We start from the raw sequence: 136,149 nt of genomic DNA, 5'->3' as shown, positions 1-136,149 counted from the left end.
GTCAGCCCCCATCTCTCTACAACCTCCTTTCAGGTAGTTGTAGAGGGTGATAAGGTCTCCCCTCAGCCTCCTCTTCTCCAGGCTAAACAACCCCAGCTCCCTCAGTCGTTCTTCATAAGGTTTGTCCTCCAGACCCCTCACCAGCTTTGTAGCCCTTCTCTGGACACGCTCCAACACCTCAATGTCCCTCTTGTAGCGAGGGGCCCAAAACTGAACGCAGTACTCCAGGTGGGGCCTCACCAGTGCCGAGTACAGGGGGATGATCACTTCCCTAGTCCGGCTCACCACACTATTCCTGATACAGGCCAGGATGCTGTTGGCCTTCTTGGCCACCTGGGCACACTGCTGGCTCATATTCAGCCGGCTGTCCACCAACACTCCCGGGTCCTTTTCTGCCGGGCTGCTTTCGAGCCACTCTGCCCCAATCCTGTAGCGCTGCATGGGGTTGTTGTGACCCAAGTGCAGGACCCGGCACTTGGCCTTGTTGAACCTCATACCATTGGTCTCAGCCCATCGGTCCAGCCTGTCCAGATCCCTCTGCAGAGCCAACCTCCCCTCAAGCAGATCAACACGCCCGCCCAGCTTAGTGTCATCTGCGAACTTACTGAGGGTGCATTCGATCCCTTCATCCAGATCATTGATAAGATCATCTCGTTCCAACCCTCCCGCCCTGGGCAGGGACACCTCCCACCAGCCCAGGTTGCTCCAAGCCCCGTCCAACCTGGCCTTGAACCCCTCCAGGGATGGGGCAGCCACAGCTGCTCTGGGCAGCTCTGCTTCCCAGCACAAGTAACTTTTCCCTATGGAAAAACACAACAGCAGGTGTTTGAAAAATGTTCAAAGATATCATAGGACTTATGCGTTGACCTGAAATTCAAAGGTTTGTTGCTAGTACGCACACCAGTGGGGATCTCAGCGACGAGTGCTGCCCCTCTCCCCTCTCCAGTCAGGAGTCTCCTGCGGGACATGGCAACGACCAGTCTCACCACCTTGAAGGTTTGTCCCAGCAAACTGGTACAGGGAAGGCGAGGATGGGGTGTGAATTGTAAACCCTCCCGCTCGCAGGGTTTTACGCTTCTCACTCACTGATACCAGAAGCACTTTCTCCACTGAGGATTCCCAACCTGCTGCCCTCCGGGGAGGCACACACCTTAGCAGCACCTTCCCCGAAACGCACGCAGGGGACACATCACGTCCTCTGCTAGGACACATTTCTCTGCGAGGACGTGCAGGCAGGTGGCACTGATGTCCCCAGGCTGGCTCTGTGCAGGAGCACAGGTCCAAGGGGAGAGGGAGGGTGGGCTGAGGGACACACCACCTTAGGGAGGAGGCACAGGGCCACCCTCCAGCATGTTTTGGGAAGCGCCACACAAAGTGACAGGGCTGGAGAGCAGCGGGGGCGAGGGCAGCGGGGAGGTGAGGGCCAGGCCTGGGGGAGAAGCTGCGGGGTTCTGCCCTCCCATCCTGCCACCCAGCTGGCAGCGATGTTGCTAGAAGTCGATAGGTCGATGCAAGAAAATAAGCTATCGGTGAGCAAAACAGCGGCATGGCAACATAAGGGGTGGGTCCGGAGGACCACCCCCCGCAGAGAAATACCAGCTGTCAGTACCTTGCAGCATCCTTCTCTCTAGCTGCTCCACCAGCAACGAAAGAGGCTGCTGAGCTAATCCACGTGAAACTGTCCTTACTGGACATAAATCTGAGCAAAATCTTGGTATTTCCATCTCCAAAAACCAAGGAGGAGCTGCTGACTTTTGATCCGGTCCTGCGTTTTAAACCAGAACACGTGCAAGGGAGACGGTGCTTCATTCACTGAGGGTAACTGTGGCATATAAACAAAACGAGGAGACAAAAATTAAGAGTCTGTGAATAAAAAAAAAGGGGAAAAAAAAGAAAAAGAAGGACACGGGAGCTGCTGCCCTGGGTTAGAAATGCAGCAGCAGCGTCCGAGAGCCGGTGAAGTGTGAGCAACGCAGCAGCACGTCGCTCCAGCAATCCCCTGAGAACGCAGACGCCTCTCTCAGGCCGGAGCGACACAAAGCCCCGAGGCCACAGAAGTGTGTTTTAACCCACCTCAGAGCTGAAACAGTGTTTTTTGAAAAATATAAAGTTTCACTATTCGAATGACTTGTTCAGGAATGCCCCGAGTTTTGTTCGCAAGGCAGCCGCGCTGTAATTTTAACTCCCAGGCCTGCAGTTAGGCAAAGCTCAGCGGAGGGACGCAGACGCTTCGGGCGTTTGTGGTCTGGTTGTTTTAATGGGGAAAGTAAGAATAGCCACCGACTGGCTGCGCCTCAGCTCATTAAATGATGAGCTTCTGCCATCACTGTAATTATGAACTCAGGTCTGAAGTGACTCACCTTGTTTTGATTGCTCCACAATGCAGAGAAAATGAACGTGTAAATACTTTAAATCAGTTCTTCGGTCGAATACTCTCCAGGATTTCTCTCGCCATGAGTAGCCAGCTCTGCTGTGGGCTGCAACTTGAATTCGACACATTATTCTTAATGAAAACATGTGATTAAATCAAACAGTCCAGAGTCGTACACACAGTTATGATCCAATTAACGCACGCTATTTGGTCTGCCGCATTGAATGGAATCATGATGTGCCAACCCATTTCGCAGAGATGAATGCAAACCAAGTGCACCAGAGGGTACAGAGACGGCGTGCCCCCTGCCAACGGCCTCCAGGCGAACGCTGGGGTTCTCCCTGCACCCAGGTACGCTCTACGCCCTCAAATACACGCCTGAGGAGTTTTAGTGGGTCTTGAGATGACTTTCACATCGGTCTACATCAGAGGAGAGCCACTAGCAGGGCACTAGCAGAATATTTCTTAAAAGTGCTAATATTTCCCTGTCTGCAGTCACTTCTGTAGAAATCAAGCACCTACACGACAGAAAGTACACACACGTTATAAGCGTATAAACAGAACATCATCCAGTACCACGCGATAGTAACACAATCTCCCAGGCACTTGAGAGGTGCTGACAAACGCAAAGAGAATTAAAACGCAGCTTGGAGAACATCGGGCCGGACACCGTCATTTGAAGCTCTTCAAAGCAACAACCCGAGCAGGCAACAGCAAACAAGAGATACCGCTAAGGCACAATCAACCGATTCAGAGTCTTCAAAAATGCTTCCAAGGTGATGATGCTCAAAGGGCCCCTCGCTGCCAGCTCAGGCGCATCTTGATGATAGAAAGCAGCTGAGTATTTAAATTTGTCACTTGTTGAGAAAGGACTGTGGTCCCAAGGACTTGAATGTCTATTCCTGTGGAGTACACGTCAGAATAAATGGTGTGGAATTATTTAATAAGTTTCTTTTCCTTAGGATTTGTCAAAAAATCAAGTTCATGTTTCCCAATTCATGCTTTGAATATTGAAGTTATTTCAGGATGGGATTGTGTTTCCCGGCTCAGAATTCATTTTACTGACAATAAAACCCCACGTTAACACGAGCCCACTGTTTTCAGGGTTGCAGTTCTGACCTTTGAACCTGCTCAGAGGTAGAAATGTTCTCAAAGTTTCAAAAACGAAGCCACATTCCCAACAACTTCCCTGTCTGCTCTACTGATGAGGTCACGGTGACTACGTTTTCTGTTCCTTCATTTCTTCAGGCAAGATTTCTAAATATTAAAGGTGAAGCGAAGGTTAATTTTAAAGTTGCCTCTTATTCACCTCTACATCTGGGTTCACAGTTTTATGGTCTCGACATACCCAATTAAGAGTAAAAAATTGCCCTCAGCCAGAAAACTCATTTATATTACAGCAAAATCAGGCCCCAGGGAAAAACCATGCAGAAAAGAATTTATCTGTTCCCTGAGAAATGTACAGTCTAAATTAGCAGAGATTCCTTTACATTGGCTCCCTCTTGATAAATACAGCAATGCCAAGCTGAGAGTGTCAAGATATTTCCAGATAGACTCTTTTTCTCCCCCTGCATTAGTACTACTTAGTGCTCGTGCCAGCAATGGTCAGCAGCTGCCTCATACTTTTAAGAAGTCAATATAGGACCCGTATTGGAAAGACACAGAATTTGGTTATCATGCTGTAATCATAGTTCTCCTAAGAGTTCGAATCAGACTGGTAACGCCTTGTCTTTACTTTAAAGATGAACAAAACGAGAAACTTTTACTAGCAGCATGGAAGACGGCACGGCTCGTGCCTTAGAGGCATCACACTCCCATCACAGAAGAAAAAACAACTCAAGGGCTCTTGCTTTTAAGGTTCAGAACATGCGGAGTAACTCCACAGCGCTCAAAAACATCCCACTCGTGTTCTGGTGAAACTACAGCAAAATGGACTTACCTTAAATGGACCGTATCTACAATTTTGGGAAACGACTCATTACAAAAATACAAAAACCTCTCTGTGAATTCATCTGGGCAGGTTCCACTACAGTCCGCAAAGAAACGCGCGGCGATTGTTTGCTGAATTATAGGAATCTTTGGGGAACCCGGCACAGGATCTTACTATGCTGCTCAGATCCACAAGAAAAACGAACATTTAGAGATCAGCGCCCGCTGAGTTTTACCTCATTTCATATTCCGAAAGTGCCGCACTATTTAAGTCAATCGCCGACGTGAGGTGCGCACAGAGAGGAGCTGCGGGAAACCTTTGCGATATCCCATCATAAAATAACTGCCAGAAAGATAGAATCTGCAATTTTAGTTCCATTATAGCTCGGGAACAGAATTTTTAAAAGCAAGATAAGGCGTCTGATGCAATGAGTTACTCAGATTGCAGTCCAGCTGCATCAGCTGTGTATCGCAACTACCTGAGGGCCGGTAAGTTGTTTCACGATAAGCAAAGAGGCCTTTGTCATTTTTTGGCAAATGATGTCTCATCTAATACAACTGATTTACTTAGATCCTTTGAAACCTCTCACAAAGTACACATACATTGAGCTATGGGAAGTTTAAAATCTAAGAGCTACAAAGACCGTCATTGTGCGGAACTTGTTCCTCAGCGCGAACTATGATTTGCCTCCTGAGCTTAATTAAATCAAATCGTATTCAGAGAAGAAGGACACAGCTTAACTTAGACCCTGGGCTGACACCAAGAGGCAAAACAAAAAAATAAAAAATCTCTACATATAAGCTTTTAACCTTACAATTGCTGTTTAAGAATAAAAATTTAAAGAAACATTAGTTTCAACATCCAGTTTTTTGGTAAATAGTTGCAAAGTAATGCAAAAATAACCACTGATGTGGTTGGAAATACACCATAAGGAACTATTTTCCCCAAAGGCAGTTTGGTTCTTCTCAGTTACATCTTCTTCCCGACGGCATTAAATGCCTTAGCACGTTCCTGCTTCCGCAAGAACAAGAAAGCCACGGTCAGCGAAGAAGCCTGAGAGAGAACAATTCAAATCCACCTCTTTCCTTCCCCTTTTGGGTTGCAGGGTCTGTGACCGTCAGAGAAGAAGAAACCGAGTCACCGATGTCGTAGAGCTCACACACAGAAACAGTATAAACCCCAGTGGAAAATGATTTAACCAAACCGGTGCAATTTCTGCAGCGAATGAGCCCTCTGCCACGTCCACTTCCAGAGTCGTTTGTAATTCAGAACATATTTCAAAACGCATAAATGTGATTCTCCGGGGTCAGCACCCAATGTCTTTATTGGATTAATAACTTAAAAAAAAAGAATCATATTATGTATTATTACACTGACATTAAGCTTTGGGCCATACCTTAAATCCTCCCTGTTCACAGCGGCAGTGGCTGAGAACATCTAAACATCCCTGGCCAAAATGACCACGGAGGTAAGAGCCTGGGACAGCCACACCACGGGGCTCTGCCGGGCAGCCGTTGTCACCCCTCCACCACGGTCAAAGGACGGATTGCACACGCACTTTTCATTTCAAGGTTTCTCTTTGCAAAACTGGAACTCCAGCAGCTGATCTCATGCTGGAGCAGATAAAAAGAGCAAATATCACTCATTTAATTGGCTTCAAATGAGGGCCGTCACTTCCAGCTAAAGAAGCAACCGCATTTTAAACCATTCCAGCTATTTCTGCAGCCTTCAGCTCACAAAAGCACACATGGCTCTGTGATGTGCTGCTCGCAGTTACGTTACTCAAGGCTGAAGTCAGATACTCTATTAACAAGTCATTAGAGTTCCTGAGGTATTATATGATAATAAGGCTGGGATAAATTCTTGACACTCAAATTGTTCTCAACTTGAGTTTGAATTCCTGGGAGAAGGTAACATCTTAATAAAAAGTTCCAGCTATTCTTGGCACGAGGACAATTCTATCTATAGAGTCATTCTCGTAGAGTATTCTGCATGGCACAGTGATTTGTGCCAAGAAAACGGAGAGCTAATTGCCCTGAAAGCATTTGATGTACGGATAATCTGGAATCGATGCAAACAGAGAAAGAGATTCTCTTCAATGGCTTTGCTTTTCCTCGTCTCCAACCACTGGGTCCAGAACGCAGCGGGGTGACAGACTGCAATGCCACCTACATATAACACATTAAATATGCATTTAAATAAGTATTCTGCTTTTTGCAGCTTGTAAAACATTAGGAAAGTGTTATTAAAATCTGTCCCTCTGCAAAGCAATGCTGTAGTCACTTGACCAACGAAGCACCTAATAAACTGAGAGCAGCTTTTGATGGCAGCTGAAAGGACTGTAAGGCTCAAAGCTTTTCCACCAGCCCCGCTTAAGGTCTGACACAGACCTTTTAACGAGACCAGACCACCAATTTTTAATTTGTGAGCAAATCTTACCTACCGAAGAGGCGCTGAAATGTGCGCTTTGGAGGCTAAGGAGAGGCAGATAAGGCAGCTTGAGGATCTGTCTGGAGTTAGCAGACCCCGTTCAGGACAGAGATTTAGTTCTAAATAGGAAAGGTAAGAAGAGCGCTGCCCTCAGGCCAAACTGACCGGGGGAAGATCACCAGCTTCAACCAGATCAACTCAGCCAGTGACAAATTCCTTCTGAAATCGTATCCCATGAATATCCCCCTACGTGAATTCCCAGCCCACGGAAGTTACTCAGATCAGGAGGGCAGACTGCTTCCTGGTCACCCTGAATGCCGGGTGCCACCTTAGGTAAATAACCACACGGAAGTCCACAGGCTGCTCTGCTGGATTTGGACAGCCCGCAGGCACTGACTGTAAGTCATGGGAGGTTTTTTCCCCAATAGATGCCGATGCAGAAGCACATTTAAATCCCCAAACACGAGAAGAGAGGCAGTCTGCAGCAAAACCTGTTTTTACAAACGACAGCAGAGCAAATGAACCAATTTTTTATTCACATCCCTTATTCAGCGAAAGGATTTCACAGACATAGCACCTTGAAAAAGCTTAGTGTGCTCTTAGCATTACAATATTTTTCATTTGATTGTGTCAAAGTACAGGTCACAGCTTTCACTCACAGTTTCCACAGCATCAGCTCTGGGGAGCAAGAATTTTGAGTTTGCTTTTTGACTAAAAACTTAGTTACATTCATTTCAGCAAATGTATACCTGAAATACCTTGTTATGATTTTGGAAGCAAAATCATTAAGTTAAAAAGGAAAAATGACTACAAGACCACTATAAATTAAGAAAATAAAAAGATTTATAATTTTTTTTTAATAAAAATCTGTCCTGTCAGATATATACTGTATGTATTTAGCACTTTAGAATTAACAGTCATTTCTGGACATCATCATCATCATACCACATTACCACTCCACCCCTCACATTCAAGTACAGATTAGTTGATCCCATGCTGTTGTGACCAATTCCTATTAAAGCTTTCATCCTTCATAGCTTTTACCAGCCAGTCCCTCTCGTTCTCCTCATCAGAGTCGCTCATATCGCTGGAATCAGCAGCCAGGAGACGAGAATAATTAATTTTTTTCTGCCGTGGCAATTTAGACTGGATAATTAAGAACAAGAAGAGCCACAGCACCAGGCACACGCAGCACGCCCTGTACAGAATTGGCAGGCCGAAGTGCTTCACAACAAATCCCCCTGCAAAACTGCCCACACTTGCTCCTCCACCACAGCAGAGACCCTGGAAAACAGCGTGCAGGGACCTGTCCATGCCTGGAGTGGCTATGTCATCCACCGTCATGTTAACCACCCACCACAAAGCACCGCTACTGAAGGCGGATAAAATCTGGATAAGGAGAACTGGCCACGCAGTCCTTAAAAAGGAGTAGCACAGAAGCTGTACTGCCAGGAGGCTCAGACTGACTGCAACAATTTTGCTGCTTGAGAAAGTCCTCAGCAACTTCCCTTTGAAGAAATAAAGAAAAATTTCAGCAAGTAGCCCAATGGCCACAGAGAGCCCCATGTACAGCTCACTGCTGCCTTGGTCCTGCATCTGCCAGAAGAGAAAGTTGTGCGCCGCAGACCCAGCTGCGCCAGTGAGGAAGACGGTGATGGCGTACAGGATCGCTCGGCCGTCGCTCCACAGGAGACCCAGGGCTTTGGCGGTTTTGTTAACACGGTCGGTTCTCTTGGGAACGTGGACAGGAAAAAAGACACTGACAAGCAATGAGAGCGTTATCAGGAGAGCATAGCCATAGAAATGGACAGCGAGGCGGGTGATTGTACTGCTGAGGAAGCAATTCAGTTGATCCACAAATATGGCAATGCTGCAGGCGCCTACAGATGCACCCAGGTAACTCCAAATCCACAGCCTGCCGTACCTGTCAGTCGCGTCAACAAAGTCGAGATATTCATAGAGACTCTCATCCACTGTCCATTCGAGAGAAGTAGCCAACACCTCCCAAAGCACGACAGCACCCAGTACCATAAGAAAAATCTGATGCTCTCTGTCCTGAAAGAGGTTTTGCACAGCCTCGAAGCTGACATGTTGAGTGTCTTTCTGGTGGTCTGAAAGGTTTCCAGACACGTAAACGTCTCCAACAGTCGGAAGAGTTGTTTTAAACAAAGAGAGCTCATTACTTTCAGCAGCATAAAGGCTTTCTTCAGCATTATCAGAAACATCTATTGCAGCAGAACCCAGGCTGCTCGTTTCCTCCTCAAGTCTATGTAAAGGAGGTCTGTAGAAAGCTGGCATTTCTGGTGCTTGTGTTTCCCTGTTAACTGCTTCCACAGACGTTGTCCAGCCGGAGGGACCATCCAAGTAGCCATTTGTCTTTGTATCACCTTCACCAATCCCTCTGCCTTTTTTCTCGAGAGTATCTGTCAGGCCAAATAGTCCCTGGAAGGCTGCACTGGTTAGTGTTGGCTTTCCGCTCGCTATTAAAACATCAGCGGTCGTTTCCACTGTTTCTTTCGTCACAGCTTTTGCGTTCGTAATAGCACTCGTGCTTAAAACACCGTGGCTGCTGGTGCCCGGACTGGGCACGGTGGCGGCGGCCCCTCGGTCACCCGGCAGCTGGCTGGCGTTACAGTACTTGTACCCCGCGTCCCCGCCGGCGGGCGGGATGAGGGTGAGCAGCAGACTGGCCCCCGCCGAGCCCAGCAAGGAGCTGGCGACCAGGAGGCGCCGCTTCCTTCGGCCCCGGGGGCAGCGGGAGCAGAGGGGAGCCCAGAGCGCTGCCGCCAGGTGCTTGGCTCCGGCCACGACGCCCACCAGCGGGGCCGACAGCCCCAGGTGCCGGAGGTACAGCGTGAGGAAGGGGGCCGCGCAGGCCCTGCCCGCGCCCTGCAGCAGCCGGAAGAGGCCGGAGAGGGCCAGGGCCCGGCCGACGTCCCACTGCTCGCTCATGGCGCCGCCGCATGCTCCTCCCGCGGGCACCGGCGGGACCGCCACGCACCTCCGGGTCCCCCGCCACCCCTCCGGGCTGCGGTGACCGTACCTGCAAGGCGCGGGGCCACCTCCGCCGCTCCCCGCCCGGCCCGGCCCGCACCTGCCGCAGCCGCGGGGCCGCGCCCCGGGCCCGCCCCGTTGCCAGGAGACGGCGGGCGGTGGGGAGAACAGCGCCGCCTGCCGGCCGGGAGGAGCGGGGCTCCCCTTCCCGCCCCGCCGCCACCTCAGCGCGGTGCCCTCAGCCCCGCTCCCCTCAGCCATCCCACTCCAGGCTGAGAGAGCTGGGGGGGTTCAGCCTGGAGAAGAGAAGGCTCCGGGGAGACCTTCCAGCCCCTTCCAGTCCTTGAAGGAGGCCTACAGGAAAGCTGGGGAGGGGCTGTTTGCAAGGGCATGTAGCGACAGGACGAGGGGCAATGGTTTAAACTAGAGCAGGGCGGGTTTAGATGAGACATTAGGCAGAAGTTCTTTGCACTGAGGGTGGTGAGACCCTGGCCCAGGTTGCCCAGAGAGGGGGTGGAGGCCCCATCCCTGGAGACATCCAAGGCCAGGCTGGATGAGGCTCTGAGCAACCTGATCCAGTTGAAGATGTCCCTGCTGACTGCAGGGGGTTGGAATAGGTGGCCTTGAGAGGTCCCTTCACACCCAACACATCCTATGACTCTATGATTCTATAATCTTCCGCTCTCCTCAGCCCCGCTCCCCTCAGCCCTGGCCTCCCCCGGGGAGAAGCGGGTCCTGGGGGCCATGGTGGGCCCAAGGAGCCCCACCTGGTGCACGATGCTGGGAGGGTGTTGGGGGGACCACTGGGTGGGGAGCAAGGCCTGCGAAACCCGACTGCAAGCCTCAGCCTGAATATTGAGCTCAGATTTAATGCTTTCTGCCTAGATTAACATTTGTTTTCCATCCTTACAGTTGTTTATTTTTGTCTTTATCCTGGAGGGAGTGAGATTTGCAGGCCGTGGGTAAGATCAAGGCCCAGGTCACTGTGGGGTAGGACGCGGATCCCATGGGATGTCCGTGGCCAGCTGCTCCGAGGTCTTTCCCCTCGTGCCTTCTGCACTAGGCAGTTCGTGCTGCAGCATCCCAGCCGCAGTGAGAAGGAGCAGAGTGGCTCAGCTGCCTCTCTCGTACAAAGTAAGGGACATGGGGACTTTTTTCTCTGAAGTTCCAACTTGGTTCAGGTCCCAAAAGGAGACATTGTTTGCTGCAGTGTTTCCCCACATGTGGAAAAATAAAAGCTAAACTCTTCAATTCAGACCCAGGATGGACTTTCAGAACCAAAACCTTTCACGCTGGTCACAGAGCAGAGAGGAAACTCTTTCCCTTTTTCATATAAAATCTCACCAGCTCCACACAAGGCACTGGGCACTCCCCAGCCCACTGGCCCACAAAATGACCTCCTGCTGTCAGCCCTGCGCTGCAGGGACGTGGTGGCCTGGCCTGGGCGACGCACTGGGTCGCTGCGGTGGAATGAGGCATCGGCTCGTGACACTTTGCTCAGGCATCGGAGCTCTCCCTGTCCCTCCCCATGGCCATCGGGGCTGGCCTGGATCCCCTGCCCATCTGCAGCATCCCTCCCCTGCCTGCTGAGAGGGAACCGGCCCAGCTTCTGGGGAGACATATCTGGTTCCCTCTTACCATGGGGGTCTGTGATCTCACCCCGTAGCTCCCATGTAGAAGTCAGCCAGTCTGGCTCCCAGGGCTGTTAAGGCTTATTTCTATGAAGGTTAGAAAAATTTATATCCCAATCCCACAGCAAGCACCGACCCCTTTTTGCATCATTCCTGGCTTTCAGCGTACCCGGCGTATTCCCCACCCTGAGGGTTTAAGCTGCTTTAGGGCAGCTGCCTCAGGGTTGCAGCTACATCCCCTGGCCCCACAGCTCTCTGCTCACAGCTCCTCTCAGTGCTAACCCTTCGCTCTGCTCCTCTCCTTTCCAGCCCTGCGAAGCTCAGGAAGAGCTGGCTGCTGAGCACTTACACCATGCGTCTCTGTAAGAGAATGGTTACTCCGGTGCTGGTGGTCTGCAGCAGTCCCGGCAGAGGTGGCAATGCCTCTGTGTACGTTGGCGTCTCGCACATCGGGTAAACGACCCCGCTTTGGGACAACATCTCTGCTGTGGCAGAGTGGGAAAAATGCAAGGAAACATGTAAAAATAGGCTCATGAATCACTGAATTGAGGAGCTCAGTGCAGTCAGATCTCCTAAATCATCATTCGTGGTGGGGAATACCTTCTTTCAACGTAGACTCTTTGTTTTTGTTTCCATGCGTTGAGTGATGTGTTCATAGTCCTGCATTACTACAGTGCTTTATAGCTGGCTGTTCTGCATGCCGTGCCATGTGTTGAGTGTTCACAGGAGCCGACATGACACTGACATCCCATGGAGTTGTTTCCAGCCCCTGAGGTCACCTAGAAAACACACACCAACAGCATAGCGCAGCACAGAAACCAGCAGAGCCTCGATTTTGGTGAGCCCAAAACAAGACATGGGGAGATCGCATTCTCCTTGCTTTGAAACGCCTTTAAGAGAGACTTTTCCTCCATTCTGTATTTATCCTGGCAGTGTTTGAAGGCTGCCCTCATCTGGCTTTATGGTCTGACCTCCTAGTGCCACGGGGCAAAGGCAGGCAGGACCACCTGGACATTGGGTGCCCCTGGAGGGCTCAGTGAGTTCAGCCAAGAAAAGGGAAGAGCTGCCTGAGCAGAGAGCGGCTGAAGTCACCCCGGTTGGGATATGAAATATGGATGGGGCTGTGAACACTGCTGTTAGCACTGATTTATTCCTGGCACCTTGCTGCTGGGGAGGTCGTTTGACGAAGACACAATTACCTACCGTTAACGGTGGCCATGCAGCATTGTCCTCCCCCTCGATCAGCCCGTAGGTCTTCCCATGGAGCTGGTGGGAGATGCATTTTCTTTCCTATGTAAAAATGATCTATAGCAGTGTTTCTTATTGCTGGCTTCATTCTGCCTCTGAAAGTTTTAATTTTGGTACAGAAAAATTTTGGTGCTTTTCCTCCCTGGAAAAGAGGTGATTTTTTTTAGCCTTTCCAAATAGTGTTTAATTATTTACAGCCTGTGGGTGTTTTCAGGTTGTCCTAGGCGGTATTTCGGCAGAGGTGATGGAAGGAGGGGGTTGTTCAGAATGCAGCACTCACAGGCAGCTAACTGGGGATCACGTTAATTACCTGCAAGTGCCGAAGCGCTGCTTGCTGCCCAGGCTGGTCTGGGTTTGTGCGGGAGGAGGAGGCGGCAGTGACTCAGCCAGACCTGGCATGACGCAGTGGGGGCCGCGGGGTGACACAGTAAGCCACCACGCGTGTGGACTTTAGCCAAGCCAAGCCAGCTTGGCATCAGCCACCATCCACATGAGAGCCGTTTGCGTCTCTGCTCGGCATTGAGCTGGGCACACAGGGAGAGCTGGGGGCATTTTGATGTAACAAAGTGTGATATAATGGCTTAAATAAATGCATTCAGGAGGGACTTTGGAAGGCTGGGAGTCTCTCCAGTGAGCTGGAGAATCCTGCCAGTGAAAACCCCTAACACAGCTGTGCCAGGAGGGTTTGTGCCCGCAAGCCTTACCTCCAGCTCTGCTATTTATGAACGCACCCTGTGCTCAGGTTTCTGTGCTCTCCCAGTCTCCAGGCAATCGTGTCCACCCTTATCCCCTTGAGGTCCACTGCCACTGTCCTCCAGGCATTTCGCCCGGGTACAGGGTATACCTGAACACTGTCCCTGTACTATGGACGCTCTGTGATACGCACTAGCTGCCCATGATTTCCAGGGGTAAATAAACCTGTGAAATTCTCTTTTTCACAGCTGTGCTAGTTCATTAGCACGAGTTCAGGGACTGTTTCTGCTCTATCAACAAGCAGCTCCTGCGCTCAGTAGGATCAGCAGGCTGTAGAGGATGCTGGATGCAGCCAGCATTTCACCCCCTTCCCAGCCCAAGCCTCCATGCGCTGGGACAAGTGCTGGCCCCGCTGAGGAAATGGGGTGCTTTGAAGTGACAGACGTCAAGGGGAACAGGCCGTGGGGACAGAGTGTACCAGCACAGAGGGAAATCGAGGGGCAGCCAGCATGGGGGTTGTAGACTGCTGCTTCCGAATTCCTGCAATTCAGCCATTTCTGCCCATCCCTTCACGAAAGGGTTCTTTGGCCATGAAATCTCTCTCTGTGTAACATAGCAGGTAGCCCCCAGGAGGGGAGGAGGCAACATCAGCCATAGAGGGCCAAATGACAGTGATGTCTTTCGATTCCTACCAGCTTATTCCCTAGCCACACGCAAACATAAAAAAACCCAAACAAACTGACAGTTTCTGCTGGGGTTTTTTTCTACTTTTTTTTATTAATTGGCGTTAAAAGGATTGCACCTTCTGATACAGATCATCTCTGACAGCTATACAAATAACTTATAATCCATCTACATCATTTACAACTGTACAGAGTAAGCTCTGGACACCGCAGACCATGCTCGAACCCAGCGTACGTCTCTTGGCTTTGTGAGCATTTGCCTTGCGTGTCAGGGTACACGAACACCCCAGTGAGCCCCCGGGGAGGCAGAGGTGTGAAGAGCCGCTGGGCACCCCTTAAACCCCGTGTTACCCTACGCAGCAGCTCACAGAGGAAAACAGCTGGTGCAAGCAGGCGTTTCCTGACTTGTTTCTGAGCCTCCTGTCTAACTTCAGCTTCCTTCAGGGACAAAATGCTTTCTGCCTAAGGCTGGCATTGGTGGGCATCGATAATTTTTTTATTTGTGAGCAAATGGAGGTGAAAAACATGTACTGAGGAACCGAACACTGTTGCTGAGATCCTGCAGCTTTGTGACTCCTGTGAAGGACATTAAGGCTCGGGGACTGTGCTTGGCTCAGCCGGGAGCGAGGGGCTACACCTGCCAGCAGGCCAAGGTAGCTTCCTTAGGAAACAGCCTTGTTGCTGTTGCCCAACATGATCTTTCGACTGTTGGTGCTGGTTTGGGATTAGGTATTTCTTGGGACCTGGAGGCTTTTTACAATGCTAAATAACCCATCACCGGCCGACAGCTCCGGAGCTGCTCTGCCCGCAGTAGTGTATTTCAGCGGTTGTTTTGGACTGCACAGTACGTTCAAAGTGAGAGGAAATATACCTTTAGCTTGGGAACAGGAAGCGGCAATGGCTGCTGTGCCAGGTGACAGTGTATGACAGCAGCAGGAATATGGAAGCTCTGTGCTTGTTGGCAAAGAGAGGGACCAGGGAAGCCTGAGGGTTGAACCCCTAAAGCCTCGTGCACGTGCCAAGAAATGCAAGGAAGATTTCCATGGGGCCTAAGCAGCCAAGACAACCCCACAGGCTCAGAGCAGTTCTGTGGAAGGGAAAGTCCTCTCCAGTATCTCAGACTGGGATACCTGGGAGGTGAGCTCCTTGTTCCAGGTGTGGGTGGTTAAACAGAAGTGACTTTCCAGAGGTGCAGCTCCCCAGGGCCGGGCAGACCTGGCACGGACAGGACAGGGGTGGTTTTGTCTCCAGCCATCAGGGCTAACACAGGGGTTTGCCACTGCCACTGCAGCTGAGTCAGCATCACCCAGTAGCACAGAGCTGGCTCCAAGGTCTCCCCACCAGTGACAGCCAGAGATGACTGGGAATAGTTGCTATGCACATATACAAAGCTGAGGGACATTTTCTTTGGACTGCTGATCCAAGCAAGCACCCCTGAGCGAAGACAACCCAGGTAACGAGCTGTCTGGGAGCCAAGAGAATAAAAAAATGATAGTGTCATCGAAGGAATGCCCCCAAATCCCCTTCAACATGAATTTAGGGAAGGCTCCCTGGACACACCCCAGAAACCACAGAACACATTCAGAAAGTCAATAAATACACACCATGTTGCTTCCATTATTTCAGTCAGCCACAAGCTGGAATGAAGACGGGTCCTCCTACATGGTCATCCTTAACACGGGGTTAATCTGAGCCTGGGTGGATGCAGGAGCTGGGCTGTCGCTGCTCAGCCTGGCCCATCTGCAAACCAGGGGAGGGTTTCTACACCGTGGTAGCAGCAGAAGAAAGGAACGGAAAAGTCTTGCAGGCATCCTGTCCATCCGTCATTCCCAGGAGCGCTACTCTGCTCTTCCACATCTCTTACCCGCACAGCAGACGCAGACCAAACCAGGACTGCAAGGCAGGCTGGGATGCAGAGGGATTGCTGGATGACCTCATGGAGGAGGTCCGCTGCTGCTGGGGTTGTAGGTGGTTGTTCCTGGGATGTACAGCTGGAGGAATGCAACCGGTGCACGTGAGGTTCCGGACCAGATGTGGAGAGGCCATGTAGCAAAGCCCCAGTGAAATCCCAGGTGGACTCAAAGGTACAGCTCAGATGACAAAGAGCTGTTGTGCAGCCTCCGTTGTCTGCTCACAGGTTTCTTCTTCAAGCAGATCTATGCCATTCGCAGCCGAGCACATCCCACAGCACTGCCTAGGCAGCCTGAGCTGTTCTTGCCCTTTTCGTCACTGCCAAATATTGCACCACATGTCCCACGTCCCTGTTTCACACCATTCATCATTACTTTGTGTGAACCCTTTGGAACAACAGTGGGTTTTCCACTGACTTCCGTAGAAGCTGCGTTAAACACACATGCTGTCCTGGTTGTGGCCAGGCTTACAGTGAGGTTTCCTAAATCACTCAGGGGAATAATTGCTGGTTTGCTCAAATACATCACCCTGTGCCAGAATGAAGAGTTTGCTGTGCAGCACCCAGTGCAGCAGGCCCTGATCCCCTGCCGGGCTGTGAGACATCGCCATAATAAATATTACTACTGCTAGCAACTGCTCTGCGACCCACAAGCACAGCAAGCACCAGTGCCTCAGCTGTATTTCCCCCAGTCTTCCTGAAACGAAGAAGCTCAAAGGTTTTCCCTGACTTGTGCAAAAGGTTAAAACTCAGTTCTTCGGCAACGCCCTGCCCCTTGGCAGGGGAGGTTGACTGTGGTCATCGCTGTCATTCATCACATTCAGCAGGGCACAGCTGTCCTCCCTGAGCCCTATCCACCCCTGCTGTTGCAGCTTTGTACACCACTACCATTGTAAAACCATTGTTGGTGGCTATTAGTGTGTTTTCTTTTTCCACCTTCTCTGTGATGACCCAATGTTACATCTCTCGCACCAGCTTTTTCTCATTTTCTTCACTGGATGACGCCTGCAAATGTGTTGATGGGCAACAACAGGGACTTGGGCATGTATTTCACAAGCCCCACATCTTCTGTTTCATGCAGGCTGAATTTCATTGTCCTTGTCTTTTGCAAGCAGTAGCTGGGCTCTAGGCAAGGAGACACTTCCACGCTGCAAGAGCACAAGAACATATTTACTGCATATGCAAATCTGCCCTTGAGGGCCAGAGCCTGAACTCAGACTAAACATCAGGTCTCTCCACTGACTGCTGAGGGTGGGCTGTCACATTGAGATGAGGAGCTGCTTTTATGCTTTTTCAACTGGTTTTGGCTGGAAAGATGAGCTGATGTGTATTAGTGTTTGACCACAAAACCAGTGTCCTTAGCCTGGCTCAATTCGATTCTCAGAAATTCACATTTTATGTATATTCCACGTGGTCCATGGACCACGACCCACCTGTCTGTCTGCTTCCAACACATCATATGTCACTGCAGCAACTATAGGCACATTGATCCCTGCTATTTTCACAGAGCTGAATTCTCTCCTTCTACCTTCATATGCTTGAGACACTCTGCTGAGGAATGCAGTCAGTGAGAGGTCATCAGCTCCACAATATAATTAAGGAGATCGAAGAGCTCAGTTTTTCCCTGGAGGTATCTATCCTTCTACTGTCCTAATGACAGCAGCTTTCTTAAAATGGAAGAACTGTTTTGTTTCTCACACCATCACCCAAAACCACAAAGGTAGGAGAGCACCACTCTGCCCTGCTTTCCCTGGAGAAGCAATGTATTTGCCCATGGGTCTTTTGTCACGTAGAGGATCAGGACTAGGACTCCCTAGGAAAGAGCTCTGCCACCTTGGGAGCCCTTCCAGGGAGGGATGCAAGGTCACCGGCAAGACGTGCAGAGCCTGGCACGTGTGGCATTCTCACCTGATCACGTTCCTGTAGGCTCTTCTGCTGTCCTTGTCCAGACACACCATGAAGGGTCTCTGCTCTGTGCTCCTGATTTTGATACTGCGTGTTTTCAACCTGTTGGCCACCGCCTGGATTGAGAGAGGAGGAAGAGCCCAGTGAGTGACTCGCTTCCCCTCCCTTGGCTGCGCGGTGATGGCGGGTGTGCACGTACTGGGTATGAAAGGGACCGATGATGACATTTCTCTTTTTATTTTTATTTTTAACCTCAGATGTGACACAAGGTGAATTCATTAGGAGGGAAGTGTCTGTCTTGTCTCCTTTTTCTGTAATCACAACCTGGTCAAATTTTGCAAGGGCAAACTTTCAAAACTGGCAATGCTTGCACAGGTCGCAGCGTTGGGGATGTCTGATATGGGGCATGGCCTGTTCTCCAGGGCCATGGTGTACCGTGGTGGGCAGTGTGGCCTAAAATACCTTGGTGTTTCTGAAAGCCAGGTGAAAATAAGCAAAAGCGTGCTGGCTAGCTAAAAATACCAGCTGAGAAATTGGAGGCTCCAGGGCTCAAATGACCAAGGCACAATAATACTTAATGCCACCCAAACCGCAGTGACACACTACCACGGGGCAGCGTGTCCTCTGGGGTCTACTTGAGCTCTCATGTAAAACAAAAAGGACAGGAGTCCAAGTTTTCAGTCTCATCTCTTGCATATCCATCTTTCTGAGTTGGTAATCAGATTCATTGAAGTTCCTGCTTCTCGTTTATGCTTTGTTAAAATATTTCTGCAGTGGCCTCTATTTTCGTGAACTCTGTGGGGATTAACTCATGGGGTCTGGGGAGGGCACTGCAGCTGGAGGTGTAGAGCTAATGAAGTTGATCACAAAACTACAGACCCTCTCCTGTACCCAGGTGGAGCCACGATGACTAGGGCTAAGCCTTATTTCTCCGGTTCTTCCCTGGGGTCACAGCATCAGCCCAGCTGCAGGGTGTCCTGAGACAGGATTCGATGTGGCATTGAGCAGCAGGGATGGCATCTGGGGCTTTGGCTCAAAAATCTAGACTTTGCCATAGAAAGTAATTGCAAAACACTCTCTGAGCAGGGTGGCCCCAGAGCCTTCTCCTCCTTCTCCTCCTCACAGAGTGTTTCGCCTTTCACCCTTGTTGTAGGGATTTCCACATATTGGCCGGCCCCTCCAGGGCTGTGACCACCCACAGCTACTTACTGAGAAGGACCGTCCCGACAAGTTGTTGATCCTAATGATTTCAGTGATGTTCACATTCAGACACACCAGGTCTGCAACAGAAGCAGGGTGTTAGCCTTAGACCATGGCACGATCTCAGCTCAGCTTTGAGTGGGGCTGGTGTAGATCCCACACTCGGGTGCACTGCCAGAGGTCCATGGGATCAGCAGAAAAGGACTCTAGCAAGCTCCATGGGTAAGGGTTTGTGTGGGATCACCCTCAGGGCTCAGGCTGGAAACCTCACAGGCTATGCTAAGGGCAAGGTAAAAGGGGAAGGCTGCAACAAGAGGAAGAAGTCGCCAAATCTAGATTACAGTTATGCTGAATCCCACGTTACAGGGAGCCCCAGGCACATCATTCACAAGAAAGCATACAACCACAGCCTGTGGTGACACCAATACATGCACGTCACTGATTCAACCCCCACAGCCCACGCACAATTGACACTACGTACTGTGGTCGGATTTACTCTATCAAGCACCAGAAAACTCAGCAAACCCTCTTCATGTAGTTCCAAGCAGGAGAAACCCACCTTCAGCCTCATCAGCAGGGATGGCTTTCATCACCAGACCTGTGGAACGCAGTGACATTGCTATCTCCTTCGCCCGGTCACTCACCACAACCTGCAGGAAAGGCTCTGTTAATTCACCCTGGCAGGGAGGTTAGACATGGAGAGGTTTGGGGGCAGTTTTTCACAAAGGCAGGGTTAGCTAACAGGCTTTTAAAGTTCATCACCACCTCTCTGTCCTGGAGTGCAATTCCAGAGGAATGGAGGAGCCAGAGCACTCCTTTTGGGAGATCTGTGTTGTGATGGACGTCCCTGTGAGCGGAGACATTTTGGGCTGCTGAGAGCCCCACTTACCTTTCTGTATGTTACTGTGAGATCTATGCCAGGGCCATCCGGGGTGGTTTTCTTCTTGTTCGTGTTTAGCTCTGCAAGGAGGGAACCGGGTAGGATTGAGGTTTCACTCATCCCACCTGTCTGTGGTCAAGAGAGGGGTCCTCCCATGGGATGAGCTACCCCCTCTGTCACACAGCCCTTGTGGTTTGGCAGACTGGCCCTTCTCTCCTTGCCTATGGGAGCTGAGGGTCTGTGAACTTAACAGGTCCGGTGGGATGGATGCATTTGAGGTTCTGTGCCCAACCACAATGGCAAACATCCATTGGATTGGACACCAGGGTGCACTGATGGAAGGGCTGGATGTGACCTCTGTAACAGTCCGGCCTTCAAGCACCCTTGTCCCATCATTGGCAACTCAAGGAAACAGAATTTCTAGTAGGGAAAACATCTGGCAATGGGAATGGCTGTAAAGCCCAGCTTGTTTCCTCAACAAAAATATGATGTTGGTTCAAATTCAGAGGGTCATGGAGCTAACCAAGGGCACAGTCTACAAGAGCTGGTTGAGACCAGGAGCCAGCGACCACAAGGTCTTTCATTTAGCCTGGTGTCATGCGCGCGAGAGGGAGATGGAGGTGTTTGGGGAGGCCTTCTGCTCATCAGGGAACAAGGGATAGTGCCCCACGGCATGGCCTTGATGGCTGCAGGCTAAGGGACAGGGCGAGAGGGAGCTGGGGCCAGCAGGACCCCTGCCCAGGATGGCAGCCCCTGCTGCAGGGCTCATCTTGGGGACACGCACACACCTCTGTGGGGGTTGCTCTCCTGCACCTGGGTGCTCAGCTCCGTGAGGAACACATCCTCGGCCGGCTCCTGCGCTGGGTCATTGAAGAAAATCTGAAAGAGAGGAAAATCTCTAAGAAACAGCTCCTCCTCAGTCACCCTGTGATGTCACACTGGGCTTGTGACATCAAAAGGTTCTCCAGAGCACCCCAGTGTGACATCATCAAAGGGAATCTATGACCTCATCATGGCAGCCAGGGGGCCTGTGGGGTGGAGACGACCGCTTTTGCTCTGCTTTCTGAAGCCCAGGAGCATGGCAAACCTTGCCAGGAGCGCGGAGGGCCCAGCCAGCAGAGCCACGGGCAGTGTCCCCTGCCACTGGGTGTCACTGCGCCCTCACAGATGAGTCTGTTCCCAGCCATCCACCCAGGGACAACCCAGGTGGAGGGGAGCAGCTCCCCGGGCCCGACTGCAGACGCTGGCTTAGCTTCAAGGCTAAGCTAATTTCTCCCTGATACACCTAAATCGACTGGTCACTTCAGACGTATTCGTTTTCTTTTCATGGGCTTGTTTTGGGCAGAATATGAATATAAGGGCCTGGGGAGCCTCTCCTAGCCCTACGTCCAGCTCTCATGGGACTTGACCGTAACTTCCAGGAAAACTCTCTGCAACCAAAGAGGAACAGTGTGGTCTTAACCAAAAAGGCAAACCAGGCGTAGTGTTTCCAGATGAAGCGGCATCACACCCTGTATGACAGCAGGGTAGGTTAGGTGCCTCTATCTGAAAACCACATCTGGACGCAGTTCCTCTTCCCCTTGCTTGAGTCACCCACTCCCTCGCTTGCTTTTGATTTTTGTCTTGGAGGAGAAATGAGTGGAATAAAAATTCACCAAAACCCCCAAATCTCCAGCCCCACAAGCTGAGGACCAGCTGCTTCAAGTGTTTGTGAGCTACTTGTTATTAATTCAAGTCCTGGTGATGCTCTACCAGTAATTGCCAAAGCTCTTCCAGCTCTTTGCAAGCCACCTGTCAGTTTGCTCATGTCATAGCTGCCCCTTTGCTGCAATAGGTTGCCACGTTGGCTATGGGTAGATTAAAAGGAGATGTGTGCATCAGTACCACCCTAAGCTTTGAAGGGGGAAAACTGCCAGAGAAGCAGATGGGGGGGGTTGATGTTACACCACCAAATACAGCAGTTCTTTGCTCTCGTATCAAATGCTAGGTCTCACTGTGATGCCATTTCAGAGAAAAGCTGGCAGGAAATAAATAAAATGGTGTTTCAGGAAGCCTTGCAAAGCCCCTGCAAGGTACAGGATGGTTTTGGCAAAGCCACTCCGTAAACTCCTGTTTGCTCACAGCATCTAAAGCAGCAGGAGGTGCCAGAGCTCCTGAGCAAACCCAAGTCCAGCAGAGCTGGAAATCTGTGTCCTTACGGGCCAATTTCAAGGTTCACTTTGCTGACCTGGGTGATCCTGAAATAGCCTTCCTGGGATCATTGGCCCTGGCTGAGCTGTGCTACGGGGAGTTGCTAGACCCGGGAGCCTGGCAGGGAGGGAGCGAGCTGGGGAGTACGGAGATCCAGGCTCAGATGTCTGCCGAAAGCCCCCAGACCCTGTTGACTTTGCACGACTTTGCCAGCAGTGAGGCTCTGCAAGTCCTTTCAGGGCCACCCAAAGACACAAGAGATGTGGCACCCACCTTCACGGCGTAGACCTGGAAGCAGACGGGCTGGACGCCCATGCGGACGTAGTACGCGATCACATCAGCGATGAACAGATCAGTCACAAGATGTTTGCTCGGAGAGGAAGGCTGTGGGGGGCAAATCACATCATGGATCAGCCACAGTCACTTCTCAAAAATGCTGCCACTAACCCCCATGCCTTCCTAGATAAATAATGACCTGTCTCCCGGGGCAGCGCCATGCTGCTCTGCCACGAGTAGTCAAAGCGAATGGGAGAAGCGAAGGCTTGCGCCCACCTACCAGCCTTTTTTGTAGGCTATCGATGGTGGCTCAAACTGCCAGGAAATGAGAGCTGGGGGTATTTCAGCAAATGTCTCATTTACATTTTCTTTCTTGAAATCTGCCATTTCCTGTCCCTCAGCCAAAAAACCCCATCGTAGCAAATAGGTCTTGTGGGCTGGGGCAGCGTCAGCTGTATGTACCTTCCCAGCTGCCAGCCCCGGGGAGGGTTTGCAGGGAGAAAACCTCTCTCTGGGTGACAGAGGAGCCCTGCAGGGCACAAGCTCGTCCTCAGGTACCGCAGGCGTGTTTGGGGAACGGGCCAGGCTGGGATGGTGGGAAGGTTTCCCTCGTACCATGGTGGCCAGCTTGGGAATCATGTGGCAGAGCGTGTTGATGTTGCTCTCGTACCACGGGTCGGCTCTGCCCAGGTACCTGGCCACCTCGCAGAGCTCCTCTTGGCCGGTGACAGCGTGGTCCTGTGGGAGAAACACACAGCTCAGAGTACGATTACGGCTCAAAATACCTGGAGCCGTAGAGGAGGCAGAGAGAGCTGGGGCACAAATGCCCCATGAGCCCCATCCTTCCACCTTCCCTGCTTGGTCCAGAGAAGATGGCAAAACGTTTCTTGCAGCACTCACTTAGCAGGTGCTCAAGAGCAAGTGAAGAATAAAAAGAAGAAATATTCATTTTTGTAATGGCACATTTGTCAGGATTGACAGCCAACTCTGGGCCAGCTTAAAACATTGTGAGAAGTGCAACTGTTTATTTATCGCTGTCTGGAGGCTGTCAGAAGGGAAGAGATTTGCCCGAGATAAACTGCAAGGTAGTGAGTTGCGGAACTAAAACTGGGGCCATGACCAAGCAGGCAAAGCCTTCAGTAAGGGGCGGCCGCTTCCCCTAAGCATTTGGGAGGTGAGAAAAACATCAGTCCTTTGCTAAAGCTCCCTCGATCCTCCTATAGCTGGGGCACAGCAGCAAAACAGAATGCCATTTCCAGGCTGTCAGTTATCACCCCTCCGGGAGGTTGGAGCAGCCTCAATGTCTCTGGAGCTGATGGATTCCTGAAGTCAGTCTGCAAACTGAGCCCAGCCCTGTCCTGGCTCCCTTCCTCCTGCTTCTAGGAACTAGTCATTAATGGATATGAATTCCTGTAAATAACAGGAATTCCTCCAAAAACACCGTCAGCCGCTGGCAGCCGGCGGCAGTGCCCGGAGCTGCTGAACCCAAACTCACCGCAACGGTCAAGGTGTTTGGCTGCCCTGTCACAACTGGGATGTAGTAGAACTGCAGGTTCAGCCTAGGAGTCAGGAAAACTCGCCGTGTTTCTCGTTTCCTTGAAATGGAAGAATAAATAGCCGTGTCACAAGGGGAAGGTGGAGGAAAAACAGCTCTTGGCCAAGGCTGGGCAGTGCCAGGAGACCACAGCTGCTCCGCGACAGGAGCACGTGCCCTCCTCGCACGCCTCCTTTGCCCAGTGTGACGGGATGGCAGTAATGGCCCAGGGTTCCCAAATCTGGCAAGGGGACACGACAGGGGTAAGGGACATCGTGCAGGCGGGCTCTCAGCTGAGACCAGCAGTCCCCTCCACACCCAGCTCTGCTTCCCCGGCTGCTGCACCACAACCCAGACCCACCCCACGTTGGTCTCCTGTCTGGGCAGCTGGAAAACAGCTTTTCTTTAGGATTTTTCCCTTTTGCATAGGAAAGCATCTTGCCTCGTTTATTATTCATTAAACCCATTCCATGGACAGAAGGGAAAAACTCCCTGTGTGCATTGTTTGGGCCAACAGAGCCAAATGATACTGTGCAGCCAGTGAAGTCAGATGCATTTGGGTGCAAAACAACTTGGGTCATAGAATAGAATCATAGAATCATAGAATGTGTTGGGTTGGAAGGCACCTCTCAAGGCCGTCTAGTCCAACCCCCTGCAGTCAGCAGGGACATCTTCAACTGGATCAGGTTGCTCAGAGCCTCATGCAGCCTGGCCTTGAATGTCTCCAGGGATGGGGCCTCCACCACCTCTCTGGGCAACGTGGGCCAGGGTCTCACCACCCTCAGTGGAAAAAACTTCTTCCTAATGTCTGATCTAAACCCGCCCTGCTCTAGTTTAAAACCATTGCCCCTCGTCCTATGGCTACATGCCCTTGCAAACAGCCCCTCCCCATGGGACATTGTAGTGTCCCACCCTGTCTGAGGTACCACTGGAGCCCAACCCCATCCCCAGCCATTCTGGCTGCATCAGCAGGCTGAAGAGCAAGCCCTCACCCTGCCCTCCCTTTCCCCAAGCCCCCAGGGCCAAAGAAGCTGTGGCCACCAGTTACCTCAAAGAGTGGTAGGCTTGGGCCAGGCGCCCCAGGATCCGGTCGTCCCCCAGCAGCACGATGCGGGCAGTGTGGAGCCTCTGGAGTGGGGCTGCAGGCTCTGGGAGGACGCTCACTCTCTTCTGTGACTTTGCCGGGGACTTTGCCCCAGCACTGTTGCAGCCAGCCTGCAGGAAGGCCACGCTTTCCAGCGGTGACAGTTTTTTTTTAATGCCACCTTTCCTGTGGAGCCGGGATTGCTCTGTCTCGGCACTGCAAGGGGCGAAGGGCTCCTCGGCTGCCGCGGGCAGGTCTCGCTCGATGCCGCTGTCGGTGGAAAGCACGGAGAAGCGGGTCTGCTCACAGTACTCGCAGTCCGAAATGATGTCCTGGATCTCAAAGTTGTCCAGGTCCTGGCTTAGGCAGTTGGGCTCACAGCTCTGCGACAGCGGGCGGATGAACAGCACCAATTCCTTCCCTGTGGGCAGAAGGGAGCTCGAGGAGGGAAATACAACCAAACCCCGGCTGAGCCCTAGTCCTGCCCTGGCTCCCCTCTTCTCATGCAAACTGGAGGGTCAAGATCTCCACCAGAGGGTCCAAGAGAAGTCAGTCTTTCAGTCCCATTTCACATTGCACAATGAAGAGAGCTCAGTTTGAGTATCACTCAAATCAGGCACTTTGGGTGCATCCTGATGCAGCCTGTCCCACAGGGTTCCCCCCCTCATCTCCTTCACCCCTCTTCCCCCCTCATCGCCTGACCTGACCCCGACACCCCACAAGAAGGAAGGCTGGTGCAGTCAGCACGAGCCTCCACAAGATTGGCCCTTGGGCAAGTGTTATGAAACTCACAGCCCAAGAATCAGGGCTAAATGGCTCATTTTGTGCAGGCTTCCCAGCCTCAGGTACCACCCGAACTCGTCACAGCCCCCCCAGGGCACTCACAGAGCTGGTCTTCTTCTGTCCAGAGGTGAAAGCTGATGTTGGGGTTGGGCAGAGGGGTACCTTGCAGCCCTCCCGAGGAAGCATCGCCTGGGGGAAACAAGGATGCTTGTGACACATGGGAGCAGACAGTTTTCCTGCACCCCGACCAATGCTGTGCTTCAGACACAGGCTGAGAGAGCCTGTGCCAACCCCAAGGGATCTCCCACCCTGTTTGCCTTCTGGCCAGACCTGAGACTGTAACCACAGACCTCTACTCTCACCAATTGAGCCATGAAAAGGTTCCTACACCATCAGTGAAAGGGCGGAACGAAGATGGGGAAGCAGTCACAGGCAAGCGAAGGACCTTGCTCTGCTGCAGACAGCAGAGGGATTGCAAAATAAATAAAACATTCTTTGAGCACTGGGCCTTCAATGCTCATGGCAGGACCTCCCCTTGGCGATCTCAGCTGAGATGAAGGAGAGCTCTCTGCCACCACCATCGCTGGCTATTTTTAACCCATTATGGCTCAGGGAGAAGCAGTGTGACAATTGAATAGCTCCCTGCCACCTTTTGGTGGAGTGGTGGTCCAATGGAGTGGAGATGGTCCCACTCCTTTCCCTCCACCACTGTCTGCTCCTGCCCATATCTTGCATTGGGACAGTCTCCATCTCTTTCTGGGGATGGCGTTGGGATGCAGGGACCTTCCACCTGGAGCAAGAGGGAAGCATGATCCCCATTTCCCTCTGGTCTTCCCCAGATTTGTGTAAGGAGCTGCGATGGGTGGGGACTATAGTCCATGTAGCCCCAATGGCACCAGGCTGGAATAGAGCACTGCCAGGGATGGAAGGAGATGGTAGTACCACTGTCCACCACAGCAGTGCAAGGAGGTTTCAGGGAGTGGTGCACAGTGTCTCCCCAGTCTAGGCCATGGCAAGATGTGTCTTACACCAGCAGAGCACTGGAGAGTCTGTCCAACCTCCCGTGGTTGGACAATGAAGATGAACAACTAGGGCACCCTTTGCAAACAATGGAGACGTGTCTCTAGGCCTCAGGGCAGCTGAATTAGCAGCAGAGATTGCGACAGTCCCTTTCCTCAGGCGACAAATCTGCCTTCTACTGCCACGTGCCGCTTGGCATCATGGACATCAGGTCACTGCAAGGAGCCAGGCTGCAGGGACCTGATCCCGGGGATGGATGCTGCTGAAGTGGAGGCAGAGGGGAGGTGGGGATGGACAGCTATGGGAGGGCAATGGTGAGGACACGGCAGGGACCTGCCAGCTTCACTGCTCCCTTCACCCACCGTGATGGCTGGCCTGGAGCTCACCTGCTTGCAAGGTGCTGAGGATGGCGTGGTAAATCTCCTCCAGCCTCGCTGCGTGCTGGCCGCGGTCTGCGCTCGCCTCGTGTCCTGCACACTCCACTGCCGCCACCACTTGCCGGAACCAGTGCTCAATGTCGCTCGTGGGCATGTCCTGTCATGAGGAGCAGCTATTAGCACCCGGAGGCGTGAAAAGAAGAGATGCTCCAGGGGCATGGCCACGGGAGGGGACAGAAAGAGGGCAAATGACTCCTGCAAAAATTACTGTTTCACAGCAGAGGACACAAATGTCCTCCTGTGCCCGGGGAAGGCTGGAGGAGGAGAGCTGCTGGCTGTGCTCTTTGCTTAGACTTTTTTCTGGCAGGTTTGCAGCTGATGGGTGCTGTGCTCCCGGCTGCCACCAGCTCAGGGAGCCCGCAGCAGAGCTGGCAGCTCCAGTGACAGCTCAAGTGGAAGCTGGGGAGATAGGCACAGCAGACACACAAAGGCGTCCTCTTGCGTGGAGATTGCTGAGACCCCCTGCAAAGTCACCTATCTGAACCAGCTTTTTGTCTTACCGGGACCCCACAGCTCCTTGGAGGAGGTCTGGGAGAAAACTGGTTGAAACATTTCTGCCGAGATGGTTTTGCAATGACTCATCGTGCCAAACCAGGGATCACAGAGGAGCCTGTATTTCAGCTGCAGAGCCCAGCTTTGCTGTGCAAAACTGAAAAATCAAACTGAAGATTCAAAACCTCTGGCTTTTGCTATAGCAACTCTTTTATTTTTGGAGATTTTTTTCCTTTAACACTAGCTCTGCTTGTAGCCCGGCCTTGCAAGTAACCGGTGGGGCTACTGGGGATGGAAACCTGCAGTGAGGAGCTGAGGGGTCTCCCCACTTGCCAAAAATCCTTTCCCTGCTCTGACATGCCCAGCAAGAGCAGGACCACTGGAAAACCATACGGGATGCCGCAGAAGTGGTGCCAGTTACCTGGAGGCTTCTCTTTAAGCCGCTGACATCGCAGCCCTCGCCCAGGGACGCCTGCATGGCGTGGATGACCACATAGCACATGCACGCCCGGGGACTCTGGGACACCTGAGCTGCCTCTGTGTCGGTGACCAGTGCGTTGCAGATGGCTTCTGAGAGCAGCTCCGGATCGGCAAAGATGAAAATCCTGCATAGGGCGGGAAGACGGGAAAAGAGGGAGATGAGACGAGGACTCCCCGTTACTGACATCAGGGCTGGAGTAAGAAGATCAGATCTCCATTATCCCACGCAAAGAAAAAGGGCTGCTGCTGATATTCCCCTTCTCTGCCCTGTCTCCCTGCCCAGGGAGGCTCCCTGCCCCCAGGACCGTGGAAATAAATTGAGACACATGGGAGGAATGTTCTCTCCCAACACAAAGCTCCCCCAGGACCATGTGCTGCCATGTCGTTTATGTCCAAATTGTCTGTTCCATCCAAAGTTAATTCAGGGCACAGGAAAAGGATAGATTTCACTATGAGACTACAAAAGAAATACAAGTAACAGCACATTTGAAGAGGCGCTACTCACTTTTCCTGATAAGGGTACGGGTCGCTTTTAAGACTCTGTTCGGAAATGACCATTCTTTGATACAACGTACCTAACGAATGCAAGAAGATAAACAGGCAGGAGTCAGAGCACGGGAAATAACAACACAACTCACCAGAGCAGCTCAGCGCTGCTCCCGGTTGTAGTGGCTGATGGTGGGTCTGCCAAGTCGGCAAATGCTCATTGCTGGAGAGACGATGTACAAGAGCCAAGATTCAGGCTCAGAGTTAAAAATAGTCAAGGACAAAGATAGACCACGCTACATAAAAAGAAACCCCCTTCTATTCAGGGACAATTTCCTGTATTTCCCTTCCTTTGTTTAGTGGATTATGAGCTTAGGAGTGGAGTCGGAAGCAGGAGGAAGGGCCCTACTCCCGGCCTCCATACCAGGGGCCGCAGCAGGGGACAGCATTTGGGTAGATGTGAAGAACACAATGCATTTCTGAATTGGGAGGGATGTACTTTACCCTCACCCAGCTGTAGGGTGGGGAAGATACGTCCACCCCGCATTGCTCGGGTGCAATCATCTTGTGAACCTTGTGGTGCTCCCAGAGAAACCCCGCTGGAGATCCCCATCTCTCCACACTGAATCATTGTTTTACCAGAAGTCAGGTGAGATAAAGGTGGACCTTGGAGCTCCAGACAAAGTGATACTGGGGAAGAGCGGTTGAAGTGATGGTGATGGGCTGAGACTACCGAGGACGGCACTCTCTCTCTGATTTCCCATCAGGTTTCTCATATTTTACTTCCACCTCACAAGGTGTCTGCACCTTGCACTGTTTTAAAGGATTGCTTTTAAAGACTTTTACTAAAGAAGCCTTTACCAAGAAGAACTTTAATGAGCAACATAGAAAAAAGGAAAATAAGAGTTTTCCTCTGACTTGCTTTTTAAAAGGGAAAGATCTCTGGAGGAACTAACGCTGTTTTAGTGTCTAAAACATGAGAGACAGTAGTGGAGAGAGAGCCCATGCTGTCAGCCTGCAGCTCAATTTTAGATGGAAACCTCCGCAAAACTTACTGAGGTGTCCGGGCTGGAGCATAAGCACCCTGTTTCCCTTATAGACAGAGGGTGTATATACACCTGCCTTAGGTGGGCTGGACTTGACGCTGGTGATGCCACCACCTACAGCAGGAGGACCACAAGGTTTTCCGCTAATAACTAAAGCTCAGCTGCATGAAATCAGGAGAGGAGAAGCCTCCTACCCAAATCCATCCCTAAGAGCCCCAGCGTTTGGCCACACCCCTGCGGAAATCCCTGCCATGGCTCACTGCATTAGGCAAAGACCAGCTCAGGTATGGAAACCCCCCAAAACCCCGGAATCATCGCCTCGAGGATCAAAGCCATTCACCCTGCCCTGCGCGGGCAGAGTGGAGAAGCCCTCATACCCGGTGCTGTCCTTTCCATCTTCAGCCTCATGGCATAGTCCAAACCGATGGTGCAGAAAGGCTTGGGCAGGGTGAGCAGCTTCTTACAGAAGTCATACACTCTGCTGCAGAGCTCGTCGGAGATGCAAGGAGCCTGGAGCGAGAAAGGGGCAAATAAGGAGATGCCGCAGGAGTGATCCCTAAGGGTGCTCTCCCCACCACAGACCCCAGGGTGGGAGGGCACAGAGCTACGCCAAATTCAACATGGATTTAAATGCAATATATGAAGCAGAACCAGACCCTGGGATGGTTTGGAAACCTCCAGCAATACCCACTGAAGGGCTGTGGGCACACATTTTTGCCAGGTTGTGGCTTCCTCCACCATCAGGCGCTTAAACACCTCCAGAAAAGGGGGTCAGCTGGAAGGCCCTGTCACTCTCATACACATCACAGTGTCTCAGTCATCAGACATCACACTGGGAAACGCACGGTTGGGTCCATCTGTGGTAGTCCCAGGGCTTTACTGGGCAGGCACTGTGATATTTCAGCACAGGAAGAGGTGCTGAGTGACTTCAGGTTGGTCCCTCCGATCTCCCTGGAGCTTGTCCCAGTGAAGCCCATGGTAGGTTACCTTTATCAAGGTGTACATCAGCGTGTGCAGCAAGGGGATGATGTAATGTCTGAAGTCACCTCGCTCCGCCTGTGGGACCAAAAGGCACAGTCAGCGCAGGCAGCGCCTGGCAGGGGGCTGGGACTGGAGCCGGGGGCCACCGCAGACCCCGGGATGTGCTGGGTCCCGGCTGCTCGGTGGCTCAGGCACAGAGGGTGAGCACACAGTGGCTCACCCCCAGCCCAAGGTGGGGTTTGAAGTCCCTCCACAGGCCATCAGGATTGGCAGGATGTCCCCGGTGGAGAGAGGTCCTGCCTGGTGGGCATCCCATGCAAGCCAAGCCTTGGGGAAGGGGTATGGGGGCAGAGGGGTGGACCACGCTGCCGTGGCCACCACGACCTCGAAGGTCTGGAGGCTGTCATAGGGAGGTGAAGGCTCTGGGAGCTGCTGCGGGAGCGTGGTTTGCACAGCGAGAGCTGCAGAGCACATTCACAGCAGTCACGGTGGGAGAGAGCGAGCAAAGGTTTCTAAGAGCGCATTGAGGAGCTCCTTTCTGTTGCAAAAAGTCATGTGAAAAATAAAAAAAACCGCTGGGAGCCCTCTGGAAAAAGCCTGTTTTACATTTGGTGGGTGCGGGACCAGAGTGGACAGGGAGGAGAGATGCTCCTGCATCCCCATCCTGGCCCATGGGAAGCCAGATGGATGCTCAAGCCAACACAGCCCTGGCCCCTCCACGAAGCCTGGCTTCAACCGACAGCTCCAGCAACAGGAATGCCCCTGGATAAACCTGGGAAAGACATTTTCATCCCAAAGATATTTTCGGCAGCTTTCTTCAGGGCTGCTGGATCTGAGTTAAATGGAACTGATGGCAGCACAGCTTTAGAAACAATCAATAAAATGAACAATACTGAGTTGCGGAGACCAGCTGATATTTGCCCAGAGCCCCGTAGGAACTCAAGCGTGAAATTGCTAAATTATTATCTATGGTTGGTACTGCCTCTTCAGAGCTGCTGCAGTACCAGAGGAATAAAAAAATAAAATTTAAAAAAAAAAAGTGGCACTGATTTCCAAGAAGAGCTTCAGGGAGACAAAGGGAATTACAGACCGGGAGACCCGACATCCCTCCTGGGCAAGGAAAGCAAGAGTGATAACTGTTATAACGGGGAGGGAGTGACATGGCTTTTGCAGAGGGAAGCAGACCTCAAGCCTTCCGGGGGAATCCCTGCATCCGTAGCCGAGGGCGATGCGGGTGTTCCTGTCTATCTGTATTTGCAAAAGCCGCTTGATAAGATCCCTCCCAGAGGCACTGAGGGAAGCTAAACTCTAAACTGCCATGGCGCGGGGAGGCAGCAAACGGCCTCGGAGGGGCTGAAAAGGCAGGAAACGGAGAATAGGAATAACGGATCAATGTTCACAGCGCTGCGCTGCGCGCTCAGGGGTCTGTGCTGGGCTGACACTGACACGGGAGGGGACGGAGGGAGGTGACGGCCTCTGCAGAGGGTGCCTGGCCCCCGCGGGGCTGAGCGGCAGCGGGCAGGAGAACGCGGGAGCTGAGCGATGCCGGGCAAGGCGGCTCCATCCTTCCAGCTCAACAGGAGAAACGGCAAAGGGGCAGAGAAGATGGTACGGGGAGGTTTCTGCACAAAGGACGACTCGCAGGGGCCCTTCACTGGGGTGGGGAGGAGGAGGTGTGTGTGTAGGGGGGGCACATGGGCTCTTCCTCCCTGCAGCGGAATGAGAGGGCGCTGGGTAAAATGAGGCAGGCTACTAAGAAAAGGTGTGACTTCTACACATGACATCTCATCAGACCACAAACGAGGTCGCACCAGGATGCTGAGGGTGCTAAAAGTTTACACAAAACCAGAAAACGACAAGACAAATCAATGAAACAAAAAATCCATGACAAGATTTCTGTCAGATGCTCTCAGGACAGGATACTGGGTCAGGTGCTTCTGCTCCGACACCTTCCGGGGCAGAAATGAGTGACACGGAGGAGAAATTTCCACTGTGCCTGTGACTACAGCTGCCTGGGCTGGGATGAGGGAGATTTGGGGGTGCTCAGAAGCGTTTTGCACTTTGCTATTTGCAAGCTGCAAAGGCCGGCTCCCTTTGGCTGCTACGGCATGGCCTGGGGAGGTTCCTTGCTCTGCCCGTGGCTCGCTGTCACTTTTGGGGCAAATCCTGGTCCCTGCAGCCGTCAGCTGGGGACGAGCTACTGGAGCCCTGGTGTCCCACTGAGTTTTTCACTCTTTGCTGAGTTACAGTCCCCAGCCAGGCTCAAGGTCCCTAAAAACACCTTAGCCATCTCCAGCCCGGGATGCCCCAGGAGGGAGGCAGAGCCCTGCGGGTGGAGTTGATCCCCATCCCTCCACTCCCCCGGCCCTGCGGCGGGACACACACGCCACAGAGGGGCCGATCCCAGTGCTCAGGGGATGTCTCTGAGGCGGCACTCACCCTTTCCAGCTCCTTCACCAGGATCCTGACCAGGACAGAGCTGTTACTGGGATTCTGGTCGATTTTTTTATGCAGGGTCCATCGCAGCATCCCTGAGGAGTGAGAGCCAAGGAGGTGAGGTTGCAGAGCAGGGCAGCGGTGGATCCAGGGCAGAGTTTGACAGAGGAATCAGGAGACCTGGGCACCGTTGCTGCAAAAATCACGCTCTGGGATGCTACATTGGCATCACTATCAGAGCTAAACCAGGCTTCTCTGCCCTCTGCTTCAATCACTGCCCCTCTGCAAGGGACGAGTCATGCTGCTGCCCCGCTTCCGGATGCAGCATTGCTGTATCGCACCTCTAACACTGGGAAGCCTTTGGAAAAAGGTCCCAGAGATCCAAGGACTGGGAGGCTGCAGAAAAGCAAGGCAGGGCGATGGGCACGAAGTTTGTTTCCCGTTCCCTCTGTTGCTCTGTTCACGACTGCCTGCTTTCACCGCCTGCCCCCAGGAACGTGGGAATGCCCCCAGGAATGTGGGTCCCAGCTGGGGGTGGGAATGCCCCCAGGAATGTGGGTCCCAGCAGGGAGTGGGAATGCCCCCAGGAATGTTAGTCCCAGCACACAGCACCTGAACACTGGCTGCCGACAGCTCACACTCGGAGCAAGGATCACAAAGCATCTCAGTCCTGTGGATGTCAAGGCTCATTCCAGCCCAAATCAAATTTAATTGACTGTAAAATATTCTGTGCACTCCAAGTAAAATCAATTTTTCAAAATCAATTAAGTTTCCTGAGGCTGTATCAGTCCAGTTGCTGGGTCAGCTAGAGTTTTATTCTCCAAAACCGTAACACGGGGATTTCAACTGACTCTTTAGCCAGGAGCTGAGCGATATCCCTGCAGGGAGAGATGGGGAGAGTCCAGCTCAGAGCTGTTAAGTGAGTTGGACGGGGCTGTGCGGCGAGTCGGTGTCAGAGCTGGGAACAGCATCACAAACTCTGGCGACTGATGTCCCACCTCCATGCTGGACCCCCTGGGCGAGTGAAGGGTGTAGAGGAAGCAGGAGGAGGGATGGGAGCTGCTGAGGTTGGTGCACGGCAGACACCAGGAGCTTGACAAAGATTTAGCACCTCCGAGAGCAGGTTAGAAAGGGCAGAGCAGGGCCAGGGAGGTGAGGCCACCCCGTGTCCCCCCACCCTGGTGCTGTCTGAGAGAAAGGAGCAGTGAGGTTTGGGACCATGCAATGGCCCAGCGATGCAATGGGGGGGACCTGGGGGGAGTGCTGACCCCCAGGAGCTGTACCCGGGGTCTGCCTTACCTCGATCACTCTGGCAGGCGGGGTGGTGACCGTCCAGCTCTCGCAGCAGCGTGCGGACGCGGCGCAGGATGTCGGACTCCACCTCTGCAGGGACGGAGAGGACGTGAGCAGCCAGGCCAGCACCCTTGGGAGACTGGCACCCGGGGACAACCCCGGAGGAAGAGACACTGGTTTTGGTGTACAGTGAGTTGCGGGGACTGCACCCTCCCTGCATCCCTCAGGATGGCTGTCTCAGCGGGCTTCAAGCCTGGATGAGCCTTGATGGAAACAGGCCAGAGCCCTTCCAAGGGCCACTGGAGCTGGGGGGCAAATGACGCCCCATGGTGAGGTGGTCTGTGGAGCCATACTGGAGAGTGCAGTGGTAGGGGAGCTCTGCAGAGGACTGCCCATGCATGAGCTCTGCACAGCCCTTCTCTCCCTTTTTTCAGTAAAAACTTTGCACATTAAATATAGAAACTGACAAAATTAAACCACAACTTGGCACGACGAAAGAGCAGAAACACCTCTGCATTTTGGCATCACATGGATTTGTCCTCAACCCATCACAAGGAGCACTCTTGCAACAAGGTCTGCTGCCCCCACTGGCACCTCGCTCCTCCTGGGAAACCGAGGCAGGGCCACCGCCCTGGGCATGTCACCTCCTGCCTTCCACCTATGACCCCTTGCAGCCTCTCCCCGACGTGTGACCAGCCACCTGTGGGCCCCGAGCATCTTCTGTTCCCCCAAGCAGGGACCTGAGGTCGGTGCTGCTGCCTGGTAACAACCACACGCACCTCGTTCACATCAAAACCAAACTGCATCCTGCTCTCGGCCAACAGTAACTCTGACAGCCTCAGACCCAGTTTGAGGTATGACTTGTACATGGGGCAAGGGCTCGTGGTGGCCATGCGTGCCGACACAGTGCAGATGTAAAAGAAAAGTCAGCCCTGAAAGCACGTGGGGTGTCAGCCAGGAACGCTGCAAGGTTCCTTTGCTCCACCACGGCCTCTGTGCATGTCCCTCCTTACGCTGGGCTACTCTTTCCCCATCGGCAAAACGATTCTTGTTCCTTTGTAATAAAAAAAAGCATTATATAAAGTTGGATATTTATTACGTGACGTTCTCCCTCTGTAGGAAGTTGTAGGCTGGAGCAGCCAGAACATGGCCTGATCCAGAGGAGGAGCTCAGATGTTTGTGGTAACCGTGTCCCAGGGCTCTTCCCTGGGGCAGGTTCTTGCCTCCGTGTTCACTGGTGGGTTCCAGACCATTGCCAGCACTGCCTGAGCAGGTCTTGCCTGCATGGCAAGGGTGCAAGCAAGGAGGAATTGATTCAGGTCCTAAGGGATCTCCAGACACATACTGCTTGGTCTAAGCTGCCTTGTCCACGTGGGATTGGTGTCATTACCACCACATTTCCTGCCCTGTTTTGGTCCTGAATTTGTTCATTCCCTCCACAACCTCTTCCGCTGCAGCTCCACCTTCCCTAACATTAGAGAGATGGCAGAGGAACAGTGGTGGGCACTCACACACAACTCTACCTACAAGAAACGGAGGCAGCAGCCAGGGTGACACTATTTAAGAGCTACGCTCAAGGACCACAGTCTCCAAACATCCTTCCTTGGCTCTGGAAGGAGATAAAGCCGACTGGGCTGGGTCGGGTTGGTGGAGCAGGTGGTGCTTTGGGTTTTACAAGGAACAGTGACGGGGGGAGGTGGATTGGGAGCTACAGGAAGGGAAACAGAAAAAATGCAGGGGGGATTTTACAGCTCAGCTGGAGGGTCAGACCAACAGGGGCATCTCCAATGAGTGCTCCTATGGACAGAGGACCATCAAGACAGGATCATGCAGTAGCTGGGGCAGCTTTGAGTTTCTGCCCCCTCGTCCCATGCAGATCCATGCACCATCTCAGCATGTGTTTGAAGCAAAAAAATAGAGACTTTTTTTGCTCTTCTACTGTGCCTTTTTAGGCGGTGTGCAGGCCCAGGGTCATCATGCAGGGGAGTGGACATGGCACACCAGAGTTGCCACCATTCCCACTGGTGAATGCACGGCAGAGAGCAGGAGCACTTTGCCCCTCACAGCATCCTTGCTGCCTCCTTGTCACTAGCTCACAGGGCTGGCAGCATGGCCAGAGACATGACAAGCCACTCTTGCCCTCTACAAGCCCAAAGACTGCAGTGCCATGGGTCCAATGAGATGGTGACCAGGGCAGAGGGGCAGCAGACACGAGCCCGGCATAAAAGACAGATGGGAAATGCAAAATTTAAAGTATTGGAGATGGCTTATTCCTGAGTACAGCCCAAGAGCCAAAATAGTTCTGTTTACTGACTAGAGAGGGGGCAGCAAAGGGCTACCAAGAGGATGAGGGGACTGGAACACCTCTCTTGTGAAGAAAGGCTGAGGGATTTGGGTCCCTTCAGCCTGGAAAAAAGACACCTGAGGGGGGATCTTATCAACGCTTATCAATACTGAAAGGGTGGGTGTCAGGAGGATGGGGCCAGGCTCTTTTCAGTTGTGCCCGGGGACAGGACAAGGGGTAACGGGCACAAACTTGAGCATAGGGAGTTCCACCTAAACAGGAGGAGGAACTTCTTTGCTGTGAGGGTGGCAGAGCCCTGGCACAGGCTGCCCCGAGAGGTGGGGGAGTCTCCGTCTCTGGAGACATCCCAAACCCGCCTGGAGGCGTTCCTGTGCCACCTGCTGTGGGTGACCCTGCTCTGGCAGGGGGTTGGACTGGGTGATCTCCAGAGGTCCCTGCCAAGCCCCACCAGTCTGGGATTCTGTGATTCTGTGTGACCCCAGGGAAGTGCATTCCCTTAAGGATGCTTGTGGTGAGGATTCATTCAATTCAGGCGTCTTCTGCAGAGGTGTACCCACTGCCGTGGCTTCGGTCGAAGCTATGTCAGAAAACAACCGCGCACTTGGGTCCACAACTATCCACACATGCTGTGCGAAGCTGTGCGTGGGACACGGGCAGCCCCATCTCTGCCCGCACAGTTCATGCCATCGTACCCGTGCGGGGAGAAACTACAGTGCAAAAATGCCCTTTGAAATTTTGGAAGTGTCGTTTGGGGAAATGTAAAAATTTTGCTTTGGAAAATTGTTTTCTCTCCTTTTTGTTTTCTCTCCAGTGATTTTGTAAAGCTCCTCAATTTCACTGCTGTGTTCATTGGTTTTGCACTAGGGAATTACACAATAATGGACTATTTGAAATTTCCTGTTCTTTTCATTTGTGTATATGTTTTTGATTACCAGGGGAAGTTTCTCCTGAGCACCGATATAAATACTGTCCTCTTTTTCTAAATCAAAGTGACTACGGTCATGATCTGCTGAGGTTTCTTCATGGGGAGCGGAGCGTCAAAGCGTTCGCTCCAACACAAACAAGAGGCACTTTGATCTAAAAACAGTCTCAACCTACCAGCGACAAACAGTAGTGGCTTAGAAATGAGAAAAAAAAAAAAGACATTTCAGCATTGATATCCTGACCTTGAGGTGCTGGGACACCATCACCACCTTGTGAAACAGCATGAAAAATAAAACACAGATTTGGGGGGGGGGGGCAGGAAATGGACACTAAAAAAAAATACCGTAAAACTGCTTTAAAATTCAAATGTGAATGGTTGGCACACCCGGTGCTTCCAAAGTGCCCCTCTACAGCAAATCTTTTGGTTGCCCCTCCATTGCTTCGTGCCTCATTTCCCACCTACCCAGTGTGTTCTGCCAACGCCTTGCGAAGGGCAAGGTCTGCCCCGCGGCAGCCAATCCTCCTTAGATACCCACGTGTTTTATCGGAGGGACAAGGAGGCAGATGAGGCGGGTTAATTTGGCCAGGACCCCCCTTCCCCAGCACCCCAGTGTCACCCACCTGCGCTCTCCATGGCCGGGCCGGGTCTGCGGCAGGGGGTGGGCACGGCGGCCGCGGGGCGTCTGTGTCAACGGGGCGAGGGTGCAGCTGCTCCTCACTCCGCACGGGCATGGCCCTGGGTCCTGTGTCTCACCTGGAAAAAACAGGGCAGGCTCAGGGTGATGGTGGCGATCAGGATCAGCCTAAGGGGGAGCACAAAGCCACCGGGACAACAGGGATATGGGACCCCAGGCTGGAGGATGGCCGGCACCCCCTAAGGGTGAGCACAGCATGTCTCAGGGGCTGTGTTTTGCTGGAGAAAGCTTCAGCTCGAAGCTGAACCCATCTGAGCACTTGGTGCTCAAAGCCAGGAGGCGCACAGGGATGAGCATCAGCATCTCCAAGCAGGGGAGGATCCTTCTCCTTCTCCTCCCCAGGATTTAAGAAGAAATGTTCAGGGTAAGTTGAGTTTGAAATGCAAGGTCTAACCAGAAAAGCAAAAAAAAAAAAAAAAAAAGAAAAAAAACGGCCCAAATTTCCATGAGGTTTCTATGCTTGGTGTGCTGATCTGCTGCCACCCTGATCCAGCATCCCCGAGAAACAAACCCCAAGGAAAGCTCGGGAGCCAGTTACGCTGCAGAGGGAAGCCAGCCTGGAGCCGGCCAGCTTCCCTTGCCCTCAAGCATTGTTTTCTCCAAAGAAAGAGGAAAAAAAAAATAATAATCCCAAGAGCTGAGGAGGAAGGAAGGGAGATTTCCCCCTGACAGGACCACAAGCGGGCTGGGGAGCCGGCACGGGGCAGAAGAGACGCCAGCATCTTCTCTGTGAAATACCGCCGCTGAGATGCTCAGCTGCAGCCATCCACCCCACAACTGGGTCCCTCCCGGCCCCTGGTCCCAGTCCTCCGTGGTCCTGGCCCCCCACAGCACCCATGGGAGGTGGCATCCCCCCCAGCGCGTTGCCCTCTCCTGTCTCCCCACCCACGGGCACAGCAGCAGCCGCAGAGCGAGCTGCAGCACCGCTTTCAGCATTTCTACGTTGAGGCTTCTCCAGCTTCTGCCCTCTCTTCTTACCTTGAGGGATGGAAAAAACCCAGCCCACAGCTCTGAATCCTACGCGTTCCCTGAAACACCCACGTTTGTGGCTGATAAGAAGGAGCCCACCTCCAGTGGCGCCCAAACCAGCACAGGCAGCAATAACCACGCAACCCCGTCGGTCCTCCGCATCCCCCCAGGCATAGCCAGGCCATCAGCCCACGCTCCTGCTCATGTCTTTGCTCTATTTAGGATTTTCCCTCTTTAATTTGCAGATTTAGGCCCTAGCTCTACCCAGGTAGGTCCTAAATCTGTAAACATCCATCACCAAACCCAACGGCTCTGCGGCTGCAGGGGGAGATGGACAGACACGCGCGGGAACGCCCCTGGCACGCACCACTCGAGCATCCTGCAGCTCATTAAAGGTTTCCTGCAGCAAGCGAAGTTTGCAAAACCCACCCCAGATCTGTGTGGCCTTTCTTTCTGGCCCCGGGGCTGGATAACAAGGCCTGGCGCCCGGCCACTGCGGCGGATTTCCACCGCCCGCTGAGCAGCAGCGCCGCTGGGGCAGCTCCTGGCCACGGAGAGGAGAAGGGAGGCGAGGACAGGGGTCCTTCTGCAGGACAGGGGCTTCCTACAGCAACACCCCTGCCTCGGCTTGCACAGCGGGCAGGCAGCTTGGCCCAAGGGTGGGAGTGGGGAGGAGATGCCAACCCTCCTCCGGCTCAGCTGGATCCCTGATACCAACCTTGGAATCGCATCTCTGCAGCACATGGGTACTGCTGCAGCGATGGACATGCCCTTTCCTCCCTGGTGACCGCCCAGGGGTGCGTAGCAGGGCAGAGGGTGTCTCCTAAGGTCATCAAACCATTTCCCCCTCTTCCCCTCATGCTGATGGCAGCAGTTCTGCCAGTGGGTGAGTCGCGGTGCTGCCCACATTTTGTCCCTGCCTGTGACACAACGTCCTGCCTTCCCCCTCGTGCTGACGCAACCACCCCTGGCCGGGCACCGGACGCCTCCCCGGGATGCTCAGCAGCCTGGGTGCAGAGCGCTGAGCAGGGGAAAGATGGTCTCCTGCCCTGGCCACAGCTAACCGCAGCGCTGACAGCCTGCACCACGCGTCCGCCGTCAGTCTGGGGGCAATCAGGGCTTTGCTTCTACAGGCAGAGATGGGACGTGTCTCCTGGTCTGCTGGCATCTAGGCCAGAGGAGGAGAACATCAATTAATCTTCCTACTCTCAGAAATTACCCGTCACCCTCTTGAATCCCTGGCTACAGAAGGAAAGTGAATGATTCTCCTAATCGTGCGTAAGAGCACCAAATACCATACAGCAGCGTTACACAGCCGGTGAGCTGGTTGGCACCGCCATTCTCAAAATGACATTTCCTGCTGGGAAAAGCGCTGGTGTCCCCGCTGCCGTGGGAGAGCCGCGGTGCTTGCGCGGAGCGGAGCGGCCGGGGCTGCAGACTGGCTCCTCCGGCGCCTGCCGCGGGGCTCGGGGAGGCCGCCTGCCGGAGCGAAACGCAGCCCGCTGCTAATTGCGTCGGTGGTTTTCCACATCCGCATCCTACCTGCCCGCGCGTGGGAGGGGAGCTGGTGACCGAATGTGGAACCTGCACGCCAGAGCTTGGTTTCCAGATTTAGAAAAGGGCTCAACAGGGGCAGAGTGACGTGAGCTCCTCCTGCCTGAGAAGCTTTGGTTCTCCATTCACCCATCTGCTTAAAAAGTGCTGGCTTTCATAGATCATAGAATGGTTTAGGTTGGAAGGGACCTTAAAGACTGTCTGGTTCCAACCATGGGCAGGGACACCTCCCACTAGACCAGGTTGCTCAAAGCCCTGTCCAACCTGGCTTTGAACACACCAGGTGACAACCTGAGCCAGGGTCTCACCACCCTCACACCAAAGACTTTCCTCACTGTTGGCAAGGAGATGTTGAATCCATAGTCCACCTGCCTGCTCTAGGCACTTGGCTCTCGCAAGAAAAGTCAACATAAAATGCCAAAAACTGGTCCCCAGCGTACCCAGAGTCCAGTCTCGCTGCCGGCGGGAGGACAGGTAACTGTCGTATGAGAAGAGGCATGAAATGACATACATAGAAACAGGCTGCGGAGGAAGACTGGGGTCACCCTGGTTCCTGCCAGACACCAGCTACTGCTTCTCGCTTGGCCCAGCCATAACCAGCACAGGGACCTAAATGAGCAGAAAATCACCCATTTTCAATGGGGACGCTTTCTGTCTGCTTTGCTCACCGAGGGTGAGGGTACCAGGGCTACCAATGGAGGAGGAGGAGGGATGCAGGGCTGAGGACGGGAAGAGCCAGCCAGCATCAGCCCCAGTTTGGAGCAGTTCAGACGGCAGGACCAGTCGCCCTCTCCAGCCATGAGAGATGGGGATGCTGCCTGCCCTTCCCTCCCGGGCTTCGCCACTACTTTCCCGACAGCAGCTGGCCCTGGAATCACCCCGACACAAATTCATTAATGACACCAGGCCGATTTCTGCCAGATGATTTGACCTCGGCACCTCTTTGGCTGAGCGGAGAGGGGCAGGGAGCAAAGCCCCAGCCTATGCACCCTTGGGAAGGAGACTGCCAGTCCCTGCCCCGGCAGTGACGCTGCTCCGGGCAGCGGGTGACCATAAGGGATGAAGCCCATCACCTGGCAGGAGAGATTCCTTGAATTATAGAATGGTTTGGATTGGAAGGGACCTTAAAGATCATCTACTTCCAAACACCACCTAGAAGCCATGTGTCACTACAGGTACACAATAACCAGCTGAAGCCCCAGTGACACCCTTAGAGCTGCTGATTTGGTTCAAAAAGCATTTTAGCAGAGGGTGCGTGCAACGGCAGGCACACACCCCAGTGTGAGTGTTTCTGGCACCCAGAAACCTGGGGCATTAAGAGGATCCCTGTCACCGCACCAGGCTGCTGCTCAGCCTGCTGAGACAGGATCAGTCCCCAACACCCGTCCTCTCCACCTCTGCCTGACAGGCTGTTCCCAGGACACGGCAGCCATAAATCCCCCGAGACACCGGGTGCGACACACCGGGATGTGATGCTGTGATGCTGGAACCACTCCTTCCATGGAGAAGATGGAGAGGGATGTCCCTGCATCCTCTTCCTGCACAGACAAGTTCCTTCCTGATGGCTTGTTTGCCATTGCCACCCCTTCTGCTCACAGGCCATGGGGCTGAAGACCCTGGTTATAGCCACCCTTTGCACTTCGTGCCCATCGAGCCCTGACCCACCACGTGCCGTGAGCCATCCAGGGGGTCCCCCATGCCCAGGGCTTGCTCAGGCGCTGCGTGGGGACGGCAGGCAAAGAGACATGTCTGAGCTGCGCTGCAGCCCCCTCTTGTCACCCAGGGATCCAGGTCCCCTCTCCCAGATTTGCACTGCTGGCCTGGTGCCTCGGGCAGGGACGCTTTCAGCCAAGGGGACTTCAGGGCGTCTCTAGGACCAGTCCCTCAGCATCAGCTGTGCCCCATGCCCACACCCCAGCTCAGCAGACAGGGGTTGCTGCTGACAGCACGCGTCAGCGCAGTCCCGGGAGGAAGGGGAGCACAAGGCATCAGACCCCCCCTGCTACAGACAGCCCCCTTGCTGCCCGCCTCGTCTCTCCCAAAATGACTGATCCCTGGCACAAATTGGGCGATGCTGTCCCCATTTCTGGGGAAGGACTCTGTGCCGGTCCCTAGTGCCTGGAGCACTAACTCAGACCTTCCGCCTGGGAACCGCTGCCCCGCTCCCCTGAGGGTTGGGGTCAGGATCCCCCATCACAGCCTGGCCCCACAGCATCCCCCTTGCGAGGGGCATCACGCAAGGAAGGACCCTGTCCCAGACCTGCACTCACCTTCCCTTGCGTCCTTCCAGCTCCCAGCATCACAGCTCCCTTCGGGGCACAGGACCATCCCAGCAGCCACATTGTGAGGAGGAGGAGGAGGAGGGAGGAGGTGGCGAGGGATCAGGCGCAGACGAAGGGCACCGGCTCCTTGGCCGAGGTGGGAGCCAGGTGGCGAAGCAGAGATCCCTGCGGCATCCGCACCGGAGCCCACGCACTGCGCTGCCGAACGTGGACAGGGCTTGCTTGGGCTCGCTGTGCGTGTGTCTGCGCTCACCGGTGACCACGAGCTTTCTACCCAGGAACAGGAAGGGCTCACAGGCCCCAGCCAACCGCGGGGAGACGACAGACGAGCCGAGGGGAAATATGACGGTGCGGCGCATAAAAGCAAGCCCTGCAAAAGTGCCGGCGAGAGGTAGCAGCCGCTCAGCTCCCTGATCCACGCCAGCGAGGGCTTCTCCGCTTTCTGTCCCCCTCCTCCCCGCCTTGGATCTCTTCCCTTCCCTGCAGCAGACACGAGACACATTTCATCCCGTAACTGGTTATTTTGCTGTCTGCCAGCTCAGCAAGACCAGAGTCTCCTCTGCATTCATCCCACTTCTTTGCAGAGCTGCAAATCTTCGCTTCCTCTCTGCAATTCTTAAAATACCAATGGCATCAGCTGTATTTTATTTCATTTGCAGGAAAAAATTAAAAAGGAAGGGCGAGAAGGGAAGTCGCATTCCTCCCTTAGGTTTTCAATAACTATGAGGGCTTTGGTGAAAAACCCTTAGTGACTCAAAAGCCACCTTTTCCAAGACTTCGGGGTAGTTATGGGAACCATCTGGCTATATTCTTAAAAATGAAGAACTTCGCATTGAAAGTACAGCTTGTGCTGGAAACTGGCAGATAAGACCATGGGTTAAAGGGCTTCGCTTCGCAGCCTCATCCTCCTTTTCCAAACTACCAGGGTGCTGGAGACAGCATGAGCAGGACCTGCCTGAGCAGCGGGTGCTGAGCACCCCATAAACCCATCCTCGGTGTCCCTCCTCTGCAGGGCGGCAGTTAATGGGGACCCGGAGGTGGGGAACAGTTTGCCATGGCTGCTCTACGTTGGCTGAGCCAATACAGAACGAAGTGCTAGAGGAGAGGCCACTGGGGCTGGGATCCTCCAGTCGTCTGCCTCCCTCCTCACCTCTCCATCCCACCAGTGCTCACCCCGTTGAACCACCTTCTTCCTAAGCAGGAGTTCCCCATCTCTGTCATGCTCTGGCCCAGGCCTGCGCAAGGAAATAGTCACCTTCCTCCAGGGTTGTCCCCTCCCTGGTGCTTACAGCCAGGGAGGCATGGTGGGGAGACTACACCGATGCCCTCTCCTTTCACCAAAGACTGGTCATTAGGAGGACGGACACCAAAGACACTGTCACAAGGTTTCAGCCGATCACACATTACCCTGTTTGCTTTTTGGAGGTGTCTGGGGGGGTCCTAGCTACAGCCGGGTGGGCACCACCAGGTTGTACAGACAGAAGGTCATTGGTGCCTGTAGGGTCATCGGTCCCGACCGCACGCAGAGACCTGCGTTGGCTGCTCTTGTCCTCCATGAAGCACAATCCATGTTCACTCAGCCCTTGTTAGATTGTTTTAATTATAGTATGGGCTAGCACCCTTACAGCTGTCACGGGCAGTCCCAAAGGGCCCCAGATCGGGCTCAGCACTATGTGGTCCCACGCCAGCGGAGGGCTCACCTGGCCACCAGCCTCCAGGCACCCTAAGCAGAGACAGTCCGAGCGAGGCATGGCACCCTCACCACCGAGAGCACCTGGGGATTCTCAGAAGCGCTGCCAACACCCTGACAGCAAACACCCATGAGCCTCTACGAGTTGCAAGAGAATCCAACCTGACCAGGACCGGACCTGAGTCCCAGGAGGCCACCTGGGCCATGTCCCACCCCAACCCAGCTCCCCCTGCCTGTTCCGTTCTCCTGACAGTTACGACAAAGCCCAGCTGGGTGAACGTCCCAGCAAGCGTGTGACACAGCAATGGGATTGCCTCCCCAGCCTGGTGCACCCGCTGGAGGAACAGTCTGGCTCTGTAGGAAAGCACATCCCTGTCCCAAGGAAAGGAGATTTCCCTCTTAGCTCTAATCCACAGCAGGAGTTGAAGCTCAGTCCTTTTTAAGCCCTCAGTATGCAAGGGCGATGGGAAGAGACAGAAAATCCCATATGAGAAGGCTGGAGACGTGTCCATCCACATGAGCCATCTCAACCCCACCGTACTCAGCGGAGAGAAGTGACTCAGGCTGTCCCCTGGAGACATTCAACACGGGGGTGCATGGCGTCCCCAGAAGACCTGCTGCTCTGTCTCACTGATGTCTCAAGTGACCGAAATCACTAAAAACCAAAACCCCCAGACTAGGCGAAACACATGAGACACAGACCGAGCGATGCAGAAATATCTGAAGCCGTGAAAGAAAACCTAAACCCAAACCCTTTTGGTGGTGGGAGCTGGGCCAGCAGCAAAGGTTTGGGCTCCCTTGGGAAGCTCGGTCGCGCCTTCCCCCGGCTCTCCAACATGCCTGGGCACCCTCCGCTCCCAGCACACCCCGGCTTGGGTCCCTCATGCCATTACCTGGAGCTCCGCTGACCACAGCCAGCCCTGGGGGACGTCCCCTCTCCCACCCCAAGGACGGCAGTGACACAGCAGGGCAAGCGCAGCCCCTGGTGCCCAGCACACGCTCGCTTTCTCCGAGTTATATTTAGTCCCGCTCCAAAGCCAGTCTCCCCACGCCTTCTGCAGCCCCGTATTTAGTTACCAATTCACTACACGGGTGCGTCTGAGGTTTCCTGTGGTTGTTTATCAGCTCGACTACAGACGCTCGCAAAGAAAAACCCGCGTATTGCACAGGAACAAAAGTATGGAATGCTGTTCCCTGGCTGCGCTCCTCCTCTCCCCTCCTCCCCATCCCACCGCCCCCATCCCAACTCTTCCCATTCCTGCAGGGGACACCCCGCCTTGCTCCCGGTGCAAGGAAGGATCGTACAAATACCATCGGCAGCGGCAAGCGAGGTGTTCGGCGCCGGAGCATCCTGAGGGGAGGCGCGGCGGGTGCTCAGCCGTAGGGGAGACACATGGGCACGTGTGCTCGCGGCGTTTCGTCACGAGGTGACAGATGTCCCGTGGAGCAGACACCAGAATTCGCCGCCCCCCCCCTCCCGGTGCTGCCCTCCCCCTTCTCCCTGCAGTTGCCTTCGAGCGAGATGGGTTATGAAAGTAGCACATCGGCGGCTCCGTCTAACGTTACAAAGCGCCGGGGCGGCTGCCCAGCCCGCGCTTCCTTTTAGCTCTGGCAAGAGCGGCTGGGGCACAAGTATCAAATGTGAGCCAAAGGGGTGAATTCTTCACCGTGTGAGTTGAAGGGCCATTTCCCCCCCAGCCAACCCCAGTATTTGACATTGCATCCCCCGGGCTGCTCAAAACTGCAGCCGACAGCTCCCGAAATGCTGCGCAATTGCTCCTCTGGGCCCAGCCGTCGTTGCTTACGCCATGACAAGCTGATGCTGCAGGAAAATCATCCAGGGGGAGTCCACCAGAGGCAGGTTTGACATCCCGTTTGGACCTTCCTCTTAAACCGCGTCCGCCTGCCAGTGGAGCCACCGCTGGTTTTGGCCCCGATCCCGAGGAAAACAGGACAAATGGAGCTTTCCAGCCGCCAGCCCCTCCTCACTGCCCAGGACCTGCACCATGGCCAAGGATAAACACCGAGGGCAGGGACTGGTTCCATCTCTCCTTACCTCAGCCGCCCCAGAGCAAAGTGTCTCAGTTAAAATGAAAACTAAAGCAAGACTTTCGTTCTGAATCTCAAAAAACCACATAAAGATCACCTGCCTCGTTTCTGGCCCCCTTCGGACAGGTTGCTGGGGCGGAGGAGACCTGCAGAAGAGGCGGGGGGGACCACGCGTGCTGTGGACCAGCCTCGGAGCTCCCCTTCTGGACTGCTTTTTCAGTTTCAGCTCAAAAACTGGCAGGGCTCGTGGTTTCAGACAGCTCTGATATGAAACCAGATGCTCTCCCTCGGGCTCCCACTGCCAAGGAAACGCATCTCGAGCTCAGACTCTGCTTTCCAGCAACACTTTGCTGCGCCGCTTGCCTGCTCTGGCAAGGCACGTCCCTGCCAGCAGACTCATGCCCATGGAGGGAGAAGGCGAGAACGGCTCTTACAGCCGTTTCACTAATGAAACACCTTCGCAGCTCGCTCTGCAGCGGACGTTCGTCTGCCCATCAGGATTGAATGAGCCCCGAAGCCCTTTCCTAAAGCTGGCGTGGAAGTCAAGCGGCTTCCTGGACACTAACGGCTCTTTGGAGACTTCCTCGCCAACGTCACATTTCATTCTTTCTAAGGAAAGAAATGAGTTTTCCGGAAGCATCAGCTTTTTAGATTTAGCATCTCTTTCCATTCCCAGAGTTGGCTTTGGAAAAAACAATCAGAGGGAAAAAATAAGCGCGTTTTGAAAACTTCTGCCAGGTTTGCTGGCGCAAACAGCCCGGGTAAGTGCTGTCCACCTGAGGGGGAAACAAAAGCGGGCAGAGCTCGGGCTCCCGAAGGTGTCCAGCCTGGGAGAGGCCAGGCAGGGATGCGGAAGGGGCTGTGGGATGGCACAGCCGCCCCCTGCCACGACAGCCCCCATCCCCCAGCAGCACCGCCCTCGCACGGGGCCTCCACAAGCACCATCCCTGCTGGTGCAGCCCCTTCCTTGGAACAGGTTGCCCAGAGAGGTGGTGGAGGCCCCATCCCTGGAGACATTCAAGGCCAGGCTGGATGAGGCTCTGAGCAACCTGATCCAGTTGAAGATGTCCCTGCTGACTGCAGGGGGGTTGGACTAGATGGCCTTGAGAGGTCCCTTCCAACCCAACGCATTCCATGATTCTGTGATTCTATGATTCCACTCCCACGCTCTGTGTCCCCAGCTGGGAGCAAGAGGTTTTGTGTTGACAGCAAATCCTCTATGCCTCGCAAAGAAATTCGGGGTTTAAACAGCAGTTTCGGGGTGTGTTCAGTGCCTCGTGCAGTGGAGCAAAGCAGCTCCCTCTGGGTTGCAGTGAGACGTGCTCGGGCAGGAGCTCCTGAACACAGCTGAGCTGCTGCCACCATGTCACCTTGCCGTTCCTTGCAGCGCTCCGGCAGCACGGCCGGTGGTAGCACATGGTGCCCACCTGCCTTGCCTTATCACGGGCACAATCTGGAGATCAGACCATAAGGGGACCATCACGGGTGTACCTGCATCCAGAAGCCCCAGTGGTGAATCCAATGCTGTTTATAACTTAGGTCTTTTCTCCCCAGGTGATGTGACGGTGTCTGAGTGCCCGTCTCAGTGCGGGGACACGGTCCTGCTCCCCTCCATGGCGGAGGAGCTCCCACCCAGCCGCTGCTGGAACCTGTGCTCAGGTGGCCACATCTGCCTGACAGTGGAGGGGAGGCCACCGGGGCTCAGGGAGGGCACAGAGCAATTGCCCGTGGCCTTGGGAGGTCACAGAGGAGGGTGACCAGAGCCAGAGTGACCCCAGCGTGTTGTGACGGCACCTTCCCCTGCTGTCAGCAGATGACCAGGCCAGTGGTGTGCTCGTGGCATTGCTCTGGCAGTGGGGAACGAACAACGTGACAACTGCTGACAGGGCTAACATGGAGCACAGAGACTACGCAGCTTAGCAAGGAAGGAGTATATAATAATGAGATTTAATTACATGGTACGGGCAACAACAGAAACCACTGCTTTCAGGAGGACCACGAACAGCCCCCCAGTAACACCAGTCTGGACCAAAGAATCACACCAGAGACTCACAAGCAAAACCCGTCCCAGCACAGATCGCTCACAACAGCATTTCCCTGCCCAAACCATGTTTGATGGACCGTGCTGTCTTCAAGGCATGTCACACCTCAAAATAGAAAGACATGACTCAGCCAACACAGCATCTGCCTTCGGAACAGCCATTAACACCAGCAAAGCTCACAAAAGCAAGAAAGCAACTGGGAAAGCAACTCCTGAGAGCCTGGGTAGGAGATGCAGTCTGCATTAGGAAGGCTGGACACAACCAAAATGAGAGTCCTCTTGGGTCAGCTCTTTCCCAAACACTTGGAGCGGAGGAGCTCTCATTTCGTGTGAAAATCAGAGCTCCCCTCTGTCAAATCCCCGCCGAGGCTGGGCACACGGGGGATGCTGGAGAGGGGTACTGCTGCTGCTGCCACCCACATCCCAACCGCAAACCCGTATGAAGGTGACTGATGAAAGGTCATTATGGCCATGCCACAACAGCGGCCGTGCCCACCCCATGTATCAGAAGGTGATGGGGAGGTGGGAATTCAGTATATCCCAGAGGGATGATGCACAGAGCAACCCCTGCCAAAGGGGCCACAGACAGGTTTTACATCAAGGTCCCTGTCACCGGTGGAGGGAGACCATGTCTAACACAAGCAGGACTACGCTGAGACAGCCTTCACAGGTCTCCCAGAGGGAAACCATCTGAGCACAAAAGAGAAACTGGAAACTGCTCCAATGGGGATGTGCAAGTTGGTGCCTGGCAATGGGGAACAGTGGCCAGTCGCCTCCCCCACAGCCCTTCCATGAAGCAGAGATTATTTTATTTTTGTAGCGAAAAAGAAAGCAACGTTTCTGTCCTGCAACAACCTGAACATGCTGTCCCGTAAGGTTCAGGAAACTCCCGTAAAACCATTGCTAGCTGCCCTGTGCCATCTCACCCTGTGCCAAGAAGCCTTCTGTGTCTGATTTGGGGCCATCCAGCCAGGAATATGGGCTACCCCAGAATGATGGACCGGCAACAAACAGTGAAGCCTCATAGCTCTGTCTCTTTAGGAAACGGGACTAAAAGAACCAAACCCAGAGGATTCTCGGGTGGAAACACCATCACAGCTGATCTTCATAGCAGGTCTCCAATAGCTGATGTCAGGACAGCCCTGTCCCAGCGCTGGAGTCCCAACATCTCACGGCTGGCGGGGAGAGCCCTGCGGAGGCCAGTGCCTGCTGCCAGCAGCAAGCCCAGGTTCTTGCCAGAGCAGCTCAAGCTATTTCCTCGGGTGGAATTAGTGTTTGAGACAAAGCTGTGCAGTTTGAACAGATTCCTGTGACAGAGCAGAGGCAGGCCATATATTTCACCAGACTGACCTACATTGTCTTCCATTGCAGATGTAGGACGTACCTTCAGATGTTCAGTAGGACCCTAGCTGTGAAGGCTGCATTAACAACTCATGGATTTGGGCCATCCGCAGAGGAACTCAAAACCTGATTGAGAAAGCCTTGGGAGCCACATACTCACTCCACAACCAAAGCACCAAACAAGTATGCACCTAAAAGTTTGCGTAACACTCAGAGGTGATAAATCAATCCTTGGAGCCCGGAGGAATTTGTTTCTGTGCTCTGTCAAGACACAGAAAGAAAAACTGCTGCGAAGTTGCGTAGACACTCAGAGAGCTCCCGTGGGAGGGCGAGAGCATCCCAGGGAGGTGATGGGTCAGAGTGCGATGGCTCAGGCTCGGTGCCTCTGATGCAGCCAGAGGACGCAGAGGAAAATACTCAGCAGGGCGCAGGAGGGAGGAGGACTGAAAACCTGCCTGTTACAAAGCTGGCTCATCTACATTTTTTTGAAGCTCAGGCCACAAGCACTCCCCTTTTTGTTTCCTTTCTGGACGGGGCCGCCGTGCTTTCCTCGTTATCGCCGCTGCCATCGCTGTTTATTGCCATGTCACTGCTGCAGCGCTCAGGGCCCCCGAGGGACCGAGGAGGCCCCGGGCCAAGGGGAGGGGAAGCTGGGCAGCCACACGACTGCTCAAAGAGCCGCCGCCGGAGCGTGTGCCACCCCCGGGCTGCAGCAAAACCCGCAACAAAGCCTCCCTGGGGCTGGATGCACGAGCAAGGAGGGCAAGGAGCTGGGAGGCGGGGGATCCCCGGCAATGCCAGGGGAATAGTGGCGATGGCCGGGAGCAGCTGTGGGCAGGTGACTCCGTTCCTTGCGGCCGGGAGTTGTTTCACACAGAGCAAAATGGGTAAGTGTGAGTTACTGCTGAAACGGCCTCAAGTCAGTGACGGGACTCGCGCGCCCTGTCTGTGCCACGCAGCGAGCGGCCGCCGGCTGTCTGTGCTCGGGGATGCGTGTGCCGCGAGCTGCCGGGGGCTGTGAATGAGGGCCAGGGAAGTAACGACATCCAAACTACCTGCACCTGCCCGGGGGACGCAGGCAGCAGAGTCCCCACGCTCCTCCCTGGGACAGGCTCCCGGGAAAACCCTGTCTTTCCCACCAGGATGCAGCCGGGGAAGCGCGCGCAAATATTGCCTTCCCGCAGAGAAGCGGCACGTTCCCCTTCTCCCGCACCATCGGTGCCTCCTCCCCTAATTCACCCTGAGAAAGGAAACCAAACCCACCCCGTTCAGGGGCTTTCCAGGGTCTTTCACCCGCAGGGACGCAGCACTCGCGCCCGCACGGACAGCCTCTAAGACAGAAAGCCCCCCCCCAGTAAAAGCGCAGCACTGGGGGCCAGCAGAGCAGCAGGTCCCCCCCAGAGGAGCAGGGAGAAGACAAAAGAGAGGATGAGCACTGCCTTTCCCCATGCACGGAGCCGGGAGCAACGTGCCCTCCAGGACTTTACCTGCTTCTCCAGGGCAGGCACCGCGGAGCCCGGCAGGTCACACCTGCACCCGAGGTCCCGTCCAACGCCGGGGAGCAGAGCGGGGTCCCGGTGGAGTCATCGCGGGGTCCGCTCTGCCCGTCCAGGAGGTCGGTGGGTGCCGGGAGAGCGGCGGGGCAGCTGCTGGGCTCTGCAGGACACTTCAAAGTCTGCAAAGCGAAAAAGGGAAGCGTCGGAGTTATTTCAAGACAACTTCCTCTTTCATAGAGAAGTCCCTCAAGGAGAAAGCTGTCCCTGCGCAGGTCGCACTCGCCCGGTGATCTCCGGACGTGCAGGAGCAGGCGAAAGAGGGCTCAGCTGCGCTCTGCCACTAATCCCCCAAAACCAGCTGTGCAGGTCAGGCTCCTCTGGGATGAGCCTGTCTGGCAGCAGACGCGGTGAGCTGCCACGCCACCGACCACCCCACGCCGGGGCAGCTCCGGCGGTGCTGCTGCTTCTCAGAGAGGCAGAGCGAGCGCCTGGAGGCTGCACACCCAGCTCCTCCAAATAAACAGTGTTGCTACGAGAGACAAGGAGGAGTCTGTCCAAGAAGACACTTTTCCAGCTCCCCGTTCCAAGCGTGGCGTTCCATGCCTCTGCCAACGCCTCCCGCCCGGAGCATCTTGGGCACATCTGTTTTTGCTCAATGCCAGCCCCCGCAGCTGCCCTGCACAGCCCCTGCCTCCTGCTGCCAACTCGGGGACGCGCTCCGGGCAGGGGATGCCCAGCCCCTTCTGGAACGCGTTTGCGGAGAAGTTTGAGGTTGCATTGACAGAGGTGTTGGCTGCGCATTGGTTGGAGCAGGTCTGGCTGAGCTCAGCAGGGTGTCGCGTTGTCACCCCTTGTGACTCAGGAGCGCAGCTCCTGGGATGAGCCCTAACAGGGCTGCAGGTGAGGGTGCTCGGGGCTGCAGAGGTCTATCAGTGCCCTGACACTCGGGTAGGGCTGAGGCATGTTGGCATAAGCCCAGGTTGGCACATGGGAGGGATGCATGGGCCTGGCAGACCCAGCCCACATCAGGAGATAAGTGTTCATCCCTATGGGATGCGGACGTAGGGCTGGGTGAACCCACCAGCTCTGACAGTCCAGCAGCTGGTGGACACGTGTGCGTGCCCCACGTTTCACTGCGTGATGTGCTCAGAAAAGCTCAATAGCATTGACCGACCTGCCACGATCAGTGCTGTCCCCACTATGGCCAGGGCCCTGCTGGGTCAGCCATTACCCCAAGCGTTATCTAGAGCAGTGCTTGAGGCGCTGAGCTTTTCTGGGGTGAGTGGGTTGGGGGGGGAGAAAGTACTTATAGAGGGAGCGTGGGAACTGCAGCTGATACCATATCACTTCCCATCTTCTTTTACATGAGAAAAAGCATTAGGTATAGTTACATACCTGGGCCCCAGATTTAAAAATAACCTATTTCCTTCCTGACTGGGAGAGAAAGGCAGGAGGAGGCAGTTTAACTGGCTGTCAGCGTTACTCGCATTCAATTTCCCACTCGTTGCACTGGTGCCAAGTCGCTGCACTGAGCAGCATCCCCTTCCCCCGGCGGGCTCGCCGCCCCGAGCAGCCGTCCTGCGGGCAGGAAGGCTCCGGGGAAACAACAGCAGATGATAACATCCTCATTTCCCCTGTCTTGTTTTCATTCACATTCGCTCCCATTCATGGAGGACACGCGCACGTGTCCTGGCCCCGGTACAGAATCACTGCAGAGCACAGCGGCACCGGCGGACCTCAGACCGTCCCCGTGGGCAGCACAACAGCGTGGTTGTGCCATACACACGCAGGATCCTGTTTGCAAAAGCTTTGTCCCTGCTAGCTTCAGAATTAGCTCCTTCAACATGCCCGGGCTAAGGGTTTGGGCATCCCTGATCAATAGCTTATTGTCCCGTGCCTGTCCATCACTCCTGATGCCACGTTGCGTCTGTCCTTCCTCAGCAGGAGTTACCCAGCCTGCAGGAGCTCCGGCCGCAGGCAGGAATTGCCGCACAGATGCAGTTTCCCATGACACAAGCCAGAGGAAAGTGAGCTGTGAAGCCAATGCACTGACACGAGCTGGGGTATGAGCCCCATGCGGTGGCATAGGAGGGGAAAAGGCTGTCACGGGCTACATGGCAGCCCTTTGTCAGATGTGCTTTTGCTTTGGTGATGCTTCACAAACATCTTTCAAGGCTGGGATCTCCCATTTTCATGCCTCACTTCTCAGCTGGCCACTGCAGGTCCCAAACCTTCACCCTACCCCTTAATTTTTCTGGAATTGGACTCTCTCCCGCTGCACAGCTGCAGAAGGAGGATGCCAGTGAGCTGCCTTGGACGGTTCCCGTAGCACACACCCAGCACCCCCTTCATTGCCATCAACTTTGGGATCCCAACGCAAAATTCGTTTATCTGAAGGACCCTTCTGGAGACTTTCCCCCTGTGCCTTTTCTGTACGCACCGACTCCGGTCGTAGCATCAGCCCTCTTCCGAGTGTAGGGTCATATTCTCCTCTGGCAACACATGTAACGGGGAGGAAGGGGCTGGTTCTCCATGTTTTCTCTAACGAGCTACCAGTTAGCAGATGAGATCATTAGACACTGAAACACAGCTGACTATCACCCTGAGAACAGGACGGGGAACCCTCAAATCACCCCAGACAACATCACACCTCTGCCAACCTGTGCTGGCAACAGCGAGAGGAAGAGCCAGGTATGACCTCGCTCAAACAAAGGCTCCAGTCAGAGGACAAAAAAAAAAAAAAAAAGGAAAGAAAGAGCCAAAATAAAGTAGAGAGAGAACCTGTTGTATTGGGAAGCGGCGTGGACCAGGTACAAAACAGCTCTTTGTCTCTTCAAACGCCATCCGCTGTGATTTACAGGCAGTACCCGAGCACCATAAAGGGCCATGCCTGTAGGCTTTTGTGCATGAATGGCACACAAAAAAGTTTTGGGTTTTTTTTGAGCCGATCTGAATCTCCCTCACGTGGAAGAAGGCTGTCTTCCAAAATAAACAGAGAGAGCTCACCTGAAGCACCGATTCAGGAGGGGCTTTCCAGCCTGGAGAGGCGCTTACTGCCCAGAAAGGGGATTTCCAGCCCTGGAGCGGCCACAGCCCTCTCTCCTCACGAGACCCTGCAGCCCAATGCGTGCCAGCAGCAGCATCTCCCTGCTGGAGAGCCGGTCGCACCACCGCCGGGCCATGACGCGCTGATGCCGGCCAGGGCTGGCTCGCCCCCCGCAGCCACGCTCCAGCGCCTCGCAGCTGCACCGGGGCCCCAGCGCCTCACGGTCCCTCACTCGGCACTGGCACCCGTGGGGCTGAAGGAGCGCTGGAGGCAATGCCAGGGCTGGCAGAGACGGAGATGCTTCTCCTCCCCATTGCGCTGACGTTCGGTTCCCATTTTGGCCTCTGTTCCACAAAGGTTCCTGTCTAAGAGGAGCTCTGGACACCTCCCGTCCTGCCCTGATTTCTGTTCACGGATGCTTTAGTTTTCCCTGCTTTAATTTTCCACCATTACGTGGCTGCTTTAATAACATACCTAGCAAGTCGACTGAGTTTCTGTGGGAAGCAAAGGTATTTGTGCAAAGAAAACGATGCTGTTTGAGCTCCGCTCCCTATAAACCACCCATGCTGCAGGGAGAACTCCTCCCGGCAGACGTCCAAATCCCCAACGCTTTAGTCAATGGATGATTTTCTTACAGTTTACAAGGGAACAGGTCACAAACCAAGCTATATTTTGATGACGCGTCTCTATTTCCCACTCCGGAATTCAGCCCAGTTCTAGTTTTACTCCAGCTTTAGCAAATATAGAAGATGGGGGGATATGGGGAGAGGGAAAGCCAAGCAAACAGCCAATCCGATGGTATTTAAGTTGTCTTTTTCATGTCTTAAAACTAAGCTATCTGTGTCCAACATTTTTTCTTTCGTCTTGGAAAAATCCATAATAAGGAGACAGCAGCAGCAGCAAAAGATAATAATAATAAATCATGGACTTTTCAAGTCTAATCAGCATCTCAGTATGTCCTGCAGAGGTGGAAAATATCATCTCTTTTGACAAAGGCTGTACAGGGACTAGCACCAGGAGACGCAACTGCTCACCTACAGGCTTGAAAATCCAAGCAAGTTGATTGCGATAAGCGCCAGCAAACAGCTGATAAGAAACCGCCGAGCTTTCTCTTTGCATCCCGTCCAATGACCAGCTCCCACCATCCTCAGGGCTGCAATTACGCACTCGCTATCGCACAAGCAGCGGGGCAGGCGACGGAAAACCCGCTGCGAGTCGAGGTGACCCGCTTGTGAGCAGGGAACTTTGAGGCACCTGTAGGAAACGGGCCCGGCGCCGCTGGCGGGTGCTCAGCCGTCCCGTGACGATGAGCTGGGCACGTCTCCGCTCGCAGGGGTTGGCAGTGACTTGCCAGTGCCGAGGAAGAGAACAGCTGCTTGAAATGGGGAGAGACTGCTTTTTGTCCAAAATCTTAAGTGCTGCATCACGTACGCTAAGGGTTTCCACTGCCCACTGCTCACACCTCCCAGGATCTTTTTCCCAGAATTTATGGCTCTCCCGTGGGTACCAAGGTGGCAGTTTTGGAATGAGATCAAATCCTCAAGCTTATCGCTTCTGCCAGCGATAGCGTGCAACAGGAAACAGCTCTTTTTAATCACAGTCACTCTGCTCCGCTCCACTCATCGAGCCGATAAGCTGAGTGGAGAAGCTGTTTCTGCAGTTGTTTTTCAGGATGGAGGAGCAGGACTTGCGAAATGCTGCTCGAGCTTCCAACCTGCTGCGTAAGGCAGAGAAAGGGGCAGGTTTTTCCTTAATCCCAAGGCTTGCTTTTTTGCTGAATCCCAGGACAAGGCTGGACCCAGAAACCAGCCCGCAGTGTATGCCCAAGGCACAATGACCATCTCTGCTCCCCCTGCATGGCCATCCCTGTCCCTTCACCCTGCCTCACCTGAATGTTTCTTGAAACATCCCCGGTCCCTCAGCCTTCTCCAGTTAATCATAGAATCACCATTCGGTTACAGTTGGAAGGGACATTAAAGCCCACCCAGTGCCACCCCCTGCCCTGGGCAGGGACACCTCCCACGAGACCAGGTTGCTCCAAGCCCCGTCCAACCTGGCCTTGAACCCCTCCAGGGATGGGGCAGCCACAGCTTCTCTGGGCAACCTGGGCCAGGGGCTCACCACCCTCACAGCAAAGAATTTCTGCCTCAGATCTCATCTAAATCTCCCCTCTTCCAGTTTAAAACCCTTCCCCCTCGTCCTATGGCTCCCCTCCCTGATCCAGAGTCCCTCCCCAGCTTTCCTGGAGCCCCTTCAGGGACTGGAAGGGGCTCCAAGGTCTCCCTGGAGCCTTCTCTTCTCCAGGCTGAACCCCCCCAGCTCTCTCAGCCTGTCCTCCCAGCAGAGGGGCTCCAGCCCTCCCAGCATCTCTGTGGCCTCCTCTGGCCCCGCTCCGACAGGTCCATGTCCTTCTGCTGTTGGTGGCCCCAGAGCTGGAGGCAGCTCAGTGCCAGCTTGTGATCCCCAGCGTCCCCACAGCATTTCCAGCAGGACGGCCGCCTCCCCAGCCGCTCCCCAGCCCCTACCATGCAGCTTCCATTTCTGCCCCGGGGGGAATCTTGGCTCTTGTCCCCGTTGAATGGCAGCAGGAAAGGTGAAAAAACCTGGACTCGGCTCAGTTCACTTTAAATTCCAACTCTCCACTGGAGTCACCATCCTGCTCGGCCTCACCTATGAAGGCAATTCAGGTGCTCTTTGCTCCATCTCCCGTCTCATGAATGGTTGGATGGGAAAGCCCCAGCAGCCCAACAGGCCCTGCACAGCCACCTCCCTCTGTCCTGCTGGCTTGGCAGTGGACCTGTGCTCAGACCATGGATGGTGGCCTCCCACCAGGTCTCCATGTTTCCCCAGTTCCCTTAGAGGCGATGCAGGAGAGTCAGTGGCAGAAGCTCCACCGTGCCCAGATGGCTCCTCAACATCCTCGGGGTTCGTTGTGCTGCCGCGGAAGCAAAACCGCATTGGTTTAATTCAGTTTGGCTCTGATAAATCCCCAGCTTGATTCTTACAAATCCATCACTTCCCTGTTGTTTCCAGGTACCCACAAAGGGTTGGTTTGTTTGTGCTGGCATTTTCCCAGCAGTTGAGTTAAGCTGAGAGAACTCAATTCAGCTCCTTCACCCTTTTTAAAACTCGTCTTCTGTTTGTCTTTCTCCAGTCTTACAACCTCACTTTTCCTCTGCCCATTCCCAAAAGTCACTGCAAGAGGGAGTCCTTAGCTGAATCCCGAAGCCCCCCGGGCAGGAGCTTCTTCATCTCAGGTGATTTAAAGCATTTAACGTTCCTGAGTGCACCTACCCTGCATAAGGGGACCTGGCCCTGTGTCTGACAGTTACACTGAACCCACCAGCTCCCAGCTGGGCTATTCCCAGTTCATGCAAACGTGCCTTTAACACGTTCAACATCGTCCATGGACAGCTTTCCCTCTCTAGCAAGGACTCACAGAATCACAGACTGGCGGGGATTGGCAGGGACCTCTGGAGATCACCCAGTCCAACCCCCTGCCAGAGCAGGGTCACCCACAGCAGGTGGCACAGGAACGCCTCCAGGCGGGTTTGGGATGTCTCCAGAGACGGAGACTCCCCCACCTCTCGGGGCAGCCTGTGCCAGGGCTCTGCCACCCTCACAGCAAAGAAGTTCCTCCTCCTGTTTAGGTGGAACTCCCTATGGTCAAGTTCAAGACTCAACCAGCTTTTCCTTGTCTCTCACCGCTAACATTCACTAACAGGGTGAGCGTACGTTGCTGTTGTGCTCCTGCAGCCCAGTGCCTCCTCTGCCTTTCCCACCTCTGGGATGCTCCCGTGTTTGCTGTTTGTCACCCGCTGTCATCCCAGCACCTCAGCCCTGTCCTCCTTGTGGCAGGTCAGTGAGGAGCTCACCGCTTAGCCAGGCAGGTCTGGTACTGTATGTCGGGTCTGGTACTGTGTGTTCTTTTGTTCCCCCCCCAAGTGGGATGATCTGCACGTGTAGGGTGAGGAAAATGGTATCATTCTCTTGGGTGATCCATGGGGACATCTACTGGTGTCACCCAGTGAAAGGGAGGGATTGCTGGTGCTATCAGAGATATAGAAAGCAGCTTCCTGAAGAAGCAAAAGTGTTTGCGGATACCAACCGCTCTCTCTCACCTTTGTAGTCGTGAAGAATTTCCCCACTGGAGTCCCTTTGCTGGTGTTGACTCATCCCTGGTGGGTCTGTCTCTGCTTCACAGAGCAGCTCCGCATTTCTTAAACAGGGACATCAAAACTCAGTAAAACAGGTTTGTTTAAAACACATCAACAATGGGGCAAACTATTTTCTTGATTTACTATTTCCTTTTTCTCTTCCCATTTCCTCGCTGCCGGGGATCATTTTTCCCCAGAGCTCAGCACCTTCGGGCTTTATATCATCAGGCTTTTTAAAGCGAGGAACAGAGAGCTGGGAAAAGAAGACAGGCAGGAGAAAACCACAAAGGAGAAATAAAAAACCATGACAAATGAAGCTTTAAAATTTCCCAGAGAAAAACCAGAGCTTGGGAGCAATAGCTGAAGCGTCTCTTTCTAGCACCCTGCAATGTAACGACCGCGCTTTTACTCCTAAGTTGTTTTCCTGGTTTTTCAGTCCACTCCATCTGCTGGCAGCCAAAAGTCTTCTTCCCCTGGGCTGGTGGGAACATCCCGGCAGCCTCGGTGAGATGACATGAGATGTGAGATGAGATGAGGCAGCTCCTCCAGGGCGTCCCCGCGGAGGAGGATGCCCTGAGCCCCCACGCCCGTCGCGGGGGCTGCGGCGGGTGCAGGCGTCTCTGCCCCCGGACACCCCCGTCCCACCCCGGGGAGAACCGAACGTGTGCTGGAGCAAAACCTTCACACTTTAAGAGGTTTTTCGCTGGCTGGCTGTGGCTGCTCGCGGAGCACGGCGGTGCTTAGATTTCTGTTGTCGTGTGTCTATTGAAAGAGAAACTTTACATAAAGAGCATACATACACACGTGTACCTTACCTGCTCTAGCTGGCCGGGTTATATGTTAATAACCAAACCATATCAATCTACATTTTGTAACATATATTTTATTTTATAATTTTTATATTTATGTTGTTTTATATTATTATAATTATTTTATAATATATGTATATATTAAGTATACTTAATGATACACCTGGCAGAGGCGGAGATTCACACTGCGCACCGACCCGCACACCCATCTGTACTTTCTTACCACACAAAGCACGTGGAAGTATTTTCTATGCTACAAAGGAATGTGCAGTGTGTAAGTACACATCCACCCACCTCTGTGCTGCCTTTATCATTCACGTTACAGCGCAGACATGCACATACGTACACACACAAGCTGACTGCGTGTGCTATACCAAGGATTCATTGATCCATAGAGATAAGCAGGCAGACAGATAAATACAGTGATGTGTATTTCCTGGTATGGTTGTACGCGCAAGGGGTATTCAAAGGCTTTAAAATGACTAATAGGCAACTCAACTCCCACAAACCCGAGTCCCGCAGCTTGGATATTTAGAGACCCGAGTCACACCGGGGGGAGTTCGGAAACCGTCTCTCACTATCTTAAGCTATTTGTAAACACATTCTGAGAGAAAGCGCGAAACACGAAGATATCACAACCTCCTTTTGGCCATGTTTTACCATCACCGATCAACAGCCGTCAGCTACGCCCACTCTGCCCGTCAGCCAAGAGGATGAGTTACGGGCCGCATCCGCCCTGCGGGTGCCCATCTCCACCCAGAGACCTCTGGCTAAATATTCACACGGTCGCCAAGAGCCGGGACCGGGGAGAGAGGGATGGAGGGAAACGTAGGCTCAGCCTGTTCCTCCCTCCTGCATTGGCCATGCTTCATGTCATGGGAGAAGGACCCCACTGCTCAACCCAGCCACCACGGCCAAGGTGGGGCTGGAAGGGGACAAGGGGACCTGTAACCCAGCCACGAGGATGAGCTCCAGTCCTCATCACACAGCCCACCAGGATGCTCACTCACTACGTAAGAAACAATTTGTCCTGAGCATCCCAGGGGCAGAGGAGAGCATGGGAAGGCTGCTGGAGCACCTCAGCTTGGTCCCACAGAAACTGCCACAGGTGCACGAGGCAAGTCACTCCTTACTGATGGCTTCCAGGAAACGGAAGAGAAAAATTAGAAACTAAACATCTCCATCCTTGCTTGCACCCAGCCCAGGCTACAGGCACCGTTTCTCCTCACCGAAATGTCTTTCTTTGGACAATTTCCAATCGGGATAGATGACTCTTCTGCTCTTCTTTCAGCAAACAAGCAGAGAAAGCAGTATGAAAACCAGCATCCCCCCAGTTTTTTAAGGCTCCAACCTTCTGCCCCCCCCCAGTTGTGGGCTGTCTTTGGCCTGAGGGACTGTCACAATTACTGCAATGGTCTTGGTTACACACAGGCTCGAGTCGCATGTTAAAAGTACAGACGGCTCCTTAGGACGGGAAGAGGTTGGCTTCTAGCTGAAGATTAGCACGTATTTCCTTTCACGATGGCTGTGAAGTTAAACAGAGGAGGAATCTCAGCTATCGGTCAATCTCACCCCTACCCAGATTGTTCGTGCCGGTTCCAGTGTGTCACATCTCGGCAGAACCACACGCCTCTCAGTCGCCCAGTCCACGTCAGAAAGGCGTCTGATGATGGTCTGCAGCACGCAGAGATATGAGATGGTGTCTGCACTCCATCCCTTCTTTCATCCCTTGCCCAATCTCCCAGGGAATGGCTGCAAAGCCCTAGCTCCTCACTAGAGCTACCCCATCGCTTCCTACACCCAGTGTGCCATTAAAACAGCAGCAAAAATTCAATCAGCAGCTTTAGGATTACAGTTCAGCTGGGTACCTGGGCAAAAAAAGCCCTTGATGGGCTGAACTTTCTTCTAGGAACCTCTGACAAGGGCATCCTGTCCTCAAGTGGCTTAACCTGAACCACCGTTGACGGTAAGTCAACACAGAGACAAGCTAGGGGAAAAAACGCGCGCTGCTGTGCAGGGGAAGTACTGATGATTCAGGGTCTCATTTTTCCCTGCAGCTCAGCACCCAGCCCGTGCCCACGGGCAGTGCAGGGGGCAGCACCAAGCGGCCCCCTCCTGGGAGATGTGACAGGGCCTGCCATCAGCGAAGATCTCCCAGTAGACCAGTGGAGGACCCAGGGTCCTGGTATCCTGACAGAGCCATCCACAGATTTCTGATTACAAGGGCAAAGCCTCAGCCTGCAGTTCATTGGCGTCTCCTAGAAAGTCTCCAGACACAGCCAGAAGCAGGACTAGTCCTTGTGAGAACAGCGAGTGTGCGACTGACTGAGCCACCCTGCCCCAGGTCCTCTCCGGGGTGGGAACACCAGCTAAACACACTGAATTGCACTGGCCCGTTGCTGGCCAGAAAGTTTTATGCCATCAAACCCAAGTCTAGGTTATCCTAGAGCTGGGTAAACACCACAAAATATTTTCCATGCTTGCTTTGATTTGGATTTCAGTTTTGGGACGTGTTTGCTCTGGCTACAAGCCTTTCGCTTTCGCATTTCTTCCTGCGAGTGTGGCAGGGGAGGTGCCTACGGAGGGGAGAGGGGATCACGAGGGCACCGAGGAAGAAAATGAGCGTGGGATTGGCACAGACAAGCCCACCCCGCTCCCCTGGCACAGGCACACGGGCCATAGGACTCCTGCTGCAGATGAACGTATTGATAATTATGCAACTTCGCATCGTTAGCGCACCGCTACTCTTCTTGAGGGAATTTTCCCTGCTAGGAAAACTCCGCATGCAGGCACGGGGAGCCTTGTTAACTTTTAATTGTTCGTTAATTAGCACAAGTAAGATAAGGAGAGTGGAGCCACAGGCATTGCCAAGAGAGATAAACAGCCGCCTGCAGCCCAGAAATGTTTCACTTGCCCAGCTTCGCTCCCGTTAGTCCTGAGCAAAGGTCAGCCCCGGGACAAACAGGGAGTCGGGTGCCCTTTCCAGTCATGGACGCTGGCCAAACCCTTAAGAAATTGGCAAAATTCACAGAAATTTCCAGTCTTTTCTACTTTACCGCAGCCTGGAAGAGCAGCTAAATCACGCACATGGGAAACAGCCCGATGTACCAGCCCAGAAACCTGCAGCCTCAAGGGGGAACTAGGGCAGGGAATTTGGCAGGAGAATGTATTCCCTGGATTTTCTTCTGCTTCTCCCTTTTCTTCTGAAAGTGCTGGATTATTGGTGGGTCATTCCATAACCCCCTCCGGGTCAGGCAGATCCTGTCGCCGGCACAGGCGGTGGCTTTGGCCATCGTGCCGTGGCTCGGTTTGCCCGTCACCAGCCCGCATGCAGGGAGCCAAGCTCGGGGCTCGCTGCCAGCCATCCCCGAGCCGTCCCCAGGTACCTCCGCTTCGGCGGAAGGTAATTTGAGATGCAGGGACGGGAGCAGACAGGCAGCAGAGGGGCAGAAAGGAGGGGACAGTGACCTCTAACCGAGGAGACACCCTGGGCATGTTAATCCTTATCCTGTAATGGTACGTGGAGACCGAGAGCTGCCGGGAAGCCTGACTCTGCTCTCTGCTATTCCTGCTACAACTGAGAGAGCAGATGAAATACCTCCTTGTAAGAGATCCCCTGGAAACAGCCCAAGTCAGGTCCCGTGACCCCAATGCCCAGGTCCTTGTGGGCTTCCACATCCCCTGTCATCCCCCGTGTCCGCTGGTCTCTCTCTGCAAACGCCACCCACGAAACCACACGTGGCAGGAAGGAAAAGTTCAAGAGAAAGGTTTGCCCTGGCACAGCTGACAAACAACTGTTCGAGCGCGAGGAAGGGATCAGAGGCGCCGGGCTGCGCGAGCCTGTGGGTGAAGGTAAAGAGCCCCATCGCCAGCCAGATGCTTGGGTCATTTTTGTGCCAGCGCACCATCCTATGTCATGCCTCACAGCAGTGTCTCCATTCAGACAACCTCATGATGACCTACTTAGACCATGGGAGGTGTGTTCTATTGCCCTACCTGCCAAAAGAGGATGGCACCTGCTTTTTTTTACCTTTCAGAGGAGTCTCTTGCTGTGGATCCAGCACAGACAATCTCATTCCTGCCTATTGATGCTAACTCATTCTGTATTCCCAATTAGCCATCGGATCAGGATCGGTCACTTAAGGACCCCTTCTCTGGATGATCAGTGGCTTATGTTGTTCTCCAGCTCGTGCACTAGAACATCTCCATCCTTGAAGCTCTTCATACCTTGGCTGGACCCTGAGCAACCTGACTGATGCTGCCTGCCTGCATTAAGCTCTTTGTTCTCTGCCAGCCCTGAGCCACAGTGGCTCCGGGGTGGCAGATTGGGCTCTCAACCAACACCTGTGGCACGCTGGCACCTGCTGCAAGGATCCACACTGGGATGGATGCTCCTTGTGCTGGCAAGGTGAAGTTGTGGGCATCACACCAATAAAGATGAGGACCACCTATGCACAAAGTGCCATTGGAGAAGACCAGAGGATGGAGGGTCACCACCGATGATGGGTGGGTGAGAAGACATCCCACAGCGCGTTCCCACACCACATCACCACCTCCCACCTCCCCGGTGGTGGAGCATGTCCCACTCCAGCTGTGCCGAGTCCTGCAGCTTCGGATGAGGTGGCTGTGGGATGGCAACCCCTGAGAGAGCAGGGACCATCTCAAACCACCACTGCACCTTGGTAAGTTGACATGTACCAAAACCCCAAGGCACTGTTTTTTGGTGTAACCTATAGAATTCAGGAAGTCAATATAAGTTGCTGTTCCCAGCCTGAAACGTCGAATACACCTTATTCACTCTCTTCCCGTCCCTCACAGACGCAGAGGGGCCACAGACCCTGTGAGATGCTGTGAGAGCTGCAAAAATCTCCGTCGAGTTGATTTAACCATATCTACAAGAGGCAAAACTAGTTTTGTTAAGTGGTCTAGCCTTAGCCCAGCCTTGCTTATTTTATCAGCAGCTGTTTGCTAAATCTTTTGTACTTACACGAACAAAACCCTCAGTTATGCGGCACTTCAAGGATCAGACTTGAGCCCTGATCCTAAACCTTTCGTCATGCATGTTTTTAGAACAAAGTACCTTTTTTCTGCTTTGGATTTAAGCATGCGTGTTCCTCTTTCCACTTTTCTTTTTAAAAAGAAAAGAACAGGGAAGGGGGATTTGTGGTTTAGGGTTTGGGGCTTTTTTTTTTTGTTGTTGTTGAGAACAAACAAAAGCAGATTATCATTCCAGCTTGGAAAATAAAGTTTTTTCCTTTTGAGTTCTATTTGCCTTTTCAAAAGACCCTTTTCTTTTTATTTAAAAAACACCTTTTGTTATTCTCTAATCAGAGTGAAAAAACTTGATAGCTAATACATAACAAAGTGCTGATTAACAAAAGTTATTCTCATCTGGGGTTTGGCTCGCCTGAGCCAAAATGACTTTTCCCACGTTGTTTATTTGATGACGACGCGTTGGCCCTCACACCTACCGACTAAGCCTCCTTCCTCCAATATCCACAGGAAGAGAAGGCGACACTGGAGACAGTTAAACATTTGCAAGTGTCATTTCATATTTCAGACTACTTTCAGTAGCAACAGCTCCATCTGCAAAGTCTGCGTGCCCAAAGACGCAGAAGGGATTTCCAAGTCGGAAATACCCCAGATACCCGGCTGCTGGGCAAAAAACCCGCCGACCCCAAACAGTCGCCCGTCGTGCCGGGGCTGGACCTTGCCCGTGGTCCCGGGAGCTCAGCTCTCGGCGTAACTCGTATTTCTCTGCAAAGCAACACCGCAAAGGTCAAGGAGCCTCCTAGGAGGGAAGGCTATGCCCAGATCTCACCTCGCACACACAAGCTCCGCTCGTTTCTTTTCTCCTTAACCCAGCAGGAAACCAATTGTGGATTTACAGCCTCAAAACCTGCTTTTTTTTTTTTAACTCACAGAACAGAAGCAGCTCAATTAACCGCCGCAGGTCTCCGTGTCACGCCCTCCGGGACCAAGCTCGTGAATATAATGCCTATAGGAGCCTTTTCCTGCTCTCAGGTTCAGCCGCTCCGTAAAGGAGCCGGGTGCTCCCTGCCCTCTTCGTGGGGACACGGAGCCTCCTCCTGCGCCTCCCGCCTGCTGAGGAATGACGCCACTCAAACGCTGTACTTGTATTCGAAATAAATCGACATTTAATATTTTACAGTTACCTTTAAAAGTTCCTCGAACGGTATTTTACAGATCGGCACAGACGTTACACAGATTTGGTGAGGCTGCACAAGGATGACCTGAAAGAACCTCGAACTTCTTTAGTTTCCAGAAAGCATCAGAGGTCAAAACCTCAGCCAGGATTATGAGTCCCTAGAGTTTGTGCTTGTTTTTCCTCTATGAGATGGAAATTCTCTTCTCTAGTAATTCTGCAGGGGCAGCTGAAACAAAGGGGTTTATATCATTAAGAGTGGCAGGGATAGATTTAGCCACGGATATCACGATCATAAATAGCAATGTTTTGACAGGATAAGGTGCTATTTTAAAGTATTGAACAAAAAGAAAAAAAAAACAAAACCACCCAGCTGTCAAATTTCAGCCCCGTATGAGAAGACGTGCACAAACCTGTTTGAGAAATGAAAAGTCAGTGGGAAAACTTTTTCCAAGTGCGTGCAAAGAGCTATTAAAATCTGTTTCTGATCCCTGGAGCCCACTGGACTTAAAATACTGATGTGCAGAAGCGCACAGCAGCGACCTCAGCGTGCATTCCCGCATCGCCCCGCAGGCACCCCGTGAGACGGGACAGCCCACCGCGACCTGGTAGCGTCTTGGTGTCCCTGTCGAGTCTGTGCCGCGAGCAAGGGATGGACGCTGCTCCACGCGGGTGGGAAGAGATGGGTGCTCCCGGAGTCGGTGCGTGGCCAGGGAAGGTGGGTCCTTGCCGGGAGTCCAAGCTGGCTTTGCATCACGGCGGAGCCAGGGCGCCTACGTATGTTCAAGTCATGCTTCGCCCTGCACGAGGGTCTTTTCTTGGAGTCCACAAGACAACACCATCCTTGGGATGGTTTATTCAAGTAAAAGGATGAAGCGCAGAAGCCTCAGGAGCGTGTTCACCTCTTATTTTTGCTCATCTCTGGCCGTTGGCAGAAGCTGCACCCGCAGCTGCCGAAGGCACCAAAGGGCCAGCTGGTACCTTCTTCACCTGAGATGTCCCCACACAACAGAGACAGCGGGGCCAGGATCGGAGTTGCCAGCACAGGAGGGATCCCCAAAACACTTCCAGGAGGGATGTGGAGGAATCCAGCAGACAAGCCTGACCCACGCTCCTCTGAGACAACTGAAGCCCCCAGGCCCTTTTCGTGGCAGATTCAGCCTCAAATGACACCGCCGCTGTGCCACCAGCCCTTGGGGACGAGAGCCCAACCTTGTTCTTACTAAGAACTAACCAGGTCCTGCTTTCTGGAGGATCGAGGAGCCCACACTGATCACGCCATGGCTGAACCCTGCAGCCCCCCAGCCATATCTGGGGTCCCTTCCAGACATTTTCCAGGGAGCACACATCCTCGGCATTGAGATCCTTTTAGCCTGCAGCAAGCAGCATGTTCTTCTGCCTGTTATCATTAGTGCAATCACCAAAAACTACTGAGAAACAGCTTGAGGGCTATGAAACCAGGCAAGGCTTCTCCAGTTTCATTTTTTGCTCCCGGGGTCAGAATACCTCTAAATACCCGCAACTATTGCACCGTTCTGTACCTAGAGCCTTGCAGAGAGAAGGAAGAGGGCATAAAGCCTCTTTGCAGGGCAGGGGGAATCTCAAATCCTATCGTCGCTTGGGAGCGTCACTAGTGTTTTTGGTGCTGGGTCCTTCTCAAGCAAAACTGCCCCTTCAGGTGAGCTTCAGGCAATCCTCATGGTTTCCCCAGTACGTCCCTCCCTCCCACGAGCGTGAGCATGGGTCCCGCCGTATTTCAAGCAACTATTGAGGATTCAACCTCTGGGATGTCTCGAGCGTAGAGTGCTGGGGAGCAGGACGCAAGAACATGGGCTGAACAGGGAATACATCTCCTGGGTGAACTCTGAAGTCCTGCAGAAACTGGAAGTTGATCTCCTGCAGGTCCTGGGTTTACAGTAAACGCAGGTATACATGACAAGCTGTCCATGCCCTGGTATGGCCTATTGCACTCAATTCACTGGAACGCAAGCAGCAGCCTACAAGCCATGCTGGGCTCTTTCTGGGCCTCAGCTGGCTTGCTCTGCTCTGCACTGGTTCTCTGCAAGACGCCCAACCTTCATAATTTAAAGGAAACCTTGAGGAAGCCTGTCCCCATCCCTGAAGACCTGTCCTGAGCATCCTTCACCTGTTACGGGTGAAATGCCATCAGGACATTGGCTGGGCAGTCTGTATCTCTGCATGCATTGAAGGCCACCTACCACCACTCAGCCAAAGACAGTCATTTTCCAAAACATCTCCCCGTGAGCTCCCCCCACACCACACTGGCCTTGCAGTCACTGTCAAATACAGCCACAAGACCATTTGCTGACAGGAAAATATCCCTGTCCTTGCCTTGACCTCTCAATCCAGGTGTTGTCAGTCTGCTGAACCAGGTGGACATCTCAAGGAAACCACTTCCCCCCATTGCTGAGGAACCCTGAGAGGTGCCAGAGCACACCACCGATGTTCCCGTTTCCCAAAGACAGGCTAAGCCCAGACCAGGAGCAGCTCAGCCACCATGCCAATACTTCAGGCTGCAGTATGTCTTGGACAAGAACGGATGGGTCTCCAGCCCAAAGGAGGACAGTCAGCTTCCTCTTCCTGAGGCTGTTTTGGTGTTTGACACTGTTTGGTGAGACGACACAGGGTTCTTCTATGGCAGTGCTCCACTGAAGGTGGCAATGGGTAAACACAGGAGAGAATGAAACTCGGAGGGGTCCTGGGGAGGCAAAGAGGACCTTCTCAGTGCAAAGAGATCGCTGTCCCTGGGTTTGTAGCACACAGAGATCTCACACCTGCAGGGGAACAAAAAGAAACCAAGATTACGTAAGGTGTGTGTCCTCAGGTGCAGCAGAAATATCTGCAAACAAACAGGAATCAGTGCAGTCTTTTATAGGACTGGAGTTTGAGTGCTGAGAGTTCAGGTCCTTTAAGTTGGCTCCAATTGGGACGTAGAGCAGACATCCACAAAGACTAATTTCTGAAACACATTAGGGAAAACGAGAACTTTTGCACCCCTCAAGTTTTGGGAGAGGGAAGTAGCTCCTTTTCCATTTTATGCACTGAACTCTCCCCACTAGCCCCTTGAGTTGTGCAACAAACAAGTTAAGTAAAACCCTTCTCTTTAGGGTTATTTAAGAAATAAGATCCTATATCTTTTCCCATTGGAGGCAATATAACCTGGGGACCACCCTTTAGACCGTGGCAGTCACGAAGCTCAACTACTGCTGGGATCTGAGCAGGACCATCCAGCCCACCTGAGCTCAGCTGCACTACAGAGCTCAGAGCTAATGTCACTCAGCTTGGGCATCTGGCATAGATCCACAATGGTGCTCAGGACCTTGTCCCCCCGTTGGCCACCCACGCTTCATGGACAAGTCCTTACACGCAGAATGCACCATCCCAGGAGCAGCTGGCCAGGCTGAGGTTCCTACCTGGTTACGCTCTGCAGGATCTTCTGCTCATCCTGGTCCAAGCAGACGGCGAAGGAGGACTGGAGACCGATAATCTGGACCTTGTCTACTTTTATCTGGGACACACTGATCTGCTGATAGAAAAAGAGTCCAAGTGAGGGAGCTTCCAGGCTCAGTGCGTTATCCTTGATCAGGGAAGGGGAGCAGGGGAGCTGAGCATCCCCCCGCAGGCAGGCCTGCTGGCCAACAGCAAACAGATCCCACAGGGAGCGACTGTCTCCTGTCCTGCTTCCGTCCCAGCTGAGTCAGGCTGACATCCTGCTACCAAATGTAAACGCACCGTGATTTGAGTTACCTGATTGAAACTTTTTTTGGATTTGGAGTTTTGCCTTTTGACCACCTCCGTCATGGTCAAGTTGAGACACTCTGTCTTTGAGGCTGTAACAAAAGAAAACTGTTATCACTTGAGGCTTCTGGGCCACTGGTAGGAACCCAAGTGGTCCCTCCACCCCTCAAAGCATCCCAGAGACAGCGGTTCTCAGCAGGACCCTACTGTCATGGGAAGTACGATACCGTTTCCTTCCCCAGTGCCAACCTACGCAGAAAGAACTCAATCAGAGAGACAGAAGTCAACTTCTGAGTAATTTCCAGCTGCTTTCCAAACATAGCAGCAAAGGGCATTTAACTATCTTAGGACCTAAACAGGAGAAAACCCATTGCCCCATCGTCATGAGAAAATTCTAGCTCTCCAGCATGGCCTTTCCTGCAGTCCACCTGGAGATGCTTTGCCGTGGCTGGAATTACAGTGACATCCTGTGGTCAAAACTGCTGAATGTGAAAACCAACGGAGACAATCCAGGGGAACCGGTTTTTTTGGAAGGAAGAGATTCATGAAGCAGAAGCTTCTCCCCAATGCGGAACCGAGGACACCCCCTGAACGAAACACGCAGCGTTGGCAGCACAAGCGAAGCTCCTGAACTAGTGCAGAAACATCCAACGCAAAACGTATAGAGGAGGTGAGAAAATAATTCCTGCTGGGTTTTTTTCCAGGGTTGTCTGCACGGGCTTCATGGATGGGGTAGCAAAAGGAGGGACAGAGGTTTATGTTGAGCTCCGTGGGGCATGTAGGAGCTGTCTCCTGTTTGGTAGATCACCCGTTTGCCACGACTACTCTGCTCACAAACCACACATCTGCCAGACACAAAGCACACGAGGAAAGAGGAACTAAAAAACCCCTTCTGTTTACTCAGAACTGGGTGTCTGACTGCCAAAACAGCGGTTCTTAAGCAAGAATGAACAGGTATTGCTTCTAAATATTCACACAGACTAAAAGTCTTGTTGCTTTTAAAAGGCTCAAAGCCTTATTAAGGCCCCATCAGAAACCTCATTAGGAAAAAAGTTCTGAAGCAGAACCACGTGGCAGGCAGCTATCTCTGAGCTGCAGGAAGGAAACCGGGCTGAAGCATCAGCTTGACGAGAGCCTGCTGAAAGCTGCGGCGGACGGCAGGACAAGCACCCTCACCCTTGGTTCTACCTCATTTAACAACAGTTCTACCTGTCTCTCCTTCTCCTGACTAAACAAGCGTTGCTCTGGAAAGCACCGCTCTCCAGTGACCATCCTGCCGTTTGGACCATGCCAGCCCTGTCCCTAATGGACATCCCATTTCCCTGGCTGGAAGCTTTAGGACAACGGGAAATCAAATGCCCTTCATCCCTGATGTGGTGGCAGCCAAGGACTACAGTATGCCCCAGGGAACCCCAGGCACCTTCCACGTATCTTCTCCTGCATTCACACATCCCCGCTTTGCTCCAGCTAGAAAATCCACACCATCCTCTCGCTCCACCAGTCCCTCCCATTGCTCCCTACACAAAGCCAGAAAGACCACCTCTACCCACCTAGTTCTTCGTACTTCTTGCAGGCTTTGCTAAGGTTGACAGATGTGCAGACCTTCTCAACATCGTTCCAGTGACTTCTTCCACTGACGGCTGTCTGCAGAGACGAAGCAAAGCCCATGAGATGCCACGCTCCAGGCTGACGCTACCCTCCCTCCCACCCCTAACCATCTGGCTGGACTAGCTCAGATCTGGATTTACCAGGAGCTGCACAGACAAAGTTTGAGTAGGCATTAAAGTTCATTTAACCCTGGATTTACAAAAATTGCCCAGGCTTAACACTAAATAACTGCAGAGGGACGAAGACAATAATGCTTGACCAATCTCATAGCCTTCTATGATGTTATAACTGGTTGGCTAGATGGGGGCAGAGCAGCAGATGTCATCTACCTTGACTTCAGCAAGGCTTTTGATGCTGTCTCTCATAACATCCTCCTTAGGAAACTGAGGAAGTGTGGACCAGACGAGGGGACAGTGAGGTGGATTGAGAGCTGGCTGTGTGACAGGACTCAGAGGGTTGTGATTAATGGAGCAGGGTCAAGTTGGAGGCCTGTAACCAGTGGGGTCCCCCAGGGGTCAATACTTGGACCAGTATTGTTTAACGTATTCATCAACGACCTGGACAAGGGGACAGAGTGTCTGCTCAGCAAGTTCACTGAGGATACCAAACTGGGAGGGGTGGCTGACACCCCAGAGGGCTGTGCTGCCATCCAGCGTGAGCTAGACAGGCTGGAGAGCTGGGCAGAGAAGAACCTAATGAGGGTCGACAAGGACAAGGGCAGGGTCCTGCACCTGGGAAGGAAGAATGTCAGGCACCAGTATAGGTTAGGGGTGGACCTGCTGGAAAGCAGCTCTGAAGAAAAGGATCTGGGGGTCTTGGTAGACAGTAAATTATCCATGAGCCAGCAACGTGCCCTTGTCGCCAAGAAGGCCAACGTAATTCTGGGCTGCATAGGGAAGAGTGTGGCCAGCAGGTCAAGGGAGGTCATTCTCCCCCTCTACTCTGCACTGGGGAGCCCACAACTGGAATACTGTGCCCAGTTCTGGGCTCCCCAGTTCAAGAGAGACAGGGAACTACTGGAGAGAGTCCAGCGTAGGGCAACAAAGATGATGGAGGGGTTGGAGCATCTCCCTTGTGAGGAAAGGATGAGAGAGCTGGGACTCTTTAGCCTGGAGAAGGCTGAGGGGAGACCTTATTAATGTTTACAAGTATCTAAAGGGTGGGTTTAAGGAGGATGGAGCCAGACTCTTTTCAGTGGTTCCTAGTAACGGGACGAGGGGTAACGGGCACAAGCTAGAACATAAGAAGTTCCAATCAAATATGAGAAAAAACTTCTTTACGGTGAGGGTGACAGAGCACTGGAACAGGCTGCCCAGGGAGGTTGTGGAGTCCCCTTCTCTGGAGATTTTCAAGACCCACCTGGATGCAGTCCTGAGGGATGTGCTCTGGGCAATCCTGCTCTAGCAGGGGAGTTGGACTAGATGATCCCTAGAGGTCCCTTCCAACTCTGAAAAATTCCATGATTCCGTACTAGGAGGACCGCTGCGACCAGTGGAATATTGCTCCCTGGAAGCAAAGTCCACCAGTATAAAGTGGCAGCCAGTACATGTCATAGAATCACAGACTGGGTTGGGTTGGAAGGGACCTCTCAAGGCCATCTAGTCCAACCCCCTGCAGTCAGCAGGGACATCTTCAACTGGATCAGGTTGCTCAGAGCCTCATCCAGCCTGGCCTTGAATGTCTCCAGGGATGGGGCCTCCACCCCCTCTCTGGGCAACCTGGGCCAGTGTCCAATGTCCAGTCTATGGAAACTAGATGCACACTCCCTATTTCATTTGGCTGAACAGGAGTGGAAAACCACTCCAAATTAGCCAGTAAGTAGACAATTAGCTGGAGTTTGGCTCGTCTGGACTTGGATTTGGGCTCTTCCAGCACATTGTCAGCGCTTGTCTCTCTCAGCCCCCAGCAGAGACGTGTTTGCCCAGCACTGAAGTGGTTTCCTGCCCCGTTTGTCTTTGTGCAAGTCCCGCGCACTCACCTTGCTGTAGGCGATCTGTAGTGTTAGTGGGATTGCTTCTCTGTCTCCATCTATGCCCAGCCTTTTGCTGCCTGGACCTGCAGAAAACAAGGAGCAAATGTCACAGGGTGGCCTTTTATCCCCATTCTTCAGCGGGCGACCGATACGGCAGCGCGCTCAGTACCTACAGAAAGGGGGGGAAAAAAAAACAACCCAGTTTGCTGAACACAGCTTGCGGAGCAAAAAGGCAAAAAGAAAAGGTGGCTTAAAAGCCGCCAGAAAGCAATTAATCCAGTGCAGAAATTCCAACACAAAGCGCAACAAGCAGCTCTGCAAAACTGAAAGCGGCGCTGGCTAAGCCGGCGCAGAGGGGTCAGTGCTCCAGGGAAAACACAAAGCAATAAAAGGCCGCGTTGCTAACCCGGCTCCTGTTTTTCCGGGCATGTTTGTGCCCACATTAAATTAGCCTTGAAATACTGTGCCCGACACTTACTAACTTTCCCTTCCCCCCCGCCCTCCCCGCATAATTTTTTGCAGCTGTTAAGCGGTTCGCTGCCAGAAAACCCAAGGAAAAAAAAAAAAATTAAAAAAAAAAATCAAAGTCAGAAAGGATCGGTGGTTTCATGAGTTATTGGGAAGAGGTCTTGGCCCAGCCTGTATTTTTGGGGGAGTGGGGTGGTGACACTTCGTATGGAGGATGTTTTATGAGCTCTGTTTAGAAAGACAAGGCGAGGTCACAGAAAAGCACTTGGTCAAAAAAAAAAAAAAAATCAAAAAATAACGAAGAGACGTGTTTAAATGCAGTAGTGTTGGTTGGCCATGAGATGTCTCTGCCAGCTGCGCTGCGCCAGGCAGCGTGTCGGTGCCCAGGAGAGCCAGAGAGCACGCTGCCGAAAGATGCTTCTGCCGTTGCTTCTTGTCTCTACTCATTTTATAAATTCCTAGTGTAAAAGCTCATGGATGTCCCCTGCAGGAAGGCTACAAGCACATGCACGAACCTTGCTTTGCCCGGTAAACTCAAGAAAATGGAAGGCGTTTTTTGGGTTTTTTTACAAATGACGCTCCTGGACAAAGCACAAACAACAGAAAGCGGCGAAAAGAAAAGATGAAAAGCTGCGCTTGGCCAGGTGCTGATGAGAGGAAGGAAATGGGCTTGAAGCTGTTTTATTGCAAATACGTCTTAGAGTTAACAGCAGTTAAAAACAACAAGGCGCTGCCGCAGCTTCGCTCCTGAAGGGGAACGCGACGGTCGGGACGCCTCATTTCCAAATTTGTGAAAAGATTGTCTGGAACTTCGCTCACGATGCAGCCTGGGCTCAGCTGCCTCTTCCTTCCAGCCCACGCTCCCTCCAGCCCCTCTTCCCAGTTCTCTCCCAGCCCCGCGGTTTGCAGACCCCCGCCCCCCAGGGCTGCGGGCGCAGACGCAGCTACGGACCTGAGGCTTTGATGGCCCGCGTGGCCGCCGAGTGGCCCAGCTCGAGGGAGTGGATGAAGACTTCGGTCAGCTTTTCTCCCCCGATGAAGGTGAGCTGCCAGGGCGAGAAGAGAGGAGACGTGGTGGGGTGAGGAGACCCAGCCCGCGCCAGGCGACGTTCACCCCTCTCCTCCTTTCTACAGGAAACCGCTCGGTTTGGGAAAATCCTCTTATATTTTCAAAATACCCCTTTTGCTCGCTGCCTTGAGTGACGCCAGCCTTTAGCTGTACTTCTGACTATTTTAACAGACCGCCGGCAAGCAAAACAACCCCAAAACCTAATTTTTGTTTAAAGAAAACTCCCCAACCCGCTGGAAAGAAAAGCCACGATGAGCCTAATGTCTGAGCATCGCTTTGGGCGACACAAATCCCACAAACAGCAGTGACTCTTGCTCGCCACAGCCCCACTGCAGCCGGTCCCGTGCCACCGCACCAAAGCGGTGATTGCAGCCGTGCGTTCAACCTTCCCCACCACGTCTGCCTCGTGCACACAGCGGGATGTGGAAAACAGGCTTCGCGGAGGGGCTTGGTTTGGAAAGCAGAGCACTGGAGGGATTTCCAGTGACGCGAATAACCTGTCAGCACTGACAGGAGCCACTTTGTGTCACGGGAAATGGTATTTGGATGGAAAACTGCTCGTGTGACTTAAGGATTGTCTGGGCAGGACCCGCGTGCTCTCAGTCCTGGAGCCAGGAGCACCACAGGCACCTGAGGAATAAAAGGGGACGGAGCTCTGCCCCACCAGCACGTGGAGGCTGTGCCATACCCCCATCCGCTTCACAGGCAGGTCCTGAGTTGGTGGCACAGGCAGAAATACCCCCCTTTCTCCCTCGCCGAGATGGGGCTGGGCTCCTTCACCTACCTCTGTCTGGTAGAGCTGCAGCAGGACGGGGCGCGTGGCGAAGCGGCAGTAGTAGAGGATCATGTCGGCCAGGATGGGCAGCTGCTCCTGGGAGTTCTCCTGGGGCTCAGCCTCCGGCTTGGCAGACTGCGGCGAGAGAAGAAGTCATAAGCCTGATGGGTACCCACAGCCCGGTGCCAAGAACTGCCCTTCCCACACCGCCAGTGACAGAAACCCTCCTACTGACCACCCAGCTCCATGTCCATGTAGCACAGCCTGCTGTACAGGATTGTGGTGGCTCAGGGCTAAGCAGAAGCTCTCTGCTCAGCTGGCCTGTACCTCGGGGAAGGGGAACGCCAAGCCCTACCAGCTGGCATACACATACCTGACACAGGACGTCCATGGGCAGGTTCATCAGCCCAAGAACGTTGCGCTCGTACCATGGGTCCAACATGCCAATGTAGTGGGAGATGTCGTTGGTGCTGCTCTCCATCCCAGCCAAGGTGGGATCCTGAAACCGGACACACAGGGGTCACACCAAGGCCCCCCTCAGGCTCCTCGCCCCACGCTTGGGTCTGGTGGAAGCAACACCAATGCTGCCCTCAGCCTGCCCTGCCAGCCTCCTCGCACACCACTCTCGGGGCCAAGCAGAGCACTGGTGGCACCGTGAGCCCCACAGTGAGCAGGACACCTACCGCCTGTGCCGAGGCCCGGAGCTGCGGGTCCCCCAGGGACGGGGAGGGATGCATCAGTGGGGTTGATGGAGCCAAGCAGCTCCTCTTCACGGGGACGTAGAAAAACTGCAGCTTGAAGTACCTTGTCAGTGAGGGGCAGGTGCTTTCCTTGAGCCTAGGAGAAGGTAGGAGAGGGCTGGGTAAGCCAAGCCCTCCGGCGCGTCCAGCAGGGCCAGGTACCTGCAGCCGGGTCCCCCCACACCGCCAGCTCACCTGAGGTTGCTGTAGGCTCGGGCCACTTTCCCCGAGATGCGGTCGGAGCCGAAGACCACGACACGCAGCGTGGACACCTTGGCGTCCTCGTCGTAGCTGAGGAAGGGCCGTCGGTGGAGGCTGAGGTGCCGTGGGGCCAGCGGGGCCGGCAGCCGCTGGCTCAGGACGTGCTGCGGCAGCGAGTGAGCGCGCCGGGAGCGCGCCGGGATGCGGTGCTTTGCCTGGGGGGTGCACAGGCTCTCGGCCCGGCGCAGGGGCAGTGGGAGCGAGCCCGTGTCTGGGCAGTCCTTCAGGTCCCTCCTCAAGACCAGCTGGCTTTTGCTCTTGAAGAGTTTGTAGATCTTGTTGGTCAGCGTTTGTCTGTATTTGTGGTGGGTCTTCTCTACCTTCAGCTCCGGCCTCCCCACCATGTCCAGGGAGCTCTCGTCGCTGTCCTCCGCGTACCCGCTGTCCATGCAGTCCTTCAGGCTGGAGACGAACGACTTCAGGGACTTTCTGGAGACCACCGTCAGCTCCGAGATGGAGTCCTTGGAGGTGGTGAAGAGGGACACTCGCGAGGGCTTGGAACCCTCCTCCGACAGCGTTGAGTACACAGAGTCTTTGGAAATAGTGCAGATGGGGGAAAGCAGCGAGTCCCGCTCAGGGGAACAGCCATCGGTTTCCACCTCCTCCTCCTCCTCTTCATCCTCCTCCTCGTTCTCCGAGGCCATGGGCTCGACAACGCTGCACTCTTTGCTGAGGACATCATTGAGGATATCTGAAAGGCAACCAGAGGGAAATCGTGTCTGGCATGGGCTCCAGCATAACCACTGGAAATGTGATGCCTGCAGCCAACGACACTACTACAGCGTGGCCAGCGCTCCCTTTGATCCCGCACGGTTTCAAGCAAGGAGCTGAAAACCTCCTACGGAACGTTTTTAGATTCCCATAAGGCGCTCAGATGCAACGCTAAACAAAACGTGCTTCTCTCCTTGAGGTCACACTCTGTTTGGGTTCGCGAAAGGCAAACACCAGTTGGGGTTTTGCTTCCTTCCTACACAGATTTCACAATGTGGTCACGTCCGATTCAGGTTTAACTGAAGGGCAGGAGGAAAGCAAGGTATTTGGCTAATTGACCCCCAAATCACCCCACTATGGGTGGCCTTGCAGCAAAGCTGGACTCGCTGCAAAGCCCAAGGCAGAGCTCTGGTCCAGAGCTTGCTGAGGCCAGCAAGCAGCAAGCACTAAACCTTCACGGGAACAGAAAAAGTCTTCCAGGAATGGGGAAGCTGAAGAGACCAGCTCAGCAGAAGGAGAAGCCGCCACTTCCCCTGCAAAACTGCTGTGGCCGGGCCAAGAGCACGGCAAAGGCACCCGCTGCTCGGCCATCCCTGCTGGGGGCGGGGGGAAAGAGCTGCAACGTCTGAGGGGTCTCAACCCCACAAGGCCCTGACATCTCAGCGTTGTCAGGCTTTCCCAGCAACAATTATTTCCAGGGCACGAGCAAGGTTTACTCCTTGCAGAGGAGCTTTCTATCAAACAAGGTCTCCGTCCTACCAACATCCCCAGGGACTCGGGTGCGACAAACCTCTCCTAGCTTAATGCAAGGCGAAACTTTGCCCAGGAGATGAAGCCCTGCATGATTTGTCTCTTGGCAACATGTGTTTTGGGGCCACCAGCCTCTTGTGCCCACCACTCGGATGAGGGCTTTGCTTGGCATCGCAGCAGGTGTCATGCCCGCGTCATGAGTTGATGCCCATGTCCCCTCCTGTCCAGGGGACACTGGTACCCACTGCGTTACCTCTCCCATCACCACCAATTTGTTACCAGCTCTTTCAGGCTGCGGCCACAGTTTGTGTCGCACGCCCGGCCGCACGTGGCGGTGCCGGCGGAGTGGAAACGCTGCTCAGCCGCCCCTGCGAGGGGGAGCAGATGCTGCGGTCTCACTGGGAGGGACGGGGGACCCCCTCCGCTTACCAAAGTTATCCTGGTCCCAGCTGTAAGTGTAGCAGCGAGCGGCAGGGATGGGGATGGTGTGGAGCTTGCGGGGCTGAGCCTCACCTGGGACGAGAGGAGGGAGAGGAGTTAGTTTGCAGGGAACCCCGATGGCAGTGCTGACAGCTCTCCTGGCTGGTGGGAGATGCCACCCACCCCGTGCACTTGTTTTGGGCAGCCCAGGGCACGCAGAGCACTGACGCTGCTGTCGTTACCCCCGTGAAGTCCCACGCAACTGGGACGAGAGGACATTCCACACCGCTATTAGCCATCAGACACCACAGCTGCCATCGGTTTCTGATTCAATGTTTGCATCTCGCCCACAAAGGCTGGAGGAACATTTTTGTGTTGTTGCTTCTGTTTTAATGAAAGATGAGAAGCAATTTCTGGCTTGTCATGTAGTTATGAAACGGGACCTGGGTTGGTGGTTTTTTTGGTTTTTTTTCCCTGTTGTAGTGGTTGCTGCGCTAGGTCGCAACTTTGCAAAAGAGGGTCCTGTACTTCAAAGGGCTGGCTCCCAGCACCCGCCGCAGCGCAAGGGAGCTCCTCGCCACCGCTGGGGGTGAGCTGGCAGAAAAATCCGGAGGAAAGAGGGGCCGGGGGGCGTTCCTCACCCACGATGGCAGGAAAGGAGGCGGCCCCGGCGATGTCCCGCAGCACGGACTGCAGCCGCTCCCGGGCCAGGAGAGGGTCACTGCTGGCGGCCGCAACCTCCTGCGCGTCAGCGGCGCTGGCGTAGATCTCCGAGAGCTCTTCCAGAGTCTTGGACTGGGGGAGCAGAGCCAAGATGAGAGATGGAGGGGGTCCCTCCGCAGAGGCAAAGCACAGCTCTTTGGGGAAGGTCATTAACTACACCACTGGGCAAATCTCTCTCCCTCCTCTACCTCCAACCCCCTCCCCTTCAAGCCCCTCCAAGACTTCTGCAAAATGGAGGAGAAAAAAACAAACAAACAAACAAAAAAAATCATTTGGACACACCTAAGGGGTTTTCTTCAGAAGTCTCCCCCCCGCCACAGACACCAAAGCAAAATGTTTCTCCGGTTAAAGAAAAACTTTTGCTGCATTTTAAATTGAGGTGCTCTTCCTCTCTCCACGTAAGAATGGGGAAAGGAGTAAAAGGGTAAAAGGCAAGTTATTCCCTCGCCACACTTCACAACACAGAATTGTGGACCCCAGGTCCAGAGGAGAAGGGGAAGATGTGTATTTTTCCCTACACGAAGTGTTATGAAAACTTATGGTCTTTTGTCAATCAAATACTATTTTGGTCAGGAAATCCACCAGCCACCTGCATGAAACTGCTCCCAACACCATCATGGCATCACCGAAGGGGAAGCTCTCTGAGCCTACCTTCAGGAGGTGGTGCAGGCTGCCCAGGTCGCAGCGGGTGCCAAAGTTGGCCTGGTAGAGGTGCTCGAGGAGCAGGACGAGCGTGGCGTGCTGCGGGTGCTCGCTGGCGCTCAGCTTTTCGGCAATGGAGAGGAACTCGCTCTGCACCTCAGAGCGGTTGAGCAGCAGCACCGTCCTGAGGATAAGGGGACGGCAGTTAGGCTGGGCAGCCGGGCTCGGATGCCGGTGGCACATGAAACTCTTGGACAAATTAGTCCCCTACTTGGCTCTGGGGAGACCCCCCTGCAGTGCTGCCTCCAGCTCCGGGGCCACCAACAGCAGAAGGACACGGAGCTGTTGGAGCGGGGCCAGAGGAGACCCCGGAGATGATCCAAGGGCTGGAGCCCCTCTGCTGTGGGGACAGGCTGAGAGAGCTGGGGGGGTTCAGCCTGGAGAAGAGAAGGCTCCAGGGAGACCTTCCAGCCCCTTCCAGTCCCTAAAGGGGCTCCAGGAAAGCTGGGGAGGGACTCTGGAGCAGGGAGGGGAGCCATGGGACAAGGGGTAATGGTTTTAAACTGGAAGAGGGGAGATTTAGATGAGATCTGAGGAAGAAATTGTTGGCTGTGAGGGCGGTGAGCCCCTGGCCCAGGTTGCCCAGAGAAGCTGTGGCTGCCCCATCCCTGGAGGGGTTCAAGGCCAGGTTGGACGGGGCTTGGAGCAACCTGGGCTGGTGGGAGGTGTCCCTGCCCAGGGTAGGGGGGTGGAACGATGATCTTTAAGGTCCCTTCCAACCCAAGCCATTCTAAAACTCTATGACATTCACGCTAGATGGCAGTGTCCTCTCACGTTAGTCCCAGCCGGAGGGTCTGGGGGGCCAGACCCACGCTGCAGTGCCAGCCGCAGGCAGGGAGCACGTAACGGCTGAGGATGCTCCATCCTGCTCCTCGGCACCATCTCTCCTGCCACACCTGCATTACCACCGGCCCAATAATTGTTCAGTCTACCCCAGACGGGGCTCCAGTCCAGCAGCCAGTTGTCCTAACTGGACAACCAGCGCACACGATGAAGCAGAGGGTAGAAGATGAGAGCGGTCCCCAAAACATCCTCCCCCTGCAAGACGCAGGTCACAGCATCACTTCTCGGCTTTAAGGAGAAGAGCCACATCCTTCAGCTGCATTTTTGCTCTGGACCACAACATGACCCCATCAGGGGGCACCTTTAAGATTCGGCTGGGCAGGGTGTTGGGCCGTCTTGTCTAGGTCGTGCTTTTGCCAAGAAAGGTTGGACCAGATGATCCTTGAGGTCCCTTCCAACCTGGTATTCTCTCATTCTATGACTATCCACAGGCTTTGAATTCCCAGACCTGGATCCCAGAGAGTATGTTTATGGAGGAGAACAGTCCACCTCTGAGCAAAGATGGCTCTGAATTAAGGATGTGCTCTGGTGTGCTTGGGTCTAGAAAGCCCAGCAACGGGCACAAGCTTTCAATAAGCTCAAGGTTCAGCTTGTGTACAGCTTCGTGCCAGGTTTTCAGGGCTTTTTATGCAAATATAGCCATCCTGCTGTAAGCGGTTGCACTTGCACCAGTATAAGCCTGTAGAGCAGCAGAGCTGTACTGGGAAAGCAACACAGCAGCGCCGGTGCAGCCAGGTGGGGTACGGGTGAAGTTCCAGAGCTGCACGGCACGAGCGGAGAGGTCAAAACAGCAGGACAGCCCTCCTTTGTGGAAGTGGCTGTGCATGAAGGACTGTCCCTGGGGCTGGCACTGCAGCCAGGAAGGGCCCACAGCACCACCTGGGCTCATTTTCCTATTTACAAACGAGGCGCCCTGGCAGGAGGTAAAGGTTCAGCCCTCGATTAAGGGGCAAAGTCTCCCTGCGCTCACAGCTGCAAGGCTTTCCTTAACTTGTTGCCCTGGGACGGACTCGCTTCTGACCCCCTCTGGGGTGGTGGCTCCCGAACAAAGCGTCTCCTGGCTGTTCTCCAACGTGCCCCGAGTTCAGCCGCTCCCTGTGGAGGAGACTTTGCCTTCCCTGGCTGTTTTCACCCAGATCCGCAGCCCTGCAGCGAGCAGGGGGACCGACACGGGGAGCCCACAGACCCTGACGCCACTTTCCTCCTCCCTTCCCACAGCTCAGCCCAGCTCTCCAGCTCTCCTCCCCGGCACGCACCGCTACACCTTTGAGACGCTGCTCGCAGCGTGCTCACGGAGCAGCGTGAGACTGTGGGGATGCTACAGAGCGGCACCAGCAGCGCCCACCGCCACACTTACACAGTGGAGCTCTGGTAGTTCTTCACGGGCAGCCCCTGCTCTGTCCTCACCAGCCGCTGGAAGGAGATCCCTGGGGGAGAAAGAGCAGAGGACATGAGACACGGCACCACCACAGACCGCTCTGCCCCAGGAACGTGGTGACTTTGTCTCCTAATGCAGTGCTGAGCCGGCTGAGCCGCTGCCCGGAGCGGGTATGGCAGCACCAAGAGTCCTCATGGGGACAAGGCACAGCCACTGTGTCAGGGGACCAACGCAGGAGCAAGGGAGTCATGGCATGTAAAGGGTAAAAGCCCAGAGCAATGGAAAAGCAACCAAAGGAGGGGATGGGAGAGCTGCTCCAACCCCAATCCCTTCCGCCCCACTGCTGATGTGGGGTGTGAATTGCGTGGATGATATTTAGCAGCTTCTGCCACTTGCATTAGCTCCCCAGGCCCTGGATCTCACTTATGGACAGCAGGTCACTGCCACCTTCCCTCCCGCAGAGATGGAGCCCAGACCGGCCCCAGCAGAAGAAAGGCTGGCGTGGGCAGCCCACGTCCCTGGATGCCTCCCTGGGACTGTCCCCAGCGTGCCATCGGGAACCCCAACCAGGTGACATCGGATGGACCTGGACTGGGCGGCAACAGCAAAGCCTGTGTCACCCCCAACCAGCCAGACTGGGGTACACCTTGGGAAAGAAATTAGGGTGTCAACAAGACCCAGCACCCTTAGCAAGACCCAGCACCCTTATCACTGTGGGCAGCCACGTCCCAACCCCAGCTGCTGCTCGGCAGCACCCACGGGGGGGACGCAGCACCCACGAGAAGCTCATGTTGATCCACACAGGCCCCCTGAGCATCCGCCCCTCTTGCAGAGGCATCAGCCCCGGTTTGCAGATAAAAGCTATTGCATTCTCGGCAAATATTGACAGCAGCTGGTTCTCAGTTAATATTTACCCTCAACTCAATAAAAAGCTTTTGCTTCAGCCTCGTGGCAGGTCACGAAGGCTGGGCAACAGGCATATAAGGTCCTGGCCAGCTTACCAGCAGAGGACACGTTTTTGGTGTTCTTAGCTCCAGTCGGGGGGAAAGGCCGTGGTGAGGGGCAGCACCGGGCTCCCCAGCCCCGGCAGCCCAACATCTCCCACACGGCATCTTTTGGCGGGGGCGAGGGAATCTCATATACTTGTAGGAAGGGAAAAGCTTTCGGACCAAAGTGGCCCCCTCACACAGCCTCCAGGACTGGCGATGGCGGTGATGGCACGGGAGCAGGATGTAGCAGACCCCCTCCACCACAGCACCGGGGCTTTCCCGGTGGTCTGCAAGACGGCCTGACCGGCGTCACAGCAATAACTGACCGGGAAGGAGCTGGGGAAGTCCAGGGCCGCAGCAGCATGGGATGAACATCCCCACATCCGTGCTGGCCCTGCGGCTCGGCACTGGGGGGCTGGATGCAGCGCAAGAGCCCAGCCAGAGCTTGCCTGGTGGCCATGGCCATTTATCTGGGGGTAAATCAGCCAGCCCAGTGCCAACACCACAGAGGGCTTTGGGTTTGTTTTTTTTTTTCTTTTAATCTTTTTGTTCCTTTGAAAGCATCTTTTATCCCATCTGCTCCTACAGGCTCCCATCTCCGCAAGACATTGCTGCCGTGATGGAGACCCCGTATTTCACATCCCGGTCAGGGCTCTCCAAAGCCGGCGCCTGGTTCAAGGACGTGGGGAAGCCCCCCCAGCCTCAGCCGCAGCCCATCTCCAAGGCCTCCCCAGTCCTGCTCGGAGCCAGCCCTGCTGCCATGGCCCTGCGTAGGATTAAACAAGGGCCAAAATCCACTCTGTGTGATAACTGCTCTCCATAAGCCACCAAAAGACGGGGAGATTAGGAGAAACGGCCTTTTAGAAATAATTGGAAGAGCTGCTCCACTGGGAACAACAGGACATCTACGAGGAGTCCTTAATTAAGAGGAGCGCTGCTGCTGCCGATGGATGTGCCCAAAGCCATATCACAAGGTAGTGTCTCGGCTGTAAAGAAAGAGCCGGGGAGTCCCTCAGCCCTATGGAAATCTCCACGCAAGGGCAGGCTCGAAGGCTCCAGCCACCTTCACGCCAATGAATGGACCCACTGTTACCACCCCACCGAGCATTTCAAACCGAGCACCTCCAACAAAGCCCAGGGCCGGGCGGGAGCAGCCAGCACGTGCTTTGCCATGGAAAAGACCCACCAGACTGAAAGGCGGCCAGGAAACAGTTACACGTTTTGCTAATTCACGCTGGTCCAGAGCTGAGTGAGAGTCCCAGCGATGCTCCCACCACCTTGCACGCAAAGCGGCCACCAAAAACACAACCCTGCCCTGCTCCTCCAAAGGAATCTGGTCTCACCCTGTGCTGGGCCACCAGGGAAAATCATCCAGAGGACGGAGGGCGTAGGTCCTCGCCTCCTGGAAATGCTGAGGTTTGGGTTGCACAAGGTAAACGTGGACACGGCGCCCAGGGGATTCACGAAGCAAGCGGGGTATGAGACAGCAACACCAGGAGAGTCTCGGGAACAAGCGCGGGGTGGTCAGTTTTTGGGGAAGCAGAGCCCACGGCAGGGGGGCAGCGCTCACCAGGGGCCTTGAGCTCGTCGCTGATGAAGGTGAGCAGCTCGCGGAAGATGTCGCAGTAGGGCACGGGCCAGGTGAGGAAGCTGTGGTACACGCTGGCGGCTTTCAGGAGCAGGTCGGAGCCTGGTGGGAAGTGGGGAGCCTGCGGGGGGGGGCCGGGGGGACACGGTTAGAAAGGGAGCGAGGACACGGGCCTTGAGCGCTGCGTAAAAACTGGAGGATTTAGGCTGGAAGCGGGAGGAGGAGAAGCAGATCGGAGCTGAGGTTCACCCCGTTCACCCCTCTCCCAGGGAAGGGTCAAGGGATCCCCACTGGGCACAGCTCCGAGAAAGCTTCATCCGCTCTGCACCTCCCCAACCTCCCGGCTGCGGCTCACGTGCCAAAGCCTATATATAAATTTCTTTTTAACAACCACAGAGCCATACAGATGAATCGCATTACAGCCTGTGCTTTTGCAAGATCTGGCAGCAATGATTTCCTTAGGATAATGATGCATTGTGCTAATAATAATAATAAAAAAAGTATTTCCTGTGAAGGCTCCACTCCTTTTCATTAGTGTTGCCTATATATTTTGCAGAAGTATAAAAAAATGTGATGAAAAAAAAAATTTGCCTTCTCCACACAGAGATATTGTCCGTCTCCCTTTCTCATTAGCCCAGCTTTAAATAAAAAGCTTAAAACCACTGAAGCTCATTTTTTTTCGGCTCTCAGCTTGTGCAATGGTTGCCTGGTCTTGATCCCTGTAGATTCGTACAGGATTTTTTTTTTTTTTTTTTTTTTTTTTTTTTGAGATGAATCGAGCACAGCAGAGCGTGATGTTTCAGACGAAAGCCACCCCGATTTCGGTGAACTGTCCCACGTGGCTCCGTGGGGCCCTGGACCCCACGCCTCCCCACGGGCCGGGATCAAGGTACGTGCAGCAGCTTGGGACTTACATACAGGACCGCATAGTAGAAGAGCAGAGCCAGGGGCGGGACGAGGTCGTAGTCGCACTTCTCCTGCACCTGTAGGGAACAGCCCGAGGGCAGAAGGATGAGCCGCGCTGCTCGCCATGAGTGTTACCCAAAAACATCCTTGGAGGTACCGGGAGACTCCCCAACAGCGCAGCCGAGCACCCAACCCACACCATCACATCACCATCCCCAGCAGATTCCCTTGTCTCCAGGGGAAAATAACCCCTAAAGCCCCAGTAACCCCCGCCGCTGGGACAGGCAGGTCAGCACAGACTGTGGCTCTGCCTTTACCCTCGAGAAGCAGGATTTGGCCAAGCTCCCAGCCCTCCGATGCTCCTGATCTGTGCAGGGTTGCATGAAATGCCATGAAACTGTCTCAAAGCAGGCAGCCCAGCCCCTGCAAGCGGCTGCGAGCCTCAGCAGCACACTACAAACCACGGAATTTTGTCCCAGCCTTTGTCATTGAAGAGCCAGCAGAATTATTTCACCGAGGGACACAGCGACGGCCCAAGGATATGCTCGCAGACACTGTCTCCCCCTTGTTCATCAGCACGGCACGAAGGGCGATAAACCCTTATGCAAACCCTAATGTAATAAAATGCTATCTGCGACTAGATCAATTCCAGCCATTAAAAAAAAAAAAAAAAAAAAAAATATGGATTAAACCGAATCGTGCTAATCTTAACTGGTATCTGCTCCACAGCTAGACAGCCTTTCCCAAAAAAAATGAAAGGCAGCATTTACTCCATCACATGAATCCCAGCGCTGGGGGTTTAGGAAACACATCACTGTTTCCTGCCACATCAAGGGATTCCTCCGAGGTGCTCCCGGCCACAGCCCCAGTCATCTTTGCTCGACCGACGATGCCTCGAGCTTCTCCAGCACATGACAGAACCGCGGCGGGACGGTACCATCGGTCCCACGGCCGTTTCGCCTCCCCATTGTGCTTATCCCGACAGTCGCCCGTTGGGATGCTACGCCCTGAGAACCCTGCGTGGTCCCCAGCGCCCCAGCTCCGCTCCTGGCCCGGCAGGAAGCCCGCCAGAGCCGTGGCAAAGTTTCCACCAAAAACAACAGGAAACCTTCAGTTTGCTCTGATTTGGACTAGCAGCTCCCCAGGCGTAAGCTGGGAAGGTCTGGGGAAGGCCGGCCCCATCCGTGCAGCCCTACAACCCTGTGTCCTGGTTTAAGCGACACAGGACTAATTTCTCTTCTAATGCCTGGGAAAACTGCACTTTTAGCAGACTCTAGTGTCTGAATTTGTGAAATATTTACTTTATAGCCAGCTATGATATGCGGGTTTCAGGTCTCAGTGCGCAGGGATGAGGAGGAGCGAGACCCCGGCACTTGCCCCAAGCTGCCAACAGGATTATTTCGTACCACGAACGTCATGTTTAATATAAATTAGAGAGTTTGCTGAGGAGTTCTCTCCCTCCCTTGCTGGCTGCCGTCCTGAGCACTCCTTGCCCCGGTGCCAGAGCCCTGAGCCCTTCCCTTCCTCCCGCAGCCGCAGCGCTCGCAGGGTCCCACATCGGCTGTCCCTGCGGGGAGTGCAGGGCCTCCTGTGATGGAATGGGCTGGGAATAGTCCTTGTGTGTTTAATATTGATATTGTGATCAGTATTGGTTCTTTAGTGTTATTAGTGTTAATTATTTAGTCTTATCCTATTAAATCTGTTTATATTTCAACCCTCGCGTTTCCTTGTTTTTTCCCAATTCCCCTTCCTGGTTGGGGAGGGGTCATCAGGTGAGAGAATAATGGCCTAAACAACAATAAATTGTTGTGGGGCCTCAAACCATAACACCTGGGCTGCTGCCGCACGGCACCGAGCAGCGCTTCGGGAAATCAAACCCCTTCCCCGCGGATCTGCGGTGCTGCCCGAAGAGCAGGTATTGGAGCTGGGCTTTTCCCTTGCTCTTCCTGTGTGCCGGAAGGACACACAGGGCTGTTCCACCAGCATTTCGGACCTGTGAACCCAGCATCTCCCGTGTCCAAGCTCCAGTGCTCCAGCAATACCTTACCACAACCCAAAATCACCCGCCAAGCTCTGCAAAACCCCACTTGGGGCAAGTCCCAGAGCTGATACCACCTCAAAGCACCGCAGCCCCCTCCCACCTCCCGGCAGCCCCCGACTCACCTCTTTGGCTTTGCCGAGGATCTTCTCCACCAGGATGAGGTAGTTGCCGGCGTCTCGGCTCACCAGCTCCTGCAGGCTCCAGCAGTTCAGGCACAGCCCGGCTGTGGGGGAAGACAGAGCCGCCATCACTCACGGCCCCCTCCAAGACCACGGGAGGGACGAACAACGGGAAGGGGTCGGGGCGAAGGCGTTCGCCACCTGCGTCAGATCACGGCAGAGGAAAGAAAACCTTGTGCCCTCATTCTGGACAGATCTAATCTCACCGAATGGTGCTTATCTCGGCGGCATCGCTTCGTACCCGAGCGCCTTCGTGCTCTCGCTCACGCAGCCCAGCGCGGTCTTCCCCGGGAGGCTGGAGAGCTGACGCGCCTGCGCCGCCTCGTGCATGCTGCCGAGGCCGGAGGGATGTGCGTGGCATGGGTGGATGCCCACCTTCATTCTGCCCCAGCACAGAAACACCACCAGTACACCCCCCCCCCCGAGCCCTGCCACCCCCGGGCTCAAATGCCCCAGATGCTCCATCCCAACCATAAACTCCTTCAATTGCTGCAAAATTCAGCTCCCGCCAGGCACACGTCCAACATCCTCCAGCTGCACCGTGGGAGGGGAGATGCTGCAACCCCCCAACCAGCTTCCCCATCACATCAGCATGGTGACAGTCAGACCTCACGTCAGCATCGTTGTTAAGCCTGCCCAGCATTTATTCCACCTTCAAATTTTCACTAAATGTATTAAAACCCCACCAGGAGATGACCCAGATATGGAGAGAGGAGAATTGCCGTGCAAAGGGATGGAGGGTCCTTCACGCCGGTTGATTGAAAACTCCCCCGTCCTCCATCCCCAGACATCTGCCTCTCGCTGCTGGGACCCGACCGGTGACAATGGCCCAAGGTGTTTCCCGAAGCCGTCGCTTTTCTTGGCGGTCAGGGCCACCTCCCAGATGGTCGCAGAGGAAACGCTCTGCGCGAAGGCTGCCGGGCGCCTCCATTCATCCCAGCCCCGCATCCCAGGGGAGGAGGCGGTGCTCTCCGGCTCGGGACCTGCAGACCAAGGGAGCAGCAGCACCACCTCCTCCTCCTCCTCCCTGCCAGGCACTGTCCACAGCCCCATGGAGAAAAGTTACGGGGAAATTTCAAGCGAACAGCCTAGCCAATATTGAGAAGGGCCCGTGTTTGCGTCTCCCCCATCGCCATGGATTTTTCCCCCAGGAGTGGACACAGGGCAGACATCACGCACAGCCCGGTCACAGCCCACGGCACGGTGCCGGGGGTGCCGGCATCGGGGCTCTTCCAAGCTCAGTCCAAAAGGAAAACCAAGAGAAAGAGAGCGTCTCTCACTGCAGGGAAGGGGGGGCTAATGATCAGAGAGGAAAAATAAATATAAATCCAGCCACTCTTTACTCACCCGGTCTATTAAGTGGCACAGAAACATAAAAAACACCAGCCCACGTGTGTTGGCTGTCGCGTTGGAGCTAACGAGGAAGAAACAATGCCGTGAGCTGGCAAGAGACAGCAGAATTCATCACACGTCTACAGGACAGACACTGTCTGTCCCTCAAATGTTATTCCCAAGCTGCAGAAGCTACAAATCCATCAAACGTACCGACACGTAAATGCCAGAAAAACACCTTTACACACCTTCTAGGTGTTAAACAAGATGAATTTAAACCAGGGGAGAGGTCTGCTGTGGCCCAGCAGGGAGAAGGGTGAGGCCAAGACAAGCAAAACTGGTGCTAAGGTTGCAAAAACAGCCTTCACTTGTCCACCCCCCCCAGCCATGGACAGGCGTTTGCTCACCAAGACACACGCTATTTCTGTGGCTTTATGCCTAGCTTGGATGTGAATTACCAGGGCAGGAGCATTCCCTCGTAGGAAAGCCCCCCCCAGCCCTGGTGCCATGCAACTTTTTACTTTCAATGAATCAACATTCGCCAGCCGAGAAAGATCCTGCTGGAAAGCTTCCAAGGAGCTCAGATGCACTCGCTGTTAACGACAGCTGCAATTCTTAATTTGCCTCTGGTACTGCCAGCATCTCGCTGGGTTTGCGGACACCCAGAGCACAACCTTAGATTGTGGTATCTTGTCAGCGAGGGCATAGCCACAGCGACCCGCTAATTCAGCGATGCTCCAGACTTCCTTCAAGCCACTTTCCTACACCATGGAATCACAGAATGGTTCGGGTTGGAAGGGACCTTAAATATCATCCAGTTCCACCTCCTGCCCTTGGCAGGGACACCTCCCACCAGATCAGGTTGCTCAAAGCCCCATCCAATGTGGTCAAAGCCATGGCTCTGCCCAGGATGACTCCGGCAAACTGCTCAAATAAATCAATATTGTCCCAGAGCACCACATCCTCCAGGGAAAGCCCCAGCACCTGTGAGATAGTCAAGAAAGCCCAGCAGAAGTGGTCAGAGCTGCCGGGAGCTTTGCTGACCTCGACAAGAAGCAGCTGGGCTCACATGGTGCCTTGAAACAACCCGACCTGCATCAGCCGGGAGGATTACTTCTCCCAAGAACTTCTCCCATACACCTCTCCCAAGGAACAGGTGACAGGACAAGTGGAAATGGCCTCAAGTTGCACCAGGGGAGATTTAGGATGGATATTCAGAAAAATTGTTACACTGAAAGGGTTATTAAGCATTGGAACAGGCTGCCCAGGGAAGTGATGGAATCACCATCCCAGGACAAGGGGTAACGGGCACAAACTTGACCATAGGGAGTTCCACCTAAACACGAGGAGGAACTTCTTTGCTGTGAGGGTGGCAGAGCCCTGGCACAGGCTGCCCCGAGAGGTGGTGGAGTCTCCGTCTCTGGAGACATCCCAAACCCGCCTGGAGGCGTTCCTGTGCCACCTGCTGTGGGTGACCCTGCTCTGGCAGGGGGTTGGACTGGGTGATCTCCAGAGGGCCCTGCCAACCCCCGCCAGTCTGGGATTCTGTGGAGGTATTTAAAAGCCGAGCAGACGTGGTGCTGAGGGACATGGTTTAGTGGTGGAGTTGGCAGTGTTAGGTTGATGGCTGGACTCAATGATCTTAAAGGTCTCTTCCAACCAAAACGATTCTATGATTATCTCACCCAAGAGAGCCCGTCCCCACCCAGGGGGAAGCCTGGCCGTGGGGAGCAGGATCCGGGAAAGCAGCGGAGCTGAGCTCCATCGGGGAGCATCGCCGGGTGAGGAGAACACCACTTCCTGCGCCAGCGTAACCACAAATACAAATAGCCCAGCAAGAGCCCAGCGAGACGCAGGCTCTTTCCTTCCTCTCACTTCTAGCGAGGGAGGAGGGAACTGCGGCAGCAGCGGCTGGCTGCCTTATTCAGCCTGGAGAAGAGAAGGCTTCGGGGAGACCTTGGAGCCCCTTCCAGTCCTTGAAGGAGGCCTACAGGAAAGCTGGGGAGGGGCTGTTTGCAAGGGCATGTAGCGACAGGACGAGGGGCAATGGTTTAAACTAGAGCAGGGCAGGTTTAGATGAGACATTAGGAAGAAGTTCTTTGCACTGAGGGTGGTGAGACCCTGGCCCAGGTTGCCCAGAGAGGTGGGGGAGGCCCCATCCCTGGAGACATTCAAGGCCAGGCTGGATGAGGCTCTGAGCAACCTGATCCAGTTGAAGATGTCCCTGCTGACTGCAGGGGGTTGGACTAGACGGCCTTGAGAGGTCCCTTCCAACCCAACACGTTCTAGGATTCTATTCTGCGCTGAATGGGCAGAGGGGGAGGCGCTGGGGCAAGGCCGCTGTGAAGGGGCAAGGGACAAGCAGAGACAAGGGCAGGGCTCAAGAGAAGTGTCTTACAAATATAATTTAGAGCCATTTTGGGGTCTTCTAACAGGAACTGTGAGCTGAAGCACAAGGACACAGCCAAGTATATCCGAATAGCATCGCTACAAGCAGAATTTCTGTTTAACTCAAGGCACGGGGATTCCCCGGGGATGAAGCCAAGCAGCGCTGGGAGGCAGCAGGCTGCCAGGGGCTGGGATCCGAAATCTGGCAGAGCAGCATTAACCAAAACACACCAAACCAGCTGCGTCCTTGCCAAAAATAGTCTCGAGCACAAAACGCAGCTTGGAAATCCTGGACACAATAAACAAAGACTACCGGGCATCAGTCAGGAGAGGAGATCCAGACCTGGGTGGGAATTCCCTTCCCTCCACACACAGGCCAGGTCACAAGCATCCATTTACCAACCACTGGAAGCAAAATTAGTCCCTGAAGCCATATCATCCCATGTATCCAGCCTAAAAAGGTTATTTGGGCACGGAAGGTGATGCTCCTCATGATCACAGCCCATGGTGACATTAAAAGCAGGAAGGAGCCACCCACCTGCACGCACACTCTCCGTCCCTCTGCAGATGTCCTGCATCCGCTGGGGACACAGCTGGGTGCTGCGGTAGCAGCCGGCGACTTTTATGAACTGCAGAGCAGCACTTGGTTCATTCCCAGGCCGGGGAAAGGCTGCAGCCAGGTGAGACACCCAGTCCCGAAAGTTTGATTTGCAGCCGCTCTTCCGTCTCAGCACCCCCAAGCTGATGGTCCGCTGCTGGCTTGGTGTGATGGTGGATCGCGCCACCGCACCGGGTCAGGCCACAGATCACAGGGTTTGACACCCAGACAAGGCAGCACAGAGCACAAAGTCCAAACGGGGTTCGTTCCCTTGCGCCCAGGTTTGCTCAAAACCAGCAGCACCAGACCATGCCGGGCACCCTCCCTGTGCCGGGGTGGACCAGGGTAGGATGCGCACCGAGGGCAAGTAGAAAGCTTGAACCAGGTTTTCGCCTGAGGTTTGCACTTGCTCTGTAGTTCCCCCAAAAAGCATTTCTCACTAGGAGATGCAAGTGAGACCCCAGATCTACGAGGAGCCCGCAGCTCGGGGATGCCCTGGATGTCCCCGCAGGCGAGCAGGGAGATGCTCCCTGCCGTCACCGCGAGCAGGGAGATGCTGTGCTCCCCGTCGCTGCCTCTCTACCAAGTTGTGCAAGCGCTGGAAAATCCTGTGTTGGTGGGGAAACGCTTCCCCTCACTCACCTAAGCCCATAGCAAGGCCGGGTTTGCAGAGCTCGGGCGGGTGCCTCTCAGCTGAGGGAAGCAGCAAGTAAAGTCACACGCACAAACTGCTCAACACCTTAAAGGAGAGCGGTTCCCGTGGGAGCTGCGGGGCAAGCTCTGGCTCTGGAGGTGTCAAGACGCACCTTGTGCGGGCAGCACAAACCAGGACTTCACCTTCCATCCCCTGAATGCAACGAGTTCATCGCAAGAGGCACCGGAGACCTCCCAGGAAGGCAGCGGGAAGCTCCATGGCTAAAAAACTGCTTACTTCCACCCTGCCCTCACGCTCATCCATCCGGTTTTGCTCCACTAAAACAGCGACCCAGCGCTATTTATTTTTTTTCTTTATACGTGGAGAATGAGTCAGATTTATCTGCCAGCAACACAGGCAGCCCGGAGCACTGCGCGGTCCCAGCCGGGGGATGCTGGGGCTGAGACACACGGAGCCGCAGCAGAGACAGGACTAAGCCGTGTTCATCTCCAACTGAGCCCAACATGATGCAGACCCAAAGAAAAAAGCTCCTTTTGGGAGAGCAAAACCCCCAGCAAAGCCTCCGAGCAGGGACGCGAGACCCCCTCACCGGGAGGGAGCTCGGGCGCGGAGCACGCTCTCACTTTGATCGCTATCGGCGTCCACGAAGACGCCGGCAGCGTGCCGGGAGCCGGGTGGCAGCGGCCCCGTGGGCGGCCTCGGAAGGATGAGGCTTTGCGATTTCTTTTCTGAGAAGTGCACCGAGGCGCCCTCCCCTCCCAGAGCAGCTCCTTCCTGACCCCGGTGGTTGACGTTTCCCCTCCGCCGCCCTTCATAGGGGGCAACTGTCAAGTCGGAAAAAAAAAGAAAAAAAAAAAAAAAAAAAGAAGAAATAAAGCAGAAATATCGCGTGCCCAAGCTGCCTTCGCCCACGGCACTTGGGCTGGGCATCAGCTCCCGATGCCGTCAGAAGTGACACAGCTGAAGGGGTGAAAAGCAGATGTCTCCGTTTCCTCCCTCCCCCAGACCCACTCCCACCATTTCCACCGTGCCCTCACCAGAACGAGGTGGTTTTCTCCAAGGGACTGCCCAGAGGAAGGGCCCACTGGCAGCAGTTTGTAAGCAGAGGGCTTGGAGGTGCCCAAAGCGCAGGGGACAGCAACAGCCCTGCATCCCTTGGGATGCATCCCGCACCCCGCAGGGGTCCAACCCGCGGCTCCTGTTTCCAAGCAGCTGCTTGGAATCCCCTGAGCAGGACACAGCAGCACCTCCCAGGGCTGGAGCCACCCCTGGTGCTTCCAGCCGGCCTGGGCGGTGACCTCAGCACGAAAACCCATCACAAGCCCGGAGGAGTGGGGTCAAATGTTGACATTTGCGAGGCGTAGTAACCAGGGCCCCTTAATTCTGCACTTAGAGCTGGAAGTATTTCAGACATTGCACTTCGCTCCACGGTGACTAAGGTGGAGGATCCCCACACCAGACTTCTCTTCATTCCCCACGAGGGTATTTAGATGACTGCAACTGAGCAGGATCTTAAACTTCTCTTCGTTAGAGCTGAGCAGGCTGAACTCCCTGGGCACCACATGAGACGTATCACCAAACACTCCCCTCCTCCACCAGCGGCCTCCATCCATCATCCTCCCTCACCAGCATCCTTCACCCGCTCTGGTTCGCGTGCAGCCCCGCGGCAGAGACACAACAGCTCCTTCCCACTCCTGCGACCTTCTGGACGCCGGGTGCCCCCCAGCCTCTCCAGCAGCTCTCCATCCACCACCACCCCCCAGCCCTTCTCACGCCTCTGACTCCCCAGGACGGCATCGCTGGCCCCACCAGCACCCAGACCCGAGCTCAGCACTCTCCTTCACCAAAGGCTCCCCCATTCCACTGCTCAACAGCAAGAAATAAAGTATTTTTCTTCTTTTAGCTTGTTGTGATTTGACTCTCGTCTCTCCAGCCACATGGAGGAAGACAAATGGGACGTCATCTCAAGAGGGTGCCCGCGAGGAAAAGGTCATTCTTTTCTAGCACTTTTCTAACAGTTTTGGGGTTTGTTTTGTGAGTCAGAGACAATTCATTTTAATTTGGTTCCTTCAATAAACACTGCAGTTCAGGAAAGACTTTCTGTTTAGACTCCAGAGCCAACCATGGGTATAAATCTGTGCTATACCCAGGGTATAAATCTGTGAGGGCTGAAGCACTCACACTTCTCCTCTCCGCTGCCTTCACAGACCTCAGATAGTCAGTCACTCACGCGGGGGGGAAACAACGCATGGGAAGCAATTACTCACCCACTCTGGAGCAACCTCCTGTAAAATTATCGTGTAAAAATAAAGCATTAAATAATCCGAAAAGGAACAAAATCCTAGCAAGGTCTCAGCGCAAAAAGCTGCAACGTGGTGCACGTTATTGTGGCGTGCGGGAACGGTAAAAAGGAGGGGAAAGCAAATAAATTGGGAAATAGAAGTGATATAGGAAGTTAAAAAACGAGAAAGGAGAAGGCTTTGGCGCAGTTAAGAACAAGGTGGAGAGATTCATTGACTATAGGAGGAACAGAGCCCTGCCATAAATAACAGCCTGGATCTGACACAGGGCAGCAATAATTACACTGTTGCTTGAAACTCGGAGAAAGCAGAAGAACATGAGAACATTTCTGCTCTGTTTCTGAAAGGAAATAGGATACACTGTTAAGGGGCGTAGGTACATCTCTGCATTCTGCTCTGTTTTCCCTAAATCGTACGTGTTACGGCAACGGTGAAATACTTCCTACTCCGACTGCAAGGGGGTAGGATGTGAAACTGCAGCTCTTCAACGCAAACGTGTTAAAATCCAGCAGGGCTGGAGAGCTCGAAGCAGGACAACGGCCCCCGTGGACGAGCACCGAAGGCGTTGGCCAAGAAGCGCTGCCCCGGGGGCTGCCCGGGAGTGCCGCAAAGCCATTTACATCCCAACCGCTGACGGGAACGGGGTTCACTGGAGACTTTTGGCAACAGCACAAATGCTTTACGATGCGAGGGAACTTTCTGCTGCGTAAAACGCCCGAGATTCTCCCAGGAATGCCAGGTCATTCCGCTAAACCCCAACAAAAGCCACACGAAGAGGACTGAAAGCCAGCACGCGGAGAGATAGGAGAAAATCATTAGAAACGAGGACTCACTGGGCAGCACAACTGCTTCCAACAGAGCCCACCACCACCTGACCCCTGCCCCGTACAGTCTTGTCTTTGCTAATGAGCCGGAAAAATTACGAAGTCATTTTTTAAAGGCTACCCTAACACAAACGCCAGCGCTGAGGGGCTGGGACTAGAGAAGGGCAGAGTTTGTGAGTGACACAGGAATTGATTAATTGTAATTACAGGAAGAGGTGAGTTATGCGGCGCACAATGAACTGCTTGGCGAGATGGGACTCCTTTGGACACGCGCTGTAACGGTGCCAAACGCGAGGTCCCGCTTCCAGGAACCGGGAATGTAGGTCACACTTCAGGGCTTGCTTCCCAGAAGGCGGGGAGACCAAAAGGATCCAGGAGTCCTGGTCAGAGCTGCGTGAACCAAGACTCTACAAGATGCCACAGCACGGGGAGCTGGCCTCACGCCGGTGGGTGCAAGGAAACGGGCAGGGCGAGAGGGATTACTCCAGTATTTGGTAGCAGGTGGGATTACGTTTGCATCTCTTTCTTGACTTATAGGTAAATGGAAAAGCAGAGGGGGTTGGAAGAACTGCACAGACAAAAGGAAATCTGAACTTGACAGCCCCTCAAATTAATTTCATTTCTTTCGTCCGCAAGAGGATTTGGGAGTGATTTAATTGCAGCCTACAAGCGTGAGTATGAGGAAGACAGGTCAAAACGACACTCAGAAATTACGACTTCCCATCGCTGCTTTGCCCTCACCACCACCATCCCAAATCCCTTTGATCGTGGTCACGTCTTTATGGCCACCATGGTATCTGATTTAGGTTGAAATAAAGCTGATAACAATATCTCCACACTGGCTTCTGACAATGCGGCAGAGATTACACCCATAGGTTTTGAGGACTACATGCATGAAAGCAAGACAAGGCTGGCTGATTACACAAAGGAGTCTTTCCTCGTGCTGAATGAAGACTCCTCCTGTTTCCAGCTCATGCATGGACAACTGGCAAGATGCACGTCTTCTCTGCTGAGCTTTACCTATGTAAGGCCTAACATGACTTGTTCAGCGTCTTGGTACATCTTCCTACTGCAACGAGACGCTCAGGAAGATTGACTAGGTTGGATCCCACCTCCAAATTTAGATATTGGAAGGGAGAAAAGGCCTCCAAGCCTCCAGCAGCACCAGCAGGTCTCCCTTACCCAGGTAGGTCAGCGGATCATGCAGTGACAGAAGAACAAAGGAGTCTGACCCCATCGAGGCTGTCAGGCTCGTGGCCAACACGCTCGTGGTTAACAGGTCACCTACCAGCCCATCTGCTGGAGACAGCATCTCTGCTAAGCCCGTGTAGACATCTTTCCAGTGCGTGGTAGATCCTGTCCTCCGTGCACGTGGTGTGCTGCATTTTAATTCATCTCCTGAAGAGAGAGAAGGAAGAAAGTTATATACTGGGCCTTAAAAGTGCAAGGAAGAGAGCAACACTTCTACTGCAGCACAGACAAGATGTCCTTGGTGAAACACACCCCATTACTGCCTCCTGTCACCCTTCCCAACACCAAAGCCAACGATGCACCCCACTCTGCTAGCCATCATCTTCCATTCTGTTCCCCCAATCCCTCCCAACCATGGCAAAGAAAAGGAGGCGCAGACATCCACGACCTGATCACGAGAGGCTGTGGGGTCAAGCCACCCTGCCCCTGACCTGCTGCAGGCATATCCGCCTTCTCACAACTTCCGTCTGCGGGACATATCAAGTCTCGCTCATGTGTTTGTGGCAAGGAGGTAATCTTGGGTTAGCCTCCATCGAAGATAACACTGCAGGGGCTTACAGCTGCAGCACCTTGCAACGGGGTTGATGGGAGTCATAGAACAGCCCAGGCTGGAAGGAATCTCAAAAGATCATCCAGTCCAACCTGGGAAAAGTGACGGCAGAGCCCAAGCACCTACTCCTTGCCTTAGGCACAGATCATCCTCGGTGGCTCTAATGTCCGCTGTCGATGGTCACAAACCCACTTCCAAGTGCCAGCCCTGTACCGGCCAGGAGAGCCTCCGGCACTGTCACCTTGCTGCTACCCAGCCAACATGAATCATAGAATTGCCGGGTTGGAAGGGTCCTTTCAGATCATCAAGTCCAACCATCCACCTAACTCTGACAAAAAACATCACTAAACCCTATCTCTAAGCACCACGTCTGCCCGGCTTTTAAATCCCTCCAGGGATGGTGACTCAACCACTGCCCTGGGCAGCCTGTTTCAATGCTTAATAGCCCTTTCAGTGTAAAAATTTTCCCTAATATCCAGTCTAAGCCTCTCCTGGAACAAGTTGAGGCCATTTCCTCTTGTCCCCTGGCCTGTTCCTTGGAAGAAGAGAACGACCCCCCCCGGCTACCCCCTCCTTTCAGGGGGCTGCAGAGAGCGAGAAGGTCTCCCCTCAGCCTCCTCTTCTCCAGGCTGAACACCCCCAGCTCCCTCAGCTGCTCCTCACCAGACTTGTGCCCCAGACCCCTCACCAGCTCCGTCGCCCTTCTCTGGACTCGCTCCAGCGCCATGAGGAAAAGGTCCACATGAACCTTGTGGCAATGCAGGAAAATACGCAGCCCTCAGCCCCAGCATCCGAGGACGTTGTGAAACTGCGGATTGCGTGCCTGGCTGCAGCCTTTTCACAACACGGCTCCATACGTCTCGCCTCCCCTCCACGGCTCAGGGCGCAAACCTTCACCGCGGGCTGCGGGGAGGGAGATTTTACGCCGCTCAATTCATATGCGTCTGTCTGGGACACCATGAAAATAAAAGCGGCTTGCCCAGAAGGTTTACTTCTCAGATCTGTGAGCAGAGAGGTGCCCAGGCAGAGATTCCCTCCCTGCAGTTCCAGCCCTGGCGTGTGGAGGGACCCTGGGGCAGGAGTCTCTCCCATACACAGAGATGGGTCCATCCCTTCACCTCTCGCTTCGAGGCAACACAAATGCAGAAAAAAAAAAAAAATCCAGGAAAAAGAAATAAAACCTGCCAATACTACAAAACCCACCTGCCAAGGTGGTCTTTGCTTTCATCCCGGAGAGCACGTTGCTGTACCCATGCCACACACTCATGTAATTCCCAAAATTACCCCCCAAAATCCTCAATTCTCTGCTTATCTTCCACGTTTGATGCTCAGTATTCAGTGGCGGCTGCGCCCACCACAGCTCCCCACCTCCACCCTGGCAGGAGCAAAAGCCGCTGCGATCTTGGCAGAGGCTCCACCCGGTCCCCCCAGCTTGGTGCGCTCAGCGCGACCACCTCCACACACACCTAATTCCCGGCAATTCCCCCAAAAGGGCTCAGTGAAGCCATGCCTGGCTACTGGGGCTCCCCGAAAGCCAAGGGAGTGGTGAGGCTGGCTCCAGCCCCACCGTTCCATCCTTCCTACGCTGGAGAGAAGCCACCAATGGCTCCAAACAGGTGAAAGCAAAGCCACAATGAGGAACCACTGACCTGCCAAGTGCAAGCGCTCTCCTTTACACCAAAGAGGCTCATGAGCTCCTGCCTCTTGTGTCCCGCTGCCACAGCCTGTTATTATGGTCTTCACCAAAAGTTTTACCCATCCACGCCGGAGAAACGCTCCGCCGTGGTGCCGAGGGCTGAATGAGCGGGGAATTTGCACATCAGCACCTTAGTCATGACTTGTGGCAAGAGGAAAGCAGTGACTAAGAGCACGGCATGACTCATAAGCACCCTTTACAACACCCAGCTCACAAAAATACACCTCCCCGCACGTCAGCTTGTTTTAGAGCACGGCTCGGTCCTCGGAGGGGAACACGCTCCTCACCACACACTCACGGCGAGCCCCGCACCAGCCCAGCCATCCCTTCCCAATGCCTCTCCTCTCCCAGCACCAAACAGGCAGGGAATTTAAGGACAAAAAACGACAAAGATATTATCATAGCTTTCAAACCACAAAACACAGTCTTTGGGTTGTTTTTTTTTCCTGGTGCGCTATGGACCACACATGAAGCTAAACCTCTTTTCCCAAGGCAGTGCTTATGGAAGCATCTTTCATGGGAGAGGACTCAGTTTGTCCACCACAACCGAGATGAAACTTTTCAACCTCTTCTACTGTTTATTCCCCAAACTCTCCCTTCCTTCCCACCCACACTGAGCAAAATGACAAGGCAGGGGAGGACGTAATTGGACTTTCCAAGGAGCTCTGTTAAGCATCTCAAGAACAGTAAGAAAAACAAGTGTTGAGGTCAAGGTTTTTAATCAATGCTTTGCAATGGTTTATGAGGGTACTGAGCAACTCTGCAAAAAAAATTAAAATAAATAATAATCTGTCCCTTCATCATCTTCCTCCAGCTGGACTCCCAGTAGCAGAGCTGCTAAACCAAGAGCTGCTTTGGCAAACCCGCAAGGTGCAAGGCATTCGGAGCGGGTGGAAGGGACGGCGCAGTCGCTGCCTGGTGAAATGCCTGCGGTCACGTTTCACAACACAACCAGGGCAAACGCTGTGAGCGGTCATGGCCCGGCACCCTTCGGGGACACCCTCGTCACCGAGGCTGGCTGCTGCTCTGCGCATTTCCAAGCAGAGTAACACATTGCACAAGATGTGGGTTTCCCTGCCTTCTCCTCAGGTGTCAAGCACACTTTCAAGAGAGAGAGCACAACCACCACCCAGGCAAAAAAGAAGGGGTTTGATGGACCCGTTGAGACAAAGCAGCAGGGAGGATAACAAGAGACCTTCTGACATTGGATTGTCACACACCTCCTGATAGTAGCTCTGCAGGCAATGCAACACAGTGCCCACACATCTGTTCTGCCCCTACGTGAAGCCTCTAGAGATATTGCTCCTAGGAGGCAGGAACAGAGAGGACACCACAGCAGTCATGAGGAACATCCTCAGGCAACGACTGCATATCACACTTGGAGAAGGCATTAACTACCTCTCTTCGGGAAGCATATTGTGTACAGAAAAGTGTGGCCACATCAACTGCTGCTCCTGCTCTGCACAGCCTCAGCAAGAGCTGAGCAAAGCAAGCAGAAGGGCTTTATCCTACCACACCTCGCTCATGCATCGGAACCCGGACCTATCAAATCAAGCTAAAGGAATTCAAGCCCTGGATGTTCTCTAAGATGAGACTGGTTTCCTTTCTCCAGTAACTTTGTGCATTAAAAGCAGCCTCCAAACACCGTTGCAAACCGTACACCCACCATTAAAGAGGCAGAGAAGCCAACACTTGGAAAAAGTTAAGAAATTTTTCTGCTGTTCCACAGGGACTTGTGGCACAGCTGGGAGCAGAAGGCAAATCTCCAGCTCTCCTGGCATGTTCCTTACCTCCGTGCCATCCTCCTGCCACCAGCAGTATCAGCACAGTCAGAAAGGACTGGACTTCTTGCTAGATCTCACCTAGACAGAGTCCCCCATCGCCTCCCACCGCTCTGGTCCCTACTGACCAAGCAAGATAAACATCTACCATCGCAGGTCCCAAGAAACACCTTCCTCTCTGTCTCTCCCACACAGGACGTCAGTAGGGTGCATCTTCAGACCGCTCTGACGGAGGTGGCAAGAGGAACTGACAGAGACCGAGAGGGGAACCGGGAATCCGGGAACCACAGTCACGGCGATCCGGGCACAGGGAGGTGTCTGGCTTGCAGACAGCTCCGGGACGAGGCAGGCAATGAGCAAGGCTTGCTCTCGTTAATGTTACGTCATGCCGGTAATGTTACAGCACTCTTGGCCACAGCAGTGACAACATTTAAGCCCCCTGGTTTGAAGAATCCCATGTCCCAAGGGAAACCAATCTGCCTCGAGGTTTCGCTCTGTTTTTGACAAATGGCCGACAATTAGCAATGTCACGGGCATGGGGTAAAGCTGAACCTACCTCCCTCAGAAGGGCTGATTGCCCAAAAGGCACCACCTGGTCATTTTCTAACAAGACAAAAAAGTAATATTTAAAGTGAGTGAGAAACGGCACAGCACACTGGAGCGCAGTCCGGAAAGTATCTCAAGAGCATTTGTGAAATTGTCCCAGCGCCTTGCATGGATGCAAGATCTTTGGGAAATTTCCATCAGAGGTTGCTTAGTTAGAAGTCTTCATTCATCTCTGTTTGTCACAGTTAAAACGGCAGACAGATAAATTACAATTTTCCTGTTAACTAACATTAAATAGATAAAACACGTATCCCCTCGTGGAAAGCAGGAATTTGCTGATCATTGCTTTTAGATTTTTCACTTGTCCTGCCTTTAGGCACAAGGTTTGCAAAAATCCTAAAGAATACGAAAAAAAAAAAAAAAACAACAATCACCAACAAAAAAGAACGTATTTTCCTGCTGGGCTGTGAAGCCCGAGGCCGCAGGGAGCCCTCAGGGTGTCACAGCTCAGCGACAGGGGCTTTCCACTCAGCTGGGACAGACTGTGGGTCCCCCACTTGCCTTCACCACCCTGGGACCCTTCCCTTTCACGGCTTTCCTCCTGCTCAGCATCGGAGCAAAGGAGAACACCTCAGCTCCTCCATGCCCAGGATGGTGCTGCCCCGGGAGCAGAGGGTCCCTCTGCAGACAGCAGCCAAGTCGAGGAGATGCCCGAGGCCATTAGCAGTTCCCACATGGTTGCCACAGGGCACACGAGAAGACAAACTGGGGGTCGCGCAGGCTTTCCTGCAAGGAGGAGCACTATTCTTAAGGTCCACATGAGTCCTGTCTCCAACATCCGAAGGACTTCTCTGACCTCCTGTAGTGGTGGAGCCCAAGACACCATCATTAGATGGGAACAGAGCAAAAGAACTCAAAGATCAAGTCCAAACAAAGTAGTGAAGGGAATTAGACCACTGTCTCCCAGGACACTGGCCACCTCCGATCCAACCAGCAGGGCAAATCCCTGCCCACCCACCCCAGGCAGCTCCACTCTGATGCCCCAGGGAGGCATCACCCCTGCCAGCATCCCCAGCATCCTGACCTGCTCTAATCCGCTCCCCCCAAGAGAGGAAACCCAGTTGAGATTTCCCTTTCCGTGGTAGCAAATCCCAGAAGCATCTCCTTGAGACGGCCGTGGGCAGGAAAGGACCTGGCTGAAAGTCCTCTACCTTCCCTGCAGCAGGGAAGCAAGGCACCGCTCCGCCTGCACCGCAGAGAGCCCCCGGGGTACCTTCACAGCAGGATAACGCCCTTTCCTGCCCCGATTGTTCCGAGGTTGCTGGCTGAGCATCCCGGTCAGGAAACGGGAGAGGAAAAACAAGCCCCTTCATCCACGGGATCAGCTCGTAAACACGCTGCCCAGCTCTGCTGGCAATCGCAACGGGAGGAGGGACACGGACTGCCTCGCGGAGACACGAACTCATGGGTTGGTGCAGGGCGGTGGCTCAGCATTTGGCTTGCTGCCGCAGTAGGGCTTAGGGCATTGGGGAGAAAAGGGCAAGAAGGCCGATGAGGCTAAAGAAAAAAGGAGCTTGGGCTGACGCCGCAAAAGAAGGAAAACCACTTAACTGGGAATTAAAGCAACTGGGTCCTAACCAGAGCTTTTTTCAGGGCAAGAACCTCATGCAAGCACCCCAGCAAGGTCATCATCTCCCTCGAGCGACACCTCAGTTTTCTGCCTCCTCCGTTTTGTCCTCAAAATAGGCAACAGGCAGCACGGGGGCTTTGGGAGACGCATCCCCCATTGCAGGGGAGGAGCTGGATAGGCGGCTGTGCCGTGCAGTGGAGCAAGCGCACGTGTGGTACCTGCTCTTCCAATGAAAGTGTCTGGTTTTTCTTAGATTACAAGAGAAATCTTGGGTTTAACCATCCTTAGCTTGCAAGATTTTGCTGCCTCCTCTACACCCCATACGGGAGCCAAAGACAGAAACTCAGAGCCGAGAGAGGGAGCAGCTGGAGGAAGTCTTTGTAGAAATCAGAGCAACGAGGGGAGGAACCTGCAATTTTTAAGACTCAAGCTTCAGCCTTCGTGTGTTTACTACTCAAGTAAGTGCTCTGCAAAGAGCAGGGAGATGAAGGTGATAAGATGTTCGTTCAAACCACACAAAGGCAGCATATCAAAAGATCCAGGAGGCAACTGGTTTGACAAACATCCTTTCAGGGCGCTCACAAAGGAGCGTGTACCATCCAAACACCCCGGCACCGCGCGGCTTCCTTATAGGGCCTCAGGTTCCTGTCCCGCTGAGCGAGGATGAAAGTTGCTCTTACCCCGATGAGTAAGAGCATGCCAAGCCATGGCAGAGATCATGAGTGACTTTTGCTCTTTGGATTGCAAAACCTCATCTCCAGGGAGCCTTCACTTCCTGAACCAACAGAGGAACAGGCAGCAGAGGAGCAACAAGGAGAACTTTTTCCAAAACGGTCTGGCAAAACCCAGCAAAACCCAGACTAAGCTCTTACTGAATCCTGGCCGTGGTAGAACTGACCTAAACCAACCACTGATGAGGCCATGGAGGGCAAACGCAAGAGAAAGCCGCTTAGGTACCAGCACCCACATCTCTGCAAATCCCCCCATACACCTACTCACCCACCCACCCCGCGTTGGCTTGATGAGATCTTCACCACTACCACTGCCAGGTAGCGGTTCGGGCTTGAGAGGCACGGATAGGATTGAAAAATTTGTCATTGTGTCTGATTTCTTCGGAAGTCAGTCGCAGCAGTGCCTGGGTACCCTGCGGGACTGCCCCCTTTCCTCCTCTATAAAGCAAAGAGCCAAGGAAGATGGAATAGGACAGATTACAAACGCGAACCACAGCAAGGTGCCTGTGATGCTATCTGCTGTACTTACACACAGCAAAATACAACCCACAGGCAAACAAAACCAGGAGAAGAGATGTTATCCCCCTCTGTTATCTTCCTCCTTTTCTTGGGGTGCGGAGGGAGGAAAAGAAGAGGACACCAGAAATTAAGCATCTTCTCCCAGGACATAAGGAGAATCTGAAACAAAAAGCTGTAATTTAATGCTGTCTGCACAAGCCCAGCTCAATCACCTTGTACCATCTAGTCTGACAAGTGGGCAAAGGAGAGACGTAGAAGCACGTGGCCATCTCATTCAAGATGGGACATGAAGACCTCAGTGATGGGTCTCTGAGCAAGGCACATCCAGAGCAGGATTTGGGGGGTAAACAGATCACACAGGCTGTTGGGATGGGGCAGCAGGACAGGATCACCCAGCACGGGGCTGGAAAGGCAGGCTAAGGGGCAAACAGATGCAACTGGGGCCAATGCTGTGAATATTTGCTGCCATGAGGGTACCAATGAATGAACCAGAGCAGAAACACTCAAAGGAGCAGAGCACACTCAGGGGTTTGGTGGTGAGGATCCACAAGACAAGTCTGCAGGAAGCAACACGTGCCAAGGAGAAGTCGTCCAGACAGAAAGGCACTGAGTGGTGCACTCGTAATAGACAGCGAGAAAAGACTTTGAGATCAAAGCGGGTTTTCAGAAGACCAAAACCCCCCAAAAGTCAGTTGGGCATTGGTCTGAACGAGCACCATAGGAAATCGTTTGGCCTCCTGGACACACAGGGTGTCTGGTGCTCCAATGATCACATCGACGTGCAAAACTCCCACCAGCAATGAGCAGCCCTGCTCATCACCGGCAAACTCCACATTTGAGGTGTCCAGCTACAGTGACGCATCTCTGCTGGGAAGGATGGGATGATCTGCTGGGAGATCCCATCAACATCTGAAGCAACTTATTTCTTGAACGGCTCTGGAAGATTTTCACAGCAATTAGGCCCCTGCTCTGGGATGGCTGGAGCAGCACATGGAGAAAGTCTTAATGTAACAGATGAGCAGCAAAGCCATTATATGAACCAGCAACCTTAAAACTGCTGTGGGATTTGCACATAAGGCAGGATTCTGAGCAAACTGCTCAGTATTTGGAAGTGAAATGGGAAAGAGAGGTTTAGGCAGTGATTTCGTCTTAAAGTGGAAGATAAAGCTCATGGCACAAGGAGAAAATCTGCTTCTGGAATAATAGCAGCCTCTGAGCCTACATGCTAAGGGGCATTACTTCAGACAGGAGCGATGCAGGTCATCCCTCCCATGCTAGCAGTAGGAAATGAAGATCATAGAATCATAGGGTTGGAAGGGACCTCTGGAGATCATCTAGTCCAACCCCCCTGCCAGAGCAGGGTCACCTAGAGCAGGTTACACAGGAACACGTCCAGGTGGGTTTTGAATGTCTCCAGAGTTGGAGACTCCACCACCTCTCTGGGCAGCCTGTGCCAGGGCTCTGCCACCCTCAGGGTAAAGAAGTTCCTCCTCATGTTTAGGTGGAACTTCCTATGTTCAAGTTTGTGCCCATTGCCTCTTGTCCTGTCCCCGGGCACCACTGAAAAGAGCCTCGCCCCATCCTCCTGACACCCACCCTTTAAGTATTTATAAGTGTTGATAAGGTCACCCCTCAGACGTCTTTTTTCCAGACTGAAGAGACCCAAATCCCTCAGCCTTTCTTCACAAGAGAGGTGTTCCAGTCCCCTAATCATCTTTGTAGCCCTCTGCTGCACCCTTTCCAGCAGTTCCCTGTCCCTCTTGAACTGGGGAGCCCAGAACTGGACACAGTACTCCAGGTGCGGCCTCACCAAGGCCACCAAGATCTGGTTTATTAGTGGTAACTGCCATGCCCAGAAGAAGAGAGCAACCAGCCTGGCAGCTCCCTTGAGATGAAGGTCTTCAGAGCACAGCAGCGCTACGGGACTGGGGTCCTCCTCGAGCAGAAGGGCAACGCTGTTGTCTTGCCAAACTGCGAAACCTCATTTTACACCAGCGAACGTGAGAACTGGAAAGCTTACTAAGACGTAGAGAGGGCTCCCTGTTCTCACCGTGTCTGAGAACCAGGCTGAATGAGAGACTCCCACCACACAGCAGGGAAAGCACCTAACGTGCAAAAGCGGTTTCGAAGGCCTTTTAACATCGAAGAGCACCTAACACAGAAGGGGCAAAGCGGCACCCAGGTTTTACGCCCAGGTTCGGCTGCCAGCTGCCCTCGGGCAGTCCCGCGGTGGGCACAGCAGGGCTGGAGGGGCTGTGGGGGGCGCTCCTGGCAGCAGCGCGGGGAGGGGGGCTCAGCCCAGCCCAAGAAATCGAAACGTGAGATGTGATTCATCTCACCAAACTGCCGACAGCTAAATTCAGACACCTCTTTGTGAGCTACTTACCTGGGGCTGCTCAGCTCGTGCCAAGGGGCGTCTAAGGTGGCTACTTGTGTCCGGCCAGGACGCGCCTGTTCCTCTCCACTCGACGCCAGGTGGCCAGCTCCAACGCGGTCACCCAGCTCGTGGCTACACAGAGCTGGACCGGCTGGGCCCAGCCACGGACTGAGACCACAAGAGGCTTCTTTGCAGAAAGACCAAATTAATTCACAACACACAGTCAGGAAAGAAAATGGCTCTGTAGGAAGGCCCGGTGGTGGCCACCACATCACCCAGAGCTGGGGCACAGGGAGCATCCCGAGGCAGCGGACCCGGCAGAGGGTCTGACAGTTAAGTCTGCGCTAACGAGGGCACATCTGTGTGGCCACTTCTGCTGCTGCTCTGCCTGCCATGCTGCTGAGCACGGACACAGCCCACCAGCGAGGAAATGTCCACGGTCAGAGAGGAAAGGTCTCCAGCTCAGAAATGAGCTTAAAGCCATACTGCAACCGAAGGATGGAGCACGGTCCGAGCTGGGGGCAAGAAAAAAAAAAAAACATCCAGGAGAGGCAGAAATAAGGGAAATGCCTCTGGCATCTTCCTGTTATGGCAGCAGCCTCTGGTCATCAGTTTTGCACCGAAGGTGTCACCCAACAGCCACAACCTGGAGACAGGGAGCACCACGGGGCTGTGCTGCGGGCACGGGGGAGAGGGGGGGATTACGGATCCAGACGGGGACTCTCCCTAACACAGGGCAGGACTGACTTCTTATCGCTCGGCGCGACTTTCCCAGCCCAGCCCCACAGGCCGCACCGAGGCTTCGCTCTCAGGGAAAAAACAACGCTCCAGGGGCTCTGAGCTGCGAGGCAGGAGCAGGACCTGGGGGAGGGCGAGAAAAGGGAGAGGGGAAAGAGAACAACCACAAACCTCCACACGCGCACACGTATGTGACGTTGGAGCCAGCAGTGCTCAGCATCACGTAGCCCCGAGCGACACCACCAAAAAAAAGCAATACGGCGTCCCGTGCATAGAAAGCAGGAGCACCCGCGGTCACGGGAGCAGGTTACCCACATGCGGGGCTGCTCAGAAGCATTGAATCACACACAGACGCCCAAGCGACACCTCTCTGCAAAGCCGTGGCGGTGAAGGGGTTGGGGGGGGGGGGGGGGGGGTGGGGGGGGAAAGGCTTCCGGAGCAGCTGGGGATAAATATTTTGAACCTCCAGTGGAGTAGGGCAACTGGGTTTTGGGCTGTAGATACCGCAGCACCGGCACTTTTCGGTGGTAATCACAAGTGGTTTATGGCCCCAGCTCCCTCCGGTTCAGCTTTGCTCTGTTCTGCCGGCACTAAGTACCCCCGGCTCAGGGGATCAGAAGAGAAAGCCAACAGGAAGCTGAGAAATGCCTAAGACATGCCAGCTCCACCCAAACACCTCCATCCAAGCCCTTCACGTTGCTGCAAGTGGGAATTATTTAACGGGATTTCCCAAATTCCATCCCCAAGATTACCTGCATTAGCAGCCAGAGCTTAAGGCTAACGCTTAGGGCATGAAGATGCTGTGGGCTCCAAAAAAATAAATGCAAGAAGTGCAAACAAACACCGGCTCCGAATTGCAACCGCTTTTTTGTTCCGGAGACTCAGAGATGGAGGCTCCATGGAGAGAGGAAAAAACTAAATATCAGAAGCAGGGCCCTAATACTGCACACCTTTGCTGCCTTTTGCTCTGGGATCTGCTATCATCGAGCTGATAAAGTCTCAGCCGCGTTTTTCAGGAGCGGGACTCGCATCGCTCACCAGCTAGAAGCGAGCCCAAAGGTGCTCCAGGCGTTGGGTACCAACGGCCGAGGATGCAGCTTTGCCGTGTCCCACCTGCGGGTCGGCACATGGGGTGGCCTCGGGACCAGCCCCAGCGAGCCGGGGAGATGTCGCTTTAGGGTCGTGTTTTCAGAAAGGTGTGCATTTCACAGAAGCGACAGATTCAATCACGGTAGGAGCAAAAACGGGGATGCAAGACGCTCAGCCAAAAGAACAAGATAATTGGAAAAACTGTTTGGAGGCGAGCACGTTCCTCAGCGAATTGGACTGGATTTCAGCAAAACGCGTCTGCTCAGAGGGTGCACAAGGCGAGGAGTGGAGGGGGGGGGGGTCCTCGAGGACTCAGAACGAAACCTTTCGACCCATCATTTCGAAACAGCCTTTGCCCTCATCTGACTGTGATTCAAAAAGTAAAAATCAAGGCAGAAAAAAAAAAAAATGAAACTTCTCATTTCTGAGACAAAATGAGACATTTTCCTCCACACACCGGCGTTTAGGTCCATGTTGCAATGAGCAAGCCCCCAGCAAGCCAGCCCTCCCGGGGACCAGCATCACACCAGTTTGCAATGACAGCGGCTGGCAGAAATGGTACCCAGGCACCATCAAGGATGCTCCTGTGCCCATCCACCACCTTCAGCATCCCTGGGGCAGCTGTAGCCCCGAGCACTGACTGCACTCCTGCATCACAAGAGCTCACCGGCCGTTGCGTCTCAATTCTTCACCCACTATGGAAACGCTGGTGGCTTCCTTGGAGCTGGGGCAAGGCATTCACCCCACGGCACGGGCAGGAGAAACGTCTTGCCCAGGTCAGAGAGGTGAACTTGGGGCATCCCGGCTGAGCACGCTGGGAGGAGGAGAGCCGGGAGCTCAGCTCACACCCCGACACATCTTTTTATGAATGGAAAAGGTTTTCAATCATTTCCCAGCTGGGAAGGGCCGACCGGGAGAGCTGGGCTCCCCCGAGCCCCGCCGCTGACTCGCCAGATGGTTGAGAGCAGGAAGGAGCTCAGCTCAGCGCCAGCGGCACCGGAGTATTGTTTATCTGCTGGTTCCTGTTTTTAGTTTTGTCTCTGTTTTCTTTCTTTGTTCTGAAGTTGTGTTGCGAGGGCGATACCTGGTCTGAATGACACGGGGATTGCTGTGAAGTAAGAACCAGCCCAACGCTTCAGGCCCTTGAAGCTTCTTACCTAATAGAAGAAGAGAGGCCCCAACCCCAAAGCAAACCATGATCAGATTAACCCCAACACCCTTTGTTTGTACAGCTGAATTGGAGCCACAAATTAACAGCACTCGGGAGCCCCTGGCACAGCCCGTGCATCTCCGATCCTCCCAAACCTGGTGCTGTCAGCAGGGATACGTCTCCTGGGATGAAGAAGGGCTGCCACCAGCTCTCCATACTGGAAGACCAGTTCAAGTGATGATGGCATTTGCCATCAGCATCTATTTGGGGGTAGGGAGCCGATCAGCAAACTGTCATCCAAGTGTGTCCTCGTTGCCAAAAGGCAACTACAGGGGCCTCGCTGGAGCTGACGCAGGTTCTGCTGCTGATGGGCACCCAGATCCTCCTGTGGTCCCACCTGCCAGGGTTTCCTCCAAGTCTCAAACACAAGGCAGATGTGAATGGGCTTCATCAAGAGGATGCTGCTAGTGAAGACCTCTTGGTCATGCCCCTCCTGGTCTCACCACCAGGGTCCCTTTCTTCTCACCAAGAGAAAGGGACAAAAGTGGTCCAAGAGGTGGCCCGTGGGCAGCCTGGGGATTTGATGCTCCCTGGTTTTGGGTCCCAGCAGGGTAGAAAAAGCCCTTTAGCCCCCGGAGACAGCAGCACCCCTGAAGGACATGGGGACACTGATGCAACAGGCTCCCCTTTGCTGCCCCTGTGCTCCCATGGCAGTGCTGACACCCTCGAGCAGGGCCAGCCGCATCCCCCGGAGGAGGGCTGGGGGACATTCTGGCAGCCACTGAAAGAACAAGCCCTCGCAGCCCCAAGCCACAAGCACAGATGGGAGCGAGCTCCACTCCAGCTGCAGCTCACAAACACGCGTCCTGCCGCTTGCCGAGGAGGGGCCAGGCTACGACAAGCTGTATTTTTAGCAAACCAGGACCAAGTCCCAAAAAGCCATGGTGGCCCAATCATACTCCCCATGCAGTCCCTGCCTGGCTCCCAAGACTCTGACCTTGGTTTCAAGCCTGCGTGTCCCCCACTGCCATCCTGCACCCTCACGGGATGGGCGCCAGCCTCAAACTTCTCCGTTCCCATCATTTTTAATTCCATTCCCGACTCCATGCCTGGTGGTCCCCATAGTCCCGCTCACCACAGCCACCTCCTGGAGCAGCCGCAGACCGGGGCGATGGGTAACAGCCCTGCGAGGGGCACGAGTTTGGGCAGAGCCCCTCTGATGGGACGTTGGACACATCCCGCTTTATTAGAGAGCTGCAGAAAGAGAAAACAGCCCCGGTGCTTGCATAGCTTTCAGAATTTAAAAAATTTACAGTTTCCAGGTTGTGCTTGAGAAACCATGTGTCACAGCCCTGAGGCTGAAACACTTGATTCCCAAAGCCCAGATTAGCACCAGCTCCCCCCAAAAGCCATGATCTTTGGGAATTATTCACCTCCCATTCCCTCAGCACCGGATTTGGACATTATTTAACGCCCTTATCCTCGAATCACTCCTCCAAGGAAGGAAAACGCACTACTGTCCAGGCAGCGATGGGGGACCAAGGCTGACGGGGAAAGGCAAAGTGACTTCGCCCAGGTCACCCAGGAAGACTACGTCAGCACAAGGGCCACACCAGTAACCCAACAGCACCTTGAACCCGCAGCATTTCACCCCCAGAGCTGCTATAAAATCCCGTCACCCTATTTATTCTCTGCTTTTCTTGGCCTTTCCACCCTTTCAGCCGCAGCACTCACAGCTCAGGTCACACCTCAGTTTAGCTCGTCACTCGGGGACTGTTTCTTGTGCCTAGACGGCCTTTTTTTGAAAACATTTGTTTTTAAAAAAAAGAAATATCACGGGTTCAGCAAAGCGAGGCCACTCTGCTCTGCCAGCGCACGGCTTTGGGAGGCTCGGAGCAGATCCGTGGGCTTCCCACCCCTGCGCTCCCGGGCTGGCAGCAACCTATTCCCCTTCTCTCTCACCTCCAGGGAGACCTCAAGTCGCTTCTTTGCTTTTAACTTCAAAAATGTTAACTCCAAAGAACCGCGAGGTTATTTTGACAGACTTCGAGCTGGTGTCTCACATCTGCCAGCTCCTGGCCTGCCCCCACCCCCCCCGGGAGGGGAGCAAGAGACCCAGAGAACTGATGGGGTCACCTCCCTGGGAAGTCCACCTCCCTTTGGGAATATGCTCCGTTCTCCAAATTAACCGGGGAGGTGTAAAGACCTGTCTAATTAGCTAGCCTGACCCCTCTGCCTTTCGCAGAAAGACCAATTAACAGGCAATTTGCCTCTGGCAGCGGTGGGTCCTCGGTAGATAAACAACTGCTACTTTCCTGGGAGGGCAACCCTCAAGTGGGTTAAGTGCGAATTGCTTTTGGTCACAGCTTTCTGACATTTTGCCGCTATTTCTGCTCTCCTCCCCCGGCTCTTTGCCTACAAAACTCCTTCCAGTAACTGCAGCAGTTCTCCCTCTCTAAACCCTGGGAGGGTTTTTACCAGCACAAGCGGTGCTGGCCCCAAATCACCACCGGGTTTTGCTCTTCGTATCAGCCATGGCACAACCCAGCCCAATTTGAAATTAGCAGTTAGCAGGCCGGGTAACGAGATTAGACAGCACACGTAGCACCCGTGGTTGGTTTTGCCCTCGGATCCCCTAGAGCTGCCGGGGCAAAGCGTTTCCCGGAGCCGAGGGATGGAACGCGGAAGCCAGTGCTTTCCTGGAGGCTGCAACGCTCGACAGCCTGTTTGGGTCTGTCGGCTGAAGCTGGAACCAACCCTGGCTTTTAAAAATTGCCGAACACCCTCCTCCCTTCAGATCCTTTAAATAGTTGTCTCCCGTTGGACGCGACCCAATAACCCAATAAAAGTGAACAGGGATAGTCACTTTGGGAAGCACTGACCTCCTCTCCGTGAGCACGGGCTTTGCAGCGCTTTCCCCCTCGGCAGGGGATGCAATGGCCAGGAAGGGAGGACCAGAGACCCTCTCACATCCAGTGACACCAGCCGATGGGGCACTGGGCACGGTCTGGAACAGCCCCAGCTCTGCACTGAGCCTCCAGCCTCCAGAGGAGCAGGATCGCCTTCCCGAGATGCCGTTTCACCCCCTCCATACCAGCCGCTGTGGGCCTACCTGGGTTAAACGCTCAACTGAACACAGGCAAAGAGACTCTGGGTCTTCTCCTGTGTGTCCCCTTTTAAGAGGAAAGCCTTGGCAATCTCAAGGAACAGGAGACCAAGACAGAGCCACCCCCTATAGATCCACAGGGCTGGAGGAAGACACATCTATCAGCCTTTTGCATCACCCCATCCAATCATGGGCAAGTCATTAATTTTAGTTTTAGATGTTTATACCAACAAACGAAGCACCCTATACACGAGGAGCTTGAACACTGCCCAGTTTAGCACTGCTGCTCTTTCCCTGGAGAGACCCTCCTTCCCCTTGTCCCCAGCACAGGCTGAGTGACCCCCGCTTTGGTCTCTCCACGTCCGAGTTGCCCGTTTGTAAATGGGATGAGAGCAACAGCAGCACATCAACACCACCAGTATCCATCAGCCTCCCCATGTCGTCTAGTGGTTATGAAGGGAACCGAAAGCCCGCAATAGAAACCAAGAGCTCCGGTGCCATGGCATGGTGAGTGACCTCTCCGTGCCTCAGTTTCCTCCTCCAAAAGCAGAGACAAGGGCTCTGCTGCAGCGTGTTCTGTTAGATAAAGGTGAAAGCATAATTTTCTTTCACCCTATTATTTCTATTTCATAGAATCACAGAATGGTTCGGGTTGGAAGGGACCTTAAAGCCCATCCAGTGCCACCCCCTGCCCTGGGCGGGGACACCTCCCACCAGCCCAGGTTGCTCCAAGCCCCGGCCAACCTGGCCTTGAACCCCTCCAGGGATGGGGCAGCCACAGCTTCTCTGGGCAACCTGGGCCAGGGGCTCACCGCCCTCACAGCCAAGAATTTCTTCTTCATATCTCACCTAAATCTCCCCTCTTTTAGTTTGAAGCCGTTCCGCCTCATCCTGTCACTTCACGCCCTTGCAAAAAGTCCCTCCCCAGCTTTCTTATAGCCCCAGTAGAACCATAGAATGCTTTAGGTTGGAAGGGACCTTAAAGATCATCTAACGATCACCTATTTCCTAACGTAGCCTTCACCATCCCATTTATAACCCTGGCAGGTAAGGCTGGCAGAGCAGGACATGTCAAAAAGCATATTTATAATACATAAAACCATACTGATTATTTCACAGAGGTTATTTCTAACCCACAGGAACCACTTGCCTTAACCGAGATATCCTGCCACGGGCACCTCAAGAGCAGAGTACTCGGATACCCATCCTCGAACTTTTTGAGCGGCAAAATGATGACAGGCAACCAGAACTGCTCAGGCAGCAGCAAACTGCAGAAATAAAGCCAGGCATGAGAAAACCACGTGCTCTCAATGGCAGCGCACGCAGGGGAGCCGTGGATTCCGCCGCTAGTACCAGAACTGCCTCCCAGCTTTATTTTTTTCTTTTTTTTTTTTTAAAAAAAACCCAATTCCTCAGAAACAAAATACAGAACTGCCTTGTCCAGACTATTGCAGCAGCAGCAACCACTCAGCTCACTAAATCTAATTAATGAGCCAGGAAAAGTGTCATTCGTTTGCTAACTACTTCGCCCGGGGTTGCCAAATAGACAGATAAAGGATTTAGCTGGGGCCTATTCCAGCCAAAGGAGCTGGGAACCTGGCAGAGATGGCAAAAGATTAGAGGGGGCTGAAAAGAAAAAATAAAAAAAAGAGAGAAGGGGGGGGGGGTGGAAATCAAAATAGATTAGCACTTTCCAAATGCAAGCATGTAAATCAGCTTACGTTTTATATAATGCCACCCTTGTGAGCGTCTGGCCACGGGTCTGATTACAGCAGCGCGCGAGAAGTCTCGGCTGAGCCGCGTTTTATTTGGGCTCAGGAATCTCACGCCACCAACTCCCTCACAAAAACAGCAGTTTTGTTTTTACCAGCTTTGTAAAGTCTCACAGGAAGCCAATTAGAGGAAACCTGGGAACAGAGGAAGATTCATAATTGCAATTAAGGCTTCAAAGTACTTCTCCCAAGCGCGGCCGTTAAAATTAGAGCTGGGGAAGGAAAAAAAAAAAAAAAAAAAAACAACAACAAAAAACCCCACAAACCTTTGAAACACGGAGCTTTCAGATACCTCCCAGGCTGGAAGAGCTTCTCACTCCCGTAACAACGCATCACCTGGCAGACACGGAGCTCACCCCTCCGGGGACCCACGCAGGACGGGCTCCAGGCTGCCACCTCCCCTGCAGACACCTTCGCCGGGGGTGCTCGGAGGCTGGCAGGAGGCAGGGACACAGCGTGGGGCGCATTTACCTCCTGCCTTTGGTTTTGGGACGAAAGTTCAGTCGTCTATACATGAAACTCCCCCGCGGAAAATTTTGGCGTCAAACAAAGCCTTTGCTTCTCCTTGATGTTCTCAACTCCTGGGACCACTCCTAAACCACCGCAGCATCCCTGGCAAGGACAGAATGGCTTTGCAGACTAGGCTGCCTGCTGGGATACGAGAGATTTGGGTTTAAATCCACTGTAAAAGCGATCCAACGTTTGTCACTTAGTGCTACAGACCACCATCCTTCACACCATCACGAACGAAGACGTCCTCTTAGAAGTTCAGCAGTTTCAGCAGCAATCTGGATACGAAGAAAAAGCGTCTAAACAGCTCAAATAACCGTGTTTGCGTCACGGCAGAGCTGCTCTGCCTGCCTGCAATCAAACGTGCACCACAGGGGCTCGACAGCCCAAGGCTAACACCGCTGCGGCCCCACCGAGAGCTGGGGAACCTGGCCCTGCAGACACACCTACACCAACACTCGCATGGACTCCACCGTCACGATGGGATGGAAGTGTCTCTTCAGGTTTTGTTTTGACTTTCAGAAACAAAAGCTCCGGTTCAAGGCGAAATATCACCGGGGAGATGCTCTCCATGCTGGATTTTACCCCCACCCCCTCAGACAGAAAGCTGCAGCCGTTTGGTTTGGCTTGAGACTCACAACCCAACCAAGCAAGTGACGGGAGCTGAAGCACAGTTTCTCATATTAGCAACCCCAAGACAGGCAAAACCTGAAAATATTCTACGATCTGCCCAAAACGAACATGTTTTAGCTCATACCCTTGGCTTGGCCATTTCAGGTTGAGGTAGAGCAGAACAGCCCTACTGGTAGAAGTTCAGTCCTCCAGCAGCAGCTGATCTAGATCAGGGCATTTTGCACGTTGGAAGATGTCAACGATACACACAGGACTGGCCAGAAACTTCAAACCAAGGCTACAGACGTCCTACATCTGGGGGGTGGTGCGGTGGTGTATATTCCATAAAGTTCTACCTATCCATCTATATATGTTCCGTAATCTTATATCTAGTCCTTCTCTGGCAGAAGAGCTCAAGCAGGGGAAGCACAATTTGCAAGAATAACACATCCGCACTAGGACACGTTGCAGCCCAGCTCTGTCAGTTATGGATTGCCCTCCTTCGCATCCCTCATCGGCAGAAATGGTGGTGGCAGCCCCTGCTATGGCCCCGAACGTGTGGACTCGCTCCTCTGGTATGCCCTTGGCAGGAGAAAGGGTTGAAAAGAGCTGAGAGGAGAAAAAGTAACTCACCCAAGGTGCTAGGGCAAACCCCTGGTAGATCCGGGAGGAGACCATGAAGGTTCTGCACCAGCTGTAGCAGTGGACTCACAACCGCTTCGCTCTGCCAACACTCACAGACACTTCCCTCCTGATGGCACCTCCTCTTTAGACAACACTCCCGGCAGCAGCTTTTCTTCCAGCCCCTCCCAACCTCACCCTCTCTCCAAATAGACTGAGAACATCATGCCCCAGCAGGCAGCAGAGCCCAGGTGAAAGATGCAAAGGCTGCTCTCCTTGGCGGGGATGCATGCTCCTCCTTCCACCAGGCGCACCAAAGCCCCTGGAGCTGCAGCGGCGCTTGTGCCCAGCACAGTCTGGAGGAGGAAAGATCTGCTGTGGCTGTAGGTGGGACCCAGGAGCCCACACAGGCAAAGCGACCCTCAGTCACCTTCATCCAGAGCGTGCCTTCAACCGCTTTTCCCCATGTGTCCACACCTACTTTCCCCCATGGCCTCGCATACCCCTCATGCGACGGCTGAGTCCTTCTCAAGGATTTTGTGGGTGAGGCTCGGGGTCTACTGCAGGATCTGCCATGTGACCTTGGAAAGTCATTTGTGTATCTGGAAATGAATTGGCTCTAGGTATTTTTGCATAAGCTACTTTCCCTGCGGTGTTTTTGCCCTGCCGCTGAGCACGTAGGACTCAGTAATCAAATGAGGTCAAAGAAAATTCCAGCCAAAACCCCGGCAGCAGCCGCTGCAAACAGCCAACAGTGTCTGAACGAGCACAGCCCCGGCTTGGATGATGGATCTCCTTCTTTGGTAGCACAAGACAAACCATCACAGAAAGTGGGAATAATCCTGTGGGATTAAGCAACCTGCCACGACCAGGGCTGACATCTAAGACAACACACGGGCAACAAGGACACGGACTGCTAGTTCCCAAGGGCAGAAGAACTGGAAAAGGCGACTCTCCGCAGCGAAGGCTGCAGAGCCTACAGCCCACCCGTCCTCTGCCTCTCATTACACATCGAGCACACTTCCCATCTGAGGAGGAAGCCACAAGCCATGCGGCTGAATCCATCCGCACAAAAACATACCCCTCCCCACCGGCCAAAGCCAAGGACTCCACCGTGGGCTCGCCCACCGAGATGGTTTCCAAGAGCAACCTACACTTCTGCATTTTTGACAGAGATCTTCTTACTTCACCTTCCCGCGTGCTGGTGCCAAAAGGAGAAGTGCTCTGGAGCCCAGGGGAAGTTGTGCCACCATTTCCTATTCTGGAGGATGATTTCACTCTCCTGCCACATCCGAGAGCCACACGTGGCACCCGCCACGCTGCCCAAATGAGCTGTGAGGCTGTTAACATGCAAAGGGCTCTGGTTTGGGCCAAGCAGTTCCAGGAAACTCAACAGTCGCGTTCAAGAAAATATAAAAATAAAGACCACATCGAAATGATCTGGTCAGAAATAACCGTGCGGTCCCTTGGTGCTCATGAGGCGGTAAGATACCAAAGCAGCGCACGTGGCTCAGCGACGGAGAGGCTGGAGAAGCCACAGTCCAGGTCCAAGCAATGACTTTCTGCGCTCCCCTAAACGATGACACGCTCAGCAAGGTTGGGCTCAAGCATCCCTGGGGCCCTCTCTTCTTGCTTGGAGGGTGTCAGTTCCCTTGGCCCCTTCCCACGGCCAAGCAGCACTGCTCTAGTGATGGGGGAAGAGCAGATCCAGAGCAGCCAAGAGACCTGCGCCTCCCCACACATTCACGGAGCTGGACTCTTCCCACCTCCATGCTAAAGGAACGGTGACATGTTGACCAACCACTGACAAATGTCTGAAGGGAAGACTTTTTCTACCATTTATCGCCAGGGTTTCCCCCTATTTGCTCAGCATGGGCATGGGCCAGGACACTCCCCCCAAGCAGCTTGGCTCCATCTTCCAGTCTGGATGGCAGATTCAAGCATCACTCCAATACGTAGAAGGCTTTCCTTACAGCCATAATAGCCTGGATTTCTGCTGACACCAACAGAAACATCATCCCCATTTAGAGGGCAGAACCTCCCGCCTCTCTTCCCCACGGGAGTTTGGTAAGCCCCATTACCAGAAGCTTTCTACAGCCCAGCTAAAGAGCGAATCAGGTCTCAATGTATTCCCTGCTTAAAACTTACTGCCGTAGCCTTATCACCAGAGAGGCACCTCTAGATATTTTTAGAGGTAATATCTGCTAGCACAGGAATTACAGTGCATTAATTAGCAGAGAGGCGCATACTGACAGTCACGAGGTCAAAACACAACATCCATAATTTACACCTCGTTGGGAGTTACTGAGGAAACAGAACGTAGAAGAGCCATCACAAGATCTGCCGTCTTTAAGGGCTCTGAGCACAGAGGCTCCCATGTCCCCAGAAGAAACAGGGAAAATCCACTTTCTCAGATGGACCAAATCCTCATGGACAGCCAAACTACGTGGAGGCTCTATGTCCATGTTGAGGCGGTCCCTAGAAGATAATTCACAGTTTGCAAGGCCATTGTCCGTCAGTCTGATGGCTCGGGAGAAAAATAAATAAAATAAAAAAAAATAAGGGGTGGTCAACATTTTCTCTTCTGGGATAAACTACCACGAAAATTTGTCTGCATTTTGGTATCAGTGGCCATTCATGCTCCTCAACAGTCACACGTGGCCTCAGCCTTTTAGGTGACCGGGGTACTGAGAGATGGAGCTGCCTTTTTTAACGGCTAGTTAAAACTAGAGAAAGTTGTAAGTTGATTGGTCATACAGATGGGCAGATTCACTTTCCTGAGCCATCTGGATTGTTCCTCAAGAAGTTCATAACCTGACCCCACCTTAAGCAGCCTCTCTTCCCCCAGAGCTTCCTCCACTGGGCAAAAGTTATTGGCAAGGAAGCGTCGCAGTAAGTCAGGCTGCGGCAGGACTTCCCGCGCTTCCCACTGCATGCCCGGACATCAATAGCAATAACCAGCTGCAACCTCAGAGGAATGGACCTAGAGAAGGTTATCACTCAGGTTCCACCACTACCGAGCAGGACAACCCTTGCTAGATGAGTGGACGAAGCACAATAGCTCAGTTTCCCTCCAAAAAAATCCCCAAAGCGCAGCTGCTCAGAGAGGGAGAGAGAGAACCACTGCGGGATGCAGGACTGACAGCGAGTCGATACCCACCACCATCTAAAGAAGAAAACCATGCCATTACTCGCCGACAAAATACTTGATCATGACTAGGACTCAGATGAAATTAAGCCATCCAGAGATAGCTGATGGCTAGGTCAGGTGCGCCGTGCTTCGGTCCAGAAGGGGCTTTTTCGTACGCACAACGGCTGTTTGGTGAGACTTTCTGTCAGAGTGGTTCACAACTTCTTCTCTGAACAGCCTGGCCCCCCCGGCAGCCCTGCTGGCATCCCCACAAAGGCTCTTCCCAGCACACCAAAGGGCATGGCGAAATGAGGAAGAAGCCTCTACCACCCTGAACACCTTTGTGAACCTGCTGCACAGCCGACAATACATCAAGGCAAAGATGACCAGCCAAAACTCTTGGTATCTTGTTTCTTACAACAACGTAATTAAGGCTGGCAAATTCAGGATTATCATCCTGAGCCAAAAAAAAAAAAAATAAAAAAAATGACAGAGTTGAAGGCATGAAGCAAGATAACTGAGGAAAAAAAATCATCCAGTGACTTTGGAGAACCCACATCAGCTGTTTGCTCTGCTGTAAAGCTCCGTGGTGACACTAGGTCTATCCCAGGGGCAGGATTCATTGCCTCTAACTTTACCTATGCAAAAAATGAGGTGAATCCCTAAGCAAATCGACATCAACAGACAGAGAGAGCACCTGGTATGGGCATCAGGAGGATGGGGCCAGGCTCTTTTCAGTGGTGCCCGGGGACAGGACAAGGGGTAACGGGCACAAACTTGAGCATAGGGAGTTCCACCTAAACAGGAGGAGGAACTTCTTTGCTGTGAGGGTGGCAGAGCCCTGGCACAGGCTGCCCCGAGAGGTGGTGGAGTCTCCGTCTCTGGAGACATCCCAAACCCACCTGGAGGCGTTCCTGTGCCACCTGCTGTGGGTGACCCTGCTCTGGCAGGGGGTTGGACTGGGTGGTCTCCAGAGGGCCCTTCCAACCCTATGATTCTATGGTATGGAGGTCAGCCAATCCCATCCAACTTCAACCCTTCTACGAGGGGAGATAGCAGACAAAAGTTAAATTAGAGGCCTCAATTTTTAGGCAGGCATCCTTAAGCAAGACAGCTCCCATCCTCCTTCTCCTAAGCTGCTTCCCACATCTAAAGCAGGAATGATCACACTTCCTTCCTCAGCCAGCAGTTGCACAACCAAACGCTTCAAAGCCTGTCAGAAGCTCAGCTAGTGCAATAATGGGAACATGGAAATTGCAATAGACTCACTTAGTTTAGCTTTCACTTCTTCCCCCCCGCCCCCCCCAAAAAAAAAATAAAAAAAAATTGATTCATAACAAACAAAAGCAGAAGCCAACATTTTTGCAAGTGGCTTTGGCTGCTCAAGATCCCCAGGTTTCCTCGCTGGACTTCCAGGTGTAAGCTCCGAGGAGGAGTGCCAGAGGCTGGAACGAGCAGCTCTCAATAAACTACTGGTCCAAGAAAGCTTTACAAGCGTGCCACTTCCAAGCCTCTGCTGTAGAAACAGAGAGTTATTTCCACCTTTGAAGACGGAGTGGGCGCTTTAAATCTGCCTAAGGTCAACTTTATGGGGCTATTTCACAGACGAACTACGTTAGAGTACTGGTAATCCAGAAAACACAGACAAGTAGGAGAAAAGAAATGCGTCATTACTTAGTTATTTGGAGCAGGTGAGGGCTAGCAATAGATAGTTGTAGACACCAACAGTCCAGCACGTGTGGGACAAGGCAGCAGAGGTCTCATTTACACGCCAAAGCTGCATTAGATCTTTGGCCAGCAGCAAAATTCCCATCAACTGTGGCAGGACCAGTCATGGGCCCTCTCACCAGAGGTTATCGGAGAAATCAACTGAACTGTGCCTATGACCAAGCAACCCCCCTCGCTCCCGCAGGGAAGATGCAGTCTCTTACCCGACCGGCTAAGGCTGACCCACACAAGCCGGATTTGAAGTGATGGCCGAGGAGCGAGGAAGGCTCCAGCGCTCAACTGCCCATGGGAGGCTCGTCGCTGAACGCTGCCCTTTGGGGCTGTCACTGGCTCTCCTCTCTTGAGTCATTTTTTTCGTTTTTCTTATTAAAAAAACGACTGGAAAAGTTAGACAAGCAGGTGGGGCTGCCCCTAAAATGTACAAAACACAACCACAACAAAATTTTAGTGATTTCAGAGTGAAACCGCCATCACGTTATCAGCCTGGTAATGAACTTCTCATCACAATAGTACTGACTGGACTCCAGCTCCAGGGAGCTGCTCCAGGAGATTATTTCCACTTTATGAAGCAGGAAAGACAGTCTCCTCCTACGTCCGCCCGGAGATACGGAGGGGTAAAGGATACTGCAAAGCACAGTGCAAGAGCTGGAAGGAGACACGCAACACGTGGGGTTCAGTTTGCAGCCAGGCTCAACTTCTGGTCCCACCAGGACAAGTCCAGAGCAACGCATTGGTTCTAGTTTTAGCAAGGAAGTCACAGCAGGTACCAGAACCTGCACGTGGACCAGCAGCCTCGGAGGTGGCAGGGATGAGGGCAGAGCCAGCAACCCCCAGGCAATTTTTAGCCATTGGAGAGGAACAGGGTGATCACAGAAACAAGGTGATGTGCATGAACCACTGACCCCATCATTTGCAGGGGATACCATCAGATCAGCTTCACAGAGACCACGTACCACTCACGAGACTGCGGCGCCCACACAAAACCTCTCTGATCCTTCCAGAGTCTGTCCCTGTGCAGTAATAGCTGCAGCTGGATAAAGTAACAGAAAAGGAGTCTCAGCAACGTGTAATAGGAGCAATCTGGAAACTGCAATCCAGGCAAGTTCAACAAGTGTTGGATTAAGACAAGTACATGCTGGTTTCGCAGCATCACCACCACCTTCCCCATCAGCAGTGCTGGCAGCAAGTGAAGGCGTGAGATGAATACAGAGGAGACCCCTTTTCCAGTCCTGGGGTCTCCGGTGGGAGAGAGTGAGAACAGCAGCAGCTCATCGGTTGTGGGTGCCGGGTTCAGCTTTTCAGGTACTAAACTCCTGGTGGGGGCACAGCACCCATCCTGCTTAACACTGGACACCGAGAAGACCAGTAGTAGATTTTAGGAAGCCAAGAGACCTTCCAGAGACAGATATTCAACAGTAATTGAGCGGGGATTACAACATTTTGCGTCGGCTTTGCGTCTTGACTGACCTGAGCTCAAACCGGTCATCGGAAGGTTTGTCGCTTCCATATTCAGGCCTGAATTTTAAAGTAACTCTGCATTTCCTTGAGAAACAGAAGCAGCCTGCGACGCATCGCAGGCTCACACAAGCTGAAGGCACTTGCAAACTATTCTGGGACCTGCTGCGAGCGAGCGATTCCCTTGCCACGAGGACAGGAACGTGAATGGGGCGGCTACGTGGAGACCACGACCAGCGTTAGACCCTAGCAGCAACGCTGAGGGGAAACTGAAACCACAACAGCGCGACAGTGTCCAGCGCAGAACTGTCTGCAAACCTCCCTACCGCCCATTCTGCAAACTGAGACTTCCTCTCGACTTATTTTTAAAATGTTCTTTTTTACAATTACCTTTTTTTTTTTTTCAGGCCAGGATCTAGAGTATTCTTGACAAACAGATAACGGGGGAATTCCACGCGCTACCCCTTTAAAGCCATGATGTATTTTGATGCCGAGAAATACAAATCTCTAAATTAGTCCCACTGAGCCATCACCGAGAAGAGCAGTTGCGATGGTACCTTCTCTCTTTCTCCAAAAAGACATTTTCTCTATATGCAACCCCAGTGACTCACTGCAGGTCCTTTCAATTGGAGATGCTCGTACCATTGGCAAGACCCTGCCTTCATCTTCCTCTCCAGCTAAAAACATGGGCTGCGCCCTTCGTCTCCATATCCCCTTATTTTTAGCTCCTGTAACGCAACACTCTTGAAGCGTTCAAGTGTCGAGCTTTGGGAAGTGAAAGGCACAGTGAAAGGCACAGGGAGGAACGTGTCTCCTTGACGTTGTTAGAATAAGGTCTACTACTTTTTGCCATGGTTTCTGAAGGAAACTGCAAAAGTCCCATTCCTGGAGATGCTGAAGGACAAGCTTCAAATTGAAGGACAGGGAGAAAATACGCCCTTGCTCCGCTTCAAACTGAAGGGCACGTGCCCTGCTCTGCTGGGGGTGGGAAATGGGATAAACTCAATCACAGAAAGGCTGCTATAAAGAGGAAGGGACTTATCTGCGCCCATGTCCTTGAAGGCAGAACATGCAGCAACAGACTCAAATCGAATGACAGGGGGAGAGCGGTCCCTGCCCCAGGGCCAGGCGGGGATCCTCAGCCACCCTTCCCGTCCTGATGGCCCTTCCCGTCCGCGCTCCTCAGCCCCCATTGCCTTTTCAAGTCCTCCTGCCTCGAGGCAGATGAGCAGCTACGGAGGCCTGTGGGAATTTCTGGGATTTCACCATCGTAAAGTACATCTTGACGCTCAACAGTAACTTCCTAAAAAAAAAAAAAAAAAAAAAAAAAAAGAAAACACCCCCCACTTGAAGAAAAAACAAAAATCCAGCCCTACCCTGTGCTTCTTTTTATCTCCCCTCCATCAACGCTTCGCTCACCTTCTGACATACCAGACCAAGGCTGGCGGGTTTCAGCAGCCCGCGCTTTGCTTTCTGGCGAGGAGCAGGAGCACAGAGCCGAGCCCATCTCCCCTCCTCTTGCTCTCATCGGCAACAGCAGCTCTGCCGCCAGAGCCACGCAGCCAGCGGCATCCCTGGCATCCAAACACCCCCCTCCGCCAGCCCGGGGTGGGTGCGGGGAGATGACCCAGGACATCAACAGCCATCAACAACCCCATCCGCCACCACTCTATGGGCTCTGTGGGTTTGGCAAAACTCAACCAGGGTAAGAAAAGCCTCTATTTTTCTCCTCAAAAAAACAGCAGAAATGACACATATCTGATCTGAGTAAGAAAAGACCAGTTATACATACTCACTTTTCAGAGAGGAAACGTACTTGTTCCTGGCACCAATTATGAAAACCCCTCGCCACATGATGCAAGAGTTTATTTTAGCTTGTATCAGTCTTTATCACACCAGTGAAGGTTAAAGTTTCACCCAACAGCACCGTCAATTACAAGCTCAGTGTCAAGTGAAGCCCCAAAAAGATTTAGGCTGGAGATAGCGCTGGTGTTTGGCCCAGCCCGGCTCGGGGCCAGGTGCTGTCAGCGGTATGTAATGGAAACTCCGGGGTTGCTCTTCAGGGAAGGTGGAAGTTCAGCAGAGAAGTGGCTGTGTGTCACAAGGGAGGACCAGGGGAAAAAATAAAAAATTCAGCAAATGCATAATTTAGAGAAAAAAAAAAAAGAAAAAAAAAAAAAAAAAGGTGTTTCCCAAAATAAAGGCAGCAGCACAAGCTGCCCCTGGCAAGAAGGAAGTGAAGGACATGACAGAGTGTCAAACGGTTCCTCCCAACACTCCCTATGGTGGTTGTCCAACCTGGTAGGACAAACCACAAGGAGACATCCCTGTTGGAAGGGTCTTATGGCCACTCACACGGGGCAAAGGGGACAAGACTCCAGGTATTTCCATGCACAGCAGGACACACCCTCCCAAAAGCATATGGGACACCTGGGGTTGAGGTCCACGCCCAGACGTAGCAGGCGCTGAGCTCCCTCCCGAGCTGAAGACTTCACTGAGGTTGAAGATGCTGCAACAAAGTCTTCAGCTTGGGAGGGAACCCAGCACCTACTGCCTCTGGGCACGGGCCTCACCCCCAGCCGTCCCATGTGCTGTCTGCGGCAGTTGCTGCGTACGTGGGGCTTCTTTGGACATTGCCCTTGGGGAAAATCCATTTTTACCACGCAAGGGTACACGTGGGTGGCACTATCGTATTTAGGATAACATCAAACACAACGGGAAACAGTGATACCGCAGTATCATGAAAAATGCTCATCAGCTACGCTTTGTTCCACTGACCCAACACTTTCCTGTGACTCTCCAAACCCTTCCTAAGATTTCTTGCCCCATGTTAACCCCTACTCTGCTACACTGGCTCAGAGGGAGGGGTGCTGGGGTTTTGGGGGGTTGGTTTGGTTTTGTTGGTGATTTTTTTTTCCTATTGCAAAACCATCTGTTCGCCTCAGCTGGGCCAGGGACCATCCCCATCATGCAACCGAGCAATGCGGCACAGCGAATACACAACCAAGGGTCCCTCCTGGGGTGGGGGGGGGACCCCAACCTCTGCCCCACGCTGCCTTCCCCCCCGCAGCTGCCTTGCGATGAAGGACAGCGAGAGCCGATGCTAATTCCTTCAGCCTATTCGGAAAAACAAGTTTACACGTGAGATTTCAATTGGCTCCGTCTCTGCTTAACTACTCCAGCTGTGAAACAAAGTAAGTGAGAGACAAAGCACTACAAACAAGCAGCGTGACCATTTGAGAGGGCTTTTTGTGGGCTTTAATGCCAAACCCACTAAATAGATTAACTTACAGCATAAACAAGCAAGTAAATCTTTCCCCCAAGGCCCTGTGTATCCAAAGGAAGCTTTGGAAGTTGCTTCCTGCCATTGTGGAGGCCCTGCTGGGAACCCAGGAGCCTTTTCAGTCCCTGGCTTGGTTGCCCAAAACCTTCAATTTACTTCCAGCACCGCTGGCTGCAGCGCCACAAAAGACAGATGATGGCAAGGACAGTTTTTGGCTCTTCCCCACCACCCTCAGGAAACGGGACCGTGACTCACACCTGCTTCCAAAGCTCACAGAAGGGTTCGAGCTCCACTTTGACCAGAGGACTCGGTACAAGCGCAGCACCACCATCATAACTGATGAGAAGAAAGGAAGTCTCCAAACAAGGAGACAGACCAAGGAGAAGTGGGCATCCATTCAACAGCGGGACAACCAGCAGTGGCCAACCCCACCAGGCTGCTCAGCCCCCGAGCATCTCCAAACAGCCCACAGCACCGAAATGCCACAGCAGCATCCACACTTGCCATTTGAGAGGGGAATGACAAGCCTAGGGCACGAAACCTTTCCAGACCCTGTGTTCACCTCTGGGAAGAAGCAAGCTCAAGCTGTGCTGGAGGCCACCACTGCATTCCAGATGTGCCAACCCCTGCAGATGTGGAGAAGGGCAGGGTGCACAAAGGGAAGGTGCTCGGGCTGGAGAGCTCAGGGCCATGCCACCACAACAAATGAGGTCCAAGCCCCTGGGCTCTCCCTGGCTGAGGGCAGGACCCTGAGCTGGACCATCCTTTGGCCTGGCCTAGTACAGTCAGCAGACCTACATCCCCATCAGCCCAAAAAAGCTATGGAGAAGACAGGCTGAAAGGTTGTCTTTCACCACTCTCCATCCCTTTTTTCCAGCACAGTGACTACATTTGGCAGCGACATGACAGCTGCGAGGGACACTGAGAGCACCCCATCCCTGAAGTGCCTCCAGCCAGGCTGGCACAGCCCCAACCAGCTCGTGTCCCACACGGAGAACAAGTCCCGAAATCCACTCAGTCACACGTCAGAGGAGCAAGGGGTGTAAGAGCCCACGCAGGAAATGCAGCCTGAACACCCTCCCGCCCCCGGTTCTCCCCACGATGGGCAGGAGCATCACGGCACACGGGGCTGGTCCCCTGGCTCAGCTCTTCACTAGGAGCCAAGGTCCGGGGACCTGGCACGACGGTGACTGCAAGTGCCCAATTTCCACAGAGTCAAAGGCTGCTCTCTTCATCCTAAAGCATCCTACTCACGGTGGCGTTCTGGTTGGAGACCAGTAGGTGGAAGGCACCTATCCTACTCACCATCCTGCCATCACTTCTAAAGTCAGCGCCACAATCCAGCAGCTCAGTGCCCACCACAAAGCGGATCCCCAGGCTCCAGGTGTGCTCTGTACCAGCGGACATGGATTTAGACCCACGTAGCCATTCCTTTACACCATCTCAGCTCCCTCACTGTCATTCAGACCAGATCAACCTGGGAACAATTTGCATTTAACGAGCAATCCTTTGGGGACATCGGGCTTGTTGGCTTTGATTGCAATCCAGCTAATTGATCCAGGGAGGCAAGCCTCAAGCAGAAGCCCTCTCAGATAAGCAAGATGCATACATGGGGATGAGGAGGATCAGGGATGTTGCCCAGCCTGGGTCTGCAAGGCTGGAGTTGCAGAGTGGTGTTCCCCAGGGGTCAGTACGGGGCCCAGTCCTCTTCAATATATTCATCAATGACCTGGATGAAGGGACACGGTGCACCCTCAGTAAATTTGCTGATGACACAAAGCTGGGGGGGAGGGGCTGGCTGACACAGCAGAAGGCTGTGCCACCATCCAGAGAGACCTGGACAGGCTGGAGAGCTGGGCGGAGAGAAAACTTATGAAACTCAACAAGGGCAAATGTAGGGCGCTGCACCTGGGGAGGAATAACCCCCTGCACCAGGACAGGTTGGGGGTGACCAGCTGGAGAGCAGCTCGGTGGAAAGAGACCTGGGAGTCCTGGTGGACAACAGGGTGACCATGAGCCAGCAACGGGCCCTTGTGGCCAAGAAGGCCAACGGCATCCTGGGGGGCATCAAGAAGAGTGTGGCCAGCAGGTGGAGGGAGGTCATCCTCCCCCTCTGCTCGGCCCTGGGGAGGGCACATCTGGAGCGCTGGGTCCAGTGCTGGGCTCCCCGGTTCCAGGACAGGGAACTGCTGGAGAGGGGACAGCAAAGGGCTACCAAGATGCTGAGGGGACTGGAACACCTCTCTTGTGAAGAAAGGCTGAGGGATTTGGGTCTCTTCAGGCTGGAAAAAAGACGCCTGAGGGGGGACCTTCTCAACGCTTATCAATACTGAAAGGGGGGGTGTCAGGAGGATGGGGCCAGGCTCTTTTCAGTGGTGCCCGGGGACAGGACAAGGGGTAATGGGCACAAACTTGACCATAAGGAGTTCCACCTAAACAGGAGGAGGAACTTCTTTGCTGTGAGGGTGGCAGAGCCCTGGCACAGGCTGCCCCGAGAGGTGGTGGAGTCTCCGTCTCTGGAGACATCCCAAACCTGCCTGGAGGCGTTCCTGTGCCACCTGCTGTGGGTGACCCTGCTCTGGCAGGGGGTTGGACTGGGTGATCTCCAGAGGTTCCCTTCCAACCCCTGCCATCCTGTGGGTCTGTGATTCTGTCAGTTTGCTGGGTCGGACTGCAAAGCCCCCGCCCCTGAGAGCCGCCGTCGCTCCATCACGCAGGCAGCGGGAGGCTGCGCTCGGCGTGAGGACCAGCTTGCAAGGTTTATCGACACAAAGACACCAAGAACGAAGAAACATTTGCGAAGTTTCACATGTACAGACTGCCAGAAACAATGAGAAAAGGGAAATGCCACCTGAAAGGATGAGAGCTTGTTTGCAGAGAAGCCTCTGAGGCGAGGGTTTAAATAGACATCGAGCGATGGGGGAAGCAGCTGAAAGGGGAAGCGTTTCATCCTAATTTGAGACAACAAAGAATGGGCCTTTGTGGAAGGGATGAAAAACACTTTTGCAAGCTGGAGACAACACCGTCTTTCTTAAAGCGTGCACACACCAGCCCGTACACCCATCCACACAGCGCTGCCTTTGAACAGACATTAACACAATATTGAAAATACTTTGACCTTACAGCACAAAAACCTCCACCGCAGGATAAAAGAAGACGACGAATTCCCTACCGCCGCAGCTGCTAAGGACAGTCACAAGATCGGGGTGAAGCTGAGCCCGTCCTGCTCAGCTGGAGCAGCGTCGTGACCGGGGGGACGATGCTCCGGCGTGCCCTGCTGTTCCCAGCCACCCTCCTCACATGAGCTGCTCGTGCCGGGCTCTGCTGGCTTCTGCTTAAACCCACCCCGAAAATAAGGGCCAGCAGCATTTTAGGAGCACCCGAGCTGCTCTCCCCCCGGGCACTGCGGGAATTCCGAGCAAGGAACCCCGTCCCCGTCTCTCACAAACCCGGACGGTCCCCCTGCAGCTCTGGGAGTCATTAATAATTGTCACGGCGCCGCAGGACGGCGTCACCCAGCCAGGTAGCGTTTTCCTATTCCCCTTTTAACTCAGCAAGAGGGTGATGCTCACATCTGTCAGCTAAAAACAAAAAAAAAAAACCAACAAAACCCATCTGCAGCCCTTTTCACTGCCCGGGCCAGGTGGGGAGGGAGCGCTGGAGCCCGTTCTTCCCCGGGCACCGACGGAGGGTTGGCCAGCCCCGTTCCGGGAATGGTGCGGCACAGGTGGGAGCGCTGAGCACGCAGCTGCCCCCGGCAGGATCCGGCCCCCGGGCTCTCTCTTACCAACAGGAGACTGGAAGCCGGGTGAACTCTCAGATGGGGCAGGTTATGGTTAAATACGTCAATCGCGCTCGCAAGGAGAGGACATCTGAGCCGAAAACAGCCGAGCCTCGAACACGAAACCCCGCCACGCCGTTTCCAAACAAACCGCGCTTCCCCGTAGCATCGCGCTGCCTGAGCGCCCGACGGAGCCAGCGCTCTTCCAGCTCCGCATCTGCGAACTCCGCCGAGCATCCGAGCATCCCCCGCTGCGCCACGCCGGCGAGGGAACGGATCATCCGACCACAAGCCCAAATTGCGCCCCCCCCCCCTTTTTTTTTTTTTCTCCTCTCTCCAGAGCTTGAAATCAGAGATTAACAAATCTGAAGGAGCTCATGCCTGGCCACTCATGTATTCCAGATGCACATGCTATAATCGCGGCTTGCCAAACAGGATACGAGGCGTAAGAAAATAAAGCATTTTATCTTCAAGCTTTTCCAAGAGGGTATTAGAAACAATGGGGAGGAAATACAAAATTAACACTAGAGAAGAGCAATTGGCAGTGCCCCTCGCGAGTCTGTTCTTCATTACAAGGCTGCCTATTCAGTAGCTTTCATTAGGAAAATCGCATCGCAGAGCCATTCCCAACAGTGTCCCTATTTCCTAATTAAGCTTCGCCAAAGAGCCGCGTCTTTTAGTTACCGCGCAGCATACAATCACCACAATTACCATTTCATCGCACCCTGGCTGCTGAAAACCCTGCAATTAAAGCATCCGAGGAGTCACACGGGCGCGTCATTGGGGAGACAAGTTCTCACGTCGTGCTAATTGGCGGCCAAAGACGAGATCAGAAAAACGGGAACGTGGGTTTTCGGTTTCCACGCTGGGAAAGGCGCTGGGGAGCCGCAGCCGCTCCCCAGGCCCCCACCCAGGCGAAGAGGGCTCGGTGCCAGCAGCGAGCGCTGGTGAAAGGTCCTCGCCCACCCCTGCGGACCGCAGCACAGGGCGATGCTCGCCGCGCCCTCGCACGTATCACACCCATGTCACCAGGCGATCAACCCCGACCCAACACATGTGGCACAAGGCGGACGCAACCTCGCGTGGTTTGTAAAGGTCACCCAGAGACCCCCCGATGACAGCTTTGGATGGGTGGGAGCCTCGCAAAGAAAGGGCTGGCAGCGGACCGGTGACAAAAGCGTCCCCACACCACCTCCGACCACCCGGCAAGGATGCGGAGTCTCGCAGTTCCAAGCCTCTTAGGGAAGCGGAAAGGAAGTCTCGTAGAGAGGTGGGGAAAGAGGATGAGCTGCAGCCATGGAGCCTGGATCGCATCCACAGGTCACATTTTCCTCCGCTGCAGCCAGGAGTGACATTTCCAGCCCAAAACACCCCCCGGCTGAGCGTGGCTGCAAGGCGCGGAGCTGCAGCCAGGGAAGACATGCCAGGCCGCCGTGCAATGCCCGTGGGGGGGGGGGGGGGGGGGCATTGTTTCCATAGGAACCTCATCCCCCCGCCCCATCCTCTCACCTACTGCCCAGCCCCAAGTTCAAAGCTGAACTCAGACACAGCAGGAGCCTCCCGTCGCTTAAAACCAACCTGGGGGCACTCACCTGTGTGTCCCTCCCCCCCCCCCCCCCCCCACCCCGGCAAACTCAGGCGCAATTTTCCACTCGCAAAATAATAATGCAAAAACGGGCAGCCCCGCCATGCCAGGAACAGCTCAGCGGCCACCCAAAAAAAAGAGAAGTCGAAACTACCCCAGGTAAGCTGCAGCACGGCAAGGCCAGCAGCGGTCCCCGTGCCACTGAGAGGGTGCCACCAGCCTGGCCAGAGCATCACGCTGGTGGCAACGCCGCTGCAGCGTTGGCCATCCCTCGGCCCCACAGCTGCTGCAGCACGGGCAGCACGCCCCGCCGGAGCGGCAGGCCGTACCTCTCTGCCAGCGCTTTCCTCTGGGTTCGGTTCTTCTTTCTCAGTGCAAAACGCACATCTTCATTTTCACGTTCAGGAAAAGGCACGAGGTGACAGTTTTGGTTTGCTTTTCTCCCAACTGGGGTGCCCTGATCTCCAGGGGGGAGGAGGGACCGGAGATGCGGGGCTGCTGGTGAGGAGCTCTAACTCCTCTACCCCAAATCAACGCACGCTGGCAGAGCTTCTCCCTCTGCACAAGCACCTCTAACACTTTCCATCCCCATTCCTCTCACGGAGCTGCCGGGAGCGGCAGAGCGATGGCCACACGACGCGGGGGAAGGCAGACCAGGGAGCTCCCCCCGCTTCAATCCTGCAGGACAACACTGTCAGCCGGCCTTGGACCAAGCGCATCCCCGGTCCGCAGGGTACCGCAGACGGGGCTCCGCGCCGCCCGGTTGCCTCCCCGCAGAAACCCGCGGTGCAGCGCCCAGCCATCGCCTGAGCCCTCCAACCTGACGTAGTCACCGCAACCGAGGGATGTGACCACCGCAAAGGCCACCGCCGGGCTCTCGCTCTTTATCTCCCCATCTTTCTAGGTTTAAGCTTTAATCTGAGCAACACCCGGAGCTCCAAAACACTTTGCAATCGTGTTTCGGAAACCAATTTGCAACTCCATCCGAGTTGTTGCTCTGAACAACAACAATGGGAAAAAAAAAAACCAAAAAACAACAACAAAAAAAACCGAAACGAGACCCCTGCGACACACACAAAAATTAAAGTGTTGACATCCTGCACGTCCCTGGAGTTTGCAGGCTCTGCATCAAACCAAGGTTTAGAAAATTAATCTAAATGGAACAGCAAAATAAATTGCAGCTGTTGAGCACCAGCCTCTGGCGCAGCGGGGTGAGCAGCACCAGCCTGCAGCTGCCTGAGCTCGTTTGCGCTGCGTTGAGAGCAGCAGCACCGAAAACAAGCCCCGAGCAGAGTTAACGGGTGCTGGGGTGACAGCAGTGAGATTTTAATAAACATGAAAACAAAGGTCTGAAATCTCTTTTCTCCCGCTTTCGTTAGCGATTTGAATCAGCCTAGCCTTTTCCTCCCTTAGGGCTTACACCATCTGAAGCAGCTAAACATCCTTTCGGGGAGGCTGCTGCAGAAGTGAGTGCAGCAGGAGGCCCGGCTGGGGCTGGCCACCCTCTGGCCAGTACTAGCCACTAAGTGGGAGCTGCTGGTGACACGGTAAGGCCACAGAAGCGCCTGATGGAAGATGCTCCTTCTCAGGCACAACTATCAGCGCAGGCTGGTGCACGAAGCAGCACGGGGACATCTCAGGGCTGGTGCGTGTCCGGACTCCGATGCCAGAGGGATGGATGCCACGCTGCTGGGCTTGTCACATCCCAAACCACATCCTGTTACCCTCCGCCCCCCTGGGCTGCGGGGACCCGGCCGAGGGTGACGGGAGCAACAGGCGACTCCTGGCCCTTGGGTCCCTACAGCCCGGCGAAGAGACCTCCTGCTGCAGGGACAGGGAGTGACTCACTGCCACCCCCGCCAGCGGCCCTGCCAAAACTCCAGGCAGGCGCTGGAGAGCCCCCGGGATTTCCCGGGGACCCAGGGACGGCGGGGTGGTCCCCGGGGGCCGGGCAGGGCCCTACACCTGGGCCCCGAGCAGCAGCTCTGTGGGGCGGCGCGGAGGAAAACAAGTGCGTAGTCCAGAAATGAGTCACGGCAGTGGGGCCCCGTCCCCACCCGCGGGGTGACACCGGCTCCTCCTGGCCAGGGGCACGGCCGGCCACAGACCCCCCCGGGCTGCAAGGGGACATGGTGCGGGGGGGGTCCCCTTCCAAGGGGGCAAAGGAAACCCCCCACCCCGGGGCTGGTGACACCCCCACTGGTGGGTTTAAGTGGAAACCCCCAGCTGCACGGGACCCCCCCATCACACCAGGTTCGTTCCCCCTCCTGTTACTTGGACACACCGTTTATAAGTAGTTTCGCCCCCCACCCCCCAGTTCCACAGCCCCCGCCGGGCACACCGGTGCCCAGCACTCTCCCACCCCACGCACCCCGTGGTGCCCGCTGGGCGCTGGGGCTCCTCGGTGACACGGACACCCCGGTTATAAGGCACCCCCTGCTCGTCCGCCCCCTCCAGAGCACCAGGCGTACACAGCCCCCCCGGCCCGGCCCGGCCCGGCCCCCCCATTTACACGGTCACCGCGGTAATAGGGAGCTCACCGGTTACACCGGGTGCACGGAACCCCCGCCCCGGTTACACCGACACCCCCCCGCCCCGCGGCTCTCCCACCTGGGGGGCGGCTGCCGCCGGGGCTCCCTGCCCATCCTCGGCTCGGCTCGGCTCGGCTCGGCTCGGCTCGGCTCGGCTCGGCTCGGCTCGGCGCCCCGCCGGGCTCCACGCCGGGCTCCGCTCCGCTCGGCGGCGGGCGGCACCGGCGGCACCGGGGCGGGAGGCGGGCGGGGCTGCCGGCAGGGCCCGCCCCACACGTGTGCGCCGACCGGCCCCGGGCACCGCCCGCCCCGCCCCGGCCCCACCACCCCCTCGGACATCCACACCCCCGGCCCCTCCACCTGCCCTCCTTCCGCCCCTCCGTCCCCCTCTTCCTCCGACCACACACCTCTTCGTCCGTCCATCCGTCCGTCCATCCGTCCGTCCATCCATCCATCCATCCATCCCTTCCTACACCAATCCCTTCATCCGTCCACACACCCCTTCGTCCGTCCATCCAACCCTTCATCCCTTCATTCATCCACCCACCCCTTCATCCATCCACCCATTCCTTCATCCAGACCGCCAACCCTTCATCCTTTCCTCCATCCATCCGCCCCTTCATCCACCCCTTCATCCACCCCTTCATCCATCCATCCATCCATCCATCCATCCATCCATCCACTCACCCCTTCCTCCACCCACTCACCCCTTCATCCCTCCATCCATCCCTCCATCCATCCCTCCCTTCCTCCCTCCCTCCCTCCCTTCATCCATCCACCCACCCCTTCGTCCATCCATCCAACCCTTCATCCCTTCGTTCATCCACCCACCCCTTCATCCATCCACCCACCCCTTCATCCAGCCAGCCAGCCAGCCATCCCTTCAGCCCTTCCTCCATCCACCCACCCCTTCATCCATCCATCCATCCATCCATCCATCCATCCCTTCATCCCTTCCTCCATCCATCCATCCATCTATCCTTCCCTCCCTCCTTCCCACCAGCCTGCTGTTCATCTAGCTAGCCATCCCTTCAGCCAGCCAGCCATTCCATCCATCCATCCTTTCCTCCCACCACCCTGCCATTCATCCAGCCAGTCATCCCCTTAGCCACCCACCCTTCCATCCATCCATCCTGACACCCATCTGTCCCCCTGCCGCTTTCCCTTCCACCCTTCACTCTTCCACTTGTGCACCTCTCCATCCCTTCCTTCCTCCTGCCATTCCGCCATTCATCCGTCCACACACGCCTCCATTCTTCTATCCGTCCACCTCACATCCATCCACCCATCCATCCCATCATCCTGCTATTCACCCACCTACCCTTCCCTCCATCGCTCTCCTTCTTTCCCTCCATCCATGCGCCTTTCCAACGCTACATCCTTCCCTCCATTCATCCATCTGTCCATCCCTCCAATCCCCCCCCCAGGGGGGCCATTTCCCCATCCCTCCCTCCCTCCATCCTTCCTCCCCTCCCTCCACTCCGCCATGCTATGTATTATATGAGCTTGTTTTCCTTCTCTCCCTGTGCAGCCCTTTAACCAACCTCTGCTGGAAGAGCCCTCACCACCTCCCCGGCAGCACAAGGCCACCCGCGGCCCGGGCTGGGTGAGCCTAGACTGGGGACATTCTGCTGATTTCTGCTCGGGTGGCACCTGGGAATGGCCTTTTCCTGCTGCCTTCAAGGTTGCTCCTGAGAAAGGGCCTGTGTCACCTCGATCGCTGGCAATACTTGCCCCCCGCGCCTTCCCGCTGGCCCATCTGCCACACGGGGCTTGCGGCTGGATCCAGCCCAGCTGGTATTGTGGTGAGGGCAAGAATCTGGCTTTGGGTTTCTTTGCGGATTTCCGTTTTTCAGAAGAGAGTGACCGCTGCTATTGCTGCTCCGAGACTCGAAAGCTGCTCGGGGGCCGAAATAGATGTGGGTTTCGCAGTGAGATTCCAGTGAATTTTAAAAAAAGCAAACGCGCTCAGAGCCAAAACCCCCTTTAACTGGTGGCTCATTGAGACAACCACCCGCCGCGCAAACTGCGTGGGACGCCGGTGCTCAGAGCCCCGGCTGCC

At 54.0% G+C, this 136,149-nt stretch overlaps 3 protein-coding genes across 8 annotated transcripts; all 3 read right to left on the bottom strand.

Moving 5' to 3' along the window:
• Nucleotides 1-7,271: 7,271 nt before the first annotated feature.
• On the bottom strand, nt 7,272-9,859 carry MFSD6L (major facilitator superfamily domain containing 6 like). Its single transcript, XM_063352046.1, has one exon. It carries the CDS (start codon nt 9,681-9,683, stop codon nt 7,713-7,715), a length of 1,971 nt encoding a protein of 656 aa, XP_063208116.1. The 5' UTR covers nt 9,684-9,859; the 3' UTR covers nt 7,272-7,712.
• A 4,227-nt stretch (nt 9,860-14,086) lies between these two features.
• Nucleotides 14,087-52,217, bottom strand: PIK3R6 (phosphoinositide-3-kinase regulatory subunit 6). Of its 2 annotated transcripts, none has more exons than XM_063352405.1 (20): nt 51,750-52,217; nt 38,263-38,395; nt 34,419-34,502; nt 33,123-33,214; nt 30,690-30,758; nt 30,080-30,212; nt 28,676-28,745; nt 28,112-28,295; nt 27,148-27,295; nt 25,844-25,930; nt 24,923-25,379; nt 23,836-23,935; nt 22,956-23,078; nt 22,338-22,448; nt 20,663-20,753; nt 19,884-19,954; nt 19,554-19,644; nt 19,004-19,074; nt 17,798-17,910; nt 14,087-17,037 (listed from the first exon to the last, which is right to left on the bottom strand). In XM_063352405.1, the coding sequence occupies exons 2-20, from the start codon at nt 38,273-38,275 to the stop codon at nt 16,881-16,883; spliced, it is 2,265 nt and encodes a 754-aa protein (XP_063208475.1). In that variant the 5' UTR covers nt 38,276-38,395; nt 51,750-52,217; the 3' UTR covers nt 14,087-16,880. The 2 variants fall into 2 exon arrangements, with proteins under 2 accessions (XP_063208475.1, XP_063208474.1); XM_063352404.1 differs by lacking the exon at nt 51,750-52,217 and adding an exon at nt 43,130-43,567.
• Nucleotides 52,218-65,927: 13,710 nt separating this feature from the next.
• PIK3R5 (phosphoinositide-3-kinase regulatory subunit 5) lies at nt 65,928-134,258 on the bottom strand. 5 transcript variants are annotated; one of them, XM_063352411.1, is made up of 20 exons: nt 116,607-116,705; nt 115,118-115,639; nt 97,204-97,313; nt 87,762-87,862; nt 85,607-85,675; nt 84,675-84,813; nt 82,095-82,164; nt 79,844-80,018; nt 79,111-79,264; nt 78,479-78,562; nt 76,523-77,279; nt 76,271-76,424; nt 75,961-76,086; nt 75,597-75,722; nt 74,696-74,789; nt 73,282-73,358; nt 71,246-71,339; nt 69,705-69,787; nt 69,371-69,483; nt 65,928-68,731 (listed from the first exon to the last, which is right to left on the bottom strand). In XM_063352411.1, exons 3-20 carry the CDS (start codon nt 97,298-97,300, stop codon nt 68,590-68,592), a joined length of 2,655 nt encoding a protein of 884 aa, XP_063208481.1. In that variant the 5' UTR covers nt 97,301-97,313; nt 115,118-115,639; nt 116,607-116,705; the 3' UTR covers nt 65,928-68,589. The 5 variants fall into 5 exon arrangements, with proteins under 5 accessions (XP_063208481.1, XP_063208486.1, XP_063208482.1 ...); XM_063352416.1 differs by having other exon boundaries at nt 69,371-69,480; XM_063352412.1 differs by lacking the exons at nt 115,118-115,639; nt 116,607-116,705 and adding an exon at nt 134,167-134,258.
• Between the last annotated feature and the right edge of the window lie 1,891 nt (nt 134,259-136,149).

The sequence above is a fragment of the Chroicocephalus ridibundus genome, chromosome 14, assembly GCF_963924245.1.
Source record: "Chroicocephalus ridibundus chromosome 14, bChrRid1.1, whole genome shotgun sequence".
Classification (NCBI taxonomy): Eukaryota; Metazoa; Chordata; class Aves; order Charadriiformes; family Laridae; genus Chroicocephalus; species Chroicocephalus ridibundus.
The sequence above is the reverse complement of the archived record's forward strand: the minus strand, read 5'-3'. Positions and strand labels throughout refer to the sequence as shown.

Bases quoted from the DNA above. Each gene is read 5' to 3' on its own strand.
- MFSD6L (XM_063352046.1), bottom strand. From the start codon at position 9,683: ATGAGCGAGCAGTGGGACGTCGGCCGGGCCCTGGCCCTCTCCGGCCTC.
- PIK3R6 (XM_063352405.1), bottom strand. The intron at 33,215-34,418 runs GTAAGGCAGACC...CTCACTCCTCAG, and splicing joins CGCCTGCCAGAGTGATCGAG to GGATGCTGCGATGGACCCTG. The intron at 19,645-19,883 runs GTAAGTGGGGCT...CCTTTCCTGCAG, and splicing joins TCACAGTAACATACAGAAAG to GTTGTGGTGAGTGACCGGGC.
- PIK3R5 (XM_063352412.1), bottom strand. From the start codon at position 97,300: ATGCAGCACACCACGTGCACGGAGGACAGGATCTACCACGCACTGGAA. The intron at 79,265-79,843 runs GTAGGCTCAGAG...CTGCTCCCCCAG, and splicing joins GCCTGCACCACCTCCTGAAG to TCCAAGACTCTGGAAGAGCT. The intron at 77,280-78,478 runs GTAAGCGGAGGG...GTTGCCTTTCAG, and splicing joins CTGGGACCAGGATAACTTTG to ATATCCTCAATGATGTCCTC.